This window comes from Sebastes fasciatus, chromosome 5 (assembly GCF_043250625.1).
Source record: "Sebastes fasciatus isolate fSebFas1 chromosome 5, fSebFas1.pri, whole genome shotgun sequence".
In the NCBI taxonomy this organism is placed as follows: Eukaryota; Metazoa; Chordata; class Actinopteri; order Perciformes; family Sebastidae; genus Sebastes; species Sebastes fasciatus.
The window spans coordinates 28,742,625-28,886,803 of NC_133799.1; the positions used below are offsets into that span (position 1 = coordinate 28,742,625).

General features: G+C 41.8%; 3 protein-coding genes and 2 long non-coding RNA genes across 5 annotated transcripts; 4 read left to right on the top strand and 1 right to left on the bottom strand.

Moving 5' to 3' along the window:
* Positions 1-13,808: 13,808 nt before the first annotated feature.
* On the bottom strand, positions 13,809-25,082 carry cyldl (cylindromatosis (turban tumor syndrome), like). The gene is made up of 15 exons (XM_074636315.1): positions 24,716-25,082; positions 23,787-24,237; positions 21,979-22,248; positions 20,616-20,694; positions 20,351-20,529; positions 19,984-20,155; positions 19,400-19,541; positions 18,666-18,776; positions 18,493-18,584; positions 18,351-18,414; positions 18,133-18,265; positions 17,037-17,145; positions 16,821-16,939; positions 15,689-15,902; positions 13,809-15,601 (listed from the first exon to the last, which is right to left on the bottom strand). The coding sequence occupies exons 2-15, from the start codon at positions 24,219-24,221 to the stop codon at positions 15,417-15,419; spliced, it is 2,304 nt and encodes a 767-aa protein (XP_074492416.1). The 5' UTR covers positions 24,222-24,237; positions 24,716-25,082; the 3' UTR covers positions 13,809-15,416.
* Positions 25,083-28,073: 2,991 nt separating this feature from the next.
* On the top strand, positions 28,074-102,260 carry zc3h3 (zinc finger CCCH-type containing 3). Its single transcript, XM_074636327.1, has 12 exons — positions 28,074-28,191; positions 30,446-31,937; positions 32,144-32,316; positions 68,558-68,714; positions 79,572-79,735; positions 82,812-82,890; positions 84,409-84,564; positions 85,925-85,994; positions 89,905-90,036; positions 99,059-99,222; positions 99,324-99,481; positions 101,995-102,260. The coding sequence occupies exons 1-12, from the start codon at positions 28,146-28,148 to the stop codon at positions 102,024-102,026; spliced, it is 2,823 nt and encodes a 940-aa protein (XP_074492428.1). The 5' UTR covers positions 28,074-28,145; the 3' UTR covers positions 102,027-102,260.
* Positions 102,261-103,879: 1,619 nt separating this feature from the next.
* Positions 103,880-106,600, top strand: LOC141768610 (uncharacterized). Its single transcript, XR_012594115.1, has 3 exons — positions 103,880-104,265; positions 106,222-106,371; positions 106,480-106,600. It is a non-coding gene; the product is annotated as an uncharacterized LOC141768610 (long non-coding RNA).
* Positions 106,601-110,593: 3,993 nt separating this feature from the next.
* mafaa (MAF bZIP transcription factor Aa) lies at positions 110,594-115,191 on the top strand. The gene has a single exon (XM_074636316.1). It carries the CDS (start codon positions 112,390-112,392, stop codon positions 113,359-113,361), a length of 972 nt encoding a protein of 323 aa, XP_074492417.1. The 5' UTR covers positions 110,594-112,389; the 3' UTR covers positions 113,362-115,191.
* Positions 115,192-117,660: 2,469 nt separating this feature from the next.
* Positions 117,661-134,004, top strand: LOC141768611 (uncharacterized). Its single transcript, XR_012594116.1, has 4 exons — positions 117,661-118,124; positions 122,710-122,940; positions 123,027-123,111; positions 133,733-134,004. It is a non-coding gene; the product is annotated as an uncharacterized LOC141768611 (long non-coding RNA).
* The last annotated feature ends 10,175 nt before the right edge of the window (positions 134,005-144,179 follow it).

The following is a 144,179-nucleotide window of genomic DNA, read 5'->3' on the forward strand; positions in this document are numbered from 1 at the left end:
TTATTCAGGGGACGTTCACTGAGAGCAATGCTCTCTTTTTCAGGAGCGCCCTGATCACATTCACACAGTTACACATTCACACCTGGAAGCTGCAACCAAAGTCTAATCTACTGGCCACTGAGCAGCTCCACTGGAGCGGTTGGGGTTAAGTGCCTTGCTCTAGGGCACCTCAGTGGTGGTAATTAGGGAGGGGCAAGAGCTGCTTTTACACTTTCCCCACCCATATTTATCCTGCCGGACCGAGGGATTGGACCGGGGGATTGAACCGGAGACCACGAGCTCGCTTCACTGCCCATACATTTTGAGTTGATATATCCACACTATTAATGCTAGAGTAGGTAATCTTCTTCAAAAAAATGTTTGTCATATTTGTTGAAATTCTTCTTACATCCCAACAGCTGTGAGTACTGACAATGGCCATGTTCATTGCTTACGTTCATAATGATAATTTAGGGGGAGTGGCTTTGGAGTGAGGCCTGAAGGGACGGACTTTCAGTGTAGTGGACTACACTGGGCTGAGTTTTTCAGTTGAATAATTTTTAAAATCTAGCGTACTCTTGTTTACTACTAATGTTAGGGGAGCTTTCGTTGTCATGGTTACACAAATAAACAAGTTTGGGAACGATAGTTAAGAAAAAAAGCGAGCTGCGATATCTCATGTCGGTTGTTTTGTTGACCCATCTATCCACCTCGACCTCCTCCTCCCTATGCAGACTGTGTCACTCTATTCTAACGTCATCTTTGCTGCTGTTATAATTCCTACGGCCACTAGAGGGCTTTGTCACTTGAACATAAACATTATATTGTTCTGGGGCGCCGACTGAAACAACGGGTGCTGTCGTCCTTCTTGAAAGGACAGTCTCACAAACACTTATGCCATTAGAGAAATTAAAGAGATGTCCCATAAATATTCTGCACAAACAACTTTAAGTGAAAGGATTGCAGTCTTCTCTATGACTTGTGGTATGCAGCCTGTTGCTCAACAGAGACAAAAGGCCGCAGATGTCAGTGTTTAACCAGCTGTGGCTGGAGGAGGCGCTCAGGGAGAGTAAATACTGAATTACAGCTTTCAGACAAAGCAAGACTCTGACACATGTGTCCATACACTTTACGTGTGCATCATCGACATGTCCACGTGTCCCTGTTGTCCTTTGTTTGTGCAGTGAAGATGTGTCCCCGTCCTCCGTGACGTCTGACGGCAGACTGAAAGATCGCTGCCATTGATGACACCTTTGACGCACGTTTCATTGACACACAGGACGCGATAACCTTCAAATCTCCCTCCTGGAATTCATGAGGAGACATTTGGCAAAGATGATTTGAATGATAATACACCAGGAGTCATTATTATGTAACGTTTCATATTTCATTTTGCTGTTAGGCCAGATTGAGTTTTAAATTATCTCGTATAATGACTTCACTGGAAGGCAATTCTCTTATCTTTGCCTTTTTCTCATTTCATCCTCGTTGTGTCATCTCATATTTATTTGCTGTTTGCCTCTATGTTTTGGGTTATTTCAAAGTGTGTGATGTGTCTCCATCAGCTTAAAGTATTTTTCACCAGTTTGAAGCACGTTACAACTCTGATTTTAAAATATAAAATAAAAAAAAAAGATATATTTAAACTTTAAATCAACAAAAGGTAACAAAAACTTATTTTACTGACACTTTCTTTGGTTGTCAACTTTGTTAAATTTAAAGGCAATTCATGCACTTCCTGCTATCTGTGTCTGTGTTCTGAGGATTTATCTTTTGGGCTGAATAGAGGGGATACAGTCAAAGTAAATGTGAGTCCGTTCATTTCTAATTTGTGTCACACTGCTGTGGGATTTTGATGTTTAGTTGATATGTGAGGAGCCTTTTTCTCACAGAGCTATCTGAAGGTCAGATTTAATTGTATCGCAGAGAGAAGTATCCATCCGGGAAGAGCTTTCATATAATATACACAACTGACCCAGACAACCAAAGATGTTGTGGACAACATTGACGTTAAAATGGTCACAAGGTTCATTGAAATAAGTTAGCAGCCAAACATGTGTCCAACCGAGGAGTACTAGTACCCGTACACTGTATAACATGGACGTAGTCTCCGTGATGTCACCCATTGGTTTGTGGACTGTCGTTTTGAAGCTTCATGTTCGACATTTTGGCCGTCGCCATCTTGTTTTTTTGATACCAGAAGTGACGAGAGGATGGATGGTGGAGCTCAGTAGAACTGAACGCTGAATAAAACATTTGTAGGTGACCAAAAAGGATATAATTTGCTTTGAAGAACAGAAAACAAACTGTGAAAGGGTTAAAGTTCTACGACAAAAACATAGATAACTCCCAGACCCGACAACGCTGTTGTAGCGACCTGTCAATCACAAGGTAGCCCCGCCCTAAAGCATACCCTGCTTTATGGTCTATTTCACTCTAAATGGGACTACAATTTACTAAATGAACATCATGCTGTATCGAAGAAGACTTGAAACTAGTGATTGAGACCATAAACTCATGTTTACAATGTTTACTGAGGTAATAAATCAAGTGAGAAGTAGGCTCATTTTCTCATAGACTTCTATACAATCAGACTTCTTTTTGCAACCAGAGGAGTCGCCCCCTGCTGGCTGTTAGAAAGAATGCAAGTTTAAGACACTTCCACATTGGCTTTACTTCACCCGGAGGCATTGGTAGAAAGGACAGTCATTTTTGTGAGTGAGATGAAATAGGAAATTAAATGCACTTGGTTTGATATTTTTTATTTTATATCGTGATTGGAGAAAGAGGTTTAGCAGTACAATAAAGAAAATGTGATTACTTTTTGTTGAGAGACGACAGCCAGGCCAGCTGCCTTTGTGTCAAGGTGCAGAAGTTCATCATGAAAATTAAAGGTCATGCTAAATCCCTCCCTCCCTATTGTCCAAACACTGCAGTATCTGTCCTCAAAGCCCTAACCCCAACCGCAGTGGAGCTGCTCTCATCAAAACAACAGCATCATTAAAAAAGAAACCTGCTCAGCGTTGTCTTTACAAGGACCGACAACAGCAGCAGCAGGTCTGTCCCCGCTGACTGAGAGGAACCCTTCAGAATGAAAAGTCTGTTTTCTCCTCTCCCGACCAAGGCCAGGAGTCAGGACGAATGCAGAAAACTGACGAGCAGGTACACAGAGTCAAATGAAAGATGTCCGCACTGACCCATGCATAAGGCCAACGCTTTTCAGGTTTGAACTATTTTCACCATTAAAAACTGTGATGATCTGACAAATTATTTTGGACTTTGCTGACCACCATAGTTTAGTTTATTTTAGATACAGACACGTTTATAGTGTATATAACAGTAGTTTACAGTAAACAAGGTCAGTGAACATGTGAGCATAGAAGCTGTGAAGCCTGTTAGTCACTCCAGCTACCTATGATAGTGATCTATGTGGGATAATGTACCTGTGAGAGTTACGTTGGTGTTCTTCCTGTTGTATTACAAAATAATATATTATTTAAAGGTACAGTGTGTAGGATTTGGCAACATCTAGTGTTGTGGTTGCAGCTTGCAACCAACTGAATACTCAGTGATCACTCAGAGCCCATCCTCACCACAATGACACTATTTAAGGAGCAACGGAAGTCAGGCGGCGGCTGGCGGTAACACAGTTTTACACTCGGCGTCTCACATTACCGCAGTTTCACAAGTGTGTCGGAGAACTACGGTGGCCTTCAGGTAACCTAAAAACGTGAAAGGCTCTCTCTAGAGCCAGAGTTTGGTTTGTCCGTTCTACTGTAGAAACATGGCGGAGAACATGGTGGACTCCGTGAAGAGGACCCGCTCCCTATGTAGATATGAAGGGCTCATTCTAAGCTAAAGAAAACACAATGATTCTTAGTTTCAGGTGATTGTACACTAATGAAAACATAGTTGTGAATATTATATTTCATTTCTGCTAATAGATCCTCTGAAATGTTACACACTGTTCCTTTAATCCTGTGATGGGCTCATTGCCTCGGTGGAATATGGTCTCAGAAAAGTATAAAATCCAAGTCTCCTTCCAAAATAATCCAGGGCACACTGGAGGGTTTGTGCAAAATTAAAATGCCATGATTAATGTATTTAAAATGACTAACAGCAGTGGCTATTTTTTATTTCAAAACAGATGACAGCGCTTCAATCATACTGAGTTTTCGTCACAAAATGTCATGCGTCTGAGGCCGGGAACCTTGGAAATACGACGTTTTATTCACAGTGCTTTCCCACAATTTTTGCCCTTTCAATGTTGCTTTTTTTCAATATGATTTTTTTTTTTACTATAATTTTTTCTATTTTTAACCACTTTATTCAATACCAAACCATTAATTTCATACGGCAAATACAATTTTTAATAAATATAAATAATAAAATGCCCAACCAGAGCCCATAGCTTGGTTAAAGACCTCTAAATCTTCACACACATCTCTATGTTTTGGCTGTAGACAAAATGAAAGTGAAAACAAAATGGTGATTCTGCCACTCAATAAAACACATCTTATTTTCCAGCAGACTGCCCTGTACCTTTGTCCCTCCTGTGTTACAGTACATTACGCGTCTCTTTGGTCTGACTTGTAAGCAGGGTTTAATGAGCATATCAGGTTGGAGACTGACAGCTGGCTCCTAATTACAGCCTAATCCAAAGCCTGACCCTTGTGCCTTTTAGAGAGGCTCATTGATCTCTTCTGTTTACATGTTGCTTCTTCTCTAAAGAATCGAGCGCGGTTGCTATAGAGTTTCAGAGGTCTCGCTTTAATCAGATGAGTGAACTCAACCGTGCGCATTTCCTCCCTTTCTGATGATGTCCCGTAATTGAACACTCGAAGCCTTCGCATTAGTCATCATTATCTCTGAAGAACGTAAACACTTTTCGCATTCTTTCCATTAGGGTGTCTGCCGTTCATTAAGATGATTTGTTATTTAACAGGCAGCATCAGATTCAACAGCATGTCACAATATGTTGATGTGCATAAAAGCTCACAGCATTAAAACAGCGCTGTATACACTTGTAAGCTTCATTTCATGTTTCCATGTAGTATCATTCCCAACACCCCCACCCATATTTATGCTCCACATGCTCTGTTAGTTACTGAGCCTGATGATCAGACTGGATTACCATTTTGTTTCACTTCATTCATTCTTTGAATTGCTGAACAAATCTGAGATGTGGGCAGTGATTCAACAGTCTGGAATCAGGCTAATATTTACCTGGATATCTCAACTAAACCATTGAACAGATTTCCATAACATTTGTAGGGAAATTGGGCCATGAAATGAGAAGAAAATGTATTTGTGTTTTGGAAGATAGCATCACCATGCGCAGCAGTTTCTGACAACATAATCCTCCCCATTCGGAATTAATTTGTTATCATACATTCCATCCTAATTGTTCCTTCATCAATGTTGTTTGATGTAGAATTGTCAACCGAATCTCAGTGTAAGGCATATAAATAGCACGACATTACAAGGCCATTCTGGGTATCAGAGTACATTATAACCTTTTCATGTGTCATTTATACACCTCTTTTGCGCGTCATTTTTACACTACGCAACAAATTGGTAACGGCCGCAGTTAGGTTTAGGCAGCAAAACCACTTAATTTAGGAAAAACATCATGGTTGGGTTTAAAACAAGTACGTAATCTCAGTAAAATACACACAGAATTGTAACAGAAGTACGGAAAACACGTCACAAACGTCACTGAAAAAACACATCACAACCTAACTTCAAAATAACCCAACAACACTCAGGGACACACTCACCAGTCTCGAACAGAGGTCTCCTGGTTGAAAGTCCTGTGTTTGTTGGACCCAGTGGGCTACCTCCGGGTCTGAGAAGTGAAGCCAATGCTGAAGTGCCTTAAACTTGCATTCTTTTTTAATAGGCAGCAGGGGGCGACTCCTCTAGTTGCAAAAAGAAGTCTATGAGAAAATGGGCCTACTTCTCACTTGATTTATTACCTCAGTAAACATTGTAAACATGAGTTTATGGTCTCAATCGCTAGTTTCAAGTTTTCTTTAATACAGAGTGATGTTCATTTAGTCAATTATGGTCCCATTTAGAGTCATATACACCATAAAGCAGGGTATGCTTTAAGGCGTGGCTACCTTGTGATTGACAGGTTGCTACCACGGCGTTGTCCAGTCTGGGAGTTGTCCATGTTTTCGTCTTAGAACTTTAACTCTTTCATAGTGTTTTCAGTTCATGAAAGTTAATTATAACCTTTTTTGGTCGCCTGAAAATGTCTTATTCAGCGATTGGTTGTGTTTAGCTCCACCCTCTTTTGTCACCTCTGGTTACAAAAACAAACATGGCGACGGTCAAAATGCCGAACTCAAGGCTTCAAAAATTACTACGTTTTTACAGTGCAAATGTGACTTGACGTTGTGAACACAGGACATGAATGAACAACTGATTGTAATGTGAAAGTGAAACTGAACACATGGGACACAAACAGCGGTCTCCTTGATGAAAGCCTTGTGTTTGTTGGATCCATCCACATCCCTTCCCACCCACCCTATGGGTCTATATCACTCTTTAAACTACATCACCACAGCACTTTCTCTGAGCGTTTACTGCTCTGCGTAACTGCGTTTACCTAAAGTGGTTTACCATCGACTTTGCTCTCCACAAAACCACGCCATTAGTGTGGCAAAAAAAAAAAAAAAACTTCCAAAGACATTCTTGTACAATAAAACCACATTTAGATTACTCTGCAGTCAAATGTTTGTGCTCTCTGAATGTTTTCTACATGTGAAGTTCACATTTGGCACATATCAGTCATGAGGGTTGTGCGTGGTAGATTTAAAGAGATGTTTATAGCAGCTGTGGTTCTGCTGTGAAGACGTGAATGGAGCTTTAGGGAGGTGAATGCATGTCTCTCAAAGTGCCAATATTAAGATTGCAAATCATTGAATGCAGAATCCACAATACATAAAGTAGGAGATTAACAGAAGGCCTGCAGCCTGTGGGGGATCGATCAGCGCGGTTGCTCACTAAAAGCCACGTCTCATGGACCCATTATGAGTAAACTCATTTATCTTTATTGTGATGGATAAATCAGCTGCGGTCCCCACGGGCGGCTTCTCTCTGAGCACGACAACATACAAACATGCTTTATTATTACTTACCATTATCAGGCTTCATGCGGCCAACTTCCTATGACACTTTAACATTTTCCAATCATATACTTCCTCATTCACGTGTCAGCTTCACTCCTGTCACATGTCTCAGCTGTCCTGGGTTCTTGGCTAAAGTATAAAGGAGAACATGGAAATGTAAACCACTCTGGGAGAAATTGTGAATCTGCAAATGAGACGGAGTTAACCTTTACGGTGCTAAATTATGCAGGTTTAACGTTGGCCAGCTGGCCCCCTTTGTGAATACTTCCCCATGACGGTCGGGCAGTAATATGCTCATCGTGATGGATGTAGATCACAGTCCCTCAGGTGCTGATGACATACAAATCTCAAATAATATCCAAAGATCATCACATCCACACTGCTGCAAATTAATTCCAGACCATAGGGCCATAAGTCACACAAACCCCAGTAAAGACAACTGCATTAAGCCAGTATGTGTGCTTAAATGACATTTATGAGCACTAATGCTGATAAGTAATTTAAAGAGCATATGGCTATATGAAAGTCATAATTCTCACGGGGTGGAGAGGGGGGCAATAAAAGCCTTTCTTCTCATGGGAGAAGAGGAACTTTTTTATGGATCTGAATAGATTAAAAGTGGACTCAGAGCATAGTGGAGATGTCCATAAAAGCTTTAATTCCTGTGTGATCTTTAATGCAAATGGATTATTAAAAGAAAAGAGGCAGAGGACGAAAAAATGAAGACCTATATCAGAAGCGAAAGTATGCAGAAGAAAAAGCAAATTAAACAATCCGAATTCAGGTCAGAAATAATAAATTCATAATAAAACATACTTGTCGTGTAACTCAGTGAGCTCGACCAAATCAACCACTAAAACGTTTACTGTCAACGGAAACCGATGTTTCACTGAACAGCTCGATGTTTCCTTTTGAAATCCATCTCAGATATGAATTGATTGATCAGAATCTGTGTTGACGACAGCAGGAAGACGTCACCGTGACTTCCAGTCCATCAAGACTGATAGTATTTGTTACCCTATTGGAAGCTTCCTGACTGCACACAGTGAGGATGAATGTGTTCAGATCTGAAATGGATAACAAGGAAACACAATGAATTACGGAGCCGTATTTTACATTTGTAGGGATCAGCAGAGGAGCGAATGTATCATTAGTGTAGTTCTTCAACATGTGGCAGAGGACATTTGTCTATCCTCCTTTGCATGACATGAACAGATACATCTGAACTATCTATGTCATTCATGTATCTTTATATACTGTATGTGTGCATATATTTTGTGGCAGTGTGAACACTTGGGTATGCTTCTGTTTTTAGTTTTTATTAGGGCTGTCAATCGATTATAATATTTAATCCCTATTAATCGCATAATTGTCCATAGTTAATCTCGATTAAACGCAAACTAATCACAAATTATTTAATCTGTTCAAAATGTACCTTAAAGGGAGATTTTTCAAGTATTTAATACTCTTAATAACATGGGAGTTGACAAACATGCTAACAACACAAAACAATGACAAATATTGTCCAGAAACCCTTGACAGGACACTACCACGGCGTTGTCCGGTCTGGTCTTGTCCATATATTTGTCTGACAACTTTAACCCTTTCACAGTGAGTTTTCAGCTCATGAATTATAAGCTTTCTGGTCACCTGAAAACGTCTTATTCAGCGTTAGCTCCACCCTCTTGTGTCACTTCTGGTTGCAAATAAACAAGATGGCGATGGCCAAAATGCTAAACTCAAGGCTTCAAAACCGTAGTCCACAAACCAATGGGTGACGTCACGGTGACTACGTCCACTTGTTATATACAGTCTATTGTTTTACTCTAGTTTTAATGTTGTTTTTCTTGTTTGTAATTGCTGGTTTAGATAAGTGGGACATAAATACACTTGTAAATAGCATAACTCCAGACTGTCTGCACATTCAGTGATAATTATCTTTTTCTCCAGGGTAACGAGACTAAAAATGTCATGTTGACTTTGATATGGAAAAGGTCTGCTGCTTTGGGCTCTGTGTGTTTTATTATGCAGACATTATTATCTTTCAACAAACCAGGAGTTCAACTATACTGCTCAGACAAGCACAACTCTCCCCTTTATGTAAACACACGCATGCAGGATCTGTACTTTATTTTTGCATGATGATGAATATGCTTTAAACTGCTGAGCATGTTGGACTAAAGGGATGCTGCTCTGTTGAGTCGCAGGGCCGTATATTAAGACGAGGCTGCTCCGCTCGCTGTAGCCGGCCGTGCCCTCGGGTATATAAAAGAACCCTACTCATCACTGAGCACAGAACAGCACAGCACTCCTAACTAGTGTAGAGGTCATCCACAGCGCTGATCAGATGCAGGGGGGAAACACGATGGACAGCAGGATCAAACGCATCCGGAACGAAGACAAATATCCACAGAGGCATCGCTTGAAAAAAAGATGAGACAGAAAGAGTGAGAGCTGAGGAGACGTGCACTTCAATGTGAAAAATCCTCGGTGTGTATTCACGTCACGTGAAGCTGTGGTGCACGGACTGATCAAGACGAGGTTGGCGTTACACCGAGGCACACTTGAAAGCTGACAAGGCAGCGTTTTGCTGTACCTTAAGTGTAACAGACGTTTCACATCCCTGCGAGGTTGTGAATCTGGCTGTACGCCTTTGAAGTGTGAAAAAAACAGTTAATTCCCTGCTTGTTTTATGTTTCACTGCTTTGCTTTCAAAAGGAAACACTAAAGTCAGCAGTGAAATGTGTATTTGCAGCAGGTGAGAAGTCAGAAACCCACAGACTGCCCTGATGTCAGTGTGTAGCAGTGGATACGGGATTCAATGTGTTTGAGGTCACAAGTGATGACAAGTTTATTGTTTATTGATTGCATGAGAGAAACTGTGAAATTATTATCGGCATAACGTAAAGATTTTCCAGACACTGCTCAGACTGAACAGAGGTAGTGCAATTGCAAGCAAAATTGCCTGAGGTGAAGATGTATCCAAGGCTGTATTTCATGTACAGATTTACTCTTTTGGGTCATTTTGAATAATAACTTTATAAGTCACTGACAAACAAACAATTTTGTCATTTAGGTTAGTGAATTTGACACTCTTGGTTGTAAAAAATGCTTTGGATAAGACGATACTTTCTAGAACTTGAGCTTCATCTGAAGTAATCTCTATCAACAGATATCTGCATATGAATGTAGAATCTGAAGGCAACGGGACAAGATTTTGGCATCGGAAGCGTTCTGATTTCCGTTTGTGGTCCGAGTAGCATTGAGCAATCACGTTCGAGCAGGCTTTGGTTGACTGCAGTTAAACAGTCAATCTGGAGAGCAAAAGAGGGGGAACGCATAGGCGGAAATGCCATCTGGGAACCCACCGGCTATAGAGTGCTACAGGAATGAGTCCTAAAACACCTCCCGTTAATGAGTTAGCATTTTAGTAACTTCCGGTTCCCTCGTCTGGAAGTCAATGGGTGTTTTAAATTGTTTTTTAGTTAGATGCCTGGAAGTCAATGGGTGTTTTGAATTGTTTTTTAGTTAGATGTCTGAAATAAAGTCTGTCTGTAGTTAACACAAGCTTAAGAGATTTTAATGTTTTGTTTTACTACATAAAATATGTCAATAAATTTTAAAATTTTAAACCTTTTATGTCTCTTTCAAAAAGGCGGTTGCTGACAAGTGGCTAGATGAGACTACTAAACATCATCACGCCGAAACATCCGCCGTTACAGCCTCGTTGTGTATACTCGCGCTCATGCGACCGTGGTGGTTCGTTTAACGTTAGCTGTTTACTTCTGGCGATAGCATTTGCACTTCAAAAAGCATAAAAGTGGTGTTCATCTGCGAAGATTATCTTGCTGAACAAAACGTGTAAGTATCATAAAAGTGTGTTTGCCACAGAGCTTATTTTCTGCAATAATCCAAAAGCCAATGGAAAAATCACGTTGTCTTTTTGTGTCGAGGGAACCAGAGCGATGCTAACTTCCTGGTTGGCCTACAGAAATATACGTCATCCCTGGAGCACTCTATTGGCTGACAATGATTTAGCTCGTTATTGGTTTAAAATTAGCTTGTAAACTGGCTACTTGGGAAACAATCCGGTCGTATACGTCGTCTGCACGGAAGAGGAAGTCTTGGCCTGAATATCCGCTGACTACAGAACCTCAGAAATATAGCTCCTTGCCTCCAGAGGCTTATCAATGTACACAAATCCATACGTTTCATGACTGTTTCATGAACTGCTGTTTGACCGGGCTGCACAATAACAAACGGAAAGCGTAGGTAAGAAAATAGTGTTGTTTCTCTGTAGGGTCCTTTCCATAATGTTGTCAGACACTTATAATAACAATCAGAGCCTGTCATGGCGAAAACAACCACTTTTAGTGGACGTAAATTGACAGTGCGCAATTGCAGGATATGATTGCAGCCCGTTTAACGGCTGCCGTCTGCAGCGTTATCCCTCAATACTGGACCAGTTTAAAAAATGATTGTCCCCATTAGTCACTTAGACACAAAAACATGGGAAAGGGTCCAGGTTGAAAAATACCAAAGTTATCCCTTAAGTACTGAAGTCAGTGTTAGTAATGCTGCCGATGACAACGTTCTAGAAATCAAAGTCACAAATACTAATTAAACCAAAAGTTTGTGACCTGTGTGGTGATTTCCAGTAACAGAGAAATATATGAGGACATATTTCCTGCTGCTGAGACACTAATAAAAATAATATGTTTTGTCGTTATTGAGTTGCAGGAAACTGTGAAACATCCAAGTTAATTTATGTCTTTAATACACTCAACTATTGACTTAACAGGCGTCCGGTTTTCAGGGGACAGGATACATGTATACAGCTGAGTGTCATCAGCATATTTAATGTAGTGAAGCATGCCCAAATTGAACAACAGGGGACCAATAAGTGATCCCTGGGGAATGCCACATACAGTTAACTTTTATAAAATTGCACTACTCACACTCACGGAAATAAAGGACTTGTTGAGTGCGAGGCATTTGCAATTTTAAAGTTTCCCTCCAGACACAAAAATACTCTGCTATGACTAATATTTTGTTTAACATAGTTTTCCCACATTAAAAAGTAAACAAAAAACTCTGAAAAGAGGCTGGAAGATCTACTCTTTCTCCCTTATTGAGGAATTCTGCCTCAGGCCTCACCCCGCCCACCACCGCTGCTCACTCTAGGTTGAGCAGCGCGTATCAAGATGGCGGCGCGGAGCTCCGCGACCGGATCGCAATAGTTTTGACGTATTGTCTATTTTCTCAATTAGAGGAAACATCGGAGAGATTCAGCCATACATGTTTGACTCAGATGAGGAGTCTGTTGTGCACCAAAATCGGTGACTAGCAGATGTGTCAGAATGTCAAGTATAGTTAGTTAGCATCGTTTATGCTGTTTGTTATCTTGTTCCTGGCAGAGGCTGACACAGCGTCAGTGGTTGTGAAACATACAATAATATCTAGTTTGATTTTTTGGTAGATAGTGGAAGGAAGCTCCAGGGGCCGGTTTACACCCAAAAACTAAACACTCTACCATGTTTGCTGTCAAAACGTTCACGATGCTGTTACGAACTCTCGCTCTCTGTGCTGGAGGTTTCAGGTTTCTTTGCCGGTGGTGTGTCGAAGAGTGTTTTCCTGTCAATATGTGTCACCATTTGGAAATTAGACAGCAATTGGCTTTCAAATTTGTGACGTACCAAATCTAACTTACCCAGGGTACATTTTAATCTCAGCTGACTTCAGGGAAGTGCACAGACATCTCCCCCTTCAGTAGAGGAATGTGAAAACACCTTTCTAGTGACAGACTTTGCATAGATACAAGCCAGTATACTCAAGGTTAGACATTTTAGGGGACATAAACATAAGAAAAACACATTTTAAGTGGAGGGGATCTTTAAGTAAATTGAAAATGTGTTCCTACACCTCAACAAGGACAGCAAAGAAGCCATGGTGAGTTTCATTCGATTTGGTTCAAGTTAAAAAGCAAATCAACAAAACACTGAGCCAGACAGCCCTTCCCACAATTAAACATTGTTGCTCTTCTCAATAATTTTGCTGATCGGAAGATTGGAGATCGTCTTCTAATGTTAATGAAGGAAGCGTCTAGATTGGATGGAGAGAACAGGTGAAACAGTTTAGATAGATAATAAGAACAAACTATGCTGTTATCATCATTAATAATCTTTATGTTAAATAACTGTTGGGCCTTTATAGATATCAAGATGTTTCTGTAGTACTCCAAGGTGTTAAATGTTCACTTCTGATAATACTATATTTATGCTGTAAAGTAAGTCTCTCACAAAAATTGTTCAAATTGTCACCAAGAGTAGTTAAAGATACTGTTTCAACTGCATTGGCAGAAAGTAGTCAAGTGCTTCTGGAGAGCTATCTGGTGTTACTGAATAAAGAAGTGATCTAATGATGCGACATCAGGCACAGAGAGTGAAGCCTTTGGAAATAATTAAATCCAAACTATGACGCTGGTTATACGTGGACAGAGTTGCATGCTGAGACAACCCCTAAGCTAAGATCACATTGAAAGTATAATTGATCAATAAAGCAATGCTGATACTTTATATATGAGAACATTAAATATTCTGTGTAGTTATTGCCTTTCTGTGGTTTTCCCAAAAATAGCCATGAATATGTATCACCTGCTCTTTTAGTAAAAACACATGATGTGTGCAGATATGTTTTATTACTTGTGTTTATTTATTATATTCATTATCTTATATATCTGAAGCAATAAATGTACATTATAAATGAAAAAAGACCACAAGTTTAGCCAGGACCCCTACATTATCATGTGCATCATTTGTTCTATTCATATTCAATTCGAAATCTGAAGTCGGAAACTAAAATTTTTTTATTTCGTTATTCATTTATGAATCCAACACACACAAAACAGCTTGTTTTTCATACTTTTGTTTATATGCTCAAGCCAAAAATAGGAAATGAAAAAAACACAGATTCGTGTGACCTCTTGCACTTGATAAACTTGCACCAAATACACTTTGGCGATGGCAGTCCCTGATTTGTTGTAAAGAATATGAGCTTGAACATCGACACAGGTTTTTTTATTTGTTTGTTTACAAAAAATGTTAGTTCGGCGAACTTTTTCGTTTTAAAAAATGTAAAGAAATATAAAACGGGGAACACGTTGCTGTTCGCTGTATCCATGGCAACAATATACTTCCTGTTTCTTTTAAATGTGTATCTGTTCACACAAGTGAAGACTTTTAATGCGACATTTTCCAAAATAGGCTACTTTGCAAAAAAGAAAAATGTATATATACATATATATATATTGATGTTCAAGCTTATATTCATTAGCATACATTAAATCAGGTGGTGCCATCGCCCAAGGGTAGCCTATTTGCTGCAAAGTTAGGCTATTAGCTATAAGTGCAACACACAAAGAAGTCAGTAACTTCCTGGTTACATGAATTGGACACATTAAATATCTAACAAATTCAGTCTGTGGCCCGTTTTTAAATTTCCTATTTTTGACTTGAGCATGAAATCAAAGTACAGAAAACAAGCCGTTATTAGTTTTTTTTTTTTGGATTCATAGATGAATAAACACATAACAAATCGTTTTTCCATGTCCGATTTTGGATTACCCAACTGAATATGAAAAGAACAAATGATACATGGATTTAATAGATACAAAAGAGCATTTTCATATTCAATATTCAAAATAATCTGAACAAATTATACTAAAATATATAAAGTAACTGTTCCAGTCACCATCCTAAACCCTCATTAACATTAAGGCACAATGGTAAGCTTACACAGCAAATGAATAACATTGTATTTACAATAGTACTGTTTAGTACTGCAGGCCACTCTCAAAGCATTACTATGCTGTCTTCTTTGGTGGACTATTTCATCTGCAACACTCATTCACTCTCAGTATAAAAATGTAAGCATAACTTTTAAAGACCAAGAGGAAACCATAAACTACAAAATCAGAATATTACAGTGCAACATTTGTCTTTGCCACCACAAGCCAACACATGTCAGGAATTGTCTTTTTTTTTTGTCTTTATAGTGCAAAATGATCAGTCAGTTTGTACAATATTGTTATAAATTAGCCTGATAATACTATCCCAACACCAGGGCAGAAAATTATATATATATATACACGTTTTCAATGTTCATGTGTGTACTTGTACACATTCGTAAACTAATAACAAACCAATCCACAATGGAAATTACATGAACAGCAAAGGGAACATTATTTTTTTTTTCCAATTTACATTTTGTGGAATGAGCCAGCTGTGGGGTGACGTCCCCTCAGCGATAGAGACACATGCTGGTGCTCTGATACAGGTACATGTAGGCATCACAAAAGAGACGTTTGGCCACGCCTTTCATGTCTCGAGGCACCTGATTGGCCAGCTCGGCGGGAGACATTTCCAGGTATGTGCCGACCTCCGGGCAGGCGTGAACCTCCGGGATGTTGAAGCCGTCTACCTCCCCTGAACACAACGCACAATTGAGCCACTAAGCGAGTGCATAAATGGTGCATGTGATGAGACGATGCATAAAAAAAATAGACCACTAACCTTCTCTGTCTGCCATGCTGTCGAAGAAGATCCAGTCCTTGCTGTCGGGTCCGTGTTTGATGAAGGACACGTAGTGGCTCGTCTCGATGCAGAGCACGGCGAACAGCTCCAGCTTGTCTCTGATCAGAGCGTGAGGCATGCTGCGACCCAAGTAACCCTTGGGGATGTCCAGAGCAGCTGGTTGATGGGACCGGCGTTGAGGATGGGAGTGCACCTGGAAAATAAGAACACACAAAGTTACTGTAGGGCTGCAACTTATGATTATTTTCATAATAGTATTAAGGGAATATTTGGTATTTACTTAATAAATGACTCAAACATTTAACTGATTTTCAAAATGGTTGTCGATTTTCCACGCTACATACTACACCCAGCAACCTATCAATAGAGGGTATGCATGTGATGTCACTGTATGCAAAGTCTCCACTATGCCCACTCCCCCCCTCAGTGGCAAACATGAAACAGTCAGCATCTGCTCTTGTGCTTTCACATCGAACAAAAACTGTGAGAAGCAATTTCTGTTCGGTGGAAAACACTTTCTGCAAAAACAGATCATATATATGTATATAGAGTAGATGGACGACGCGTCTCCACTTCCTCCCACTGTACAAAAGTGAAGCCAAAATATCCCGGATACAGGAGCTGCCATCTTGAGATTTTGACGTTATTTGGAGTCTGAGTCTGCGCAGTAGTGCTCGAGAGCCTGGAGCCTCGGTTTTGAGGCCCCGCCCACACATCCACCTGAGCCAATCACGAGCCGGGCACGGCCACAGCTCGTTAACATGAGCCACCTAGCCGCTACATTAGCACCACTGTAGCTGTTTGGCTAGAAAGACACAACAACTAACCATAATATCTCTATCACTACATTTATTATGATCAAATTGATATAATTCCCACGCTTCCAGCTCTGTGACTGCTTCACTCAGAGCAGCTGTCAATCATGATGCCTCCCCCTCCCATTTTATAGCATCAAATAACTAATTAAAACCAAACTTACCTAAAAATTCTTTATATACAGTCTATGATTGAGTGACAGAAACAGATTCACCAAGAATCCAGCCATATTTTTTTTTTTTTTTTCAGAGCTGGTGAGGTGGTATTACATGGCATACAGTGATACAAAACGCACCTGAGTTGAACACGTCCTGCAGAAGATTTTAAATCCCGTCTGGCTGAAAAGAGGATCTGTAAAACAGTCAGTGCACTCCATCTGGGCCAAGTTTCCACACAGCATGCACTGCTGAGGACCTGAAACACACACACACCACATGTTATATTCACTAAATCCATTTGTGTTAAACTATGTAAGTCCATGTGTGTGTGTGTGTGTGTGTGTTAACAGTACCCTCAGAGAGGAGGTCAGTGATGTCCAGCTCCAGAGACGGAATGATTTTGTCAAACATCTTGAATTTCTTCCCAAAGCGAGGCATCTGGAGGATGAGGCAGGATGGCACCTGCAATTAAAACAATGAAATAAGAAGACCATACACTGCGCAGACAGAAAACACAAGAGATTAACTCATTCTAGGAGATGAGAAGATCTGCTGAGAAAACTGTCCAACAGAGACATCTACTGGAGAATCAAAAGAAAGCATCAGATAAATACATTTCCTTTTATATTTGTTACACAGATTAACATCAGTTGATATGACATAGCAGCAGATATACCGGCCGTTACATCTGGGAATATGTTGCTACTGAAACAAATAGTTGATTAATTGGTTATTTCATAAGTAACTGTTCTACAAATGTACCAAATATCAAAAAATGTGCTTGTTACAGCTTAAAAAAATGCAAAGATTAGGGTGTTTTATTTTATTAGCATTATAATTAAATCATAGTATCATTATTTAAGGACACTTTGACCTCCTGCTCTTAGGAGAGCTGGGAACTGAACCACCGACTCTACATGCCAGCTGGTAAGCCCACCACCTGAGCTACTATTACTGTTGGTTAAAAAAGTAACACAAGATCAGAATACGTGCTAATTTATGGACAACAATAGCTGATTAATTGAAGAAATAATCTATATGCAAGCATTTTTTGTTGTCTTTTATTATTATTATTATTATTATTATTATTATTATTATTATTATATTTAATTTGTACATTTATTTAAGTATTAATTATTAGTACCTGGTCAAAGATTGCGTATTTATTTGTGTTATGTTAAAATAAAATAAAAAATATTGGGGGGAAAACAACAAACAAAAAAAACCCTGAAGAAATAATCGATAAAGTGAAAATGATCACTACCAGTTTAATTAACTTTCACTTTTAACCTTTTAAACAGATAAATTGCAAATATCTGAACTCTCTGTGAAGCATTATTTTACTACTACTAATACTAATTCTAATTGTTACATCAAATAACACAAATGTTGTTAATTAGCATTACATTATATGAAGAGTGTGACAGAAATCCCCATGTGTGATCTCACCTCTGCCAGCTTGAGTCCTGCAGTGTGGAAGGAATGCTCCAGCAGCTGCTGGACAGTAGGCAGCACCAGGCTGTGGTTCTGGTCCAAGAAAATCTGGTAGCAGTAACTCTCCTGCACTTTACCGCCCGCTGATCTACATGGGAGAGGGAGAGAAAATGTGAAGGCAACTTTCTCCAAACGTTTATTGTACTCAAGCTATGGCTGTGGTGTAACTGTACAGTTTGAGTAGAGGATCCAGTGCGAGAATGTGGTGCATGATGACAGTGAGGAACTCCTCTGGATCTGAAAGACAACACATCAACAGTCACTTTAAACCGAAAAAACAAATCAGCTGATTTAAAGCTTCCAGATCATACGAACCCTTCTCATCTGTGGTGAAGGAGTGACTGTAGCCGTGTTTCTGCAGCTGCTGCCGGAGCTTCATGATGTGCCGCCCTTCCACAAAGCCCTTACTGCAAAAGAACATATTCATCTCTTATTTTATTACCACAAAAACGAATTAAACGTTTCGCAAAATACATAAAAGCACCCACCTGCGGAGGGGATTAACAATGTCATGGAGCAGTGTGTTCTGAATCGGGGCATCTTGAGGTTCCGTTGATTTAAACAGCATGGAGTCCAACACAGAGGAGCAGGAAAACAAACTGACAGAAACAAGAGTTATGACGTGAAAAAAAAAAAATGCAAATTTTTAATTTGGTTTCCTACTTTGCAGACGGTTTCTATTCCTTTCAGTATGCTATAAAAAATACACTTGCAGAGATCTGAGACTAGCTTCAGAATGGGACTATCTTTAAAGCTCTCCATGCGCTCATTTTAAAATGTATAATTGACAGCCAAAAAAAAACTGCTTTCATAAGCTGGTTTGTGAATAAAATCAAATTCATAAAACTAAAAAAGAAACACAGATAATGATAAGTGAATATGTGAATTTGGTTGCTTCTTGGGCTACGGTTCAGCAGATATCGCTCAAATATTTGACACCAATGTGTCCTTGAATGCACCGCAAAAATGGTCCCTGCTTGCAATTACCACTGACTGTAGTATAACTATACCAAAAAAGTCAGCCTATCAACTCAAGCAAGTGTCAGGTCTCTGCAAGTTGAATTAACAGCTGTCTAATATTTATTGATGCGATTTGGACAATGGTTTATAATTGTGTAAAGTACATGTGATTTGTATAGTAAATGGGATAAAAAAACAGCTGAACTTCCTGTGAAGACCTTAAAATGCATATTGTTTATTGTCATGTGTTCATGGTCCTGACCTGAAGAGCGCAGCATCCATGTAGCAGGAGTTGCAGTGGCCTTGGATCCCCCTCATTCGTCCAATCAGAATCTGGTTAACCTGCTCTGTGCTGATAGGAGGGACAGTCCCCAGCTTCCCTGTACTGGTTTCCATCTCTCTCTCTACAGTAACACACAACCACACACATAAATCATTATGGATGTAAATACATTACACAACAACAGAGCTCTGACCTCAATCCCACTGGTTTTGGAATGACACGTTCGACTTTAACGTGTGGGTGTAATGTGCAAATGTGCAGGTGTTCACAGAGTTTTGGCCATATAGTGTATTCCCCTATAAGTAATGTTCCTTCTTCTTCTTTTACATTCTAAAAAGTATATGAGCTGACATAATTTATGTATTTCATACATTAAAATCAAATAAATATAAACTTAAACTTTAACCAATCAAAAGCACAACTGTGTCCAGAAGGGGGCACTGATTGACTTCAAATTGTCCCCTATAAGAACACATGGATTTTCAGCACAAAACAAAACAAAACTGTGAACAAGGAGTTACTCAAGACTGAGCAGGAATCAGTTTTATCAGTGTTGTTCTGACCTGTGTTTTCCTGTGTCAAAGGTGGCATCCTCTCGCTGTGTTCGGCTGATGCGCTCTGAAATCGTGAGTCAGTACGGCAGGAGCTGAGCTTCACGAACAGAGCTCTCTTGGCTGGACAAGCGAAGAAACGCTCATTTTTGAAGGTACCGTCACTCACTCCATTGTCTTCCTCCTGGAGACAGATACGCAGAATGTCATTACATCCAAGATTACATGAAAAGAAATAACATAAAAAGCAATAATTTGCAATGGTTTAGAACTTCTATAAAACAATGACCTGTCACAGAAAGTGAAACTGAATTCTTATAATTGTACATATTTCAATTAGATTTTCATCTCCACAGTAACATTGTGGGAATAATATTACCAGCTCTAGTCCAGCCATGGTTTCCTGTCGACCAGGCAGAGTTCCGATCCAGCGGATGATTCCATATGAATTGCCCGTGCCCAAGGTCACCTCCACCACAGAGTTCACACTCAGATCCGAGTACAGATCATCATTGTTTGGTTCCACCGGGGGTGTTTCAACGTCCATGCTCTCTGGTTCTACAGCGAAGAATACATTTGGGTCAGATTTCCTTCAGATGTGGGAAAATAGCTTCACACTTCATCATATAGAGAGTCGCTCCAACCTGCAGGCACCTCCCCCTTAAAAACAGACTGTAGTGGAACATCAACTTCGCCCCCTCGCTTTCCATTCTCATCTGTGTCCTGAAAACAACAACAAAGGCCAATTATAAATGTACTGCAAACTGCTAACTTTTGTACTGAAGGAAGAGACTAACATAATTTGAAATCTGAAGGTTTGGTTGTGTAAGAGAACTCAGTAGGACCATATCAGCTTTGACAGAGTGGTGTTTGATGGCTAAAACAAAACAGGAAGTATGTGTAGATATGAGTAAAAAAGAAAAAGATTTTATTATAAAGAATAATCATAAGCATCGCCTCATAATCAGTATATACAGAGGATACCAGAACAGCTAGAGAGCAGGTAGGATCAACAGTGATCATAAGATCAACTGTGAAACAGACAAAGTCTGAGTCAGGAGGTTGTTTTAAACAGTGGTTCCCAAACTTTTTCAAATCAAGGACCCCCAATCTGACAAAAAATGTACCACAGGCCCCGATTTGATAAGATTTCCCCCTTTTGAAAGGACTTTTGCTTTTAGATGTTTTATTACAAAAACACATGACCAAAATAGTCATAGATTATGTCATCAACGTATCCTCATACGATTCGTATGATATCTTACGAAAAGTTATTCCTCATTTTTCATGTGTTTTCCTACGAATGTCCAGCGACATGTGACGCGCATGTCAATTTCCGCTCCAGTCTTTTCAAAATAAACTTCCGTTTTCACGGAAACAACTTGGTTAGGTTTAGTAAAAGATCGTGGTTTGGGTTAAAATAACAGAAGTGGTGTAACTTAAGTGTGGACATGACAAATAAATCATGTTGACTTCTGGTTTCACACGGAGTATGAACACCGGTCTCCTGTTTGAAATTACGTTGTTTTTTGACCCACCCATCCACCCCGACCTCCTCCCTACGTGGCGTTTGTCGCTCTCTATACTTCCTTGTTCACGATTACGTAGATTAAATACAAATTGATTTTGTGGGATATATACGAATTATAGTGCATTACTTTTCTTAGGTATAGCTACAAACAGTGCATGAGAATGGCCTGCTGTAACTGTGTTACTTATGGATTTCCCTTTTTGCTGGGGATTCCCGGACCCCACTTTGGGAACCACTGGTTTTAACAATGCCAGGACGGTTGCAAGTTTCATTGACTTACATTTTAAGACTTCTAAAACTTAATAAGGTCAATTTATCATTGCAAAAATATATAATAGAGCAATGACAATTGGTCACATATTAGGAACAAACAATGGATGCAGTTTAAAACATGATTTAAAGGAACAAAACACCCTATTTAATTGAAGACCACTGGGTATTTTCATTTTAATTACTGAAACTGAAATATTACTTACTGTGGAGATCCTAACAATATGCTCTCCGCCGTTCTCCTGCACATCCACCACCATACCGTGCCGACATTTATCACCGACGAAGTAAGTGACTCTGTCTCCCGGGGCTAGCTCTTCTGTTTGTGAGTGTGCAGGGCTGGAGGGTGACAATGAGCTGGGAACCACGGGCCTGACTTTGGAGAATGGGACAAAAATGCCACAATCTTTCGCACAGGTGAAGAGGGTTTTATACTCATAGGATCCATTATTAGTCCCCTTCCCCTTGTCTTCTCCCTAGGGAGAAAGAAGCAAAGCAGCACAATGAATGTCACTTACATTTTAAATGTTACTGTTAATGATAAAAAAAAGCATATATCTAAAGGCTCAGTTAACCGAGCAAGGGGGTCAAAATTCAAGGCTCAATGTTATGAAGTAGTATGTCGTAATTGTATGCATACTGCATGCAACAGTACGTACTTTGTAAGGGCAGCTGCAGTATGTACTAAAAGTAAAAAGAAAAAGTATGCGATTTGGAACGTAGCCATAATATAAAGTGCAAAACAACACATTTGACTGTATGTTTTAATTCCTGTGAACACCACAAACCCAATTCCATTCACCTCCATTGTGTTAGGGTAGAGGTGTACAATTATCCTGTGGGAGAGGTGGGTGTCCTTTATTTTGGCTCAGTTATTATCCTAATCCATCCCATTATTTCTCGTACTGTTTTGTTTATATTTTTGTTTCCTACAATGTTATAATGTCTATACCAACCTGTCAATATATTGATTTCAACGAACTGTCATTTAAACAGTTGTTTTTAAGAGTAAATGAAGCTTAGGCGAAAGTTCAGACAGGAAGACCCTCTTCATACTCTTTCATTCACAATCTTTCTGTCTCTCTTATATCTACTGGCTCCTACTCTATCAGCTGACTGTGGGTGGTTCACTCTTAGATAACCAAACAGATTCTGCCACGCTCTCTCTGAGCCAATCATACTGTTGCAATCAGATTTTAAAACTGTTCTTCTCTCTGCTGCTGTCAGTCGTCATTTCAGCGTGGCTCGATGCAACCCGCCTCCACCCCATCACCTCCAGTCTTCATCATATTCAGTGTTCAGGCCTGCTCCACATCCTTTCATTGGCTCTTCAGAACTCCCTTCACCACCACCACCAGTGTCTAGACTCCAGAGGGGGGAATATACCTAATCTCATCACGGCATCACTACCCCCTTAGATATACTACGTCACGATGGAGTCTAATCGCCAAAGACTTTGCACTATTCTTCTTATCATGCATTATGTAATAAATCATTGTTCAATCTATACGGGGTCTCTCCTGATTGAAATGCAGCTAGCTTATAGTTGTGGCGAACTTAGCTAACTTCTGTTTTGTATAATGTATTCATGTGTGTAGGAGCTGGAGCGGGCAGTAGATTTAACATGGATGTTCTGTTTCCCTATGTGATTATCACGTATGTTTTACTGTATATTTGATTTTATTTGATTTTGCCACAGTTCTCGCCCCTTTTGTACAAGTATTCTGTGTGTAGGAGCTGAAGCGGGCAGTAGATTTAACGTGGACGTTCTGTTTCCCTATGTGTCTATCAGAATAAACAGAGGCGAACCATAAAGAGATCCAGGTGTCACGGCATCTTTACTATATGACCAACACAACGCAGTAGTCCCGCGGTTACAGAGGCAGAGATATCAGAGATGTATATCTCAAAACCTGAGTCAAAACTATATGCATGGGGAGATACGAGTAGGGGGAAGCAGGAAAGACAATGATTCATTTCTGATTTGGTTGCACTAACACTTTTAAAGTCCCACCTGCAGTTCAACGCCAAACGACGTTCCTGATAGGGGACGGGAATACGTTGACTCTGTAAGTCCTCCAATGAAGCGAAGGATGCCTCTCAGCTTCTCCCCTCCTTTGTCCACAGTCACTGCAGTGCCCACAGTGAGTCCCTGTGCTGTCCGAAGAGCATCCATCTCCTTGAACCACTTCAGCCTCTCTGCGTCGTCAGGCAGGGCCTGCAGCAGCTCGGCTTCCTCTCTACTCAGCTCCTCCAGGCTGCTCACCTCTATTTCATAATCTAACGTCGACACAGAGCCAATGACGAAGACGGGCAGCTTTGTGAGAGATTTTCTGAGTGCTGATTTGTGCTTGTATTCATTGATGTGGCATATGCGGCCAGCATTTAGATGTCCCAGGTAGTCAACCTTTCTTGTTAGGATGAAGTACAGGTTGTTTGTTGACGTCATGTTGCTGTGCAGGGTGCTGTACAGAAACACACACACACACAAATACAATGCAATACACACACATACAGTGCACATAAATAGATAATTCATACAACACCTTCTCACATAAAAATATATCCTATACTGTATATGTTCTTAATGTATATGTTATTAATATGCCCTTGTACAAAGTATTTCCTTTTATAATTGTAATATAACTTATTATTGTAATGGAGCTTCCCAGTAAAAAGCATTTCACACGATTGTACCTGTATAACCGGCGTGACAATAAACATCTTGAATCTTGAATCTTGAACATACAGGTGTATTACAACAATAACAGAGAGCCTATTATCAGTGTTGTAGACAATACTGAAGCTAGCTGGCTCTCTAACTAGCTACACCACTGAACTGCAGTAGCTACCTTAACGGTGACACTCATGTAACGTCACAACCTTAATCTAGAGTAGCTCAGCTTGTTTTCCTCGCTTTCTCAAGCATAAAGTCAGCCTTACCTTCACTTGTTGAGGTACTTTAAACTTTGCTTTCTGTTTTATCTTCGCTCTTTGTGGGTTTAAGTCCAGTAAACCAGAGACTGTCAACCAGCTGAGTTAAGTTTCACTTCCTCTTTCATTTCATCTCACAGCCGCGTCACTAGCGTCTCACTTCACACTCCAACGATTAACATTAACAGTCTCTTGTTGGTTGTAAACCACGTTAACAACTTATTAGCTATATGACGTAGTTCTTCTTCTTCTAAAGAGGTGATTAATGTCAGGAGGAGTATATGTTCAAAGTGACGCTGTTGTTTTGAAATCAGTTGACAACCAGCAGCAGGTCGGTCGCATAGGGGTAGAGAAGGGAAATGACGCCCCTCAGTACGGTCTGACAGATAACCAATAAGAAGGCTTAGTCGGGTTTAGTCACATGGTGCTGTGTTAAAGGGCCTATATTATAAAAAAGTGAGATTTTCATGGTTTTTTTTTTATTATAAAGCAGGCTTAAGTCCTATATATAAACTGTGAAAGTATGGAAACACTCAATCCACAGGGAAATACACACAGCCCGTATTCAGAAACTCTGCATTTGAAACAAGCTGTCAGGATTTCTGTCCATTTGTGATGTCACGAATATACAATATTTAGACCCTTGACACAATTTTAAACGTAAACATTCTAAATGTGTCCCAGTTTATTTCCTGGTTGCAGTGTATGTGAATGACATCAGCTGACAGGAAGTACACATGGACCCAAGCTGTTGCCTAATTCCGTCAAAATGCACTAAAACGGAACGTTTCAGACAGAGGGTGAATACAGGCATATTCAGGCTGACAGTATGAGGAAAATAAAGGGTATTTTTAACATTACAGCATGTAAACATGTTCTAGTAGAAAACACAAAATACAAGTATGAACCTGAAAATGAGCATGATATGGGACCTTGAAAATACGGTTATGAGGTGTATAGTTTGTACAAGTGATTACCTCCCTGTTTGCTACCTGCAAGTTTCATTCTGTAGTTGATTATAGCTGAAAGTGGTGCATTATTATATGTTTACAATCCCTCTATACTTTTGTCATCTTGATTGTGTATAGCCGACTGTAATTTTTTTTATGTTGGTACACAGGTCATCTATTATATGTCTCTCCGTGCAGGGAGAAGGATCCCTGTAGTTGGTCTTCAATTCCCCCCCCCCATTTTTTGGGGTGTTTTTCCTTATTTGAATCAAGGGTTTAATGTCAGAGGGTGTCCTATGCTTTACAGATTGTAAAGCCCCTACATTTTGTGATTTGTGATTGGGCTATAGCCTATAAATAAAATTTAGTTGACTTGACATGGCTTGACATTGTTGTCTACCAGCTACAATGTGTAATTGTTGGAATGGTATTTTCATAACAGTTTACAGACTTGCTGACAGAACAGCTCTTTCCAATTTAAGTGGTCAGTTCAACCAAATTCTAAAAAGATATGAAAGCTTTCTCATTTACCCCGTTGTGGTAGCCTATCTATCCATGCAGATAGTTTTGGTGCTCAGGTTTTGTGATATCTTTCTCTGTGATATCTGCATGACCCAAACAAAGTGGAAGAGAATTGTTTTCTTTGTTGTATGTATGGTATTAAAAGTTACACAATAGCAATAGAAACTGTTGCCCCAGATACTCTGGATTATCCACAGACTGAAATAAGAACAGTTTTCAGTGGAACAACTTTCAGGCAAAGAAGTGCTGGAAGTAAGGTCTTTGTATTATCTTAACCAGGACATTGTTTCCAGAAAGACACTTTACTATTGAGCACTTTACATTACAGCAAATAGGCTGTAGATAAGGAGCAGAACAAAGTGAATAATTTAAATGGTTTGGCAGCCTTTCCTTAGACATATTGACACCTTGCAGCTTCTCCCTCTGCCCCCTACTCAGCTTAGGCCTATGATCAAGATGAGTCATATACTTATTTTTAATAATCATTCCACACTCCGAACGATTTCTTGGCTCTATTTTTTTTTAATTTTTCTATCCTTGTTTTCTTAATTTTGTTTTGACTTTTACAAGTAGTTAATCATTTTTTATATTATTATTCTTATTTTTTCATTATTTATCCAAATTTTTAATTTTTGTCTCTTTTTTGTCTTTGGGCTTAATGACTCTGCTATGACTTGCTGGTATTCCTATATTTTGTGATGAATCATATGTATTGATATTGTATCATATGTCACTGCTATGTTGTGTATAAGGGAATTCAAATAAATAGATTGCAAACTTAAACTGAAGAGACTTAAGTTGATAACCAAAGAAAATACAAAAAACAATAACCTAGTGTTTGAATGCGCATATTTACAATAAATACACCTTTTCACTTCAAGAACACTCCTTACTGTGGCTGGCGGACTAACTTCTGTTAGTGGGGATGCACTGCTATGCCTCTAGTCTAAATTATTGTGTCCTGATTGACAGACATAAGACACAAGACTTTGTGATGAAAAATGGCAATTGGAAAAAAATGACTTTGGAAAAACATTTTGAAATAAAAAATGATCTGCTATAAAATCAGTTGTTGTTTCAATAAGCATGAGTTAAATAAAATTAATAGAGGAGAAAAAATGTATAATTTTACAATTCACAAATTAGGGTTACATTAAATTTTACGTATTTTTTGTTATTAATTATTGATTGTTTATTTCATAATGTTTGTCGCTGTAACTAATATTTCACACTTTGAGTTTATGGTATTAATACAATCCTGACAATGAATCCTGTCAAATAAAATCAAAGACAATTTTGTCTCATATGTTACATGACACTTCAAATTCAAATCCAAATTCAAATAAGCTTTATTGGCATGAATGTTCAGGTTACATTATTGCCAAAGAAAAATTACATATTGATGAATAATTACATTTCACAAGAAATAATCACAAAATAATCACAATCACAGTATACCAAATACATTTTAAATATACATTCTTTTACAGATGTAGTTAATCAGAAACATGTTCGGAGCTTGTAGCACCTCTTATTGTATGGCAACAGTCAACATATGTTTGCAGCTTATATTGCACATTGATTTTTCTCCCCACATCAGTATGGTATTTTCTGAGCATCGGGGAGATGGATGAACTCAGGACATATGCTATTTATTTTTTCAAAGAAAACATCTCTCGCATCCTTCTATTTCTCACAGCACAGTAAGAAGTGAGATCCTGTCTCCACCTCTCTTGTATAACAATGTGAACACAGCCTGGCCTCCCTGGGTAGTCTGTTCTGCATGTGACAGCCTGCTTCTATGGCCACTTCTCTGTCAATTACATTTCCACCTGTAAGACAAAACTGAAGGCACAACATCCCTCTCTCTCTGCTCTCTGTGATTGGACAGTGTAAAATACGTCATCAGCAAGGGAAAGGGTTATATCTTTGTCGCAGTTTGATGACGGAAGGATTGAGTTGTAAACATGGAGGAGAGAGAAGCTCTGGAGAGACAGATTGAACTTCTACAAAGTAAATATACATTAATAACGTCCACAGTTTGGTTTTATAGCAGGCGGGTTAGAAAACAGGTTTTAATTGTTGCGCCCTTGAAATTCAGAGCTGTCGTGTGACTTAGGGCTGTTTTTATCTAAGTATTATAATATGAAACACGAGGGTTAACCGTTAGTCAGCTCAGACTGACCCACAGAAGAGACGTGGTGCCTTTCACCATGGTTACCGCTCATAATGACCTGCACGTAGAGTTAGCGGTGCCTTTCACCATGGTTACCGCTCATCATGACCTGCACGTAGAGTTAGCGGTACGTAGTTCATTTAGTCTATATTCAACTTTCATTGGAAATAAATCACTAGCTCGCTGTTTATGCGGTCAACAGGATAGCTTAGCTAATTGTTCAACTGCAAGGCATCACGGTAAATGGTCGGTTCACCTAACAAGTTAGGGTTAACGTATTAGGGTTATTTGACTTTACACCTGGCAGCATTTAGCTAACGCTATGTGTCCCGGTATCGAGGACAATACAACAACCAAGTGAAAGGAATTGGTCCACTAAAATCCGCCAGAACAGCTTCAATGCTCCTTTAGCACAACAACATTCTTTCATTTGTTGGTGGTGATGATGATGGTGATGGTGGTGGTGATGATGATGATGTTGATTGTGGTGGTGGTGATGAGGATGTTGATGGCGGTGTCGGTGGTGGTGATGATGATGGTGGTGTCGGTGGTGGTGATGATGATGGTGGTGTCGGTGGTGGTGATGATGATGGTGGTGGTGGTGATGATGATGTTGATGATGTTGATGGTGGTGGTGGTGGTGATGATGATGGTGATGATGTTGATGGTGGTGGTGATGAGGATGTTGATGGCGGTGGTGGTGGTGATGATGATGATGATGATGATGGTGGTGGTGGTGTCGGTGGTGGTGGTGGTGGTGATGATGTCGATGGTGGTGTCGGTGGTGGTGATGATGATGATGGTGGTGGTGTCGGTGGTGGTGGTGATGATGATGTTGATGTTGATGATGTTGATGGTGGTGGTGGTGATGATGGTGATGGTGGTGTTGGTGGTGATGAGGATGTTGATGGCGGTGGTGGTGATGATGATGGTGGTGGTGGTGATGAGGATGTTGATGGCGGTGGTGGTGGTGATGATGATGATGTTGATGATGTTGATGGTGGTGGTGGTGGTGATGATGATGGTGATGATGTTGATGGTGGTGGTGATGAGGATGTTGATGGCGGTGGTGGTGGTGATGATGATGATGATGATGATGATGGTGGTGGTGGTGTCGGTGGTGGTGGTGGTGATGATGTCGATGGTGGTGTCGGTGGTGGTGATGATGATGGTGGTGGTGATGTTGATGATGATGATGGTGGTGTCGGTGGTGGTGGTGATGATGATGTTGATGATGTTGATGGTGGTGGTGGTGGTGATGATGATGGTGATGGTGGTGTTGGTGGTGATGAGGATGTTGATGGCGGTGGTGGTGGTGATGATGATGGTGGTGGTGGTGTCGGTGGTGGTGGTGGTGATGATGATGATGTCGATGGTGGTGTCGGTGGTGGTGATGATGATGATGGTGATGTTGATGGTGGTGGTGTTGTTGGTGGTGATGGTGGTGGTGGTGGTGGTGACGATGATGATGGTGGTGGTGATATATATGTGGAGGTATATCCACAGCTTGTAACAGGCTAAAATACATTTTGTTCAAAACACCTGATGGATTAAAAGATCTCATATATCTGTCATGTAACCGGATGGAAACAGATTAGACTAGCTGTGAGTTTAATTTGCTTCCATCAGGATGCTTTTTTATCCCCATAGAGTGTGGATATTGAGTTATGCTGACTGTGAAGTCAAACATTTCAATCATATTCATTCTTATCAAACCTTTCAGTGAGTCATTGTGCCCTATATGGAAGCATCTGGATTTTCTCAATTTCTCCACTCACTTGTTGAGGTTATTCCTTTACTTTTTAACATGTCTTCAGTCCCAGTAAAAACTGTTGACAGCATGTTGTGTAGAGTAACAGGGACACTGTTCTTTAATGGGATTTTTTATTGCTGTGAGCATCACAAACTAAATCCCTTCCATCTTCAGAATAAATTAAAAATTATCTACACGACTAAATCCCGCTGAAGGGCAGTGAGAATTATGTTTTGTGGGGTAAACCAACTCTTTTACATGGTTTCTGTTTTCTTATTATTGTTCATCACTCTGGATGTCATTGTACAACTAAATAACTCCTATTTTCAAATTCCCAGATCTCATCAATAAACACAAGAGTGTCCACGGCGACGTCCCGTTTGCAAGAGATGAGCAGAGGCATTCAGAAGCTCCAACATCTACCAGAGGCAGAGGTCACAGCACATCTGTCGTCCATCCTCACAGCTCCAGAGGTGGACTCTATGCTCCTCAGACTACTGGAAGTTGGAGGAAAACGTACTCGCTGAGCAACAAGAACCCTCAGCTGTCTGTTGGACATCTATCAGCTTCTGCTTCCTCCGCTGTTCATCAGTCCAGTTCCCACAGTATATCTCATAGCACCTCACTGCCCAACCACAGCAGAGGAGAGGAGAGTGATAGAATCACAACTGCCACTTTATCATCTGGGATCCCTCAACAGAAGAGAGAGGAATGTGTAAACAGTATCACAGGGGGAGTTGCAACAGAGAAAAAAAATACTCTTAAAAAAACAAGAGCAGCTGTGTCTCAGCATGAAGATGGAAAAGGAGATTCAGTCTCAACGGGCACTATTGTGCAACATGAAACGCTTCACAGACAGTCTCAAGAGCTTCAGCAGAGGACTGAAAGCAGGCGTGTAGTCCTGCCAGAAAAGAAAGATGGTGGTTCTTCAGTTAAGGCCTCGACCGGTTTGCAGAGCATCCCTCAAACACAGATCAAACCTACCCTGACAAGCAAAACCAGCGCTGAGACTAAACCTACTAGTACTACGACAACTCCAGGAGTTCTCACGACTGGTAATACCATACCGCCTCTCCCTGTTCTGTCTAAAGTATCAAAACAATCCCACAACCCCACATCTCACACCAGCCAGAGCCAAGTTGATGCATCTTTCTTGAAAAAATCCAAGTTCACTTGGGTAAAAAGCCAGAACGTGGGAGGAGCGGAGCCTCAACAAGCCAGCTCCGTTTCCTCGCCCACCGGCAAAGCTGTGACCGTTGCCCCAACGTCACTCTCAAAAGCTCGAGTTGCCAGTGGAAGCTCCCCCTCATTAACAACCAAGAGGACGCCTGCCAAGAAGTTTCCTCGAAAGCTAAGCTTGGTCAACGTAGCCCCCAAGACCTCCAAGTACATATGGGTCTCGTCCTCTGCTGGAGCCCAAACTAAAATCCCTCGAAAGTCACTGTCACCCAAAGCCCTGGCTCTTTCCCAGAGAGCTCTGGATAAGGGAGAGGTCAACAAGGGAGAGGTCAACAAGAAACTCAGAGCAGCCTCCACTCCTTCGAAGATAAAAAAGGGAATTGCGGGTTCCTCCACCAACTCCTCACCGGGTAGCCGTTACCGCTGGAAGGCCGGAGGTCAGGGTACCTCTGCGGCAGTGACGGGAGGGGCAACAGCGGCCCGTCGTAAGTCTGCCTTCCACTGGACGTCAGAAAAAAGCAACAGAGGAGTGAGAGGAGGGCTTGTTCTTTCCCCATCTGCAACCCAGCGTACCTCCCTCATGCCCTCCTCCTCCCCCGGTGGGTTCAAGCTCCGCAGCAGGATGAAAATCATTAGGAAGTCTGCTAGTAGGTAAGTAATGGAAACATGCACATGATCTGCTTTACTGTTCATCTCTGCTCTGACACCTGCTCTTCTTTTTAGTGCAACTGTTTGCCAGACAGTGGCAGCAAAATGTGTCAGAATACTCAAATTAAATAGATTTTTTTCAATATAATTTGCTAAATATTAGCCTTTATTGACTCAGTTCTCCTTTGCCCTCTGTCCTGTGCCCACAGTGGAGGTGGGTCAGACAAGGGGACCAGCCCGTCAGCAGTAAAGTACTCCCCGAGGGGCCGGATGCACAGCTTGACCAGGAGTCCCACAGGAGTTAGGAGGACACCCTCCAGGGAGCTGGTGTCTTTTGGTAGACACAAGCTGAGGCGACTCTCCCCCACCTCATCAAGGACAGGTAAGAAGCACACACACTTCACATGGTAGTATATAGTGTTGTTGAGTATTGTTCCGCTCAATTTCATGAAGAGCATTCATTCTATATAGTTTTTCTGTCATGAGTTTATCATGATTTATTGCTCTAAATGAACCATGGAAAATATCATCACACGGTTGAGAGGGATCATGTCTAATCTGGCTTGTTATGGTTCAACTGTGTGGTCTTATAGGAGAAATCCTCGAACCATATAGTTATTTTTTTATTAATCTTTTTAATATTTCTTCTCCTCTCATTTACAAGCATGTGGATCTCAGCAACTATACAGTAAGACCCACAGCAGCTAAACTTTCTAGATAGGTTTGAATTCTCAACCTCTCCTTAGTGAAGTAGAATTACACCCGATGGCCATTTGGTGGTGCTATGACAACTTGTTCTGCCAATAACTCACCAACTGTCCATCAAGCATTTAAAAACCTTACATCCCCATATATAGTTCTCAGGTCCAGTAGGATCTCCTGACATTTCCACCAAAGTGGGAACAAATTAGTCACATTAGTCTAGTGATTAGTGTGTATATATATATTAGATATTGGTAATTAGTATTAGCAATTAGTAGTATTGTTTTGTTTTTCACAGATAATGGTTATTCTGCAAAACTGGCTGGTCTGTTCTTTCTGTAGTCGCACAAAATCATCATAGTGCTTTGTCTTATGTTTTGTAAGCTGCTATTTACATCTTTCCAATGATTCACACATCCACTGTATGTCCACTAGATTTTACACATCCAATCAAAGTGTTGTTGCGGTCTTCTGTTACTGTATTCTCTCTGCCAACGGCGTTATGTTTTGTGCTCTGTTCTGTTGTTTAAAAAAATCTGTTTGTGTTATTTAGCTCTTAAAAACCAAAGAAAACACAAGTTGCGTTGGAAATTTCGTACTAACATGCTATTTAGTACGCTAAAACACTGTGTGAGATTTTTTATTTGGTCTGAAACCTTAGTACGAAAAGTATGCGAATGGCATACTGTTTCTGGTGAAATATTACAGTATGCAATGCTGAACACTACCGCGGTATAAATATCCCATAATGCAACGCGGTAGTGACGACAACATTCATAACAGACGCTGACGGACAGCTCTGTAACATCAATAACGCTTCAGTTTGAGTATAAGATTTCGCTTTGTTAGGTGAAATATATTTTTAAAATGAATTCAGACTTTAATTCTCACAAATCATCGTTTGGTCACACGAGGTTGGCACGGGTTACCGTGGTTACGCGTCTCCAACCGGTAAGGAGGCTCTCAGGAAGTGAAGATGTAATTACTACTCAGTGCGTCCAAAAAGATACATACTACCTTTTATTCACACAATAGTATGTTGAACGATAGTACACCTATTGGGTATGTAATGTATAATATGCGATTTTGGACGCAGCCACAGACTCACTGATCAGCCTTGGCGTCTTCACACATAGAAGCCACCCTCAGAGGGCACAGTCTTCTCTCACAATCCATACAAACATTACATTTCTTTGCTGCAACTCTCTCTCTGTCAACCTCTTAAACCTGTGCCCCAGTGTTCCCACATTACTCCGAACTACACACTAGTAGAATACAAAATGTACTACTGTGTGTTAGAGCTGCAACGATTAATCGATTAGTTGTCAACTATTAAATTAATCGCCAACAATTTTGATAATTGATAAATCGATTTTAGTAATTTTTTAAGAAAAAAAAGTCAAAATTCTCTGATACCAGCTTCTTAAATGTGAATATTTTCTGGTTTCTTTACTTGTGGACAAAACAAGACATTTGAAGACGTCATCTTGGGCTTTGGGAAACACTGATCGACATTTTTCACCACTTTCTGACATTTGATAGACCAAACAACTAAACAAATATTCAAGAAAATGATCAACAGATTATTCGATAATGAAAATAAGTTAGTTGCAGCTTTATTGTATATACTTATTGTTGTAGTTCAATGTTTTTGTATTTTACCATATTGCGCTAATAGGAAATTATGTAGTACATGTGCTGATGGTTCAATCAACCTGAGATTTTGAAATGACACTGCCAACTGTAATTCTCAATGAGGACTCAAATATCAAGCTTTTTTTTTTTCTCTGCATAATGATTTTTTTCCAGTGTGAACAAACTACACACTCTAATCCGGATTTATAATTGGGACAAAGTTTACAAGTAATTGGCCCTTCAGCTGTGGCTCTGACAGCAGCTATTCCGGCTACCTCCAGTAGAGGGCAGCAGCTCACACACATGTAGTCCTCGTAGGGGCTTCGTGTTGCCGGCTGTCACCAGAGAGGCTTACAGGCAGACTCTCAGAGGAGGAGGGGGGGGAGGTTAATTGATTGCCCAATTCAGCCGTGATGGCGAACAAGTGCCGATAGCGGGTAATTTGCAGAGGTGGAGGCAGGCAGCGCCACCGCTATCAAGCCCTGGCACCGCTCTCCCCTCCAGTAGATAAAAAGGAGCTAATGCATAATTATCCTTTTGCAAATTGGATTGTTTTAACGAACTGTAGAATATAGGCCTAACCTGATGGAAAGCAATCATTGTTTTTACAGCCCCCTCCCTCCCTCTCTCTCCCTCCTCTTGCCCCTCCAGCCCTCCGGTCATTCTGCGTGTACCCTACACGCCTCATGCCCATCTTGGTGTAATCTCCCATACTCAATGAAGTCAGAAGACATTAGAAAAGCCATCACTATTAACATTAGGCTTTATTCGTCCCCATGGTTCTGCGTCTATCAGTCTGCTCCTCTTTTTCTGGTTCTTTAACTTTTTGTGTCCTTCTGCCACACCACCTTACACCCTTTCCCCCGCCGCTTCCCCTTCCTCTTCATCATTTCTCCGTGTCATGGGGAGACCCCGAATGGCCTTCCCTAGCAGGAACACATGCATCTCTAATTAAAGACGGGGATTCGGAATCAGAGACACGGGAAAGGTGGAGCAGAGGAAGATGGAGTGAGGAGAGCTGCACGTAGCCGTCTGCGCCTCCGATAAGAGCCGCTAATAAAGAGCAAATTGAATTACTAATGATGGGAAGCAGAGTCCCTATAGATGAGCCCGTTAAAAAGCAACCTTATGACCACTCACACATGCATGATAATACACTCGCAAACAATGTTTCTTAATTTCCTCCCCAATGGCCGGCTTTAGCCTCTCTTCTCTTCTGAGGTGCTCGGTTATCTGTGGTTTAATTTAAAGAGGGCATAAACCTAAGTAAGCAGTTAGGGCTGTAATGAATCGAGAGGTGTGTGTGAATGTATATATCTATATGTGTGTGCGCTCGCATGTGCTCGGAGACAGCCATGTAGCCCAGATAATCTAATAAAGCAGATAAATGTCAGGAGTGGACAGAACACGGAGTGGAAGAGTGCTGAGCCGTGCGGCTTCGGGCCCCATGTGACAGGCTTCTGGAGCGTTTCAGGTCTCTATCTCACTCCGGTTTCTTTCCTCCCTCGCCATCTCTCATCCAGTCTCTCGCTCAGTTTTTTTTTTTTTTTTTTTTTTTTTTTTTTTCCCTCTCCTCTCTGTAGCTGTCTTCACCGTTCTGCTAATATGCCTTGTGACTTTTTAAGCCCAGTACCGCATATCACTTTGCAGACTGCAGGCATTTTCTGTATAATCTTATTCTAGGTCTGAACTGAAATGTCACGAGAGTTCATCTGAATTTATAGATCACTTTCTGAAAAAATCAGAATTTAAAGCGCTGATGTAGCAAAATCATTATACAATTATACTTTTTTTTTTTTTTTTTACAAGAAATGTAAAAATGTGGCATTATAACTCTTGACTGCAAATAATGATTATTTTCAATCAGAAAAATAGTGAAAATGCCGGCTCCAATTTCCTAAAACTCAAGATGACTTCACATGTCTTGTTTTGTTTGATCAACAGTGCAACACCTAAGTTAAGTTAACCATCACATAAGACAAAAAGCAGCAAGTCCTCACATTTGAGAGACGAAGGTATTTATGATCACACTTAGAGCTACAACGATTAATCGATTAGTTGTTAAATATTAAATGAATCATCAACTATTTTGATTATTGATTAACTGGTTTGAGAAAAAAAGTCAAAATTTTCTGATTCCAGCTTCTCAAAATGTGAATATTTTCTGGTTTCTTTACTCCTCTGTGACAGTAAACTGAATATCTTTGAGTTGTGGACAAAACAAAACATTTGAGGACGTCATCTTGGGAGACACTGATCAATATTTTTCACTATTTTATAGACCAAACAATGAATAGTGAAAATAATCATTAGTTGCAGCTTGCAGCCCAACTTACACTTATACTCATAGGGTTTGTAGGGTATCATTGCCAATTTATTTGCTGTCACTTCATTAACCAACCAACCATTTCAACTCAGCAGTGATCAGTAACATTTGAAGGTGGATCTGCACCTATTTTACTAAATATGAAACAGACTTTCCATATTGTTGGAGATTAAACTCAACAGTCTGTAACGCAGCTGTCAATCACTGCTTGTGAAACTTGTGAACTCCAATCAAACTGTCAAACTAGGCAGCGCTTATCAAACAGGAGTCAAGATTATGTTACTGTAATGCCTGTTTCTCAGCTCAAATGTTTTCAGAATCATCTTGTAGTTTACTGTTTAGCTGTAAAATGAGAAAGTTTGATCCGGCCGGTGGGCGGTGCTTGGCTTTGGCTCGACTGTTTTCAACAGGGCGGCCTGGTCTCATTTTACATTGTTACTGAAAACATTTGAGGCAAGAAATAGGCATTACAGTAACAGAATCTTAATTCATATTTGATCAGCGTTGCCTAGTTTGACCGTTTGATTGGAATTCACAAGCTGCGACTACTCTGCTCTGATTGGTTGTTTTTCTTTGGGCCCGGTGGAATCTTGCAAATGCGATTAGGAACACAAAGAGGAGGCAGAGGAACCAGATTTTTTTCACAGATTATCTGTCTCATGTACTACTGTCAGGATATCGTGACAGTTTGAGCAAATATGACAAAAAGTTATTTTTATTAAAGTTACCAACTGCAGCTTTAAATGAAGACTTAGATCTGTATCGTATTGCTCATCTTCTCTCAGGTAACCTGCAGCAACACACCATCACCAATGTAGACCATTTAATTTTCTTTTAACGCAGGACTGTTTTCAGTCCGACTACAGTCCAGCTCTCTCTTCTTACTCTTGAGTTAGTATTTAGAAGTAAATGTATCCAATGACTACTCTAGTTTTACTGCTCACAGCTGGTGCCCTGTTTGTGTAAATCATAAAACACACAGGGGTCAGATTGTTTGTGTGTTGTAGTAGGAGTAGCTCTCTCACAGTGGCAGTGCTGCCACCAACAGCTTACCAACATGCTGCACCCTCCCCCCCCCCGCCACCACCTGATACCACGGAGCCCATTACCACCACAAACTAATCCTCCGTCCTCCTTCAGGGATCCTGTTACCGTGCCTACAGTGATCCCATTTATTTTACCCATAAATTATGTGTGCTGCTCTGCATCGGGGTCCTGCTCCCTCTGACATTTTTCACTTTCTCCAGTGATATGCCATGCACACGCTACTGTATGTACGACACATACAAACGCAGATGAAATGCTTCCAACAAACAAGGGGCTTTACTGTGCTGTAAAATAATTTGAGGAGCTCAGAAACCATTTTCGCAGAATGTTTGCTTACCACCATTTTACCATTAGAAAGTTGTATTTTAAGAAAATGTTGATTTTGACTGCTTTAAAACCAACTTCCATTTTAGGCCATTTGTTGATTGTAGCTTCGCTAAACGAAGATGGCAGTGATGTTGCGTTATATTGAAGAGCAACACACGCTAACGGCATCTGACGTGCGTCAAAACACCTGCATCCATGGTTTTCAGTGTCATTGTGCTGGTTGTTGGGCAATCCACTCATCAGGATATGCCACTGCTGTATTTCCCAGCGTCGTTGTACTTAAACTCTTCAGAGAATCACGCTAATTGATGCCTTTAGCACTTCCGCTTCCCTCGTCTCGATGTCAGTAGGTTTTTTTGAATGGGTTTTTAGTTAGGTGTCTGAAATAAGGTCTGTGGTTAACACAAGCTTAAGAGATTTTATCATTTTGTTCTACGATATAAAATACGTCAGGAAATATCCCTCTCGTGAATTTTGAAGCTTTTACGTGTCTTAAAGAGGCGGTTGCTAACGAGTGGCTACATGACATTACAAAACGTCATCACGCCAACTCGCCACACTTCAAAAATCATAAAAATGGTGTTCATTTGTGAAGATTATCTTACAGAACAAAATAAGTATCATAAATGTTTGTTTGACACAGTTTGTTTTCTGCAATAATCCAAAACCCAATAGAAAAATCCCGTGATTGGCTTTTTATCGAGGAACCAGTGCGATGCTAACTTCCTGGTTGACCTACAAAAATACTTCACCCCTGCAGCACTCTATAGACAACATAGCTAGAGAAACGTGAGCATAATAGGCTGCAAATAAAAACATACAAGCCAGCTAAAGTTGCATTGTTAACTATAGATTGTTGTTGTAGTTTGTCCGCTTTGGATGGAGATAAAAGGCCGGTGGATTGGGCATGTAGTAGTAGCTTATAATGTAATAACTGCACATGTGACAGGTATTTCTTCCCGGCTGCTCAAACAGAAATTCCCGTAGGCTCTCTTTGTTTTTTTCACCGCTATCTTTGTGGTTATTTGTGCATTCGTTGAACGACAGCGTATCGTACTCCTGACCGTTCTCTTCCAGACGTATGTCTGAAAACAGCGAATGGACCGCATAGTCTGTCTAACGGTCCCGGTGTTGTGTCGAATACTGTTTCCTCGCCGATGTGTGTTTTCCCCCTACCTAAAGTTGATATGACAACAAAATAAATCACAAAATGTCACTGCCAACGAGTTTGTCTTTGGACTGCACTCTAAAGCCCAGTCTGTCCTTTTTTGACTTCAGCTTGGCACCACACACGCTTGTTTATTTTAGTTTGTTTCTTTGCATCACTCTCTGGTTCACACTTGCTCCAGTTTCTCCCACTTTTCCTTCACACCGCGCTCTCCTCTCACTGACTCCCCTTCACCCTACACACACACACACACACACACACACACACAGACACACAGAGGCAGCTTATAGAGGACATTAGGACATTAACTCACTTTGTTATTTGTTTGGACATCACAGCTGTGTTGCTATGTGCATACTGGAAGCGTCACTCTATATCTAATCGGTGTGTATGCTGATCTTTCTCAGAACTTTTTTTCGGTCAAATGATTTTAATAGTTTATTTGTCACCGTGTGTGTGTGTCTGTGTGTGTGTTGGTGAAGTGCATGATTCTCCCATCAGCTGCTTTTCGACATACCGTTCTCTGAATGCCATTCTCCAGTGCTTTATCAGTTGGACAGCACACACACATTTGCACGGTGTGGACCTTAACCTAATGCATACACACAACCACGCACACACTGGCATTCTGCTCATTCCTCTGCACTTTCTCAGGCTCTCTGTGTCAAACAGGTGGACCTCTCTGTCCTCTCTGCCTGTCTGTCTGTGTCTCTGTCTGTGGTGTTCTGTCTCTTCCTTTCTCTTTATATCTGTCACCATTTGTCTCTGACACACACGCTCCCCAGGACACATGCGCCCACACACATGCAAACAAATCACACATCCAGAATTGTTGCATTACCATAATGGTTTAGGCAGAAACTGCTGTTGCCACTGCAGACTGTAGTAGGAGAGAGAGTGTGTATGTTTTAGCATTTATGAGGAAAACATAGCGTCAACCTTTACATGCATTTATCTTTGTGCCTGCTATAAACAGTGTGGCTATTCGATTGCGTGAATGATTCAGTTTCTCATGTTAGATGGTGTCTTGTGCAGGACGGGCTCAGTATAGCCCTCCGCCGCGGTGCACAGTAACATTTGGCATTTTGATTAACCTCTCACGACCCAGGGAGCAGCGCAGGCCCGGTGATCAGACCCCTGTGTACCTACAGTATGTCCACATGAGTAACTCCTACCCATCAGTGTTGTAAGACCCCTCCTCCTTCCACGTACTCTCATCAAACTGTCAACTGGCCATAATTAAAGTTCTGACTCATTCGAGATCAACATGCAGATGGACCTCGCTGGCCTCGAGGACACACAAAGAGTAGTGAACGCACTAAACCCGGTCAAATGACTAGATAGAGTTTCAAAATTTCTCAAAAGTTCTCTCACATTGTCCTTAAGAAATAACACCCTTATGGTTCTAGATGTTCCAACAGTCCTTGTTATTTCGATGGAACTCCAAGATTAGCTCCGAGTGCCGTTTGCCATCGTGAGGGGGGTGTTTTTATCTCACGCATGCATCCCTCTATGAGGGGGGTGGATGAGCGGCATGTGTTGAAATGTGTCATCAATACTATTGAGTCCATAAACTTTAGCCTTAGATGACTGTGACTCCTTCCCAGTTAAGGAGGTAAATGTTTTCTTGGTATCCAGAGGAGTGGCCCATGTGTCGTTGCTGTCTGAATAAATCAGAAACCTAACAGGACCAAGCAGAGCCTTACTAATGATTTGAGAACACATGGCAGGCAATGCAAGTGTCAAATATTGGTAAATGGCTTGGCTGGGGTCGGGGGTGTTGCTGTCTTTAGATATAGGGATATGAATCCTGACGATAATCCAACTTTACAGTATTTAAACGGGCGCATTCCCAATTCCTCATGGTGTTGTCCTCTCTGACTACAGTAGGGCCTCAGCTAACGATTATTTTCATTGTCGATTAATCTGTCAATTATTTTCTCAGTTAATCAATTAGTTGTTTGGTCTATCAAATTTCAGAAAATTATGAAAAATGTCAATCCGAGTTTCCCGAAGCCCAAGATGACGTCCTCAAATTTCTTGTTTTGCCCACAACTCAGAGATATTCAGTTTACCATCATAGAGGAGTAAAGAAACCAGAAAATATTCACATTTAAGAAGCTGGAATCAGAGAATTTTGACTTTTTTCTCAAAAAAATACTCAAACCAATTAAATGATAATCAAAATAGTTGGCAATTAATTTAATAAAAACTGACAACTAATCGATTAATCAATTAATTGTTGCAGTTTTAGTCTGCAGACTGTGGTGTCTGATTTCTACGATTCAAGTAATGATTAAAATCATACATTCAAATCAATCAGTCTCCAATGTTGAAAATACACTAGACTCAACAGCCGTGGAGCAAAATCTAAACTCTGTTTATTCTTGAGCTATTTTCTGTTTTCTCTCTAATTTTACGTATTGATATGTGTCAGTCCTGTGTGGTTTTGGTCTTGTTGTGTTACATGAAGCATGTGTGTTCTGTTGCAACAACATATCCTCATATAATGGTTTGTGTGATATCTTACGAAAAGTTATTCCTCATTTTTTTTCCTACGAATGTCCAGCAACACGTGCCAATTTCCGCCCGTTACATGCATACAGTCTTTTCAAAATGAACTTCCGTCTTCACAGGAATAAACTTGGTTAGGTTTAAGCAACAAAAACTACTTGTTTAGGTTTAGGAAAATATCGTGGTTTGGGTTAAAATAACTGCGGAAGTGGCGTTAAAGGTGCAGTGTATAAGATCTGACGGCATCTAGCGGTGAGATTGCAGATTACAAACAAACTGAAACTTCTCCTGTGTGCCAAGCGTGTAAGGGGAACTACGTTGGCCGATGTAAAAACATGAAAACGCAAATGGCCCTATCTAGAGCTGGTGTTTGGTTTGTCCGTTCTGGGCTACTGTAGAAACATGGCGGTCGGCACCATACGTAGATATAAACAGTTCATTCTAAGGTAACGAAAACACAACGATTCTTATTTTCAGGTGATTATACACTTAAGAAAACATACTTATTAACATTATATTCCATTTCTGCCAATAGATCCCCCTAAATGTTACACACTCTTCCTTTAAGTATGGAAGTTACTTGAAAAATCAATCAATGTTGAGTTCTGCTTTCACACGGGATACGAACGTCGGTCTCCTGGAGCGAAAGTCCGGTGTTTTTTGATCCACCCCGACATCCTCCCTATGCAGTGTTTGTCTGTCTTTATACTTCCTGGTTCACGATTACGTGGATTACATACAGATTGATTTTGTGGGATAAATACAAATTGCTGTGCATTATTTTTTGTCGGTATAGCTACGAACTGTGTATGAGAACAGTCCGTGTGGTAACAGGGAGGGGAAAGTGAGAGGCCATTAGGAGCTACTCCATAAATCCTCACCTTTTGTCAGCCGGAGAGCAGGCTGGTATAGCTGCCCAGCCCCTCACCCTGCTGTACTCCCGACCCTATGACAGTAACCCTATCTCCCACAGCTCTCCTCCATATGTCTGCACACACTGACGTGTTACCATAATAATCATTGGGGGTTTGCCGTTTACGTGGGAAGACGAGCAAAGAGCCCGAGGAGCGCTCGGCATGTTAATTATGTCCCACACACACACACACACACGGACATGGACACATGGTAGAGCAGGGATTGTATGACTGATGGGTGGGGGGGGGGGTTGGTCACTGGTTGGTCATTATGACCAGGGCAGCATTATCTGGGCACTGGGCACTGCTGTTGACACGGGGGATGGTTTATGACTTCAGGGTCTTGATGAGGATTTCTAGGAGGTTTATAAATTGTTCTCTTTAATCACGTAATGCAATCTTCTTCTTAAGGGGTTGAATTTAGGACCTCTATATTAGCTTTAAAGGAGCCAAAGTTGAACTGTAGATTAATCTTAAACAGTCATCAGAAATTCTCTTTGTTTTCCTTTTTTGGTCGATAGTTTCCATGGATCTACTGTATTATAAGAACTGGATATAAGATGGCACCTTTTCATTCAAATTAGAATTTCGCCTGGCGACGCACACGCTAAAAAAGTTTTCTAGCTTACGTGTTTTCTTCCGGGGTATGCGGTCCACTGAATATGCGCAGTAGTGTTTCTCCCGCTTGCCCCACCCGCGAGTTTTACGTTGAATTATCGAATTTTGGGAAAACTGGAATTGCCATTTTCAAAGGGGTTTCTTGACCTCTGACCTCAAGATATGTGAATGAAAATGGGTTCTATGGGTACCCACGAGTCTCCCCTTTACAGACATGCCCACTTTATGATAATCACATGCAGTTTGGGGCAAGTCATAGTGAAATCAGTACACTGACACACTGACAGCTGTTGTTGCCTGTTGGGCTGCAGTTTGCCATGTTATGATTTTAGCATATTTGTATGCTAAATGCAGTACCTGTGAGGGTTTCTTGTAATTTTGTGTTGTTAATTGATTTCCAATAATAAATATATATAAATTTGCATAAAGCAGCATATTTGTCCACTCCCATGTTGATAAGAGTTTTAAATACTTGACAAATCTCCCTTTTAAGGTACATTTTGAACAGATAAAAAATGCGATTAAGTTGCGATTACGTATGGACAGTCATGCGATTAATCGCGATTAAATATTTTAATCGATTGACAGCCCTACTTTGCATACAAGCAGGATGCAAAATGATTCAAAACTTTAAGCTGACTATAATAATAGTGTACAATAATAGCTATAAATTAAAATCTGGACAATGTGTAGCTCTCATGTCACAATGCAATGTTATGTTAATGCCTCACCCAGCTATACTTTCTCTGCCAAAACTGCCTGTAGCGTGATCCCCTGACTTTGTCGACCACATTTTGGGATCAGTGCTTTAAAGGGGGTCAGGGATGTCCAGGCATTAGATGTATGTTGTTGTGCCAGCACTGCAGAGGTCGCACTGGCCACACACACACACACACCCACAGTGCACATATTCTCAATACTTTACACACTTTCCTCTCTTCTTCTTTCTGGTTTTCTATCTGCAGTCACATTCTCTGATTGCTCACCAGCACCATCACTCTATTTCTCTACTCCCTCCCTGTCCACGGGGATTAAACGTATTCCCCTAATTAATGTCTTGGCTGCTGGTCTCGGTGTGCCGGTGGAGCCAAGTAGAGGCCAAGACCCATATTCCTGTAATGCTAGTGAATTTTGTATGGTCATGTGAACTGATCATCCCTTCTAGCTCAGTACTCAGGTTTTATGAGCATAAGCTCTTATCTTTTTTATCTCTGTCTTTCCGTCTGTCTCTCATCTTTCTGTCCCTCTGGCTCTCCATCCACACCCCCAGAGCCAGGCTCCAGGTCCAGGCCCCAGGCTGAGGAGAAACCTGACCCTTTATCTTCTTGGCTTTTTTTTTTTCAGCCATTCCAACTTTCCATTTCAGTCATACCGGCCTGGACACCCGAACCCCCCCAAGTCTATTCTGGTCTTGTTGAGTTATTCAGTGACCCTCTACTATCCCCCTCCGCCCCCCACCGGTCCCTAATACTCCCATCTAAGTACCTCCTTCCCTTTCTCTCCTTTACGTCTTTGTCCCTCCCATGGGGAAAGTTTCAGTTTTGTCCACTCTCCCGGGCCCCCCGGGGTATTTGACTGTGTGCCTCCAGCCATGATTGGCATGCAATCCTCTGAGCTCAGTTCCCAGACTTTCCCTTACGTCCCTGACCTCCCTGCTTGCGAACAGAGGGTAGGCTTCTTAAGCCCACCATAACCTCCCTACAGGTGTCCCCCAGATTTAACCATTAGGAATAATGTTGTCGGTGTTGGGAACAAATGTGGAGAGCAGATTCTTCAGCAGAGACGTGATGGACAGGTGTAAACTGAATGATAGATTGGTCCTGTCAGCCGCTCTCTTTTCTTCCTCTCTTTAACCTTTACCCCTCTTTACCATAGACCCATTTTTTGTAATTTTTAGGGGGGTCTTTAAGGGGAGATAGCAAGTCAACAGTATGTGTCAGATAGAAGTGGTGTACATGCTGGGAAGCTGGGAACCTGAAGAATAATTTGAAATGTAGCTCAGCACTGTGCGTCAAGTTTTTAAATCAGAAATAAGAAAATATAAGAAATTAAAATATATTTTTTAAAGTGTATTCATTCTAAGAACATTATGATAGAAGTATATGATGGTCATTCCCATGTTCACTTATGTCATAAGTTGTTGCAGTAATTTTGGGGTTGATACCATTTGTTACAAAGATTTAATGCTAAATTTAACAATTTTTTTTACCACTCAAGAATTGATAAAAATAATCAATAATCCCTCTAAAATACCACATTAAGACACCAAGACCTCGAGGAACACCATAGAAAAAGCCATGCTGTGATTTGGTTTCAAAAATGTTTGACATTTGGAAATTTCTTTAAGAATTGCATTTTTCAGCGATTGGATGGCGAGCACTTCTGTTCTGGAAACTGCACAGAAACCCCCTTATTGCCAATCTACCTAGGAAAGCCACCCATCCTCAGAATGCCCTAGGTTTCTAGTTTATGTTTGTAAAGTTTCATGAGGCAGTGATTATCCTAGAGGTCCCAACAGGTCATTTTATACAGTTAGGCCAAATTTAAAAAAATCACACATGAATAGAGTTGGGCTCATTGGATCCACAAGAGACTCAGCTTTTCAGTTATACCCAATTTATGCAATTCCAAGACTGTTTAGGGACCCAGTATGCAGAAACCATTTTTAGAATAGGCCAAAACAACATTTATACGGCACGCAAAAAACTTAATTAATCAAGATTCATCTTCAGTTTCAGCTCTGTGCTATTGCAATAGTCATAATGTGTGAACTTAAATTTTTTTATTTGGTTAAAGAAGGTAGTGAACTCCCTCACGCTGTTGAAAGAGCAATGTTTAACTCATAGACCTGCAAGCGTTCAAAGATTTATTCATTTGGTAAAAAATTGCCTCATCAGAAGGATTTGTCTTGCATCCATAAAAATGTCTTAGAAGATACTTGTCCCGTCTGACACGAGCAATCAGACGATCAGGTAACCCCAAGTTAGCCAAAAATAGGATCCAAGTTGTAATAAAGTGGAATTTCTCCATTTTCATTCATCCTTGTTACTCAATCACAACCAACTCTCCCTCCACTCACCCTCCTCCACTCATGCCCTCAGTGATTTCATGCGTCCCTTCCGCCTCCTCTTCTCCTCCACAGGGCCTCGGTTGTGTTTTGGTATTTAATAATGGATGATTGTTTGTGTTTGTCAGTCAGCACGCTCTTGTTAAAGGGCTTTAAGATAACTGCTAATTCCAGCAGGGCTGTATTGATTAGCCGCGCTGGGTGAGGATTGTTTTATAGCCCGAGAAGAGCGCTGCATCCCCTCCTCCATCACCCTTCCCATGCTCCTTCAGTACCCTCTCCCTCGCCTCCCCCCTCGTCAAGGGTCTCTCTCTCTCTCTCTCTCTTTGGTTGAATAATTAATGCTTAACCTATTTAATTAGTGAGATTTGCTCTGAACAGAAGCAGAGTAATTGAGTCCTCGACTCTGTGTGTGGTTGGGGGGGAAGTGTGTTTGTGTTTTCCTGTGTGTATCTGTCGCGCGTACCGTGATCGCAGCATGAAGTGGCTCACTTCCTCCTGCACTCTCAGTCGAAGCAGCTCGTGTGATTTACAGTAGCACAGTGGCTTCGACGTGGCTGTCAGTGAGTTGGCATTAGCGCCGTTGGCATTTGTGGTAGCGGAGGTGTGACCATTTTGGTATGGCAGCTCCGGCACTGGAAGCTGTGGTACCTTCCAGCAGCCGTCATGCCAGCAGGGTTGGCATGGAGGGCAGAGGGGGGGCGATAGGTGGAGAGCTCAGACTATGAGCTCTAGTTGTGATATTAATAACTGGTACTAAAGGCTAAAATAATGATGAAGGATTTGTTGATCATCTTTGGTGTTGTAATTGAGGCTCAACACTTCGACCCTGCATTCTGATCGAAAGGACGGACGCTGACTGTTCTAGGAGTCACAGAGCTCTATTGGAACATCGACTGCTGTGACTTTTTATGCCTCTGCGCCAGTGATAACCTCACAAAACACAATTTTTTTTACTATAACTCAAGAATTCATATGCTAATTATGGCAATTTTACACAAATGTCTAATAGGATAAAATGATGAAGTAATGACATTTTGGACAGACATTGATGTAAAAGGCAACTTTGACTAGTTTGCGGAGGCATACAACCGCGAGGCGGTACTAAATCTTTGCCTATATAATCCCTTTAATTAACTATTTTAACTGAAGCAAATGTCTCTGCAGGCACCAACATGTCAAACAATTATGGTTCAGATTATGTTATTCTCTAGTAAATGTGGCAATTCAAGGCTTTGACTTGCATACGTCAGATTTTCATCGTGTTTTCATAGCTGCAGGGCATGTGATCGATCAATGAACACTTTTGTTATTGATCACTTTTTAAAGTAACTGTTTAGTCTATAAAATGTTACTGACATAGTATTGTAGTCTCGACCACCTAAACCGACACCAAGTCATGACCAAGACCAGAGTGTAGACCAAGGCTTTGAGACCAAGTCAAGACCAAGACTTTGAGGGGTTGAGACCAAGTCAAGACCAAGACCAGACCAACGCGAGTCCCACACTGCGTGACACAGTTCCGATAAAATGTGGAACATACAAACCACAGGCTCTCCTCGTATTGATCTGAAAGATCCACATTCCCATAAAAACACCCACTGAAACCAAATGAAGATACCTCCTCATCCACCAAATATATACTGTGTATATATATATATATAACAATTTAGTGATATCCCTGCATTTGTGGTCTTGAAATATAATAAATAGTCCTCTTTGTCTGAGATCGAGACGAGACCGAGTAAAAATGCAGTCGATTACGAGACGAGATCGAGACCTTCAAAAAGTGGTCTTGAGACCAAGACCAATCTAGAGTACTACAACACTGCATTGACAGTTTTCCAGTATCAAAGGTGACATCTTTGTCCAGCCAACTGTCCAAATACCAATGATATTGAATTAACAATTATATAAATCAGAGAAAAGCCTCACAGCAAGATGGTTCTGGGTTCAAACCCACCAGCTGCTGGGGACTTTCTGTGAGGAAGTGTGCGACCTGTCCGGGGTGTAGGGATGTGGATGGATAAATCTGAGAAAAGCAGCATATCCTCACAACTTAGAAACTGGAAACATAGAATTTGACACTACTTTTGATTGATTAATTGATCTATTCTTTAAGTCGTTGTTGATTAATTTTCAGTCGATTGGTTTCTTTAATCAGCTAATCGTTTCAGCACTAAATACAGTAGCTGAACAAAACAAAAAATGGATATCAGTGTATATATAGTAATGCGATGATGTTTGGATGATTAGTTGGTCTGTTCCTAATTTAAAGCCTGGCTGCTGGTTGGTTATCAGTGTTAAGAGTCTGCTGGCAGTGATAATGGTCTGACTCTGATCCCACATTTGGCGACAGTAGCCCGCAGCAGGCCGCAGCGCTGAGCTCAGAGAAGGCTGCTGGTCTTGATTCCAACACGTCTTCTCGAGTCAGCAGAGACTTGGCAGGAAAACCCAGAATCGGGGGTCAGTACTATTTATACTCACCTGTGAGTGGGTCAGGGTGTACAGCCAGATTCAGGACTCACACACACACAAACTTAAACACACACCTGCACATGTACGCGCACATGCATGAGCCCCAGCAGATCCTACTGCTGCATTCCTGCCAGTGAGCTGCAGAGGGGGCTCTGCACATGTTCACTGCTGGCTCAGCAACCTGAGCAACTGGTGAACTCCTGCCCCTGTTCACATCAGCGTCACTTCAACACTAAATCCAGACTGATTTCTATTTGATACACGTGCATGCACATATTTCCGAAAATGTGCTTTTGTGTCGGAATCTAAATAACTGGCCGCCTTGTAAAAAAAAATTCTGACACTTAACTTTTATTAATTTGATCTAATACTGATATCGGATATCAGGCAGATACTGACTCAAATAGCAGTGACAATGGGGCCGATCAATTAAATTCTATGTATACGACTGATAACACGCGCACGTACTAGGGATGTGCATTCCAAGCAAAAATACTATTTGAAAATCACTGGGAATTAGTCGATTATTATTCCAATAATCGTCGAAAAAACCTCCAACACGGGCAGATTAGAGCCGACGCTGCGCGACACACCGCAAACGGTGGAGGTTAAGCAATAGTGATAAAAGGCAAATACAAGAGTTGGCTTATATATATAAATTACATACAGAAAACAAAGACAAACATCTTTTGCATCATAGAATCTTGACGGTATTACATTTCATATATAACTTTCAAATTTCAAAAAGTAATAATAAATGGACAGAACATGTTGTGGAGCAGCAATGTGTATAACAGCCCCATCTCCTAAAATGATGTTCCCATACAACTAAACTACTACAACTACGTTTGGAAGGAAATGTATTTTGTCGCAAATTAAGATTGTCTTTGACGCATTACAAATATGTTTGTAAGTCCGTGGACAGCCGCAACGAGTGACGTGGTGCAACGAGCGACGTGGCGCAACGAGCGACGTGGCGCAACGAGCGACGTGGCGCAACGAGCGACGTGGCGCAACGAGCGACGTGGCGCAACGAGCGACGTGGCGCAACGAGCGACGTGGCGCAACGAGCGACGTGGCGCAACGAGCGACGTGGCACAACGAGCGACGTGGCACAACGAGCGACGCGTAGAGCAGGTGACATCGTATATCGAGTGACCATAAATGAAAGTTACGTGGAATAATGATATCGAAAGTTATGTGGTATAATAATGAGTATAACAAACGAGAAAGTCCACTACGGGTGGGGGGGAGGGGGTGGTGGATGTGTCAAACAAACACTGGACTTTCCCCCAGGAGATGGCTGTTGGTGTCACGTGTGAAACTTAATCATTTTAAGCCAACCATGATGTTTTTTTTTACTAAACCTAACTCAGTACTTTTGTTGCCTAAACCTAACTAAGTAGTTTTGTTACGTTTTTATTTTGTTTTGTTTCAATTTACAATGTTAATGACGTGTTTAAAACTGCGACCGTAATCAGGGAGAAAATACGTTTCCCTTGAAACGTTATGGAGAATACAGTTTAGTTGTATGGGAACGCAATTTTGTGGGAGACAGGGTTGATGTATAACTATGATCTGGCTGCAGTGTCTTTATATACTTCTGTGGCTGGATCTTTTTCTCTGTGGGCACGTTGCTCCAGGTAAATTGTTTTATTCATGGAAGGCAGGAGTTGCAGTGTATTAAAGCTTCATGTAAGCAGGTTGACCTTAACCAGCGTATATGACAAATAGCCAGGCTGTGGAATGAATGTAAACATAGTCTTACATGGGATACCCGCGTCTTCATCCGTGTCCAGTGTTTTAAAATACTTGCACACCTGCACTTTTTCTAATTAACACTTTTCAAGTTAATGCATGCAAACACTCATTCTAAAATTCTGATTCAAACCTAAAAGTGTCTTTTTCCTGGGGGCCACACGTTTTGCTGTGTATCTGTGGAGGAGAGCAGAGAGTGACTGTGAGAGAGAGTACAGTATTGATCTGGGGCAGTTCATTTTCTGCTGTCCCCGGTGAGTTGCTCTGGGGGAAATAGCTAGTTTGTCTCCTGTCATTGTAGCTTCAGAGTTAAAGAGGAGTAAAAAAGAAGAGAGAGGTGGGGGAAGAAAGCCAGTTGTCTAACGGGGACAAGAGCATCACGACCACAAAGACTTCCTCAGTCACACTCGAGGATCAAACTGTCCTCATTTGGGCCTAAAATAGTATGTTTGTGCACACGATTGACATAACTGGAAACGCGTTAGTACATGTTTATGTGTTTACACATGCACTCGTGTTAAATGTATCTACGTGTGTGGCTAATATTGTGTGGGCGCTCCTGAAGAAAGCGATATTGATCATTTGCCGTTTACTGTCCCCTGCTCCCTTGTGAATTGCTCTGTGGGAAGTGGTTAATTTGTCTCCTGTCTGGGGGGGTTTCTCTCTATGTGTGTGTGTGTGTGTGCGCCACATGTGTGTGTATGCCTGTGGTGTGTGTGGTTAATTTGTGTCCTGTCTTCGGGGGGCTTAGCTGTTAAATACTTCACTCTGTCTCCGTGGAGACACACGCTGATATCATTGACCGTCTTGTTCGATGACAGTAATGCTGGACTGATTGCCAAATAGCCGCCATTAACAATATAAACTCCAATGTAAACAGAGCAAATTAAAAGCGGTGTGAAGCTAGTGAGAGTGAGGAAAACAACAAAATACTGTTTTGTTTTTTGTTTATTTATTTTTCCCCCTTTTAAAATGATTCCCAATGTTAACCTGTCCACCATCAGACACAACACAGAGCAGACGCATCAGGTATTTGCTTCTAGTCCACCTTTTTTTAATACACTCGTCCTGGTCTAAACATCAAAACTAAAAAACAACAAAAAATAATCCCTCTGTAGTATATCCTATAGTAAGCCACAGCATTTTACAGGGACAAACTAACACGTCCAAATCTTCAGATCTAACAATATAAAAAAGAAAACTAAATAAATGAATAAAAATAAATGAGTGAGAATTATTTAGTTTACCATCTAATCAGAACTCATCTGATGAGGCCTTTAACCCCTTGAAACCCGTGGGATCGCGGACGATTCCGACCGACTTTACGGTCTTTCAGGGGCTGTAGCAGGTTCAGTTTTAGAGCTACAAGGTATTGTTATCATATGAAACTAGAAATCCGAAGGAATCCATTGGTACCAACCATGACACACTAGCTCGGGAAAGAAGCTAAATAACGCTCCAAAGTTAGTCTAAATTTTGGTGTGAAAAACTGACTTAGCCATTTTCAAAGGGGTCCCTTGACCTCTGACCTCAAGATATGTGATTAAAAATGGGTTCTATGAGTACCTAGGAGTCTCCCCTTCACAGAAACTTAATGATGATCACATGCAGTTTTAAGCAAGTTTTAATGCAGTATAAATGTTATTTTTTGCCAATACTAAAATGGTGTGTTTGAATATTTCTACATACTAGGGTCCCTAAACAGTCTTTGAATTGCATAAATTGGGTATCACTGTAAAGCTGAGACTCTTGTGGATCCAATGAGCCCAACTCTATTAATGTGTGATGATGTTAGTCCTCATAGTAGCCATTTCATATAGTGAGACCATTTTTTTTTAAATTTGACCTCCCTGTATAAAATGACCTTTGGTGACCTCTAGGATAATCACAGCCTCTTGAAACTTTTCAACCACAAATTAGAGACCTAGGGCATTCAGAGGATTGATGGCTTTACTAGGTAGATTGACAATAAGGGGGTTTCTGAGCAGTTTCCACAACAGAAGTGCTCGCCATCCAATTGCCGAAAAATGCATTCTTACAGAAATCTCCAAATGTCAAAAGTTTTTGATAAAAACTCGCAGCATGGCTTTTTCTATGGTGTTCCTCAAGGTCTTGGTGTGTTCATTTTGGAGAGATTATTAAACTGACATATGACAATACAATAAATGCAGTCTTGCCGTGACTTATGTCTTGAATGACTTGACTGCCGTTAGTCTAATCTTAAAGCTCCTGAAGTTATTGCTTTTAGCTGCTGTGACTTTGAAGGACCTTTATTCGTACATATGCCTCTGTGTATGTGTTTGTGAGCGGACCGTGCCAGCGGTTCAGCAGTGGTGTCCGCTCCGAGCAGATGCCCGCTCCTCCTGGTTACGATCAGCAATTTAGCGGGCTGCTGCCAGCTCTTCTCCGGCCCAAAGGGACCAATTAGGCCCTGGCAGCTGCACCCAGAATGCCACCATGGAATGGGGGGCCTGTGGTTGGGTGAGGATGCTGCAGAAGAGAAGGGCAGACCGAACTAAGGACACACATGTAGACATGAAGAGTAACATCACTGAGTTATTACAGAAACTGAGTCTAAAGAAAGGATGAGCACAAAGCAACTATGAGCAGTCGATGAAGAAGAGAAAGGTAGAAAGCAGTCGGAGGGGCTGTTTGTTTATTTGGAGCCTGTCTTCTTCAGAGCACCTGCTGGTCTTCTAAAGGATCAGAAAGGGAGGAGTGCAAGCCCCTTGGCCCCCTGCCCTCACCAAATTAGCGCCCGAGCCGACAAGTGACTTGACTGTCCCTCATCACGCCGTTGTCCCCCTTTCTCCCTCCTGACCTTTAGACCCTGAACCCTCACTTTTCACCCCGGTAAATGCAGTGCCATGTCAAGAGCCGGCCCCCCCTGTTACTGAGCTGACCGTGGCCCGGGGCCAGAGTGAACCATTAGAGACGAGTTCTGTAGTTATTCCAGCAGGCACTCCTCAGTACATGGAGACTCAAAGGTCAAATATCAGTGTCATTGCAAAGCGTCATCTGTAAATCTATACTCTATAAATTATTGGACTCGCAAACATTTACAGTTACGCAAGGAGGCCACTTACTTATCCTAATGCTGTCGTCAAATGCTGTCATTATATATATATATGTATGTGTGTATATATATATATATATATATATATATATATATATATGTATGTGTGTATATATATGTATGTATATATATATATATATGTGTGTATATATATATATATATATATATATATATATATATATATACATATATGTATATATATATATATACATATATGTATATATATATATATATATATATATATATATATATATATATATATATATACATATATGTATATATATATATATATATATATATATATATATATATATATATATATATATATACATATATGTATATATATATATATATATATATATATATATATATACATATATGTATATATATATATATATATATATATATATATATATATATATATATATATATACATATATGTATATATATATATATATATATATATATATATATATATATGTCACTGTTAGATATAAGGCTGTCATTATTGTAGAGGGAGTAGAAGTAACAAAAACAGAGGGGTTTTACATCTTTACAAAGTAAGGATGTAACATCTCTTTTTTGTTTTCAATCAAACTGCTTAATACAATCAGCTAAGACTAAACAGTTCCAACCACAGGATAGTCGCACAAAGAAGCACAAGAAATAAAAGCCAGCGCGCAATAAAGAGACAACAATCAATTTGGGTTTTAGATAAGAAAACAAAGCATTGTTAAATAAACCAAATGAGAACAACGATCGACTATGTACAGGTAAATTATTCCAATCAAAAGACGGCGTAAATATAAAGCTTTTTTTCCAATTCCCTTATAGGCTATAGGGACCAATAAAAAGGAGCTGATCAGAGCGCCTAAAATGCAAGGACTCACATCTCTACACTGTGCAAAAGCATGTGGACGCCCGGACATTACACTCATATGTGATCGAACATGTCATTCTGAAGCCGTGTGCATTCATTCATCCGACACTCTTTTAAGAAAGATTTTCCCCGAGGTTTTGGTGCATATTGTGTACAATTAGATGTAGTAAACTGCCCTTAACACATCTAATGAACATCATCTGTCCTGATCCTTCTTTGCAAAATCAACATGGAATAAAGTAGGAATAACTAACTATTATTCTTATTCCAGATTAATCTGCCGATTATTTTCTTTATTAATGGATTCGTCATTCGACCGAGTCGTTTGTCAGTAAACATAATTTCCCAGAGCCCAAGATGATTACTTCAGATTAGGGCTGGGCAATATATCGATATTATATTGATATGTGATATAAGACTAGATATCGTTTTAGACTTTGGATATCGTAATATCGTAGTATAGCATAAGTGTGTCTTTTCCTGTTTTTAACGGCTTTGCCTTCACCCACTTAGTCATTATATCCACATTACTGATGATTATTTATCAAACCTCTCATTGTGTAAATATGTTGTTAAAGCGTCAATAGTCAACCCTACAATATCGTCGCAATATTGTATCAGTATATCAAGGTATTTGGTCAAAAATATTGTGATATTTGATTTTCTTCATATTGCCCAGCCCTGATTCAGATTTCTTTCTTTGTTCAAAACCCAAAGATATACTTTAAGACAGAAAAAAGCATCAAATCCTATCGTTATAGAAGCTGGAATCATCAAATCTTTAGGGTTTTTGATTGAAAATTTTACCTAAATGATTAATTAATTATCAAAATAATTTTCTGTTGATCGACTACTCGATTAGTTGACTTATCGTTTCAGCTCTTGATTAAAAGAAAACCACGTGAGAAAGGGAAATGACCTGGCCTGGCAGGGTAAGAGCTAAATGGCAAACATTTGGCAGTGTTTTCGTTCCCTGACCTTCAAGGAGTGTAGCTGAATCTGAGCCCAACCTTTATCCCCTGAAAGATGTGCCTCGCCGAGTGTAAAGAACACCTAAATACTTTGTCTGAGCAGCGCCGTTGCCTGTTTGTGTGCTTCTCTTTTCGACACTCCCGACCCCCCGCCTCTCTTCTCGACCCGTGCTCGGCCCCCCCTTCTATCTTAACACCCTGACACATTCATGATGCTTGTGTGTCCCCCGGCGGGCTTGTACATCACCTCCATGTCTCTCACTCAGTGGCTGAAACAGAAGTTGAGGGCCGGCGTTCGACCGGCTGACTGGGGTCCATCACTCACTGGTCCAAAAGAATCAGCAGCATGATGGATGCGTACCGCGCCGGCGTCTGCAACCAGAACCTCAGTCCTGGTTTAAATGTGTGTGGTGACTGACATAGAGTACTGCAGGGACCTGCATGTGTCCTAAACCCATCACTCAGTATGATGAAACAAAGTCAACCAGCTCCTCTTTCTCAATATTACTTTATTCCGGTGCAAGAATGTTGTCAACCGAGCCCTCCAAGACCCAAACTATTTCCGGGTGTGACAACAACACTCAACAAAACACAGTTCAAAGATGTACAAGTCTGATGGCAGGTGGACACTAGAGCCGGAAATGGATTTTAAGGCTGATACCGATACTTGAGAATTAAAAAAAAAAAAGGAAAATATATGTATATATTAGCCAATGTTGTTTTTTTTAAACAAACTAACATTTTTGTCAAAGACCCCTGAAATTTGGGTATTAAATAATTATAATCAATATACAGTAAGACAGTATTTACTGAGAGGGAAAGGTTAAAAAATAAAGTATGTGCTCTCTGGTGGCCAAATTACATAACGGCTCTGCTGTTTCTAAATTAACTTGAACATATCTTTGCCATTTATTTTCTGCATGGCATCTGTCATGTACGCTGAGTGGATATATCTGTCATAACCTAAAATCAGCTGGTAATATCGTCCATGTAGAAGCTCCTGATAATGAATTAGCTAAGTGAATGACCGAATTAATTAATATATAAAAATATTGGGATGAAAGAATAGTCAAAGTATGAAATATTGAGTAGTCGCCAGCAAAGGAAACAAGCAAGGAAGTAAAAACGAATAAACGGAAAACAATGTCCTCAGACCCATTGATAGTCTACTCTTTGGTCCACATGTCTTTCCCTTCTTTCTTTTCACTTTCCCACTCCCAGTCTGCTGTATCTCAGCCCCCTCCCCACCTCCCCCACCCCCCACTCCTGGGGCAGCTTACTTGCTTGGGGGTCTTGATGTGTATCGCTCGAGGCAGAGGTTCACATCCCTTGTGGAATCTTGTGTTGCCCTTTAGGGATGCACTCACTTAACCTTGAAGAGCCTCTCACACTCTGAAAAGGTTTTATGTGACACACCCCCGACCCAAGCGTTTCACTCTCACAAACACACACACACCTACACTCACAAACACATGCACATATAACGTATATAATAATGGCAGTCCTTAAGTGGACAAAGCCCCAGGCTCTTCCTCTTGATGCGTCTAATGGGATCTGCTGATTGACAGCCAATGTCATCCCTTTGACCAAACATGACACTGTGTGTGTTTGACACACATATCATGGGACACACATGAAATGTTCGTGGCGAATCGCAACCTGACGGATTCCTGACCGCTGTTACAGATTTCGTCAGCTCTCTGGTTTGGGGTCAGGGTCAAGGTCGAGTTCACAGGAAATGCATGTTTTCATCATGTCTTATTTACGTTATTGATGTGCTTTAGAGGCTACAGGAGCATATGGCGTCTCCGGAAAAGCACACATAGGAGCTATTATCATTTAATTATTCATCAAGGATGTTGTCTCCATGCATATTATTCAACAATTGGAAAAATACTTAGACATGAATTGTGCTCTTAACATGAGGAAAGTGTACCTTTTCATTAGGATGATATAGTTTTTGAAAGTATATAAACTTAATGCTGATTACTCAGGATGGTCAAGAAAAGTTGCTGATCTCATCATTGTTAAAGCATGGTTATGTGTGGCCCTACGATAAGTATATGTTATCCGAGGGCTGGAAATCCAACATTTAACATATCAGAATGATTCTATTGTTAAAGTAACATCGGACATTTTGGGCAATACTCTTTTTCACTTTCATCCCGAGAGGTAGAGGAGAAGATCAATATCCCCAAGGGATGCACTGATCTGACTTTTTTCAGTCCCGATACCAATAGCGATACCTGGCCTTTGGGTATCGGCCGATAGATACGGAGTACCGATCCGATACCGGTGTTTAATTAATAAGCTGTATGCCTCACTGTGTGGAAGTGACTGGGATCATTCTTTTATGTGTAAGGCAACATCAGGCTTGACTTAAACATCGCTTTCCTAACTTTGTAAAAATGTAACAAATAAATACACAGATATAAATTTACTGAATTATTTATTATTTAAATAATAAATCGTACACCAGCAACTCGGTCAAAAAACTCTTAAATATTTACAGAATTACAATTCAGTTGTAAACCCTTTTAATGCAGCAACAAATTGGTCAAAACGTAAACAGGAATTCCAATTCAACTATATCATGTATATAGTATTTAAACATAGAATTGAATTGAATAGATCGGCTCCATTGTCGCCGATATCCAATCCAGCTATTTGAGTCAATATCTGTATCGGTGCATCCCTAATATCCCACCCGTGTATCTGAATTAAGTATAAAGATGAAGCCAGGAGGTGATTAGCTTAGCTTAGCATAAAGACTAGAAGCAGGGGAAACAGCTAGCCAGTTCTGTTAAAAAGGACCACTGTTAACATCCCCGATGCTCACTAGTTAACATGTTGAATCTCATTTGTTTAGTATGTACACAAATAGAAATGAGTTTGTGGGTTTCTTCGGGGTTTGGTGTGTAACCATTTCCAAAACTCAGCTATCATATTGTAACCTGACCCGCCAGATTACACACAAAACAATCTGATTTTCATTGGAAAATGTTTGGAAAAAAGGTGATTGGGTGAACTATCTTTCAATCAAACTAACTGAAGGCAATATCATGACCTTCAGTACCGTAGTTTGCTTTTCTTTCAATGAAGAAATACTCTCCAGTTGTGATAGAACTGATGCTATTGCAGCATCTACGCTAATCTCTTCAGGAGCCGCCATCGTTGTTTACAACGAACAGTCGCCTCTCCGTGTCATCTCACATACCTAAAACCACGCCCGTAGCTGCCAGTAGCTCCTCACAGTACGTACGCTGATTGGTCCATTGTCTGGCTTGCCGGACACAAACACATTATTATTAAGAATTTCAACCAATAACCAGTCCTACTGCACACTGGCTCAAATCTACTCAAAGTATTTCTAAATTTTTTTTTTTGTAGACTTCTAATATCCCATTATTTATTTTTATATTTTTGTCTCAAGGCATCTTGCTATTTCTAACAAATCTTTTTGGTTTATATGATCATTACATTTTTAATTGTATAGTTTTTGCGAATTCAGATTTAAAAAACAAACTCTACTTGTCGGTGTACTATATCAGAGCCATAGCAACAACCTACAAGCATGCATTTGTGTTTGCATTTGCCTGTGTGTGTGAGTCTGAGTGGAAGAATTCCCCCTCCCTGTAGCCTGAAGTTCCCTGGGTCAGCTGGTATATGTTACAGCTGATGGCTCCACCGCGATGATGGACGAGCCAACCCCCCACCCCCACCCCGTCATCACTACCACCACCACCCTCCTTCCCAAAACACACTCTTCCTCCTGAACACGCCTCTCTGTGGTGACATCATCACCACACTGGCTGACAGCTGGTGGCACGCACCAGGGGCCTCCTGTGTCAGTGTGTGGCCCCACGCAGCCATCAGCCTGTCAGCCCATGTCAACTCTTCATCCACATATACACACTAATGGAGCCCCTGAGTACTCATCTAAAAAAGAGTGCAGCAGGTCCGTCATACAGAAATACTTTTTTTAAATATAATACTGTTTATTCTCTGGCGTCTAACTCGCAGGCAAGTGTTAATTTGGTCATGACACAGTACAGAACTGAAGAGCAATTGATTAATGTGAAGCCATCTGTCTGTCATCACACTTACAGTTGCACCAGTTCTCTGAAGGCAGTTCTGTTTTTAGTCTGCAGGAATGAATAAAGGTCATATGCAATTACACTTACAGGATTCACGTACTCTAACTTAAAGCGCCACTACTCATTATTTTAAATCTTAAACTGAAATGAAATGTGTAATGTTAACTTGTAGTGATGAACCCATAGAGAATTACTTCGGACTCCACAGCTCTGTGTGGTTTTACATTGAAAAATCAGTGCTCTCTGGTGGTCAAACTTTATAATATTGTTAGTGTTTCCTAAAGGAATAGTTTGGGTGTTTTGATGAGGGGTTGTATGAGGTACTTATCCATAGTCAGTGTATTACCTACAGTAGATGACGGTCGGCACGGCCCCAGTTTGGAGAAAAAGACAGGAGTTACCGCACGGAAGCAAAGTAATATACGGCTGTGGACGGGGCCGCCTGCAAAACGTATTTTAGCCACCTAAAAGAAAGGCTCACTGAAAAAAATCAATATCAGTTTATATCAGTGTACGATATGTTTAAAATATTTTCACCACTTTACCTGAACTGAAGCCGTTGTATCCATCTGCTCTCGCCAAAGCCGCCAGACTCCATTGAAAAAAACTTGTAATTTTACCTTGCAGAACACAAGGATTGCTGGTCTATTCCACTGCCTCAATCGGTTAGTTTGTTTGTGTTATTGTGTGAGTTTGGTGAATCCGAACTAACCAAAATCACATAATAACACAAACATACTAACCGATCAGGGCAGCGGTAGACCAGCAACCCCCGTGTTTTGCTTGGTAAAATGACATAGAATGAATGTTTTTTTTAATGGAGTCTGGTTGCTTTGGCATAGAGAACATAGATAACGGCTTCAGTTCCCCGTTGGAAACATAGACTGTGTAGCTTTCTCACGGCAAAGTTAACTGCTGAAAATATTCTAAATATAGCGTACACTTAAACTGATTCACCTTTTTTTTTTAGGTGGCTAAAATACGTTTTGCTGCCGGCCCCGTCCACAGCAGTACATCGCTTTGCTTCCATGCGTTAACTCTTGTTTGCTTCTCCAAACTAGAGGCGTGCCGACCGCCGTCTACTGTACGTAATACACTGAGATGGATACATTCAACCCCACTTCATAACACCCAAACTATCCCTTTAACTACCTTATACATGGTCTTTGAGCTTATGGTACTGCAATTGCTGGTCACTTAATGACCAACACAGACATCCAAACCACTGTGACGAGATGAACTCGGCTGATATAAATGTTAAAAAATGTTGGACAGGAAATAAACTTGGACCCAAGCCATTTCCTAGCAATATAATCTCACCATATGGTCCATATATATACACTAGTTACATATCTTTCAAGCCACTACATGACACATTAAACACACATCTTGACTGACAGCAGCTCAGGAATTCTAAATGGATCCACGTGATCCCAATGACCTTTTCTATCATCTTGGCAAAAGGAGGAACACTATAAGACTTTACAGGCAGAGATGCCTGAGGAGTGGTATATGGAGGTGTATGAACATTTTATGATCTCCTCTGCCCTCCTCAATATTTCTAAATCAAGATGTTAAACTAGTTCACATGCGACATCACCGGCAAAGCTCACATTCTAGTCATTCTCTAGGAGTACACGATATACTCTGATGAGTTACCCAGTATTTTTAAGACCTTGGAATGCAGTTCTCTGTTGGCAGGGTGAGGCATCGAACTCTGTTGACATCTCCGGGTAGTTTGTCAGGTATCACTGGGTGTCAAACACGCAGAGATCATATTATCATAACCACTCTGGCTTACAGCGGGGTTATTAAATTGCGGTAACTCCCTTGTTAAGTCTGATGTTAGCATGGTGCCGCTGTCTTCCGTAAGAGCGCCGAAGCAGTGGGAGTCAGAAGATGAGCCCCAGGGGACGGGAACATGGGATGGCAGGGGGAACAGGCACTGTCAATAATAAGATTTATTATCCATCGGGCCGTCCCAGGGAGGGGGCAGACGGAGACCGCTGTTCCCCGGAATTAGCCGTCAGGTATGGAGGGGGGGATCACTGGGGGGATCCCTAAGAGGATGGAGGAGGGGAGGGTTCGGTGCAGTGGCCTGTCAGTAGCCCCAGTCAGAGGGCTGAGGATAGAGAGATGGAGAGCGTGGAAGTATGGCAGCCAACTTTACTCAAAGTCTAGTCCACGCCGCTTAGACGAGGCTCAGTCATCTTAGGGGGGATGTGACTCTAGTTCAACACTCCCAGATCCACTTATGTGATGGTACATCTGCTGCTTTATGTTGATAAAGCAGCATCTACATTAGTGATTTGTCACAAGTTTTGAGCGGATTCCTGAGTTGTACTAACAGAAGAGGATCAGACATGTTATACATCACAGAGAGGATAAACGAGGGGAAAATAATCTTTGAGTTTGTTTTGAAGGGTTGGTTCACCCAAATTACATTTAGTGGTCTCTAGCAAGCAGATTGTTGTTGCCTTCTGCTTCTAACTTTTTTACAATGGAAGTGAATGGAAACAGAAGCAGTGAGACAATCGGACAGGTTGTACACAATTAGACAGTTCATCCAGATTATTTTAGGGCTTTTTGATAGGAGCCAACATTTAGTCTGTTTTCAAACTCTGGTGCAGTTCAAGCCCTGGTGTGGTTTGTTCGGGCGGTTGTGAACAAAGTAATCGTACTCTGGTGCGGACCAAAACAACCGGTCCGAGACCGCTTGCGAGAAGTGGTCTCAGACCGTTTCCAATCGAACCAAAACACAGGACGCCTGTGCAGGCATTTGTTGAGATGGACTCGGGTAAATGACAGGTTAAACATGAGTGGGAGAGGACTGACTTGACATCTGGGCCGAAGAGAACATACAGAATACACTAAATAATGTCCACAAAAAAAGATCAGTGCTGAGTCAAGTTGAAAAAATGTTGACAGCAATATTTCAAAGTTCGCAATTCCCTGCGTAGAAGTGGCAGCTCTCGAGGCGAAAAATATGAATTTGCTCCTTGGTACACTCCCTTGAGCAAATTATTTTTTTTTTTATTTGTGTACTGTGAAACGGAACCAAACTAAACACAAAACAAACTATGGCTTGTGAAAGCACCCTTATTTTTATTTTTATTTTTTTTATCCTAAAAAGTCTTATCATCTGAATGCTTGTGTTTCTTACCTCATTAGAGTTCTTTATAGCAAAGTCACTGCGTTCCCAGATCCCTACGTTTCTAATAGAAATGATTGGAAATAAGACACAAATTGTCAATTTCCACTGTTGAAACTAGTTCTACTGATGTCTGCTCATAGAATATTTTAATGGTGTGAGCATGAATGCACCGGTCCAACTTTTTTTCTCTTCTGATATCTGCCAAAACTGAACACCGGTGGCTTTTTATTAAAACGTGTAGATACCTAATTGTGCGGAACTCAGTGGAATTATTTTCACGGAAGGTAACATGAAGAAAGGGAATGCTTTGGCACTAAAATCTTAGAGTTGGCACCCCAAAGTGACTGAATGAATGTAACTGATACATGATACCAATTTGTAATAACATTGACAGATAAACTGTTAATGAAGCTGAGGAACAAAGAGACTTGAGCTGAAACAGTTAGTCAATTAAAGATGAACAGAAAATAATCCATTTCATAAGTAATTGTTGAAGCCATTTCTGAAATGTAAATATTTGCTGGTTAGTGAACATCTCTTGTATCAATGGTCAAACAAAACAAGCAATTTGAAGATGTCCCATTGGGGCTCTTGGAAACAGTGATGGGTATTTTATTGACGGAATGATTAATCGAGAAAACAATCGACAGATTTATCAATAATGAAAAGAATCGTTAGTCGCAGCCCTGAAAGAAACTATTGTGGATCGGATAAGTGGCTGATACCCTATTTGCTTAATCAGACGCTGATAGTGATCCCGCAGATCGGAGTGGTGCATCCATAGGTTGAGCCTCACGAACAAATAGAGGCCAAAACTATCTACATAGATAGATTCCACTAGAGTGAGAAAATATGTTGGACCAACCCTTTAATGTGGCTCTGAGGCTGGAAGGCAGGCTACTCTCAGAAGGAGCGATGTGTGCAGCGCGCGGCGCCTAGAGTAGATCATCTGTGGATTCACAGCGGCGAGTCAGCGAGAGATGGATGGACGGCGTTGCGAGCTGCATGCGTCTGCAAACGGTGTCTTCACAGCACAGGGCGCCACTTCGCTCGCTCCCCACACATTGCAAGGCAGGCCACTGTCAAAGGTCTATTAAGGGAAGATTGAGACCCCAGGTGTATATGTGTGTGAGTAAGTGTGTGTTTGTGTGTGAGCGTGTGTGTTCACATGCTCATTGGTCATGGTCCTACAGTGGAAGATTGAGACCCCATTGCTCCCAGAGCCACTCAACCAACACAACCTGCAGTGGTTTACAATCAGAGCAACACCGTCCATCCATCCCTGTTGACACACACACACACACACACACACACACACACACACACACACACACACACACACACTGAGGGATACACACAGAGTAAGGGAAACACACCAACAGTACAGCTCACTATAGATGTCATTAAACAATAGCCGAGGTGGAACAGCTGTGTGACAGCGTCATGGACATTGCGGGTGTCATGATGTTGGACCGAGGGTTTAGCGGCAGATTGAGGTGCAGGTGCAGGTTAGGGATGGCGGGTGGAGGGCGCGAGGGGGGCGTACGGGGTTGCAGGTTGGGAATCGTAGCAGCACCTTTGACAAGCCCTATTTGTCATCTGCCAGGACGCCCAAATAGCTCTGACTGCAATACGGATGGATTGTGGGAGAAAAAGTGACTACAAGCCAGGCAACTAATCCTGTACAAACCCCCCTCCTCACCTCCACCCATACACTCTCTCTTGTGCTGTCTCTCTTCTCTTTCATAACCCAACACACACCCTTTACACCCACTAGCGAACTAGCAATATGGTTGAAAGCAGTACCGTTGCATTAATATCTGTATTTTTTTCCTGAAAATACAGTTTTATTAGTGTGAAATAACTATTGGCCTGGTGCCATTAAAGGGTAAATCCACTTTATCATAACTTGGGTCATATTTTCATAGTTTTGGCCCTCGTTTTTATCAACTCTGAAAACATTCTGGGATCGGAGAGTGCAGTAACATCGCTAAAAGGAACTATCAGGCAGGTTTTAAACAAGCTAGAGGCCGTTACACACCTTTTTTTTTTTTTTTTGGTGCGATTAAAGGCCTTTGAACACCGAGTCCATATTTTTCGTCCAAAATTGGTGCACTATACATATAACCTCATGTTGTGTCAATCACGTTTACACACTCACTCTGAAAATTGTGTCCATCATTACATTTTCGGAACAGGTTAAATTTTCTGCATTTTTTCGCATCTGTCGAAAACCAAAAGAGGGTTGTTTGACCACTCAGAGCCACCGTCCATGTCATACGGCATCATCCAAAATAGCATCTGATAAACTGATTAATTTCGTCTCCCAGCACAAAGCACTTTACACTAAAGAAATAAAAGACTACAGAGATGGAATTTAAAGATCGATGTGGCAGGTGATTGCAGAGCAGTTTGGAATCGAAGATGGCCGCAAAACAAATGTAGGAAAGATTCAACAGTAGTGATTGTGCTCTAGGTAACAAAGAGAATAATAAAATGCATCGGACTCAGTGTGCAAGGTATCTGTGCGTAATATTTTTTTATTGGATGGTGGATTAGATAAACGCATATGAAAATACAGATTTGGTATGGAAAGACCTTAATTCACACGTGAGTTTATTTTGTCGAACTGTTTTTGTCATGAATACTTTCACACAAAAGACAAATATTACCCAGCAAAAAAGTGTGACGAAGTTGATTTTCTGAGCTTTCTCACCACGAATATAGCCATAAACCAATCACGTTGTGCGAAACGGGTTGAGTTGCGCCTATATTTATGAAACAACAGCCCTAGACATATAATATTCAGGCGAGTATTTTGCATTTTTGTGTCATTTATTTGTCACGCCCCAGTGTGTAAAAGCCTTAACAGTTTAGCCAGATTATATGAAACACTTTATTTGGTGATGAAATAGAAATTCAGTAGGTAACAACCTCTTATTACACAGGAAACCTGTGAGCCCATAATAACAAGTATGACAGGTTCTAGTTGAACCAGAATGATGTCCTGTAAACTGCAATGGATATTTAAAATGTTTGGTTAGTCATTGTAGAGTTCGCCTTTGTGTTCACTGCCAAATAAGTTTAGTTAACCAGGGGTTTGTTTAAAACCAGTGGGCTACCTCCGGGTCTGAGAAGTGAAATCAATGCTAAAGTGCCTTAAACCTGCATTCTTTCCAGCAGGGGGCGACTCCTCTGGTTGCAAAAAGAAGTCTGATTGCATAGAAGTCTATGAGAAAATGAGCCTACTTCTTACTTGATTTATTACCTCAGTAAACATTGTAAACATGAGTTTATGGTCTCAATCGCTAGTTTCAAGTCTTCTTCAATACAGCATGATGTTCATTTAGTAAATGATGGTCCCATTTAGAGTCAAATAGACCATAAAGCAGGGTATGCTTTAGGGCGTGGCTACATTGTGAGTGACCGGTCGCTACCACGGCGTTGTCCAGTCTGAGAGTTGTCCGTGTTTTCATCTTACAGCTTTAACCCTTTCACCGTGTGTTTTCAGTTCATGAAAGTTAATTATAACCTTTTTGGTCACCGGAACATGTCTTATTCAGGATTTGGTTGTACTTAGCTCCACCCTATCGTGTCACTTCTGGTTGCAAAAAAACAAGATGTAGACGGCCAAAATGCCGAACTTGAGGCTTCAAATCGGCAGTCCACAAACCAATAGGTGACGTCACTGTGACTACGTCCACTTCTTATATAAAGTCTATGTTTAAAACACATCCGATCGTCTGACTGTCGTGTGAGACATTATTTATTATGTTGTGTTTTAATGCCAGCCAATCCGAATGGTATAGGTATATGGTCTAAAATATACTTCTAACTTGAACCTTCATACATACATGTGATGTTTGCAAGGCCCAGTGTGTGTGTTTCTGTGTATGTGTGTGTCCTAAACATGCAGTCAGTATTTCGACAGCCCCCCCAGCTCGCAGTGATTTGTCCACCAGTAAATGTTTGTCTGAGATGAATTCTCTGGCTGATCCAGAGCTGCATCCCGGCTGACAAATGAAACCCAGCGCCTGGGGGGAGGAAGAGTGAGGGGGAGTGTGGGGGGAGTGGAGAGAGAGAGAAGCTGGAATGTGTAGAAGTGGAAATCGAATCATTTTATTGTTTGTCACCGTGGCCCTCGTGGTCACGGTTTGTTATTGGACGCTAATTAAAACGGCAACAATCCTGACAATTGGCAATTAAAGACTTGTGAAAGAGGTGATAGGAAATGAGCTCCTCATCGGGTGCATAAACTCATTCTTTATCCCTCTTTCACACCTCTCTTCACTCTGTCTTTTCTCTACTCATTAGGAAGACAGAGTGCTGTCACTGACCACCACAGTGAATGATTGGTAGAAGGGGAAGAGCTGGTGCAGATAATGACATCCAAGAGGGTTTTTTTAGGGGGTGGAATAATGTAAATGAATATGGGGAACAACTGATTGATGTTGCATTAAATCTTGCTTTTCAGGCTGTACCGTAGCAGTGGACGGTTTTTTACCTTTTCATGAAGTAACATGCAGCTTGTGGCAAATTAATTTATGAAAGGCTTTTTACATCAATGTCATTTTCCACAAAGCTTTTAATCGAAGTCTGTGAAAGCTTGGTGATGAGCATATGTCCAGTTTACTACATTTTAGTCAGATTGGCCCCCTAAGTCTGTCGGTAATAATAATATTGTACACACCAATACATTGCTGAGATCTGGGAACATGGTGACATCCCTTAAAAAGAAGACAGACAGGTCAAGAAACACAAGCAGTCAGAAAGGTTGTTATCAAACCAATTTCTAAAGTGGACCCATTATGCTTTCGTGCTTTTCCCCTTTCCTTTAGTGTGTTATATAGTTCTTTGTGCATGTAAAAGGTCTGCAAAGTTACAAAGTCCACGCCAAAAGGAGTTACTTTCCGCCACAGACACACTACTCCTGTCATCAGGCAGCTACGGGCGTGGTTTAAGTGTTGTTGACGTGACACGGAGAGGCGACTGTTTGTTCTAAACAACAATGGCGGCTCCTGAAGAGGTTAGCGTAGATGCTTCAATAGCATCAGTTATATCAGAACTGGAGAGTATTTCTTCAGAGAATGGCACTGAAGATTTTTCTCAACGGAAAAGACATTTTTGCTCTTCTCCTAACTGGCTTCGGCAAGAGTTTGATTGACAGATGGTTCATCCAATCACCTGCCAAGTATGTTTTTTTTAAAGTGCCTGCTCTTTAAACAGTTTCCAATGACGGCCTCTCAGATGGTTCTGTGTAGCAAACTATCTAGTGGGTCAGGTTTACAATTATTCACAATGATTCCTACGTTTCTGACCTCAGTAGAAAGGCTCTTGGTCCATATAGTCTTTGGTCTTTGAACCGATGTGAACGGGGACTTAGACGGCCCACAATGCAAATTCTGTTCTTTGTGCGAGCACGTCAGCCAGCATAGGCCATCATAAAACAACATGATGGATACACAGCCAAATAAATAAATAAATAAAAACACTTTGTCCTCTTTTTTTTCTATTCCGATCTCTCTACTCTCGCGCCTCTTCTCTGATGGATCTGTAAAACGATATAACGAATGAGACTTAAAGTGAGGAGGAGGGAGGGAGGCCAGGCAGGAGGGATGAAGGCAGCGAGCAAAGAGACAGAGGATATGATTTATTAGGCTCATAAAAATTCTGCCTTTGTTATTCCCTCTCATTTTTATACGTGAAGCTTATTAAAGAGCACACCTGCCAGAGTCCTCAGACAAACTTGTGTGTGTCTGCACAGTTTTACGCATTCGCATACATTTGTTCACATACCGACTGGACGTTCAACTATTGCTTCTGTTTCTGTGTGTGATCAGATTTTTAATTTGCAGACTTTCATACTCATTTGCCAACTTTGTTGTTCCCAGGTCCCGCCTCCTCCTCCCACCACCGTAGCCCCGCCTCTCAGCGGGTGTTCAGGACACGCTACAAGATGGTGACCCGCCCGGGCTCCAGCACCACGCACACCCTCCACCCCTACAACCCCGCCCTGTCTTGGAGAGCCAAGAGGATCCAGTCTGCCAGGTAATCCACATTAACAAAGACAAATCCACACACGCCTCCTGCAGGTCTGGGTTTAATGTGTCTCAATGGCTAACATCCCTCAGTGCAGAGCAGCGCCCTGTCTTTAATGTCACTGTCATGTGCGGCATGAGTGGAAGAGGTCGGGAATTTATGGCGCTCATTTTTACACAGTAGATAACCCAGAGAATAAACCATTTACACCAGCGTGCTCCTCGCATTAATTTATACCAGCAGGGAAAGCGCCTTACCCGGGACAGATACAGAGAGAGAGGAAGGGTGGGTGGGTCTGTTTCTTAATGCCATTACAACCCTCTTTTTCACCCCCTCCATTCATTTATCTAACTTTCATCTCCTCTGTCTCAATCCTCTATCATTCTCACATTCTCACTCGAGGTTTTATCCACCAATGAGTCTTGATTACACAGTGAATAAAGTATCTGAAATAACGAATGATTAATCTCATTATCGGTTAATCTATAAATTGTTTTATTTTTTGACAAATGTTGTCTATAAAAATGACATCAAATGTCCATCACAATTTCCAAAAGCCCAAAGGGACATCTTCATATTGCTAGTTTTGTCTGACAAATGGATGGAAATCCAAATGAATTCACTTCATAATGAGAGAGAAAAGCAGCAAATCCTCACATTTGAGAAGCTGGAATCAGAGAATGTTATCGTAATCGGAGAAGTTAGTTGTCTTTTTTTTTTGTTCTGTGATCAACTATTCAATCATTTAAATAATTTCAGCGCCATTCTGTAAATAAAGGAATCTGGAAACCTATATGACTTAAAGAGGACCTCTTATGCTTTTGTGCTTTTCCCCCTTCCTTCAGTGTTATATCGTTTTTTGTGCATGTAAAAGGTCTGCAAAGCCCAAAGTCCACCTCAAAGGGAGTTACTCTCCCCCAAAGAAACACTGCTCCTGGACTGCCTGATATGTCTTTTCTTCCATGACATGGTGATGTCACCAAGTAACACATTTGCGTAATACCTGCCTAGCGGCTAGTTTGGCACGCCCTCAAACAAAGCTAGTTAGAGCGGAGCTGGAGCGGAGTCCGAAGAAATTGTTTCGGTTGACCAATCACAACAGTGGGCCAGCTGACCAATCAGAGCAGACTGGGCTTTTTGGTCTTAAAACACTGTGTTTAAGACAGAAGATGAAAAGAGGTGCTGCAGCACAGCCAGTATGAGAAAAATAAAGTGTTTTTTGAACATTAAAGCATGTAAACATGTTCTAGTAGAAACCCAAATTACAAGTATGCACTTGAAATAAGCAGAATTGGTCCTCTTTAAAAAATCTATATATTTAGCCCTTTAACATACAGAGCTGAGAAGATATTTTTTGTGTGTGATATGACTGCTTGTGTTGGTGATGTCACCTCTGAGGATGGAGAGTTAATTAATGTTTATGAGGAGGTCATTATCGGGTGACAAACGTTAAGTTAATGCCTTATTCATGGCTTTATCACTATGAAAGAGACACACTACAATCAGGTTTATTAACCAAGTGCTGTTTCCCTGCAGTGGTTACATATAAACTGAACTTTGATGTGAAAGCTCTGAACAGGTTGTTGTGGTAGCTTTTGATGACCTGTTAATGTGTAGAGAATTAACAGGATGCTCTGCCTGGAAACTGACTGTGGTATGACTAGACTGTCTCACACACACACACACACACACACACACACACACACACACACACACGTACGCATACACTCCAAACTAGGGTTGAAAGTGGCATGAGTTCTAGGTTATGCCCTATTGTAATTTAGGTTAGGGTTAAAATTAAAATGAAATTCCCAGCCCTGTTGTGAGCACCACAAACAAAATTCCACGCAATCCCATGAAATTGAAGTGGCATCAAAAATCTCAGAGGCAGATATCACAACACCTGAGCATATAAGAATGAAACTCTCTGTTGTGTTGAGTTCAAATATGTCTTTTTTTTGTAATTAAGGTGAGTTTAATCTTTCAGTTGTCTCGTGGTCGTGTATGTTTGGGTAGCTCTTCATAATTAAAGCATTTGTGTGCTTTTGTGTTTTGCGTGTGTGTGGTGGTTCATTTGTGTAATCCAGATTTGGTGAGACAGAGGGGCCCGGACCGTGGCTGGACTCAGCCTCTGGTGACTTATTACTATTCATTTAGCTGCTGCAGTAAATATTGATTCATCAAGGGATTTTCAATTTGAGCCCCGTGACATCTTGTGAAATATCACCAAGTGTGTAGAAGTGAGGAAAGAGATAGGGAAGGAGGGGGACAGGTCGGGTCCCCAGGGATAGTGGATTACCCCCTCCCCCACCCCCACCCACTCATGCACTCCTTTCTCATGCTTATCTATCTGTTTAACTCCAAAGACCCTCCACTTTTATCAGTTTGAGGCCATTGAGTGGAGCATGAGCTCATATTCTCTGCTCTTAACTACTGAGTGCTGCTCTTCATCTTTGGCCTATCAGACCCACTGATCCCTGTCCTCATATGTTCTCAGCTCTTATCTCTGGGCCTGTTCATAGCTGAACCCCTAACTCAAGGCCATGCATTTAAAAAAGAAATCACAGATCCAGCCTTGTATGGTGGTCCAGCGGCTCCCGATGCCTTCGAGTCGGGCAGCCTGTATGGATTCTAAAAGACATTGTTATAATGTGTGTTATAAGAATAGACCGTATATAAGAAGTAGACATAATAACCGTGACACACCCATTGTTTTGTTGACAGTTTTGAAGCCTCAAATTCGGCATTTTGGCCGTCGCCATCTTCTTTGTAACCAGAAGTGACACTAGAGGGTGGAGCTAAGTACATTCGAATACTGAATAAGACATTTTAGGTGAAATGTTACAATTAAGGGCCTTTACACACCGGGGGCGTGACAAATTAATGACGCAAAAATGCGATACACTTGCCTGCGAATATTATATATCCGTGGCTTTTATTGTGAAAGGTAAGAACTGAAAAGGTGGTTCTGGTCTGCGCTGCCTTTGTCAAGGTTGAATAGAGTGATAAAGTTTGCCATCCTGGTTCCAACTATGGAGCCTGCATGTTGTTGTTTCATAAATATAGGCGCAACTCAACCTGTTCCACACAACTTGATTGATTGATGCCTTTATTCGCAGTGCGAAAGCTCAGAAAATCGGCCTAGGTCCAGAAAAAAAATGACACCGCTATGAAAATGTGTTCTGTGGTTACCCACAAGTCTCCCCTTTACAGACATGCCCACTTTATGATAATCACATGCAGTTTGGGACAAGTCATAGTCAAGTCAGCACACTGGCACACTGACAGCTGTTGTTGCCTGTTGGGCTGCAGTTTGCCATGTTATGATTTGAGCACATTTTTTATGCTAAATGCAGTACCTGTGAGGGTTTCTGGACAATATTTGTCATTGATTTGTGTTATTTGATTTCCAACAACACATATATACATACATTTGCATAAAGCAGCATATTTGTCCACTCCCATGTTAATAAGAGTATTAAATACTTGACAAATCTCCCTTAAAGGTGCATTTTGAACAGATAAAAAAATGTGCGACTAATCGGGATTACATATTTTAATAGATTGACAGCCCTATTATTTATATAGCACCTTGCGAAGACAAAGGCTATTCAAACTGCTGTATACAAGAAAATGCACTAGAAGAACATTTAAAACCACGAATTTACAGGCGGAGATAACAATCGATCAAATCAATCAAACATTGAAGAGGAAAATAAAATTAGCCCAACATTTTCGCATCACACTCACCAACTTTACCGTCTCTAAAACCTTTTCAACCAGTTAGTCCCAGACATTCTCTGCTCACAGGCCCACAGGGAGAGAGGTTTTCCCGACCCAGCACGCTGTGCTCTTACCTGTTTTCAGCCATAACGAGCGCAGCGGGTGATTTAGTGCCGGGCGGCAGTTTGAAGGAGCGAGGGAATCGGCTGCCGTATTTCAACCCCCGCCACCAGAAAATAGATATAATCTCAACATTAACTCCATTAATAGTAGCAGGAGTTGAATTAAGAAAGCCGTAAAGCATGCACACCGGAGGATAAATTACGGCCTCCTTTCATCCCTCTCACACCCTCCCTATTTTTCTCTCCGCTGTCCCTTCTTTAATTTTCTATTTTCATGTGTTTGCTCTGTTGCTGTTCTTTGTTTTTGTTTTCTCTCTTCCTATAGTTAAGATATAATCAGACTTATTTGCCACATCCTATATATGATTGAATTCATCTCATTCTTATCTTAATTTCTTGGCTTCTACCGGCATCTGTCTTTTTCTAACTTACTTCCGACATAAATGTTAAAGCCCCCAACATGGCGCGACCCTCCACCCCAAATAAGTATACTATTTTTGAGCATATATACATTTACACACATACACACATTCGGTCCAGGCGCTCATCTCCTTTAGTGCTTCAGTATCGATCAGTACAGGATGTAAGAGACTGGGCAATAAAGTGAAGCAGCGTTCCCTCTTCTTCACTTCTCTCCTCCTTTTCCCGCATTCACTCCCTCATTCATCCCCTTTTATACCCCAATTCATTCATTTACTCATTACTTATCACATTAGTCATCTACCTGTCACCTACAGTCGCGTGTTGTGATCCTCCTCTGCTGCTGTTCACACTGCACTCTACACAAATACTCTTCTTAATGTTATTTTCTACCATAAAAGAGGATTTTCTTCATTACAGCCGGCTCCCTTTTAAGTTGGATTTGATAGGATCGCGACGCGTAATGACACTCGCTTTGGTTTCCTTTAAGTGCCTGAAGAAGAGCAGCAGTCCTCACTGTTGGAATTAGCCAGATGACTGTTTTTGCTGTGCTCTGTTTCAAGGGTAACTGTTTCCCCAATATGAGCTTACTAATGCTTGGGTTGCAGACAAATAGACAAGGGCAGCATTATTCGGAGCAGTCGCGCGACCCTCCAAATTCTTCCCTGTCACTAAAACAAAAGTCGGATCATTCATCAACAGCGCCGGTAGTGCTGAATCGCGCTCTCCTTTATCTGTGCATCGCATGGTCAGAGCAGTGCACGCACACACACCTGCTTGTAGACACACACACACACACACACACACACACACACGTACGTGCATACGTATGCAGACTAGTCACAGGGGAGTTTGTGCACGCCCTTGCCCCCTTCTTTGTTTCTTCCTTTTCTCGACATATTTTACTTTTTCTTTTTGGGGAGTTTAATGTTCTTTTACTGCGACCTCCAATCACTGTCTTTATGTTTTACAACACAACTGAATGAATGAAAGTACAGGGATTGCACTTCAGGGCACAATAAGTTGATGAATCGATTGACAGAAATTTAACTGACAAGAAATGTGATTTATCGTTGAAGTCATTCATCAAGAAAAAAATGCTTCACATTCTCTGGTCTAGCTTCTCTAATGTGATGATCTTCTTTTTTTCTTTTATGAATCATTGTAATTTGAATATCTTTAGTTATTTAACCTTTGGTCAAACAAAATATGACATTTGAAGATGTAACTTTGGGCTTTGGGTATGTTTTAATTGCCATTGTATAGACCAAATGACTATGTAAGTAAGCAAAAGTCTTTTGGATTAATTGATAATGAACAGCTCATGATAATGTAGAGTGGGTTTATTAAGCGTTGTTTTGCATTGATTTTGAGAGCAAAAACAATAAGCGCACTGACACTGAACCTTACAGTAAATGCACCTTTAAACACACTATTCACTTTCTATACCGATGATTGTCGTATACCAAATCAATACATTCTAAAGTGTTCTGATGATACAGCTCTAATACCACTGTTAAGTAACTCGAACAACCCTGGGGCTGCACCAACACGGCGTAAACAAAGTCGTCGAGTGGAGTGATAATAATGCTCTTGAGATTATATAGCATACACTTAAACTGATATTGATGTTTTTTTAGGTGAGCCTTAAAATAAGTTTTGCTGCCGATCCCCGTCCACAACACTATATTACTTTGCTCCCGTGCTGGTACTCCTGTCTGTTTCTCCAAACTGGGGGGAGTGCCGACTGTCATCTTCTGTAGGTAATACCCTGACTATGGATAAGTACCTCATACAACCCCACTTCAAACCACCCAAACTATCCCTTTAACACAAAGAAAACAGATGGAATAGTATTTGGTTGACCAGCTGACTCTCAGATGAGAGAAAAGTTCCTATTGTTATCAATAATGAAAAAATCAAGCAGGTACTTTCATATGAATTCTTGGTTGTAAAGATGGACCATCTGCTATCTTGGAAAGACTACATTGAATTTGTCTGCAAAAGGAGAAAAACAAATGATTTATTTGTTCCGCTGCCTTAGGTCTTTTGGGGTGAGTAGACAAATTCTTCTCTTGTTCTTTACTTCTATGATTGTGGTCAACCCCTTGAGAAACTCTATGAATCAGCCTACCATAATAACATATCGATAGGGCTGTCAATCGATTGGAATAGTTCATCGTGATTAATCACGAATTAATCGCACATATATGCTCAAATCATAACATGGCAAACTGAAGCCCAACAGACAACAGCTGTCAGTGTGCTGACTTGACTATGACTTGCCCCAAACTGCATGTAATTAATCTTGAAGTGGGCATGTCTGTAAAGAGGAGACTCGTGGGTACCCATAGAACCCATTTTCATTCACATATCTTGAGGTCAGAGGTCAAGGGACCCCTTTTGAAAATGGCCATGCCAGTTTTTCCTCGTCCAAATTTTGCACAAGTTTGGAGCGTTATTTAGCCTCCTTCTCGGCAAGCTAGTATGTACCAAAGGACTCCTTAGGTTTTCTAGTTTCATATTATACAAGTATTTTCTAGGTTTAAAACTGAGCCCGTTACAACCTAAAAAGTGCAAGTTGTGTTAATGTGTTAAAGAAATTAGTGGCGTTAAACAATTTTGACAGCCCCACATATTAAAGGTGCCAAATTTGAAATTCAGAGCATATCGCTTGCCACCACACGGCTCTCAACATGGCGACGGCTGAGCCAGCAGCTTGCAGCTAAAGGTGCTAACAGCGCTAACAATTAAAAAAAAAAAAGGCAACAGTGCTGACAGAGTTAACCTGGAGGCGGGAACCGGAGGCTGGGTGCTACGCTTCTATGACGCCGACAGTCGGAACGGCGTTATAAGCTGTAACCTCTGTATGAATGCAGTGCAGAGCGGTGGCGGTTAGCTAGCCAGTGGGGCAAACCCACTAGCACTAAAAGGCACGCGCGACCGGCCCAGCTATATCAATAAAGCACGGAGAAGCTCGGATTATAACACACACAGAGTAAGAGTGATTTCATTCTCTGCTCAGGTAGACATTACTCAAATATACGTTGAAGGGTCTTGAATATATTGTCTGCGCTTATTGTAGAAGTATGTTAAATGTATGTATCCTTATTTCTTGTCTTAAATTGTTGATGTTGCAAATGGAACTGCTGGGATGCAAAACATTTCAGACTTGATCTGACAATGAAGTAATATCATTCAAACCAAAACAAAGAGCTAAACGAGGCTAAAAACTGGTGATAATCCCACATGGGTTTGTCACTATGAGTGGCGTGTTGTTGTTTTATTAATTGTTAATATAGAAAATATTGGTTAGTGCAGCTTTAAATTGTTGAGCAGTTTGTATGATGGCAGTATGGATGTGTCCCTCAAGGCCTTGTAGCAGAAATGTAGACAGTGAACAGTGTGTGTTCAACATTGTAAGGGCTCCCCCCTGGTTGTCCAGCTTGGGAGGATTTGTGCATCAGATGGGCCTGGAGCGTCTCTGATAACAGATATCTCTCTGGAGGTCAAGGGCATCACGGGGAACAGGTCAAGGAGAGTCTGGAGACAGAAAAAACACCTACTCCTTTTTAAATGACGTTATTCCCTTTATGCTGTTTTGATTCGGATGTTGTTTCCACTGTTTGCTTCCCCCTTTCCTTCCTCTTCCCCTTCCCCACCCTCATTAGAGGAAGATTACCTCGTTGTTAAGATAATCTGCTCCTACAGAGGCGGTTTTCAATAATGGTGTTCAGGGTGAAACTCATTCATGTGGCCGTGCACAGAAGTCTGAGAACTTCATTTGTGCACAAAATACTTAATGATTGTTGTTTCCGATTCCTTGAGGGGGCGGGGTCAAAACAGGTCAAATGCTTATTTCCCAGAAAAACAAACTTTTATTTTTAAAACTTTTACTCAATTCATATTCACAATTCATTTCATACAGTTTATGGAACCTGTGAATTATTTTCATACAGTTGAATTTGGTTGCTATTATTCAAATATAATATGTTCTTTCTTTTTCTTAATTCACTGTACTGCAACTGTAACACTGAAACTTGCTGGAATGACACAGAGTCCGACATACGTCAGGCCACTAAATACAATCAGCCAGTTTCCCGATCGGGCCAGCCCTCGAAAAAGTTTCATACAAATCATTTTCCGGACATTGCTTGGCGAGTGACGTCACTAGGTCTTCGCTCTGTTCTGCCCTTAGATAAGATACTAAAAGTAGAGGGTAGACAATAACAGATACAGGCAGGCTTGCTTCATAGATGACACGGCGGTCAATATCAACAACAAACTATTTGAATCATAGACTGTATATATAGATGGACGACGCGTCTCCACTTCCTCCCACTGTACAAAAGTGAAGCAAAAATATTGGAATATGAGAAATGCCATCTTGAGATTTTTGGAGCCAGAGTCTGTGCAGTAGTGATCGGGGTCTGGAGCTGCGGTATCGAGGTCCCGCCCACAGACCCGCTCAAGCCAATTCTGAGCCGAGCACGGCTACAGCTTGTTAGCATGAGCTACGTAGCTGCTACGTTAGCACCACGGTAGCAGTTTAGCTAGGCAGTCACAACAACTAACCATAATATCTTTATAACTACATTCATGATGAAATTGACGCATGTTCTATTACACAGGCGGTTTTAGAAAGTTAAAGTTCACACCCCCTTTTTATAGCATCAAATAACTAATTAAAACCAAACGTATCAGAATAATGCACTTAAACACTTGACCATACATCAGTGATAAGAACTACCTAGAATGACAGAAACTATGTTTAGAAAAATTTATGATGTCCCATCCGCTAACATGGAGGGGGCGGGGTTTATGACCTATACTGCAGCCAGCCACCAGGGGGCGTCTGAGATGTTTTGGCTTCACTTTTAAGGGGCTGTCATGTCGTCCATCTTTATATTCAGTCTATTGTCGAAACACGATAGAACATTCATTGCATCTTGGAGAAAAAAATACGACTGGGTTAAAAATGATGACTGGTGTTAGCGTAGCTGCTTTAAGGAATAGCTCAGTGCAATAGTGTGTGCGTAGTATGTGCGATGCAAGTGTGTGGTTGAGCGAGAGAGAGAGAAGATGGTTGCACTTACAGCAAACAGATGTTGGCGATCGGAGCAGAGAATAAAACCTGCGGTCCATGGTGCACGGCCTTACCCAGACTAGTGTGCTTGCAGCTCTTACTGATCTTCCCTTAGTACCTAGACAAAACTAAAACAAAATGCATCGCTTTGCGCAACGCCATCCAGTCCAGAAAGAGCACCAATGTGTAGTTGTTTAGGAACTGATAAGCAGATCCAAATTAAAATTTCTTAAGGATTCTTTTAGAAATGGACTCAATGCCCAACCCTACCGGTCGGTCACCCCCCCGACTGCAACCCAGTGTCAGGGTTAACTACCGTCTGTGTTAACTGTTCATGTCATATCCCCATTAACCTCCATTGTGGCTCCCCAGGCCGCCCGGTCCCTGTTTAAGCCTCCCTGGGTGGCAGTCAGCGCTCCAACATTAGCCTCCATTACAGCTCCCCTGGCTGCAGTTGCCCTGTGTAGGGCAGCCACTGATCTTGTATCAGTGTGAAACTGAGTGTCTGTGCTGCTGAATTATGGGCGCGCAGTCAGGTAGGCCGTGTACGTGAAACGCAGCTGATGGCTGATATTTCCTCTTGTTTTTTTCCTTATTTGCAGCAGTGCAGCAGCTCCCCGCCGGGCTGCGGCGTGTTAAGCGTCCGTGTCAGTTGTTTTGTGCGCGGCGTGCATTCGGGGTAACCCTCTCTTCTCTCTGTAATGGGAGGCATGAACTCTCGCTCTAAACCCATTTCCAGCCCATCTGAAATACGGCAGCAAATTACCTCCAGCGGCACCCTGCACACCAGCCCCAATCCGCCCCAAATAGAAGTGACAGGACAGCGCAATTTATCGCCATAACCCCTGCACCGCCCCACCACCACCCAGCAGGCTTCGCGCGTACAGCCGCCCCACACATACACTGAGTCTACTGAGTGACTTCTGAATGGTGAGCATGTGTGTGTAGAGGCCTGTGATTTTGTGTACTGTACATACTGTAGCAGGAGTGTGTTGTGATACTGCGTGTGTGTGTGTGTGTGTGTGTGTGTGTGTGTGTGGTCTCTTCGCTCCAGTGTAGGGGCCAACCTCGCTGCTCTGGCCCCCTGCCCTGCCTATTATCTCATTGATTTCCTCCTCTCCTCTTTTCAATTCTCTCCATTTCCACACTGCCGTCCTTTCCATTAGAGGAGCAATTTAACAGAGTGCTGTGACATGGGAGGGAGAGAGAGGGAGGGGAGACTGGAGGATGGGAAACATAAAGTGAGGAGGGGAGATCTAGTGAAAGAGCTTGAAAAGAGGGGTGGAACTGAGGAGAGGGATGAGCAGATAGTATCGTCCCACCTCAGAGGATGGCATTAAAATGAAAATTTCACACAGTTTGTAAAATGAGCTTAACGGATAATTAATAATCATTCAAAGTTGTAATTAATAAAGCAGAATCCTTTAAGTGAATGTATAACTTTAAGATCATTTTCAGATGTTTTCTTATACCTTATTTCATCTGTTTTTCTTCTTCTGTCCCTCTCCCTCTCAGGAGTTTCCTTCAGAGCCGCATGCGAGCTCCCCACGACAGACACCCGTCATCCACCCAGCACTGGAGGGGTAGCAGCATGTGCTGGATTCGTGGTTCCCTGTACCGGGTGTCGGCCAATAAGCTCTCCCGCACCGTGGGGTCCAACATGTCGATCAACCGAACAGGTACTCCGACCGTCACTGTGTCGGCAACACTGACGACATACAGATTTTGTGCAGGGCCGAGTGAAATGATTGGACGGGCTTACTGCAGTCCTGCGACAGTCACAGATACCAGATTTGTTTTCTTTTTTTCATCAGGGCATTTGATTTATTGATTGATGTCAGGATGTAATGAGAATTTCGACAGATAGGACAAAAAAAAAAAAAGGATTTGAACAACACCCCAACCCTACCTTTAAGTATTATGTAGTAGACCTCTGCTGGTTGTGACCACGGTGCATGTGGGCGCAGCCCTCAGCTGTGGCTGGCTCACACACACACATCGTAACACATTGGTCATCTGATCTAAGCACCGCCGGTTCATATGCTGTGTGGCTTAATGATGTTTTCTTAGCTAATCTTAATAGGAGCAGTAAAGAGTAGCCAAAGTGCAGCTACTGTAGCCAAATCCAATTCCTTTTTTTGTGTTTTTTTTTAAACTAAAAAAAATGTTTTAACTCCCAACATTTTTAGATGAATGTGTTGATAATGATTCTCATTTCAGATTTTATTTTTCTTCACTTGCAGTTTACAAGTGTAGTGAAGTGTTTGATTTAGAATCTGGTTAATATACTGTATATGCATCAATTGAAATTGTTGTAGTAAAAGCACCTCAGATCACAAGGGTTAGAGGTTATGTACTGCACACACATTACAAGTTTGTTCATCCAAGACTGGCTGCCTGGGTATCAATTGAAATGCCTGATTGCCAATATGATACCCGGTATGACACCACAACTTGTTCTTTTTTTTGCAATATGTTTGAAAACTAAAAACATGTTTTTCTACAAAATCTTTATTTCATTTAACACAACACTTCTAAATGTTGTCTACACACCACAATCAGCTGTACAAGAACTTTGCGTGTACAGTCTCATATTGGCAAAAATTCAATCTAAATCCGGAACTGTAGCAGAATAAAGAAGAGTGTGAATCTGACCTGTTATTTAATACTAGCATCTGATAGTCAGTGCATCGGACACATTTCAGTCGGTACCAAAAATGTCCTGAGGTTTGATACCCGGCCCTATTCTGGACATGGATTAGATGGCAGCGAGTCAGTGTGCACCCCGAGGTGATAAAGGAGTGTTTATTCATGTTTGTGGCTGCAGCTCTGCCCACATGCTCTCTAATAGACTTACAGGAGCTGGCTGGATTTTGCCATCTGAAATAATAAAGTTGTCATCTGTCAGAGCAGAGAGGGGGAGGGGTCCGGAGAACCGGACGGTGCAGATTAAAGCCCGGATCTGCCTCCACCTCCTTCACACTTCTCTCACATACACATTCTGTAGCCACTACACCTGCAGGTGAAATTGAAGAGCTCCATTCCGTTAAACTCGTGACCGGCATCCCAACACACACACATACACTCTTCCCTTGCATTCTCCAGAAACACATGTACCTCAGGTATCCTCCCAGCAGGACTTGTGATTTCACATCTTCCTCCCCGGCGAGCTTCACATTTGTTTTTGGTCTGGAGCCACCGGCCTTGTAATTCAGCTCTGCTTAAATCACACCAGAGCGCCCACTTGATGAGAGCCTTAACAGCTAAAAAAAGTTCAGAAATTAGAGGCCTGAATAAGATCAACTGCCATCTGTAACCTCAGCCTCCTTGTCCTCCTCTCCACTCCTCTCATGGCCTCCAACAACCCTCCACACACACACACCTTTCCCTCCAGCGTTTGTGGAGTGCATTGGGTACATAGTGTTTATGATGTTCTCAGACAGAGCTGGACGTCACGTTTGGCTTTGGCACCAATGCGTCAAACCACCACCACAGTATAAATAACCCCGCACATATCAGGTTGTTATTGCATTTGGCTGCACAAACACACACTCAAGACAGCTTCACTTCTGTCATATTGGATGTGAATAGCACTAATAGTATTTTTTAATTGTTTTATTTTAGATGAGACTTTTGTAACACGCATCAAAACGTGCAGGATGAATAAAGAGACAAAAAAAACACCTCCACGCTCTTTTCAGATATGTAATCCGTGTCTTCATCACCATGCCAAACTAATTGCTTGTGATATTGTGGTAACATTTCACAACATAAGTCAGTTAAGAGGAGTTAAAGGGATAATTTGGGTGTTTTGAAGTGGAGTTGTATGAGGTCCTTACCCATAGTCAGTGTATTACCTACAGTAGATTACAGTCGGCACGCCCCCAGTTTGGAGAAGCAGACAGGAGTTACCGCATGGAGGCAAAGCAATGTGCTGCTGTGGACGGGGCCGGCAGCAAAACCTATTTTAGCCACATAAAAGAAAGGCCCACCTAAAATAAAATCAGTTTTAAATGTACACTATATTTAGAATACATTCACTGCTCTCCCTTACGGTCAGACAGCCCAATCCAACGGGCAACTGAATCCGTTGTATCCATCTATGCTCTCACCAAAGCCACCAGACTCCATTAGAAAAAAACTGTAATTTTACCTCACAGAACATGGGAGTTGTTGGTCTTCCGCTGCCCCGATCGGTTAATTAGTTTGTGCTATTATATACAAACCCCCTTCAAAAAACCCAAACTATTCCTTTAATGCAATGTAGGACATGCAGAAATATTGCTCCTGGACATGTGTCATGTTGGTACTGGTAATATAGGCAAAGTGTAAAAACACAAACAGCTACAGATCAGTGTCAGTTAAGCTGTAAGTGCGTGATTATACTTGTGTTGTTGATGTAAAGATGTGGTGTGGTCTTGTATTTGTGCTTTCATAGAGCAAAATAGCAGTTTGTACGTTTGTAATTTTACATCGGTTTGATACTGAAATGACGCGGGGAGTGGATCTGGACATTTACATGAGGTAGCAGGGACTGCAGGTATTGGAGAGAAAGTTGACATATTTTGTAACAAAGAAACGAAACATTTTGCTGTATCCATGGGACAAAAACAACACGCCCAATTAGTGGATTAAGAGTTCATCACTACCATTTCTGTTGATTTAATGTGAGGATTATTTGCTAGGTTAAACTGAAAACGGAACACAGAATCCCTTTTATATTTAATTTCACGTGTCCCTTTTCTCCACATTTAGGAAGGTCTTTCGGCCCCGCCCACGTCTCCTCCATGAGTCCTGCTTTCAATCGAACCTCCAGTTCTCGCCATTTAGCCAGGTAAGCATATCACACCGCCAACCTGTTTCATCTCTTCTCATCAGAAGCATTCAAGCACAAGTGGAGCGAACATTTCTGCATACATATCCAACTTTTATCTCAATGGTACAGTGTGTAAGATTTGACGGCATCTAGTGGTGGGGTTGCAGATTGCAGCCAACTGAATTACCCTCCGCTCAATCCTCCCTTTCCAAGACTGCGGTAACGTGAGCAGCCAAGTGCGAAACCATGGTAACGCTGTTCACCTCACTCAGAGGCCATCCTTACCATAATAACACTACTTAAGGAGCAACTGAAGTCAGACGGTGGCTGGCGGTACCACGGTTTTGCACTCCGCGTCTCACGTTACCACAGTTTCACAAGCGTGTCGGAGAGCTACAGTGGCCTTCAGGTAACTTAAAAACTAGGACTGTCAATTGATTAAAATATTGAATTGCATGATTGTCCATAGTTAATCGTGTTTAATTGCAAATTAATTGCACATTTTTCATCTGTTCAAATTGTTCAATTGACATTAAAGGGACATTTCTCAAGTATTTAATATTCTTATCAACATGGGAGTGGGCAAATATGCTTTCTTTATGCAAATGTATGTATATATTTATTATTGGAAATCAATTAACAACACAAAACAATGACATATATTGGTCCAGAAACCCTCACAGGTACTACATTCAGCATAAAAAATATGCTCAAATCATAACATGGCAAACTGCAGCCCAACAGGCAACAACAGCTGTCAGTGTGTCAGTGTGCTGACTCGACTATGACTTGCCCCAAACTGCATGTGATTATCATAAAGTGAGCATGTCTGTAAAGGGGAGACTCGTGGGTACCCATAGAACACATTTTCATTCACATATCTTGAGGTCAGAGGTCAAGGGATCCCTTTGAAAATGGCCATGCCAGTTTTTCTTTGCCAAAATGTGGCGCAAGTTAGGAGCATTATTTATCCTCCTTTGTGACAAGCTAATAGGACATGGTTGATACCAATGGATTCCTTGGGTTTTTCTAGTTTCATATGATACCAGTATCTTCACTCTAGCTTAAATGGGCCCGCTACAACCTCCAAAACATCGATTGCATTCATGCATTAAAGAAATTACCGGCGTTAAAACAAATTCACGTTAACGTGTTATTATCACAATAACTTTGACAGCCCTGGTAAAAACGTGAAAGGCTCACACTGTTCCTTTAACAGTTGTATGAGGGCCATCCTGCTGGCATACAACAGCACCACAAGAAGTCCAGTCCAGCCAAGACTTTTACATTTGATCCCCCTCTCTCCCTCTCCCAACATTAACTGCCTTTCATCACTGTCAACTGAGGGCTGTAAAGCCAGAAGTAATCTTTTAAAATTAAAATTAGCATATGGTGGATACCTTCACCCCGGAGCTCCTCTCAGGGGTGAGGGGTTGGAACTTGAATCCTGGCACAATTTGTCCTCTTTGGTTACCACAAGCTGCTTGTTATTGATTTGTGGATACCTGTGGTTTGTCTGTGTTTTTCTAAAACCAGCCGCGCAGTCCAGCGGAGCCTCGCCATAATCCGACAGGCTCGTCAGAAGAAACTACAGAAGCAGTACTGCATGTACTACAACCGCTTCGGCAAGTGTAACCGTGGCAACAGCTGTCCCTACATCCACGACCCGGACAAGGTTGCCGTCTGCACCAGGTAGCGTACAGTAAACACACAAGAACCATATCGCTATACGTGAAGGATCAGGGTGGGGAGATTAGTGCTCTGATCTGTGGTCCAGTAAAGAGGGATATTCCTCCATTGCCACTCTACCCAGTATACACCCAATAGAGTTATGAAGAGGGAGATCTTAGATAACTAGCATTCGCAGCACTTCAAGGCTTATATGGACCTCATTGAACCGCATTGTCCCCTGGTCGGCTGGAGCATTTTTTCACGGCATTCCCATAATTCCCCCCCGAATGTCGTGTCGCCTCCTTAACTGTCACTTTCTAATCACAGCATAAAAATTAACCCCTAAAAAATATTAAGAAAAGAAAAATGTTCCTTGTTAAATCATCACAACAAAAGATAAGCAGCTGCATTAAACAGTAAAAGTAAAATCTACAAGCCTGTGTACACAAATAATGTCCAGAGGGGATCTTAAGTTTTTAAGATATAACTAGCTCTGTTTGAGGGCGTGGCAAACTAGCCACTAGGCCGGTATTATGCAAATGTGTTACTTGGTGACATCACCACGTTACGGAAGAAAAGGCAGGACTTCAAGCGAGGCGTTTCAGGCAGTTCAGGAGCAGTGTTTCTCTCTTTGGTTTGGACTTTGGGCTTTGTAACTTTGCAGACCTTTTACATGCACAAAAAACGATATAACACACTAAAGGAAAGAGAAAAAGCACGAAAGCATAATAGGTCCTCTTTAAATAATAATTTGTCTAATTTTTCCACAAAAATGTTTGATTACCTAGTTTAAAATGTATTAAAACTACATCTGCTCCTCTCATTTCAAAAATCCTGAATCTATGAATACGCAAATGTTGTTCATGTGCACTGGGGACTTCAAGTTTCCACAGTCATGATTTAAATACTGGACTATGATTGACTTCCAAACTAGTGGTGATGTCATAAAATGTTTGTACATGTGTTAAACTGAGATCCGAGATGGGCACAGAGACCCGAGATGGACACAGAGATGAATGTGAACAGCCGTCAGGTGTCAAACTCTTGATGTACATCATGCTACACAGTGAAGGTCAAACATCCAACTGAGGTAACAAGAAGCAAAGTACATTTCTGAATGAAGTGAAGTGAGGTGAAGTTTCCCTTTGGGGATACGAATCCATTTTGGATAAATTCAGCGACTATGACACAGTGTTTTGTTCCAAATTCCAACAACAAAGTGTCTGAATTGGGTACAGCTCCAGGGAAAAAACATGACTTTTTTTTTTGAGGTACATAGAGGATGTCATTTAAAGAAAACATTCAGAACCAGCAGCTCCTCTCACTTTTCATCTCTATCAGGTTCTGTGTTCTCAGACTTGTTTCCGTTGTTTCTGTGCAGGTTTCTGCGAGGGACGTGCAAGCAGGCAGACGGGACCTGCCCATTCTCCCATAAGGTGGCTAAGGAGAAGGTAACGTGTGCCCACACATGACCGTTCAACAACATAGTGTTTTATGGGTTTTCATTGCAAAGGCCAAGCTTGGGTACAGTGTGTAGATATAAGATGACACACTATTGGGTACAGTCATCGTGGATCGTATTTGCGTTCTTGGCATGACTCCTATTTCCATGGCATGGGAAGGAGTGAGGAAGACTTGACCCGATGGGGGGGTTGAGGCAGGGGCTTATGGGTAGACGAGCAGCCTAAAGGTTAGGGCTTTCTTGGGTCACCTGTTCCATCTACAGACCAGCTGGATGGATCTGGTGTGTGTGTGTATTGCTTTCTCCTCTTGCATCACCTCCTTCCTTGTGAGCGTGTGAAAAAAACAAAGTAGCAAATGTGTGAGTTAAGCACAGGTGTCTCGCTCTGGTTTACACGTACCGCAGCACGGAACACGATCTTCACCTCAGACCTGTGGTTACACACCTTATCCTGCTCGGGAGCAACAACAACTCAGTCAGTCTGGCTGGAATTAATATGACCATATTTAGTCAACGGACAACAATTTTGATGATTGATTAAATGCTGAATGCTAGTTTCACCCAAAACAATCAATTCTGAATATGTCATTTTCGGATATGGAAAATGATGATGGGCATTTTTCACAAACGACTATATGATTAATTAATACATTGACTGTAGAAAATAATTGTCAGATTAATCAATAATGAAAATATTGTTTTCAATATCAATACATCACAGTGTGACAGATTTATGCAAAATTACATCTTAAGTCATCTAATGGAATGAACCATATTCCTGTTGTGCATTCAATCTGACAAAACTCTTCACATGTGCAAAAAAAATTAACTAATTTAATAACTATGAACTAATTTTGTTGGTTTTAATTGAAATGTTCTCGAAATCGTCACTTTAACTTCATTTTTTCTTTTTAATTAATATTATTTTGTCACAATATGATTCCACTGAAGGTTTTGCAGTGGGCAACCTCTGGTTCTGAAAAGATCAGCCAATGCGGAAGTGCCGTAAACTTGCATTCTTTCTAATAGCCAGCAGGGGGCGACTCCTCTGGTTGCAAAAAGAAGTCTGATTGTATAGAAGTCTATGAGAAAATGACCCTACTTCTCACTTGATTTCTTACCTCAGTAAACATTGAAAACATGAGTTTATGGTCTCAATCGCTAGTTTCAAATCTTCATCAATACAGCATGATGTTCATTTAGTAAATTATGGTCCCATTTAGAGTCAAATAGACCATAAAGCAGGGTATGCTTTAGGGCGTGGCTACCTTGTGATTGACAGGTCGATACCACGGCGTTGTCCGTTCTGGGAGTTGTCCGTGTTTTCGTCTTAGAACTTGAACCCTTTCACAGTGTGTATTCAGTTCATGAAACTTAATTATAATATTTTGGTTGTCTAAAAATGTCTTATTCAGCGATTGGTTGTACTTAACTCCACCCTCTCCTGTCACTTCTGGTTGCAAATGACCAAGATGGCGACGACCAAAATACCAAACTTTAGGCTTCAAAACGGCAGTCCACAAACCAATGGGTGACGTCACGGTGCCTACCTCCACTTCTTATATAGTTATCACAGCACAAAACTCAACACATAACCACAAGTTCACCCAACCAGTCAGCCAGCAGCCCGGTACCTTTAACTGGTTGTACTCTAATTAAACAGGACAAATATATCCAAAGTGAGTCAACATGAGACAGGAATTACATGCACTGGTGAATGAAATAATTAAAAAATATATATATATATTTTTGAGGTTATTCTGATCATTAATTTTCCGTGATACAGATTTTACGTCATTGTCACTCCACCTCCTCTTAGACTTTGTAGCTTCAGTGCCCTCGAACTCAAATTGATCATTTGGATGTATTAGTTGCACATCACATCGTGTCACCTGGTAGCTGTAGCTTAGTATAGTATATACTCTTTCCCATCTAGGGGAAAGTGTCAAAAATGGAAAGCTGTTTTTCTTCCTCTTTCCCCCCCCCCTTAAAACAAACAACCCTGCAACAGGTGCTCTGCCTCACCCTCCAAACACACACACACTACACTACACACCACACACACACAATGCCCTGCACCTGTGTTGGTTGTCACACTGCTGCCTGTAAGTGCTGAGAGCCCAGCTGTCTGTTTGTAATGCCACCTCTCCAGCAGCCCCCCTCAGCCCACAAACCTTTGGCCCATCCCTCCACAGGATACTCCCGCTCTTATTTCATGTGGACCCCTTAAACGGGACCGTATGGGGGTCTTGGGGAGAAGTGGGGTTGGTTTTTAAGGGGTGGGTGTAGAACCCGATCTGGGCACTAGCGTGGATAGGTGAGCCCGAACCTTGAATCTTGCACCCCACCCTCCTGTCCCTCTCACTACCACAAATACCTCGGAACCAGACACCCCCGACCCTACTCCCCCCCACCCCACAAACACACACACACACACACACACGCACACACGGGGACACGACCGCCCCACCCCTCCCTCCACCACTGGCCCAGTCTGTGCACACATCCAGAGCACATAAACACATCATGAGAGCTGGACGAGATGCAGCCTGGATAAATATTTCTGTAGCAGTTAATTAGGTCCAACTGATCCCATCCCAACAAGTCCCTCTCCCTCTCCGCCTCCCTCGACCCCCCTCCACCCTCCCCCACCCCCCATCTTTCTTCACCGAACCCCCCTCGGCGGTATATTTAGACCGGCATCCACCGGGCTCGCCCACGCACACCAAACAGTAGATCTCTCTGCACACACACACACACACGCTGTCAAGACACACATTCACTCTCACTCTGCCGCTGTCAACTGCAATTAAGGTCATTTAACTGCTCAGTGTGACAGATTGCTTGGCACACGGGACATGTCTGAACCGTACATGACGGTGGTTTTAGAGCCGCATGTCTGTTAACAAACTCATATAATGTCATGTGCTCTCATCGCCCCTGCTCTCTCTGTGGTGTTGTTGTTTTCTTTTATTATGTATCAGTTTTCTTCTTCTATTGGACGACTCATGGAGGGGAGACGATCTTGATGGAGAACAGAAACAAAATTGACTCTGCAAAGGAAACAAAACATCAACACTATGTTCAACTGATGTATCGGTGTCATCTTATCTATGACATAAACCACCGTTTCTTTTTATTGCCCAATATTTGGAGGCATCAGTTTTAACCAGGAGACTTCTTTTTTTTTTGCTTGCTTATCAGAAGCCAATCTCAATTTATTGTCTGATAAGTTTTCAGGAATAATGCCAAGGATCAAAAGTGCAGTCAGATTCAGTCAAAATCAATTCAATTCAGTCTCTTTTTAGACATTTTGCCAATAATCCCGGAGTTTTGGGCAGCTTCAATCCCTCCATCACACGTCAGATGAATCATTTTGACTAGGCCTGTCAAAGTTGACTCGATAATAACGCGATAAGAAAGCATAGAATCATGAAACTAGATAACATAAGGAATCCTTTAGTACCAATTATGTCATAGATTGTCCGGAAGAATGCTAAATAATGCCACGAAGTTACGCAAAATTTTTGCGAGGAAAAACTGTCGCGGCCATTTTCAGAGGGGTCCCTTGACCTCTGACCTTTAGGTAGGTGAATGAAAATGGGTTGTATGCGTACCCACAAGTCTCCCCTTTACAGACATGCCCACTTTATGATAATCACATGCAGTTTGGGGCAAGTCATAGTCAAGTCAGCACACTGACAACAGCTGTTGTTGCCTGTTGGGCTGCAGTTTGCCATAATAATATTTGAATCGATTTACAGCCCTAATTTTGACATGACAAAAGGAGAGTCTATTTGTTTTGATAGAATACTTCTTTTTACCCTGTCTTTTGTCAACAACTGTGAACAATTCCTCATGTTCAGATGGCTTCCATATTTGTGTCTGACTCTCTCCAGATGCCGGTGTGTTCCTACTTCCTGAAGGGAATCTGTAACAACAGCGACTGCCCCTACAGTCATGTCTACGTGTCCCGCAAAGCTGAAGTGTGCGAGGACTTTGTCAAAGGCTACTGTCCCGAGGGAGAGAAGGTAACACACAAACACACCAAAGATGTTCAACCTGAGGCAGGCTCATTATAACTAGACTGTGTGAGCAAGGGGAGACACTAAAGGTGGATAGGGTAAGCGTTTTAACAGATAGATTCCACTATGAAACTTCCCCAGTTGGTTACTTAGAATATTTTTTTTTCTTTTATTACAAGTTTTCTGAAATTTGTTTAAATATGCAAATGAGGCATTATTGTCTTAAATATGCGCTGATGTGCATACATTTCTGTAACAGAAACCTCAACATTGTATAAAGTCAGGTTCAAAATTCTTGTTTCGTTTTGTAGATACGTCAACAAAATGTAACAAGAATTTTAGGGTCATACGTTTTTACAAAGAGAATTTAGGATATCTCTTTGTATCACTCAATAAATAAGAAAATACTGTCAATAGCCATAAAAAAAAACCTAATTTTGCCATTTTAGGAATAAAATGTTCTATAAATCAGGCTATGAATGATAAAGCCCTGTGTAAAAACCTTCAGAATATAGATATGAATCAAACTGGAGAGTTTACTGTCTGTAAGTGCTACTGAAGTGGATAGTCTGAGAAAAACCTCATTTTGAGAAAACGGACTTTACAGATATGTATGATAAAATTTCATACATATTGCAAGACACTACAGGTGAATGTGGTGCAAAATGTTAACTAATAGATATCACCATGAAACTTCCCCAGTTGATTACTTACTTGAAGACAATTATTTTTTGTATTACAAGTTCTCTGACATGTTATGTTTTAATATGAAAATGAGGCATTATCTAATGCTAAATGTTGGTGAATTCTACAGACGCAAATAGACAAAGTGCCGTAAAATGAACACTTAAATGTGTATTTTGGATATTTTTGGATGTCAAGCAGCTTCCAGGAATCATCAGTGCATGAAAAACTGATGTTTAAGCCTGGGGTGTCTTGCCTTAACGGACAACAAAACACCTAAAGGACAATACAGCACAACGAGAACAAAGAGAGATAGTAGAGAAACACATAAATAAATAAATAAATAACACTTGCTTAAGTTTGAGTATAAAGTTAAGCTGATCTGGATTGACCCATTCATAAGACTGAGGGTGACGGGGTAACCTCTAGTTGTCACGTCTGCAACTGTAGATCTAGAAGTTGCTCTGCTAAATTACAGAATTACAAAGAATGACAAAGCAACAAATGAAGTAAGCTTTCACTTTCACTTCTCTCTGCTTGCTCTCTGTCTCTCACTCTCGCTCGCTCTGTCTCTCTCTCTCTCTTTGAGGAGTCAGTTAAATGACACTTAAACATCTATATCTTGAAGTGAAGTCTATGCCAAGTACAGACACCTGTTCAGCAAAGCCAGGCAGCATCTAACCGTGCAGTGTTCAGCCCAGGTCAGGACCGGGGTCACGGACACTGGTCAGCAGAGACCAGTCAACCCCTGGCTGTATCACTGTGTCAGTATGAATGGAATAACTGAAACAATACATGTCACTGTTTTGACTCAGCGTTCATTGGTTTGATCTCACCACGTGTAGAATTGTATTTAGCTCTGCGTTGACGCCGTCACTTGTCTGCAAAGCTCTTTGTCTAAGCTGTGTTGTTCATTTTGAACGTATAATTATATTGTACAACATGTATACAGTTCCACTGGAGTTAAACTGAGGCTTAGGTAAACAAGTAGTTTGGTAACCAATCTTCCCTGCACACACACACGCACACATGTACACAGTGACACACAGGCAGCAACAGCTGCAGGGGGTGGCGGTCCATAATGGCATAACTGTAGTGTCTGAGTGACACATTGCGGGCCTGATGGGTAACAGAGAGCCACCTACACATGACTCGGGACACCCGAGACACACACACACACATGCACACACTGTCCCCTCGTCCACCTCAAACACACCCTCCCCTCCTGCCCTCTCTTGTGTTTTTGCCTCCCTTTGTCTCCCCCCTCTCTCCCCCTCTCTCCCCCTCTCCTCCTTCCTCTGCTTGTTTTTGAGCGTCGAGTGTGAAACAGATGCTTTTTCACACTGTCAGACCTCATTTAAATAGTGCATGGGGAAATGAGGATATAGAAAACAAAAGGGATATTAATATTTATTCTATTAGCTGAAGTGCTTAGGTCTGTGATTTTCCCCCTGTGTGTGTGTGTGTGTGTGTGTGTGTGTGTGTGTTTATGGAGCGCTGTGCTGTGAGGCTCTGGTGGCTCTATGATGGATAGCAGGCAGTAATTATAGATGGGAAAACTGCTGAGGATGGCACTACGGGCCAGGCAGGCAGACACTCCAGCAGCTCAGGGGTTAAGTCTGCTCCTCCTCGCCTCCATCCTCCATCCTGCCTCATCCTGGCTTTGTCTCGCGCTCACCCCTCCACCTCGCTGGATCTGTCTCTGCCTTCCTAATTGTCCCCCCCTCGTTTCTTTGCTCCGCAGCATCAATTTTTAGCAGTTTTTAATTATTTTACCCTTTCTTCATTACCTCAAATGTGGCTCCTGTATCGGGTCCATTTCATCCCCCGGTTCCTGACACGATGAGCCGACAGTCAACCATCAGAGCATCTGTGGCCAACTGTCATCCATAGTTTTTGTGTGATTGGCTATAGTCATCTCTTATATTGGCTCTTATCAATAGCCATTTGGCTGATTCAGCATGTTTAAACCATGTCAGCGGCAGTCGGCAACAGAGAGCTGTCTGATGATCGGCCGGTTAGTAGTTTTCACCTTTTTAAAGCAGTTTCTCTTTCTTTGTCACGTCAAAACAAAACTTTACAGTATCATAAGTAGATACACTTTTTAACTGTTTCTTTGTGTACTCTAAAACCCTGCACATTTCTGTCTCATACTTGAAAATGTTTTTATACTACAGGATAAACATGCACTAGCAGCATCTTGACATGCGTCCACTCAGGATAAGGCCCCCTTTTCCCGATATTGGCATCCGGTAAACACCAGGGCTGCAGTCGAATAGTCCAATAAATGACCTCCTGTGTCTTTTCCTAACCACCTTTTCCTTGACCTTGATGGAAAACGTCATAAGGTCAAGGAAAGATGTGAAGGAGAAAGACAACCGCGGTGCTAAGAGAATCCCACTGCACTTACACTATGCAACGGCGTGTGTGTTTGTTTATTTATCTATAACACTTATAAAATGAGTGCAGTGACAAACTCGATGCTTTACAATTCAATAAAGGATTCCTGTCCACATATTATATGTATGTGATAAACATTAAGTTCAATATTTAACATATTGAAGTTATAGAAATGGGGTAGGACCACGTAAGTGTTCTTTTGCCTACTCCTTTTCGAACATATAATATTTATTTAGTATTTTCTGTATATGTTTACTGTTCATTTTATTGATGATTCTTGTTTTGTTTTCTTATTATTTGAGACGTGTCCCCTCTATCTATTAGGGCTGGGCAATATATCAATATTATATCGATATCATGACATGAGACTAGATATTATCTTAGATTTCGGATATTGTAATATTGTAATATGCTAAAAGTGTTTTCTTTTCCTGGTTTTAAGGGCTGCATAACAGTAAAGTGATCTGAAGTTTCTGAACTTACCAGACTGTTCTAGCTGTTCTATTATTTGCCTTTACCCACTCAGTCATTTTATCCACTTTACTGATAATTATTATCAAGAATCTCATTGCGTAAATAATGTTTTGTAAAAGCACCAATAATGAACTCTACAATATCGTCGCAATATCGATATGAGATATTTGGTAAAAAATATTATGATATTTGATTTTCTCCATATCGCCCAGCCCTACTATCTATCATGTACAATGAAACAGCGGCGGCGGATGTTTTTGGTTGACGAATGGTGCTGCTGCAAGGAATTGTGGGACAGCATTATCTCCTTTTCCTTTAGTAAACGATGGTGCAGTGTATCCTATGCTAAAGGAGATAAGAAAGGAAGCACTGAAGCCCCTTTCCTTAGCATTTAGAGAGTTCAACCAGCTCTTATCGTGGTGGACACTTAAATACTTCCGGGTCATTCCAGTCAGTTAGGAACCTTCCCAAGCAAAAAAAAAAGACTATTTAACTGCAGCCTAGGTATCCTGTTCATCATTCATGTTACAAAATATTCTACCTGGAATTTGTGCTTGCACATACTTGATAGGCCATTACAGTGCGTTCCCAGATCACGTCGCTTTGCTTTGCAGCAAAAGTTGCTCGACGATGTCGCATCTTTTCAAAGGAGCCATCTGTGTCCCATCCCCGCCGCATCAACACAGCGGTCTCATTGAAATGAATGGGGAGGCTGCTTTTTTGTTTGATGCAGTGCTAATGTCGGTCTGAACGCAACCTAAAGATCTATTGACAGTGTGAACTTTCATTGCTTTAACATTACCCTCTCTATGTTAATACTCCAGCAACCTGAGCTCATTTATTGTTCTGTTCTACTCACTGGAAGTTGCTCTGGAAGAGAGTGTCGGCTCAATGCCCAAGATGTAAATGCATGTGATGTCCCTTTTTTTATTTTACTGTCTTTTCCATCTCCTCCCTCTCTCTCTCTCTCTCTCTCTCTCTCTCTCTCGCTCTTCTTCTTTCTTGCTTCTTTTGCTCATTCTCTCAGTCTCTTGGTAAATGTGCTGACTCCTCCTGGTTTTGGCCCAGCAGAGAGCTCTCTAATAGGCCCCAGAGACATCCCAGCATTCCTTAAATCAAGTGGAAAATTGTTAACTTGGTGTGGGATAAAGATGTTCTGTCCACTTTAGCTTTTTCCTCCCATTTCCCAGCTCTCTCTCTCTCTCTCTCTCTCTCTCTCTCTCTCTCTCTCTCTCTCTCTCTCTCTCTCTCTCTCTCTCTCTTCTCTCTCTCTCTCTCTCTCTGTGTCTTTTTATGAAAATGAGGATGTATGGAGCTGTGGGGGAGTGGACTGAGCTTTTACAGTCAATTTCTCATACACTTTCTGTTTCTCACACTGAAAGTGCTTCAGCTTTGTTAACTCCTGTTGGCCCGTCACACTTTCTTCTTCTTCTTCTTCTTCTCTGGATCAGAACTCTGTGTGAGACGGCACATTTTTATAAGTCGAAGTTCTCATTTGGCACAGCTGCATTAAAGTAAACCTCTCAGGTTTGTGCATAGCAGTAGGTTCCTACAGGTGAGCGATATGGGAAAGAATAAATATGATGAAGTACTCCGGATGTTGCTATATAGTATATTACAATATGTGTTTAGGTTTGCAAAGTTAGAAATTGTGTAGTTGTTACACGTCACATTGGACTGCATGGTCATTTTGTGCCAGAGGCATTATATTTCCGGGTTGTCCGGACGGACGGACCATTCTCGTGAACACAATATCTCTGGAACACCTGGAGGGAATTTCTTCAAATTTGGCACAAACGTCCACCTGGACTCAGGGATGAACTGATTAGATTGTGGTGGTCAAAGGTCACTGTGACCTCACAAAACACATTTTGTTCATGCTAATTATGACAATTCCACAACATTTTTTTAATTAATAATAAATTAATAGGATAAAATGAGATGTGATGACATTTTGGACAGACATAGATGTAAACTGCAACTTGACTGGTTGGCGGAGGCATCAAATCCATTTATCTCCTTAAAGCCACACGTAAGTTAAAGTTGATTTGATGATAAGAAGAAGAAGAACACATCAGCTTGCAATCTAAGGGTGCTTTCACACCTGTAGTCGGGTTCATTTGATCCGGACCAAGGGGAAAAAAATTATGCATTCTTGCATTTTAGTTTTGGTGCGGTTCCTGTTCACACTGCCTTTTTGCAAACGAACCAGAGGATTAAACATGAAGTTATACAGACTGACAGATTGTTGATTGGACTGTTTGTGCGATTGTCATCCTGCATCATCAGGACCCCCCGTGGGGAAATCAAAATTCTGGTGACTGACAGAAGTTTATGCAGTACTGTAATGTTTCTGATGTGTATAATTATGTTCTTTGGCATCGTAGAGCTCACGAAGAAATCACTGATTATGAGCATTATTAGTATTATTAAACTGCAAATCGACCGCATTATAAATAATGACTAACAGATAGAGACAGGACGAAAAGGAGGCGTCTGGTACAGTAATGATTCTGGGCTTATTACTGTGGGATCGCTGTCACACACTTTTAATGGACTTAATGAACTGACAAAGTAGACGGAGTCGGCTATAAGCACAGCAGATTTAACAGCTTTTGACATATTAATCAGGGAAACTACCCGCGCTGATGTGCGTACGTGTTGATTTGCATAAATAGGTTATATACATGGCCTTATACAGATCAATTGTAAGATTGATTCCTGAACAGATTTAATGATCAGCAGATGGATTTGTTTGTAGTTTAGCATGTGAAATCATGCTAAAATCACATTTGCTATCAGAAAATCCTGTGGTTTGTGTTCGTTTGCTTTCACACCACAAATCAAAGTCAACTTGGACCTTTTCAGGCGTTCTCGGTTCGTTTTTTTGGTTCGCACCAGGGTGCGATTGACTGCTTTCACACCAGCCCAAATGAACTGTACCAGGCAAACAGACCGGAGTTAAGGTGCGGAAGCACCCTAAATATAGGATTTATCCTTCCATAGAAAATGTAGTAACATTTGCAGGTCTGCAGACACAACTATGTGATCAGAAAGTGCTTTAAATGTCTGTGATTGGTCAGGCAGTTTACCTGTTGACAGGAAATGCACCTCAGTAGGTGTAAAGTGTCATTATCACAGCAGATGAAGTTTTATTAATTATTATTATATTATTATAAGAAAAAGCAGGGATCACAGCTACAGACACATTAAAAGTTCTTTATGCTTTTTGGCTGTTCAATTAAAAAAAAAATCACTTTGTGCTTAAAAAGTTAGCTGATTCAACGATCAACAGAAAGTTAATCAACAATTTTGATAATTTATTAATCAGTTAAGTCATTCAGCAACAAAAATGTCAAACATTCTCTGTTCCAATTTCTCAAATGATGTATTGTAAATATTGTTCGGACAAAACAAGCAACTCAAAGATCTCATCGTCCTCTCTGATATGATGGAGTTTTTTTACTAATCGATAAATGGAAAAAAATAATAATTGAGATATAAATCACAAAAGTTGCAGCTCTACAATCAGATTGCGAAAAATGTTCACAACACAATTGAAACAATACATGATGAGTGTGTCTCTCGGCCCTGTGAGGACCTGACGGTTTCAGCGGTGATGTCAGCCACCAAATATAAAACGATGACCGTTACTGACGCCAGCAGCGGATCCGATTTGTTGGGCGAAATGTTGTGTCAAAACCGCAGCCCTATAAGATGATCCGGAGAAACATTTGACAGCGAGCTGACCCTGGGCAGCCGTGGCACCCAGGGGTGCAGGAACATGGGTGTGAGGGCGATGAGAGGGGGTCTGGTGGCAGCGAGTCAGAGGCTGCTGGGCTCCAGAGAGAGAGTTGACCAGGAGTCCATAGCGTTCCTAGAAAATCGATCTCCAGATCCCTCTCCCCTCCACACACACACACACACACACACACACACACACACACACACATCCCCCGATACACACTCTATTTCTAGACCAATCTGCTCCCCAGTCCCGCACTCCTCACCCCTCCGCACACACGCAGACACACACACTCCTCGCAGCCTGCACCCCCAGAGTGAATATAATTAGCTTTTCTGACAGGTGGGAGGGATCGGATCTCGTGGAGAATGAAGCTACCAATTTACACCCGTATTACACTGTCATACACACTCGGTTGCAAACATGCATGTGAAAGCTCGCTCTCGCATGCACAACGCTGCCCCAGAATGACGCTAACTCTGACCCACTTGCTCAACTTGCATGTTAAAGGAGAGTGGGACGGAAAGAGTGCCTCTTAACTTACAGTAACTTACGGAAAGAGCGGATGGAATAACGGTACAAAATATCAAGTATGAGGATATATCCTCCCTTTGAAACGCTGTCACACAAGTCTTTAACTTTGTGTGGTGAGAGATCATTGGAGCACTTCTCAAGACAGAAAACTTCCAGCACTTTGAGGGAATTAAAAAAAAGAACATTATCTACTCCAGAGCTTCACATAGAGGTTTAAAACATAGACTGTATATAAAGATGGACGACATGACAGCTCCCCAAAAGTGAAGCCAAAATATCTTGATCGCCCCCTGTTGGCTGGCTGCAGTATAGGTCATAAATCCCGCCCCCTCCATGTTAACGGATGGAACAAACTAAAAGAAAATCAAAGAACACATCAAATAAGTTTTTCCCAAAGATGGTTTCTGTCATTTTAGGTAGTTCTTATCACACTGATGTATGTTCAAGTGTTCATTTTTCTGATAAGTTTGGTTTTAATTAGTTATTTGATGAGAAAAAAGGGGTGAGACATCATGATTGATAGCTGTGATGAGCTGTGAGTGTGATTCTCTCACGCTAGCAAGCTTGCAGCCGTGCTCGGCTTGCGATTGGTGCGGGCGGGACCTCGATACCGCAGCTCGAGCCCCCCGATTACTACTGCGCAGATGCTGGCTCCAAATTACGTCAGAAACAGTGGTTTGGGGGCATGGCTACCTTGTTTTCGTCTTACAACTTTAACCCTTTCACTGTGTGTTTTCAGTTCATGAAAGTTAATTGTAACATTTTGGTCCCCTAAAAAAATGTGTTATTCAGCGTTCGGTTGTGCTTTGCTTCACCCTCTCATGTCACTTCTGGTTGCAAATAACGAGATGGCGACAGCCAAAATGCCGAACTCGAGGCTTCAAAACGGTAGTCAACAAACCAATGGGTGACATCACGGTGACTACGTCAACTTCTTATATACAGTCTATGGTTTAAACGGGTTTAGATCTGTGACACTAGAGGATGAAAAGGCACTAGACTCCATCCTCGTTGTCATGAAAACTATTTTTGGAAAAAGCCATGATCATGAGGGAACACAGTTTTGTTCTGTTGGTTGCACCTGGTCCTGTAAAATGGCCTCATAGCTCTCAGCAACCATGAACAGTCTTACATTTCTTCGAATTGGCTGTCACAATTAAACCCTTTGGGTCTTGTGTCTCTACCCACCAGTGTAAGAAGAAACACACTTTGGTGTGTCCAGACTTCTCTAAGACGGGGTCCTGCCCTCGAGGAGCCCGCTGCAAGCTGCAGCACCGCCAAGGAGCCAAACGAAGCACCAGCAACGCCTCCGCCACCCCGGCCAAGAGAGCTCGATCCAAGGAGCCCTCTAAGAGGTCAGGGAAGCGGATTGCACAGAGCTCACTCATAATTGATAAGAATCAATACATTTAACTTGTTTAATATCCTTCAATGGGTTTTTCTTTCTCTCTTCTAGGCCCCGCCTTTCTGTTGTCATGCCGGAGGGCTCTCAGGCATCTCCGGGGACGCCCACCAAAGGTCCTCTGGCACTGCCGTCATTCATTTCCCTCTCCAGCTCCCCAGAGGAGGCAGACGCACCGGACACACTGCCAGCTGAGACCTCACAAGTTAAAGGTAGCAGAAATACATGACCCAACACACATACGGCACCTCAGAGTGTCCCACGGTGTGCACAAAACAAAACTGTGGTCATGTTACACAGTTGTTGTTTTTTGAGAAAAGAAAACAAGCAAGCGTTTCAATTTGTATACAGTCCGTTCTGTCTCTAAACCTCTGCCCGTTGTAAACATCTATTTGATTTTGCAGACTTCCTAGTTGACCTTTAACCTACCGTGCATACCATGGTCGTTCACACATTTATTCCCTGTACATTAGGGATTATTACTGACATTAGGAGAGCATTCAATTCCAAATAAGCAGTTAAGATAATATGGTAAAATGTGGGGTTTGTTTACAACTCGTCTGATGATCTGGCAGCTGTGAATTCTGCCCTTGTTGGACTCCACATCTCCAGATTTGTAATTTTAGTCAAATGACATTTAGGTTGGCAAAACCTGGAACGTTCCTTAAGAGGACTAACTGTGCTTCACTGAGTGTAAAAAGTGCTGACTGTCAGACATATTGTCCAGCGATGTTTTGTGGAAGGATCATGTTTGTCATGAAAAGCCACGGGATCATTCCTGAGAGTTGATGAGAATGGGGCGTGGTGATTCGTCTGAGCTGCAGACAGATAATGATGATCAGAGCTGGGCTGCAGAGTGTGATGATGCTCAGGGGAGGAGTAATAATGCTCAGAGGTAATAATATTTAGCTTTTGGGCTGGACGGAGGCACAGCTGAGCTCTCTGTTGACAGACGTGACAGATAGAGGATTAGGAGAGAGACTGCCTCCCCCCTCCGACCTCCTCCTCCTCCAACCAGACTCGACCATCCACCTGCCCCTGCCTTCTGGACACACACACGCACACATGCATCTAGGCACTGCAAAGCAACACTTGATCCCTTTCACCTGTGTTCAACCTGTTTTAGCACGCACCACTTTATCAAACATTTCCTGATTTTTTTTCTCTCTCATTTGACTGATTATATAATAATTACCAGGGTTTTCACTCCAGTGCAAGAGTTTTTTTTCTTGTAAATTTACGACTTCATAATCTCGCAAATTTATGATTTCCATTAAATTTGTCACTTTAATCTCAAAGAATATCCACGTTTTTTTTCGTAAATTTATGACTTTAATCTCGAAAATTTCAGATTTTTTTTTCTTATAAATTTGCCAGTTAAAGTTTTTTCTCGGAAAATTATGACTTTAATGTCGGAAATTCTGAGTTTTTTCTCAAAATATTAACCCCCTCCCCTGGCTCAGTTATTAATTAATTAATTTGATCATTCATTCATTCATTCATTCATTCATTTATTTATTTATACCTACAGTGACCCTAATAGGCCGTCGTACTTTTTAGATTTCCTTGAAATTTCCTTAAATAATAAGGTTTTGTCCTGAGTGTGGTCCAGTGCTCAGGGTACTCTTTGGAGTTTCCATGTAAATATGATTGCATTTTTATTTTGGCTACAGAGATGGAAGAGGTGTTTTTCATTGACGAACAAAATGAAAATGTCCCAGGAGCGACAACAGATGTGTATCTGTTTTGGTGGAAAAACTCTACATGGATCATCAAACTCATCTTAACTGCAGTTAGTTATTGAGATTTGGGGTAGATTCTTTTTTTTCTGCCAGTGAGCTGTTACAGTCTATCATAGTTAACAAAGATTAAATCAAAAATTAACCTACCCTGGATTTCCCAATCCTAATTAGCTTCTCAATAAATTACAAAGACAAAATGTAACATTCTTAAAATACGAATATGTTAGAGATATGTGTTTCTGATCACTCTTACTTTTACTTTCATGGTTTATATGTCTCCTCTGCCTGGAAACAAGCAGGACCTTTAACCTGACCAGAGTCATTTTGACCTTTGACCTTCTCCACTCGCATACACAGATTTCTGATATTATTGTTGCAGTAGATGTTGTCATACGTGTCCTCATGAGGTTGTTTTTTTGTCTATGCATTTAAGTGTCTTGCTCACATCCAGAAACTCTAAACTTTGGTGCCCAGCAGCAGGGTTCCCACACATCCTGGAAAACTTGGAAAATCGTAAACTAACTTTCCAGCACTGGAAAATACTTATTTTGCGAATCGTTTTGATCATTTTATCGTCCCTCCACCCACTCCGTCCGGTTGCTTTTGTGCTCTTAAGTATTACTAATGACACTCCGGTCCTTCAGTAACACACTGCACTGCCCAGAGCCTCATTAAAGGTGGAACTCAGCCAAACAAGCTCCTCTTCACTTTGCATAAATTAGCTCAGTTGCAATGTATCACTGCCAGACTGCGACCTCACACACACACACACACAACACACTTCCTGTACAGACACCTTCATCCATCCCCGTTGTCCTGTTCTCTTCCTCATTTACTCATCAGGAAAGATGTCATCACTCAGCGTTTAAGCAGGATTCAACACACAGAGGATCAGAATCAGCTACACATGACTGAACACACACCTTGTCTTTTTGTCATTTCATTTCTGCCAATACTTTTCATTTCCCGTTTGTCATCCGCAGAGAAAAAGCTGCAGATCAAGCCTCGGCTGTGAGACTACAGACACCAGCAGCACCAGAGGTGGAAAACGCTCATCGATGATTTCTGTGCTCCAGGTTTGTCCTGACAGGTGTTATCTTTCTTCACTCAGGGCCTGAAAGTTTTATTTTCTATATCTATACTACACACACGTGTTTTAAATATCAATTTTGGTGTTTACAGTACCGATTTTTTTTTTTTTTTTGTAAATTTTAAAAAAGTCTAAATAAAATATGAACTCTTAACAGTGTGTTGTTTCACAGACTCTTTTTGACATGTGAAGTCGGTGCTGTGAGAGTGTTTATAGGCTGCGAGTGCGTGTCTGTTTGGGAGCGGCGGTGTCGTCACATGACCCCGAGCGTGTTTGTGAGAGTTTTCATTTGGAAGGTGGTGACAGAAGCAGCAGTGCCCCCCGCTTTAAAGCCCGGAGGACGAGACACATGAGTGGCCAGTGACTTCATCCTCACCATGCTGTGAGTGTGCGTGCGTGTGATTTGAGAGAATGCGTGCACACACGGAAATTAGTCTCTCTTTTGCTTTGTATTAGAACTACCTAAGTCATATACCGTATATTTAAAAACACATTTTCTCTCCTCCGCTTCCATTCACACTTAAAGCCCCATTCGGACAGCAGTAACATTATAAAGGGAGGTCATTTAACTCATTGTACCGGAAAGCATTTTAACCATTACAGGATATGGTCTATAATATACACGGACAGTCTGAAGGACTAGCCACCTGTAGCTGACATTACAGCAGCACATTTGATGAGATCTCGTACTCCTAATGGCTGCAATGGCTAATGGCAAATACAATTCCCAGGTGGGATTAAAACCACTGACCAGCGCATGTAATGATAAAATCATCCCACTTCCCCTAGAGAAATGAATCCGTCCGAATGGGGCTTAAGACATACCTTCCAGAGACTGATGTTTCATTCAACACTCTTCGGTGTGGGTACATTTGAAAACACCAACTTTATGTTAGCTAATTTATTGGCATATAGTATTGTGCCACCTGTTATCCTACACTGCCTTGAGATGATTCACATGGCGATTGCCATGTTTGTTAAAGGGATAGTTTGGGTGTTTTGAAGTGGGGTTGTATGAGGTACTTATAGTCAATGTATTACCTACAGTAGATGGTGTCGGCACGACCCCAGTTTGGGTGATGCGGCACCCCGACGTGAGGGTCTTGCATCGCCCTGACGGGGCTGTCGCTAGCTGTACATTATCCCGCTTATTACACGGCTACTTACTTAAGAAATCAATAATATCACACAAAAATGGTCCTCTAGAGTCCGACATCAGAACTGCGCCCATAGCAACGGTCTGCTATAAAGAAATAACAGACTGTAGAACGCCGTGATTGATCAATCAGAATAGAGTATTCAACAAAGCTGTGTAATAAAGCAATTTAATGCTGTGGCCGGGGCCGGCAGCAAAACCTATTTTAGCCACCTAAAAGAAAGGCTTACCTAAAAAAATTAATTTCAGTTGAAGTGTACACTATATTTAGAATATTTTCACCGGTTTATCTTGCCGTCAGACAGCCTTTTCCAACGGGGAACTGAACTAAGTGAAACGTAGCTACGGTCTCTTCAAAGCCACCAGACTAGATAAGACCAGATAAGTCTCCATTTCAGTTCAGTTCCCTGTCAGAAAATATTCAAAATATAGCGTATTGATTTTTTTTTTTTTTTAGGTGAGCCTTTCTTTTAGGTGGCTAAAATAGGTTTTGCTGCCGGCCCCGTCCACAGCATTAAATTGCTTTATTACACAGCTTTGTTGAATACTCTATTCTTATTGGTCAATCGCGGTGTTCTACAGTCTGTTATTTCTTGTTTTGCTGCCGGCCGCGTCCACAGCAGTACATTGCTTTGCTCCGGTGTCGGTACTCCTGTCTGCTTCTCCAACCTGGGATGTGCTGACCGTCATCTACTGTAGATAATACACTGACTATAGATAAGTACCTCATAAAACCCCACTTCAAAACCACAGCACTATCCCTCTAATGTGGTGTAACTTAACATGAAAGCAGTAATCCACTGTTTTGTTTTTTGCCAACATAAAGAGGAGGAACTAAAGATTTTACGGTTTTCATAATTTTGCATTAAAGTTCATTATTGATTATTTAAAGATTATTGCATTTCTGCTTTATTGGCTAGTGAGAGAGACAGACAGGAAAGGCAGGGGAGAGAGAGACAGAAGATGCAGTAAAGGGACCTGAGCTGGACTCAAGCCTGGGCAGCTGCGGTAAGGACTCAGCCTTAATGGTACCTCGGAAATTGTTGTTTGATAAAATAATCTTAACTCGACGTCAATTTACTAGATATTCTATTGTTTTGGTGTTTCAATGTGGAGAGTAAACTCACCAGTAGGACCCTCTTTGACGTGACATTTTAAAAGATTTATTCACATTATACGAACTTGGCTTTAGAACTTTACCTTCATTCCTCCCCACCTCGATCCTTCTCTTGTCTTGATTATTTCCCCGTCATTTATTTTTCTTCATCTCTGTTTGTTTGTGATATAAATGGCTGTCAGTGTAGAGTGGAATAGAGAGGATGCTGGGATCAGTAACTCATCCACCGCTGTGCAGAATTAGTTCAGACCTCTGCTAATAAAACTATTAATACGCTGTTTGTGTGTGTAAGTAAGAGTGTGCGAGTGTAGAGTCTCATATTTACAGCATTACTGCGCTATTTAACTGAGGCGTTGTCACGGCGACAAACAAGCAGTGCAACACACAAACATATATATATGTCCTGACTCCATGTCAATAAGATAAGGTGTGTGCAGAGGTGTGTGCAAAATACGTTTTTCTGCCGTCTCTGTCCACAGCACTGTGTTGCTTTGCTCCGGTGTCGGTACTCCTGTCTGTTTCTCGAAGCTGGGGACACGCCGACCGTCGTCTACTGTAGATAAAACGCCTACTATGGATAAATACTAAGGCTGTCAATCGATTAAAATATTTAATCACATGATTGTCCATGATTAATCGCGATTAATCGCACATTTTTATCTTTTCAAAATGCACCTTAAAGGGAGATTTGTCAAGTATTTAATACTCTTATCAACATGGGGTGTGGGCAAATATGCTTGCTTTATGCAAATGTATGTATATATTTAATATTGGATATCAATTAACAACCCAAAACAATGACAAATATAGTCCAGAAACCCTCACACGTACGGCATTTAGCATAAAAACATATGTTCAAATCATAACATGGCAAACTGCAGCCCAACAGACAACAGCAGCTGTCAGTGTGTCAGTGTGCTGACTTGACTAAGACTTGCCCCAAACTGCATGTGATGATCATAAAGTGGGCATGTCTGTAAAGGGGAGACTCGTGGGTACCCATAGAACCCATTTTCATTCACATATCTTGAGGTCAGAGGTCAAGGGACCCCTTTGAAAATGGACATGCCAGTTTTTCCTCACCAAAATTTAGCACTCGTTTGGAGCGTTATTTAACCTCTTTCGCGACAAGCTAGTATGATGTTAAAACGAAATTTGCATTAACACATTATTATCGCATTAACTTTGACAGCCCTAATAAGTACGTCATACAACCCCACTTCAAAACACCCGAACTACCCCCTTTAAGAGGTGTTTGTAGGTGTATTTTCTCACTTTTGACAGAGCCAGGCTAGCTGTTTATTCTAGAGGTGTTTCTCTCTGCTTCCAGACTTTATGCTAAGCTAGGTTACTCATGTCCTGACGCCAGCTTTGTACTAAATGCACAGACATGATATTGTCATCAATCCTCTCATGTCATTCTCGGAAAGAAAACAATCAGGTGTATTTTTCCCAAAATGTTGAACTATTCCTTTAAAGATGCTGCATGTCTGTGACCATGCTTGTCTTGCAGGATCAGCTGATAAGATGAAAGATCACAGAGGGAGAGGTGATGAAATTCATTACACAATAATAATATTAAAACTGACATTCTCACGTCAACTTTTTCCCCCGAAAAATCAGTTTCCAAATTGATCAGCCTTATTGTGAACTTGACCTCAAACACAAGAGAGCGAGATCAATGGGTTGATGATTGTGCAGCAACTTGGAAAACTTTAGTTCATGTACAGATTGTCACATGATGCCATTTGAATACATTTTGTCAGGATGTGTGTGTGTCTGCGTGTGTGCGTTGGCGTGTGTGTGTGTAACAGTTCAACTCGATTTTCTCTCCGATGTATTGACAGCAGCGAGCGGAGATGGAGAGCTCGACATGTTTCTCAGAAAAGGCAGGAGACAGGGAGCCATCACTCTTCTCCTCTCACCACACGTTTTTTTCCCCCCTTCCTTCCTCCTCCTCCTCCTCACCCACGTTGCTCCTCTCCTGCGCTGAAGACGTAAGTGCCTTAGACAGATGTCTGCTGCCTCTTGTCTAAAACCCTCAACGCGAGCTGCTGAGCTCGGCAAACTCTAATTAAGATCAATATTTCAATTTTTAGTAAAAGCGCACGAGACGGAGGGAAGACAGAGGGAGAGAAATCATCTGTCCACGTAGACTCGGAGAGACGAAAAGAAAGGTCAACTGTGATTCTTCATCGTGAGTGTGTGTGTGTGTGTGTGTGTGTGTGTGTGTGTGTGTGTGTGTGTTGTAGAGACTTGATAAGAACCGTTTTGTATGTGTGTGTGGTACACGTGTTCAAAATTCTCTTTTCTTTCTATGAGGTTTTGTCTTTTAAGCTTTACTTCCTTTGAAGTATAATTCCAGTTGATATCTATCTCTAGTTAAAACACATCCAATATCACAGAAAACATGCAAATATCACATCATTCAAACATTTATTTTTTTCAGCTGTTTGCACAAAGTCCTTCTAAAACGTTCTGTGGAGTGACTAAGCCTCTGTGCCGGGTCACCCAACACTTTTTAAGACAAGATACAGTTTGAACTTTCCTCCTGTGTGGATTAGATAATCTGACCGTACTGACTTCCAATATTTCTTTCCCCGTCTGACTTTGCTTTAAGATGGCGACACACTTTATGATTGATTTGTGTGAAAACTGATCTGACCCAGTTGAACCGAGCCTATTCCAGTCCGGGTCGGTTGGTGTGGACTGTCGAGAGCTAAAATCCTACAGTGTTGAAGGATTTTATTGGTACCGTGGTGTTTCCTTTCCATTTGTTCTCTTCATCTCCAGCACAGTGTGAGGAGTTCTGTCCACTCAGTCAACAGTCGGGTTAACCCACATCGGCCCCCTAACGGTATCGACCCACCAGGATTACTCCGGAACCCCCCGATTACCACACCACCACTCCGTATATTGCAGTCGCTGCCTGCTATGCTCATTAAGATCACTTTAAACATATTAGATCATTTAGAATTAGGACCTTTAAAGAGGACCTATTATACTTATTTTCAGGTGCATACTTGTATTTTGGGTTTCTAATAGAACATGTTTTAATTTTCCAAAAATGCTTTACTTTTCTCATACCGGCTGCGCTGAAGCATCTCTTTTGACCCACTGACTAAAACAGAGGAAAATTCTGCTCTGGTCAGCTGGCCCACTCTTCTGTGATTGGTCAACCAAACCAAACTCTTGGGACTCCGCTCCGCTCTAACTATAGCTTTATTTGAGGACATGCCGCTAGGCAGGTATTATGTAAATGTATTACTTGGTGACATCACAACGTCACAGAAGAAAAGGCCAGCCCCCGTTCTCATCCGCAGGTCGTCGAATACCGAGGCTTTGTCACAGCCGTCGGCGTTCAGTACCACCGCACAAGGCACCTTTTAGCGGCAGTATGAAACGCACTGGTCTTTCCATTAACTATAATGTAAAACCCAACCATCGGCAACAGTAAACGCTCCGGGAAAGTGCACTCGGTAGTGTGGCGACTTAGTTTTGAGAGCGAAAAGACACACACCGGACGGGTGGGACGGGAGGTTGATGGGTCTAACAAACAAAAGGCTTTCATTCAGATTCACGTTACAATAAACTGTCCGTTCGTGTCCCGTGTTCACAACGTTCAGTGTCATTTTCACTGTACAAACGTAGTAGTTTTAAGCTCAACCATGTAATTCTTTCCTAAACCTAACTATAGTGGTTTTGTTGCCTAATCCTAAAGTGACGCCAAGGGGCGTGACAAAGCGGCCGTATGACACGAGTTGGAATGAGAATGTAAAGGCGGGATTTCAAGCAAGATGTTTCAGGCAGTTCAGGAGCAGTGTTTCTGTGGGGGAGAGTAACTCCCTTTAGCCTGGGCTTTGTAACTTTGCAGACTTTTTACATGCACAAAAAACTATATAACACTAAAGGAAAGGGAAAAAGCATAATAGGACCTCTTTAACATCATGTGTAACACCTAAACCGACCAAAAACACTTTAAGTTTTAGTCAAGAGCAACAGTTCAGCTGAAGTCCACCTCACCCTGCCAGCTCTCTACACAGTCCATGTTTTCCCCATCCCTCCATCTCATCCAAGTTAAGCATTTTTCCTCTGTGTCTTTCCTCTTTCTGAGTGGACTGCAGTATTAAAGAGTAACTCTTTTTGACGAATGCGTTCTGTGTTCTCACAGTTTACGCGACCATCACCTAATAATCACCTAGTTTGTTGTCTCTGTATTTACTCAGTTGTTCGGTGTGTGTCTGTCTCTGACGGTCAAGACTGAACACTGTATGTGTATGATGGTGGTAACATCATCATGTTTGGTTTGTCCCGTCTTTCTCGTAATCTTTCGGTCCTGTCCCCCAGCTTTGTGGAAGTCACCCTGTTCTCAGACCTTGGATGAGTACAGTGTCATCACCTAAACAAATGGTGGTCAAAACATACAAAAGTAACACAGTTAAGTTTATAATTTCCCTCCTTTTCCACCCAGAGTCTGTGTTGTCTCACGTTCTGCCTCTCTGAGACCAAAAAACCCTTTCATCACTCTGGTGAACAAACATGCTTTCTATACAAGCGAGGCCTTCCTAACATGTGGTTGAGACTCCTCATTTCTAAAGTAAGCCTCCCTGTTAACTTCACTTGCACATGGCATGCGTGCGTGTCCCATCCCTGCGCAATTAAAGCTGATTCCTCCACAGCGGCATTAGTGACTTAACGCCGGTGACAAAAACCCCTTCCAGGCCTCAGATAACCCCTGAGCCACCTCCTGGAGCCGGTCTCTTTTCTTGGGTTCTGGATGCTGCTGCTGGCTACCTCGGCTCAAAGCTCGCCTCGCGTGGCCAGGCTCAAAGCCCACCGTCGATCCGCCACCTTGCTGATGTCCGTTTTGCTTTAAATCTGTAAAGAACTGCACTTACAGCGAAGTCCTCCAATATGCAAAGGCACAATGAAAACCCTGACTTCAAAAATTTATGTCTCAAGCCCTCGGCCGCAGACACTCCCCCTTCCCCCTGACAATGAATGGACCACAGCACAGATCTTCTTAAATGTGCCATTTCAATGCAGAATGCTTAGCTGGGTGTTTTGAGGGGCCAGCTTGTCCTGCTTATTTGATAAAAAAAAAAAAAAAAAAAGAGAGAAAACCTCTCCTAATGACTTAGCTCACCTAAACTTAAAATACCTTGATATGATTTCCATCCCTTCATCTCGCAGTCTTCTTTTCATCCTCGCCAGCAGATTTGAGGAAGGAAAAGGGGATGTATTTCATGGCCATTTCGGACTGGAAGTTAAGCTCAGCAGCTGTGCAAGGTTTTCCTGTTCACATCTGACCAAGTTAAACTTACTGGCCACCTGTTCTTTTTCCCGCAGATAGGCACTTTATTCCGCAGATATATCACTCACATATCGGTGGCTGGATGGGACTCCAGGGGGCAGGCCGCTGCTGATAAAGGCTAAACGGGTCAGGTGCAGCGGTATCCGGGTTTAAGTCCTCCAGCTCCCATGATACCCACCAACATCCTGCACACCCACCTCCTCTCCAGGATAAAAGATGTCCTGGATGGAGACGCACCGCGCGTCGGGGCTTAATTATCCGTCGATCCGCGGAGATGAGACGGGATGCAATTTGTGGTTAATTGCGAATGAAAAAAAAAAAGGCCCGCAGAACCACCGCCAGGACGATCCAATCATACTTAACCCCGCGAGCAGCCACACACGCGGCCTCCTCCTCGCGGAAATGCGGATTGATTTTTTTGGCACAGGGGGGCGCGCGGCCTTCGATCGATCAGTATTGATAGATTTTGGTAGTTTGTGGTGTCAGAAGCGTCCTCGGGCTTCCTTCCAAGAGACTTAAATGAGTAAAGGAGATACAATAAGCTGTTTTTAATAAAGCTAATAAGGCAGAATGTGTTGGCCATATATTGATGTTTTTAACTTTATAAATTCATATTAAGGAGACTTTTACATTTAATTTTTCGCTTCTAATTTTTTACAGTACAGTTACCAACCAGGCACAATGTTGTACAGTAACAGTTTAACCTGTACACTCATACTTTGATGTTCTTTTATTATATATATATATATTAACAGAAATATATTTTAAAATAGAGGAAAAACTGAAAAAAAATATATAATATTATTTTTTTCTTTCTATTATTTTTATTTTCCTCTACTTTTAAATATGGTCACATTATTCAGAAAATGATTTTTTGCTGCAAAAAAAACAGCAACCTGGATTTATGTAACTCGCTTGAAATGTGTCCTTACAGAAATTAAATATCGCATGAGCTTATACTAAGTATAGCCTAATACTTTAAGTGTGGACCACAATAACATGTAAAGTTCCTATAACATATATGAATATAGTGGTGATTAAAATATAAAAAAAAGAGAAAGAGAAAAAAGATTTTTAAAATATTAAAAGGGTTTCATGTTGCATAATATCACAATAAAGGCTCTAAGAGTCTAACATGTTCACTTTTAAGTCCCTATTATTATTAATAGATTTAATTGGTAAACACCATAAATTAACACCCTGGAAGTCATTTGCTTTCCTCGTGAAATCCAAACACGTGTTGACAGCCTTATTACATAACTTAACACGGCCCGTGTTGAAACGGTGAAATACTGTTTCTCTGTTCCGAGTAAACAGTTTTTCCTCTCTGAGAAAAACTCCCGGAGCTCTCATCTTACTCCACCAGCTCCACCGGTGCAGTAGCATCTGCTCGGTCACTAGAGGGGGGGATCTGCTGCACCTGTTCTCCCCTCCGCTCTGCTCCGTTCCGCTTCGGCTCTACTTCGGCTCTGCTCGGCTTTGCTCGGCTCGAACCGCTGCCAGAGCGGAGGAGAAGGCTTTTTGCTATAGGAGAATGCAAATTGCACCGCTTGTGATCTCCTCCCATTGGCCCGTCACACCTCTGTGTGGGAGGGTCGTGGCTCCACGCTTGTCTTTATAAGAGCAGATTGCCTCCCAGCCTCTCAGTGACACTGCTGGTTGCACCGTGAAGCTCTTAGAAACAATCTGAGAGAAAAAAAAAAACAACAACTGGAATTTATCACCTCTTGCATAATATTACGCACAAGTCAAAGGTGCGTAATAGGTCAACAGCGCGCCCCGTGTGAGGGGGGAAAAAACACAGGACCGTGGGGACCCGAAGCTGCTAGAATAAAAGATCTGGATTGACCACAACAACAACACCATCAACAGGGGACCCTCAAAGTAGGAGCACGCTATACCTGCAACTTCTGATTCATGCATATGAACTTTGAAAGCCTATGCACGTGTCATTCCATTTTTTTTGGATACCTGGGACTTTTTTGGCACACTTTTACGCACGCCTGCGCTGTCACACACAGTCTGATCTGATCGTGTGAGAAACTTTCAATTCATGGTGCATGCTGCAGTGACTATTGGGACTTCATGATCAAGTTGTAAAGAGAAGAAGAAGAAGAAGAAGAAGAAGGAGGAGGATGCTTGGACATTATTTCTAACGCACCCGAGCAAGGAGGGAGTCTTTTTCGCAGTTACTTGATCGAGCAGAAAGCCGAGGGCAGTTAATCACAGGAGGAAGGCGAGTGGAGTGAAGCTGCAGCAGAGGTGAAGCGAGGACAAGACAGGTTGGTGTCTCCAAAATTCACCCGGGCTCGAGTTTCAGCCTGCCACCACCACCAACCGTGGGGGCTCCTGTATTAAAGCGGTGCATTTGACCTGCAGGATAAGTTGTCAACAAGAGCAGGCAGCGAGCGGAGGCGAACTGGCAGGTGTACAAGTTCATTTACATGCATACGTATATTCACGCCACTATATATAGAAGTTGTCTTAGGGGCGAGCAGCGTTAAGAAGTTTCTCCAGTCGGCCTTGCAGCAGCAGCAGCAATAGCAGCAGCAGCTCTGTGCACCGTGTCTATATATATATATATATACACACACACACCGTCCAGCCTGTTATTCCCCATCGCAGTCTTTATCCGAGAGGGCAGCCCGCCGCCGCCGTCGGTTTGGCCGCTGTTAAGGCAGGAGTCGTCGCATGGACTGACATGGCTACCGACCTCGCCATGAGCGCAGAGCTGCCGAACAGCCCTTTGGCTATCGAGTACGTCAACGACTTTGACCTCATGAAGTTCGAGGTGAAGAAGGAGCCTCCGGAGGCCGACCGCTACTGCCACCGCCTCCCGTCCGGCTCCCTGTCCTCCACGCCGCTCAGCACCCCTTGCTCCTCCGTGCCTTCCTCGCCCAGCTTCTGCGCACCGAGCCCGGGCGGCGCAACCGGGCAGCCGAACCAGAGCCTCACCAGCGGGGTCAACAGCAGCGGCAGCAGCGGCAGTAGTAACAACAACCACCACGGAAACAACGCTGGCAACAAGCCGCAGCTGGAGGACTTGTACTGGATCCCCAGCTACCAGCACCACATCAACCCGGAGGCGCTCAACCTGACCCCGGAGGACGCGGTGGAGGCCCTGATAGGCAACGCGCACCACCACCACCACCACCACCAGGCGTCCGTGTACGAGGGCTTCCGCGGGAGTAGTCAGCAGTACGTCGGCGAGGATTTGTCCGCGGCCTCCTCGGCGCACCACCACCACCAGGGTCACCACCACCATCACCACCACCACCACGGCGGCCACCACAACGCCCGCCTGGAGGACCGCTTCTCGGACGAGCAGCTGGTCAGCATGACGGTGCGGGAGCTCAACCGGCAGCTGCGCGGCTTCAGCAAGGAGGAGGTGATCCGCCTGAAGCAGAAGAGGCGCACGCTGAAGAACCGGGGCTACGCGCAGTCGTGCCGCTTCAAACGGGTGCAGCAGAGGCACATGCTGGAGACGGAGAAGTGCACGCTGCAGAGCCAGGTGGAGCAGCTGAAGCAGGACGTGGTGCGCCTCGCCAAGGAGCGGGATCTTTACAAGGAGAAGTACGAGAAGCTGGCCAGCCGGACCTACAGCACCAATGCGGGTGGAGGAGCCGCGAACACGAGAGATCCGTCCGCGAAACAGGCCGACTTCTTCATGTGATGTGAGAGACAATTTGTAGCATTATAAACTCTGAATTTACAAAAAAAAAGAACACTTCATTGTTACATTATAATTTATATTTTTCTGTATTTTGTTTACAGTTTATTCCCTCGGACTTATAAAAACACAAGTAAACAACATTTAGATGCGCGTAAAAGTAATCCTTTGCGCGCGTTTTTGAGTCTTAAAGATGGCTAAACTTCTTGTAAGATCACTTACAACCTGTCAGTCAGGTGGGCACATGGGATCACTTATAGCCTGTAGACTTTTTCTCTCGTGGTCAGAAGTCTTAGTCTGACATTTAACATGACTGTCTTAATTCAGAGAGAGAGAGAGAGAGAGAGATGATTTTGTCTTAAAAGTGGGAGGAAAAGAATGATTTTTTTTTTTTAGATTGGACTGAAGCAGAAAAAGCAATACACCGCCTCTCTTTTTTTGGCTCCAGAAAAGCTCAACAAGACTGTTTGTGGATGAAAGCGAGGCGGTCTGTGATGCAGAGACCTTTTTTCAATATTGCAAGTCTAATAGTTTCTCCCCAAACCCTGCATGCAGGACATGTATGGTAACTCATCTCCCAGAATCCTCCCACGTGTATGGAAAAGCATGGCCCATGGTTCTCTTCCTCCTCTTAACGCTTCTCCTCCTCCTCCTCCTCCTCCTCTTCCTCTGCCATCAATAAGGCCTGGGTATGCAACAACCTCATCCCACCCATCCTCTTCCATAAACCCCCCCTGGAGAGGTGCAAGGACTGCGGACAAAAATGCAAAAACAAATGCGTAAAAATGGATGCGTCTTCAACTGCTATTTTCAATCAACTTTTCTATTGTTTTAAAAAAGAAAAGAAAAACCGACAAAAAAGAGATTAACTGAGCCAGATTTTAGACTGTATTTATTTCCAACCTTGTACATAATGTGTAGAGAGAAAAAAAAAACTGTGTTATTTTACCCTTTTTTCTCTTTTTAAAGCTTTCGTTGCTTGGATTCTTCGAAATGTCTTAATACAAAATGTTTGTATGTTACAGCATGCAAATCGTCTATGGTATCCTCCTCCTTACTGAATTACATGTGTAATGTCAAAGGCGAGCCTATTACTGCACTAAGAAGAGATCAAACATGGACAAACGTTTTGTTTTCTACTGATATAGGACCTTTGATCTGTTACTCTCTAAAAAAACCTGGATGTAAATTCGATGAGGCGAAAGCTTCGTTTTATTAGATGGACAAGGACTGCATTCGCTGCTAAAACTCTATGCACCAACCTGATGATTAAAAAAAAGACTTAGTTTAATGGTTCTTTTTTTGTTTTTTACTTTGGATATTTGTAGATTTTTCTAGGGCCTGCGGGTTTATTCTGCAGCCCGGTGTCTTAATGAGATCTGATAGGAGGATGCTTGATTGTTTGGAAAAAGAGGAGACTTTGCCTGGTGGTATAGAGCTTACTGTTTTCTTGAAGTAACTCGATGCATTATTCTGTCAACAAGAAATCCCTGGTTCGTGTGTTTTTCCGCTGCCTAGATATACTGTGTGTGCAATATTGTGCAGAAGAAGATCTACCTGTTGGATGGCGAAAGCTTGCAGGAATAGAGAGGCTGGGATTATTACATTTAGATCCAAATTACACAGAAAAAAACAGCTTGAAAATTCAAAATAAATGTGAGATTTATATTTTGTATTGCTCTCCAAATGTTCCATCTTTAATGTGAGATAAAGGAGCAAAAAACGATCAAAATCCTAAATAAATTATTAAAGATAATTAGGCAACTACAATTTCCTTTCACTTTCTTTTTGTTTTCATTTTATTTGTTTCATTGGTTTGATAGAACATTTTTTTACAAAACCAATTACAGCCTATAAAACCCTAATTTTAACGAAGACTGCGAGACATAAAAATGAGACACAAAAAGGAGAAGCAAACTTCTGCACAGTGCTGTTAATGTATATCTGTACATATAATTTCTATATTTATTCAATGAACGTGTCCTAAACGTGTCAACAAGTGAAAAACCTACAAAGTGGTGGAAAGTTGTTGAGAATCTTGTTTTCATAATGTTTAATAAAAAGTTCTGTCCCAAATCTGTCAGACTGCTGCTGCCGTCATTGTTACAGGAGAAAAAAAAGGGTTTTTATGTTGAAACAAACGGACAAACAAAAAGGCTTCCTGCCTCTAAATTATTGAAGCTTTGGGTTTATGTAAGAAGGTCATACATCTGTTTCTTATTTTAGGCCAGCTGAGTTTATAGTCGCAGCTTTATAAATGTAGTTAAAAAAAACAAAAGCCAAACAGCCCGTTAAATATTTTTTTTATTTATAATATAAATGATTATTATTATAGATAAATGTTGTATTTGTGAAAGAAAAAAAAAGTACTCGATTTTAACATGCATCAACAACCATTTTATAATATGCGGTTAAGATAAATAAAAAATATTTATTAGGCTAAGTGTTAAAATATTTGTATTAATAATATAATCATAAATATGCCAAATTAATTCGATTGAATAATAATAGTATATAATAAGCTGTAACGACAGTATGTTGACGAGAGCGTCAAAACAAATTATAATGTAATGAAGAGAGTGAATGTCTGTTAGGCCTATTTATATGATCATTACTTATTATTATGTATTATTACTAAAGGTAGCGCAAAAATATAATAATTTCCAATCCTCATTTTCCCCTTAATTAGTGTTTTATCATTTACCTAATTAATTTTCGTTTTTACCTCCCGAGAGTTTTTATTCCCTAATATTTTTCGGTTTCTGTGAGGGCCACCAGCCGCCCCGCTCCTCAGAGCTCCTCCAACCCGGCTTTGGCCGCCTGTCAGCGGGCCTCTGTCCGCCCCATGAGCCGCTGATTGATGGATGGATGGAGCCGCGGCCTGCTCTCTGCCTCCTCCTCCTCCTCCTCCTCCTCCTCCTGCCACCACCGAACAAACTCTCCCTCTCACTCTCTGTGTGTTGTGAGTGTGTCCGTAGGGCGGCTTCGCTTGATACCCTCTGATGTCCACTTTTTGTGCGCGCGCTCGTGCACGCGCCCTAAACTGCATTAAGTGGTCTCCTGTCCGGCTGGAAACAGCGCGCGGGCTGAGACGGATGCCACCCCGCGTTGGTGCTGATGTTGTGACACATCAGCCGTCAGGCCCGGTGGGTGGCGGGCTGAGGGCGGCTCACTTCATACATGGAGGCTATCACAACTCACCGTGGACGAACGTGTGTGTGCGTGTGACTTAGTGTGTGTGCGTGCGCACAGGTGTGTGTTTTGAAGGCCAGTAGACTGTTAGACGTCAATAAAAGAAAGTCAGTGATCTGCACAGCATCATATGTGCATTTAAGCCTGTTTATGTGTTTGACATTTTAAACTTTAAAAACACTTTATTTTAACAACAGCTATTCTTTCACAAAAATGTGTCAAATTAAGATGTAAATAATATAATTTTTTTCTTGCAGGCTGTCAGATTAGCTCAAGATAGAACCCCCCCAAAACAGGCCAATTTGATAGTTTTGTGTGTTTAAAGTCTTGTATTGGCCGTGCTCTGAATAATATTAGTCACTAAGTGTGTGTAAGTGAAAGAGCCCGAGAGATGGGTGCATTTTAGTTATTCCTTTTTCCTCTTTCCAAATTTTTAAAAATTTTCCATGTTTCCCATTTGTTTCCTTGCAACACGTAATTTCAAACATTTCTGTCCCATAAAATAATTAGTCAGTACAGATATCAAATCTTTAGTGTCCCTTACATTCAGCTCTTTTCTTCACATACATTTACTCACCTGTACATTACCTGTGCATACTTGTGTACCTATAGATTCATTATGCAGTTATTCACAACACTCAACTATGCAATTAACATAAAGTGCCTTGCCATACCATTATAAGACATTCCGTTTCTTTGTATTATCATTGAAGTTATAGACTATCTATAATGTTCCTGTTCACCAACTTCAAAAACTAATTAAATTGTTGAGCGATGAAATCAATTTTTTTGGGGAGAAACATGCAGCTCTCACCTCAAATTTAAATTTTCTCTTAATATCTCCTTTTTCTCCTCTCTCTCTCTCTCGTTCTCTCCCTCCATTCGGCCTCTCCATCACTCTCCTCCTCTTCCTGTTTTTGCTGACTCAAGAGGAAACGTTGAGCAGTGTGACAGCCATCACCTCACTGAGAGTCAGAGAGAGTGTGTGTGTGCTTTTAACACACACACACACAGAGAGAGAGATTGAGATGGTATGCAGGGGAATGAATGAACAGGCATGTGCTGTGTTTGTGTGTGTGTGTGTGTTTTTATGTGTGTGAGACAGAGAAAGAGAGATCACCATGACTACACTGTGGGCTTTTCTCTCCATAAATCAGGGCAGAGTCCATCTGAGAAACAAAACAAGTGAAGCAGCGAGAGGGATGGAGAGAGAGAAAGAGAGGATAACGTACAGAGAGAGAGGTGCAGTGTGTCTCTGGCGTCTGGAGCTGCTGAGATTCAACACAGTCAGCGTCTCTTCGGCTCAGCTTACCTACAGTATACCCGCACACACACACACACACACACAATACACACACACACACACACACACTCATAAACAGAGAGTCCAGACAAACAGTGTGGAAGCAGCTCACAGCTGATAGATTCTCATCCTTTTAATAAGAATGATAACAACCTCAGTCTCCACCTCCTTTACCTGTTGTTGTTTTTGTTGTCAGATTATTACCGAAGCAGGCGACTGCCCCTGAGCCCTGATCCCCCAGGAACCCCCAAAACCTCAGTGAAACATCAAAGTAAGGTCTCATATTATTACCTATGTTGTGGTCCTTTCTTATAGACTGGCCCTGTGTCATCAACATGAATTCTCTTAGTTTATAATGCAAAGTGTTGATTGGTTTCTGGGTAAGTAATGAGGCTTTTGAACTATTTTAAAGAACACTGTATTCACTTTTTTGAGTCAGTAATTGATATGGTTCTGGTTCCAGTCTGTCGGGTTCACTGGGACAAAAAGTTGTTCCAAAGAAAATCAAGTAATGCACCAAAAAAATAAATAAATATGTAATGTCCAAGCTTTTGGAAAAGATAAGAAAAAGAAAAAAGGAATCTGTTAGTGGGGAGAGTTTGTAGTTGTAATGTGTCAAGAGATTAAAGGGATAGTTTGGGTGTTTTGAAGTGGGGTTGTATGAGGTACTTATCCATAGTCAGTGCATTACCTACAGTAGATGACGGTCGGCACGCCCCCAGTTTGGAGAAGCAGACAGGAGTTACCGCACGGAAGCAAAGCAATGTGCTGCTGTGGACGGGGCCGGTAGGAAAAAATATTTTGGCTACCTACAAGAAAGGCTCATGTAAAAATATCAATATCAGTTTAAGTGTACGCTATATTTAGAATATTTTCCGACAGGGAACTGAACGGAAAGTAAAACATATCTATACTGTTTTTGTCATCTGAGCCTGCTGGCTTTGGAGAGAGCATAGATAAATTTCACTTTTGGTTCAGCTCCCCGTCGGAAAGGAGAAGAAAAGGGCTGTCTGACAAGAGGGTGTGGTGACAATATTCTAAATGTAGCGTACACTTGAAACTGATACTGATTTCTTTAAGTGAACCTTTTCTTTTAGGTGGCGAAAATACATTTTGCTGCTGGCCCCATCCACAGCAGTACACTGCTTTGGTTCTGTGTGGTAACTCCTGGTTCTTCAAACTGGGGGCGTGCCGACCGTCATCTACCTTAGGTAATATACCGACTATGGAGAAGTACCTCATACAACCCCACTTCAAAACACCCAAACTATCCCTTTGAGAGCACTGAGTAGTAATAGGTTAGTAGCAGTGTTAGTCACTCTCCACCACCTTACCTTGGAGCCAATGAAATTTAATTTCAAATTTTCAATTAAAAAAAATAATACAAATTGGCCCATAAAGCAGGGACAGCGGCCCATTGAACTCATTTTCTATACGGACACTGGGCTGGCCCAATCACGTCTCTTACTAGGCCCCACTCCTCCCCCTCTGTCCTCTCTGTTTCTCATGTCAGATGCTGTGGCTCAGAGCCAAAAATCTGTGGATGGATGAGGGCGTCAAAGTTGATAAACCAAAGCCCAAGGGGGGTGAGAAGGAAAATAAAATCACCAAATCTAGAGGCGGATGCCGTCAAATGTGCAAAAATAACAGACATGCTTGCTTCAGGGGCTGCAGTAGCTTCAACAATGTGCAGCAACAGGTGGAGCTTGAAGGAGGAGAGGTGGCAGAGGAGCGGGAGTGCGACATGGAAGCCGAGGATGGACAAAGTGAGCATGACAGGGCCGAGGCCGTCCAAGCGATTGTGGTGGGCCAAAAAATGCCAGGGCTGATTTTTTTGGTCCCAGTCCAGCTTTGCTCGCCACTGCCTCTGCTGCCTCTGCTTTGCTAAGCTAGCAGATCTAACAAACTCTGAACCCCCGTTTTGACCGTCACCATCACCGCTTTGCATGTCGGCCTGTGAAAAAGAAGCTTTGTGTTTGAACAAGAGAAACTGCAGCCGTCACACGGCCGATATAGAGACATTAAAATGAGAGTTGGTACTACTGATGTAAATCTAGGCATTACAACAGCTTAAACATGCCCAGTTTAGTGGGACTCACATGATGCACAGAGAGTAGGAAGCAGAGGTGATCAACAGGGGGCCCAACAGCAAATGTTTGCCCCGGGTTCCCCTGGCAAGTTAATCGATGGTAGTTGTTCTCTTCCAGCCTACATCGCGAGAAGTCCTTGATCCAAATTTCAGATGATTAAGGCTGCATTCACACCAAATCAGGCATTGCGGCGGTTAGCACAGGGTTGTGCGCCGGCGTGGGAGTGTCACTTAAATGGCCAATTGGAGTGAACCTCATTTGATTTACCCATTTGATTTGAATGGCCCATTGGCCCATTGCAGCCCAAATTAATGGTAGGACTGGCTTTTTCGACCGCAACGCCTGATTTGATGTGGATGCAGCTTAAAAGTGTCTCATTTAGCAAGCAGGAGGTGAAAGTGATCGATGCTTTTATTTTGAAGAATTGGCCGCTGTATAAATAACATCCTCCCTGGTGCCGTGCAGCCCCTTTCATTTAGCAGAAACCCACTCGGCTTCATACAGTGGAAGTGTTCCGGTGCTCCAGTTAGGCCCGCTCCCCGGGGAGGTGTTCAGCTTTAAAAAGTTGTCACCCTGCGCAAAATGTAATCGACATTTTTGATAAATCACCTGCGTGCTGTTAACGCTCACGGGGTATTAATAATTATTACTCCTGATCTGGTGATTGAGTTAGTGACCCGGGGGCCAGGAGGGTGGGGGGGGGACCGGGGGGGCCACCACACCGCCGGTCCCTGCCCGACGCACCAAGGAAAGCAATTTGGCACCGGTGGCGGCGTGCTGCTGCTGCGACCCCTGAACACATGCCCTGCCTCCACCGGCTCCATACTGTCACACACACACACACACAAACACACACACTGAGACACACACATACATATTCTCTGACACGCTGCATGCTGAGTAGACAAATTCAAACATGCTATCACAGGAGAAAATATGCCCAAACAGCAAATCTAACCTTGTCCCGTGCTTTTGAAAATACAATAAACAAACCTAACCGGCAAACAAACAAATAAATGAGACCGGTGGGATGATGTGCTGATCTCTAAACAAGGAGGCAGCGTGTGTGTGGTGTGTGTGAATCACACAAAAACGGGCCACATTTTACCTGAAAGAAGGTAAAATGTGCCATAAAGGGGAAATTACCTCCAGATATTCTCTTTTTAAAGCATTTACGCAGAATAACTGTTATCAAAGTAATTTGCGATATCACAAATAACCGTACAAGAGGTGTTATAATTCTATATTTATTGTGCTGCAGATTGTTTTTGTATATATTTTTTTATGCTCGGTGGCAGTTTTTGTTCATTTATTTGTTGCCAGGAATTCACTTAAAGAGAATCTTCCTTTATGTTATTTTATTTCCTCTTGACGGCGGTCACGAGGAGATTTACTGAGTCAACCTTTTAACGAGGGGTCGAGTTCCTGCTGAATCCCTCAAACCACCACTATCACTTCCATTCATGTTTCACTTCCCCATCTCTATGTATGTGTGTGTGAGAGAGAGTGATTCAGCATTTTGTCTGAATCAAACAGTCATTATTTCTCATTATTTTCTCAAACCGACAAATAGTTGTTGGTTTGTGGCTGCGGTTTGTGGTCAAAGGGATACATATACACACACGCAGGTATATAGGCTTATGTACACACACACACACACACAGTTGTGCAGGTGCACACATGCTGTTGACCAGATGGGTCTGTGCAGTAATGCAGTGGGGAGGACTGTCCTCAGTGGCAGTGGAGGGTCAATCAGCAATCAATTATTCCTCTCAGCCTGGCCTGCAGCCATACCACAGACTGCACCAAACACACACACACACACACACACACACACACACACACACACACACACACACACACACACACACACGATCACAATCAAAGACACTCATATTCCTTCAGTCCCCAGTTCACATATATCCTTGCTACACTTGCTCTGCTCATGGCAACTACGGTACGGTTTAAGTTAGAGAAAGATTGTGGTTATGGCAAATAAAGCATGGTGATGGTTTGGCCTTAGTTATACTTTGCGCATGAACGGTCGCACGGACATGAACTGACGTGGAATCGTGATGAGGAAACGTTTAGATCTTTTATACTCCTTGCGTGTTTCTCCTTGTGGCAAACCAACATTCTCAAAGCTCCTCAAAGTTCTCCATTTTCTCCGCCCATCCGCATCCACGTAGTTAGAAAAATTGTAATGTGCACGGACAAGCAAAAACCTCACTTCGGCCATTCGGACGCTCGCCACCCTCGCAGATGCGGCAAGCATAACATTAAAACATTAAACAACATTAACTATAATGTGCAGAATTTTCCAATATGTACATAATTTTTAGGATATAGAGCTTTGCTTTCCACGTTTTACTTGAGTTAGGTGTGCTAACATAAGCTGATTCTTCAGGCATTATAGCTACAACTGGAGAGATCACAAATACTGCACTCTTATACCTATAATAGGTGGAATAGGAATAGATGCATTCAAATTTGACAGGAACAAGAGCTATAGGTGTCTATTTGAGCTGAATCCTATTCGAGTTATTTCAAGTATTTCCCCTTAACTTTAAAACAATCTGGACTCTCAGCTCAATAAGCGTCCAGCTAGTGGTATTCTCAGTCTCTCAGTCTGTCCTTTGCTCTCACCGTGACTGTATAAATGTCACGACCAGGTTTTAAACACGGTCTTGTCGCATGTAGCACAGGATCAGTTTTTCTCTCTGAGTGACTCCTCTTCAGTCCTGAGGGTGGATCTCCGTTTGCTAGGTGCCAAACAGACTCTCACAGCTGACATGGGGAGTGCCAGTACCACGGCGCCCCGCTGTCAGACACCCTGTCAGAGACCCTCTGCACCCGCAAAATGCCGCGCAGGCACTCATGGCGGCGACGACGGCCGCAGAGCCGAAGTGACTGAGGTGTCACTGAGCCTGACACACACACTCAGGACCTGGACCCAGAGGCAGACACACACTGTCGGGACTGTTGCACATCTGAAAGGTAGCCCCCCCACACACATCCCCACCGACAGAGAGACATGGTGTGTGTGTAATGTGTGTTAACTGTTTGTCATGTTTGTTGTGCAGGAGGACGTTTAGGCGGGAGAGTGGACAGACTCTAACGGGGCAACGGACAAAATTCCTCCTCTGCAAGATCCTCTTTCAGAACAAGGTCTGAGGATACATTTCCTACCACACCTCATGTCATCTACACTCAATACACGTCACAGCTAACCAGACCCAGGGAGTGGATTTGCAACATTTAGACATTTCTGTTAAATCTGGGCTGAATAAGGTTTAAATATGAGAAGTGTTTGAGACGTTGAGGCTATATATACATATATGTAAATGTTTTAACTGCGTTTCACTGACCACATTTCAGTGTGCAGTTGGGACTTGCTACAAACTGAAAGATAGTGATTTAAATACTTGACACATTTCCGCAAAGTCTGGACTGGTTGTAAACCAAATCACTAAATCACCTGCAAATTACAAAATCAATGCTTACGTGAACTGAATTTTTTTAAACGCTGTGTATAATGAATATGATGTCAGATCTTTTATCTCACTCTCATTTTATGTATACAACATTTGAGTCAGTTAGATCAATAACAAAGTGCAAATTATACTTCCCACATCTCTGCACGGCGACAAGAGTCTACGAATTATAATTTTTTGCTAATTATTTCTGCGTCAACCTCATTCAAGCTTGTCAATATTTTTGTGACAACTTCTCTGTCACCATTGTTTGTGGGTCTTACACAAAGGAATGACGTTCTTAAACTTAATCCCTCCAACAAAGCTCTGATACGTTGTTTTTCCAATCAGACAAACAGGCATCAACGAGCAGCTGACCCATTTGGATCACTGAAAAAGTCCGAGATGTGGACAGCAAATCAGAGTTCTGGATCAGACAGAACAAACTTTACTTGCACTGGTGGCTGGTCAGGAACACATAGACATGTGTTGTTTCAACCGTTTGACTAAATGTCCAACGCTGCCGTTTTTCTAGCGAGGACAAGCTCAGTATAGTAAAGTTCTACATGTGTTGGTAGAAGTTTGGTGTATGTAACTCCTAAAAGTTTTCCTCAATTAAACGTACAATACGAGAATCACAGAGAGAGACGGAGGAAGCGAGTATCTGACAGACTGTCGGAGTAACAGAAAGCGACGGTACAACGTCCTCTTTCTTCTGCGATGTAACTTAAACTGGGGTACACTCAAAGCTCCTGCCTTATAAAAGCATGTCCTCATTTAGCCTGTTTAATACCGAGCAGAGGAATCGTTCTGCGGGAAGAGGAAGACGAGGAGAAATAAACAGAATGAAGAAGTGTTTGTGGTGGAGGAGTGCAGACTCAGCGCTGCCGCCGCCGGCGTGCAGAGGAGACGGAGTGCTGGAACTGTCATGGCAGCCCCTCGCTCGGTGACAGAGGGGTGTGAGGCGTCGCAGAGAAGACGAGGAGGAGGTAGAAACAGAGAGAAACTAAAGGGAGTTAGTGAAAGAGAGGAGCTACTTGTCTGACATGTTGCCTTTTCATTTAGAGGTATTTTTTGTGGTGAGAGATGTTGGCAGTTTGGGGCCAGCGTTGCTATTCTTTCTGTCTCTAACTGATAATGTTCTCTACCTTCATTGCTGCTGCTGTTGTTGTGGTAGTTGTTGCTTTTGTTACCGGCCCTATTGTTCTGTTTCGGTTCACTGTTTTTCGGTTACATTCATTCGTTCCAGTGAACAAGTTAGTTCAGGTTCTTTGTCAGTTCTTTGGTCAAATTAATGGTAATAAATAATGATCACTTCCCTTCACTCCGTATTTCCCTCTAGATTGATGGAGGTATCTAGTTCACCCAGGGAGGCAAGAACAACCTCAATTATATTCTCTGAAAAGTTCAACAACACAGGGCTTTCAACCAGGAGACCGCTGTTCATGTTCCGTGCGTTACTTTCACTTTCACTTTACAATCAGCTGTTCGTTTGTGCCCCATACTCACAACGTTCAGTCACATTTTCTCTGCACAAACGTAGTAATTCTAAGCAAGTGTTTTTGTTTAATTCACAGCATTAAGTACGTGTTCACTGTGACCGAAAAAGTAACGCCGAGGGGTCTGACAAAGAGTCAGTATGTGACGAATAGGGATGAGAACGTGTTGAGACTATAGGGAAAGTAGGTGCAAGTAAACAAGCTGTGGCACAAAAATGCTGCAGTGTATGTAAAGGGATTTTTAATAGCTTTCATACGTTTGCCATGAGATATGTCGAGGAGATCCTGTAGTCGTGGTGAAATTTCTAAATGTTGTCGAAAGAAGCTTATTTTAGTTGACAAAACCATCAACTTATACTCTCTTATTCTGGAGCTTTCGCCTGTATCACAAAGTTATCATCAGTCGTAGACGTTCTAAGTTTCCTTGCCTCTGAGTACCTTTAGGACTTCTCCTCTGTGTTGACTTGACAGTTCATTTTAAATTTATTTAAAAAAAAAAAGAAAAAAAGTTCACCAAAAATGCATCACGAGGCCGGGCTGTTATCAACAGTGGTGGTAAACCTCAACAAAGAAATATATATAAAATCCAGACGTCTCTTCTCCATGAAATCCTCACATATCAATCCGGAGCCACATTCAGTTTTTCAGGCCACAAGGAAGGGAACTTCACTTTTAAAGGTGCTCTGTGATACCCAGAGCAATAACATAGCAGCAAACCATGATTTGCTACGTAAAGATTTAGAGGAGTAATGTCTACCGTAGCAGAGAATGAAGTCGCTCTCCCTCTGTGTGTGTTGTAATCAGAGCTTATCTCTGCTTTTTTGACATCGCCAGCCGGCCGCATGTGCTTTTAGTAATTGTTCGTGCATGTGAGCGTGCCCCACTGGCTAGCTCATGGCCGCTGCTCTTCACTGCTCTTCATACTGTGGTTACAGCTGATAACGCTGTCCCAACTGACAGTGCCGTTGCGGAAGCGTAGCGCCCACCCTCCGTTTCCCTCAGGTTAACACGGTTGGCTCTGTCAGCAGTGTTGCGGTTGTTTTCACTGTTAACGCTGTTAGCACCGTTAGCTGTGAGCCAGCGGTTCAGCCGGCGCCATGTTGAGAGCCATGCGGAGGCAATAGAAATGCTCCCAAAGTCAAATTTAGCACCTTTAATTATGCATTTTATTGGATGACAATGCAAGAAATTATGGATTTTGCAAGTTTGTTGATCAATAATCTTATGCTAACTAAGAAAATGTAGTCTGCTGGCAGAAATATGTCACAGCACGTCTATCCTGTGAGCGCTGGTCAACAGTGGTAACATTAACGTTAATTTTATTTTCTCCCAAAGCAGTTGTCGTGACCAATTTTAGACCTTTAGTAATACCGCTGACTCAAAAACACACCATACGGATTAATCTATACAGTCAATCATGAGATGTGGAGTATCTATATTCTGCATGTTTTCATAAACTAAACCAGATAATTGAAGCGATCAGAGAAACCGGCCATCTCTTGGTGCATCATGGTCTCTTGTGGTGGGTGAGACTCACTGTACATGCTTGCCCTCATCTGAACCTCCTACAGTGTGTCTTTATATTGACTCCCCCACCTGTAATTCTCAGTGGTGTAGATCAGCAATCGAGCATGGTGACATTCACACGCAATCAGCCTGATGAGCGGTTGGACACGCATTACCCCCCCCCCCATCCCCTCTCTCTAAAGGCAGGTCTCGGTCAGATAGGCCTCCATGAATAAGTCATCCTCCACTCACCTGCCCCTGTTTACGTGGATTAAATTTGCATGGCCTTTATTAAGATTTAAGGGCGGAGGCCAAAAACAATCTCCCCCTCTGAACCAAACAAAAACCCTGACCTAGGAGGGTGATTCATTTTGCCTTAAATCATGGTTCTTTGTTTTGTTCGTCTGGTGTGAATGGATAGTTTACAGGTTAGTGTTGAAGTGATGGTGAACATGATCAGTGCAGAGTTAGAGTCTGGGTGGAGTTCAGTGCTTCAAAGAAAAGTAACACTGCATTATGAGTATTTGGATTTGCATAACATTCTGTTTCCATTTAATTGTACACTTTCAGTTCCTGGATTCTGCCAAAAAGGGAAGGAATCAATCACATTTACTCAAACAGAAAAAAATAGTTCCCTTACAGCAGTGACCATGTGAACTCTCTGTTTTTGATTGACACCCATAAGATGCAAATTGGCATGAAATGTCTTCAGACCCACAAAGTTTCAGATCCTTGCCAACTTCTCTCTAAACCGCCCTTGTCGTTGTGACCTTTGGTGAACATCCAGCTACTTTATGCACTTAAATATACATTTCTGATTTCTGTCTGACGACCACATACACTTCACACAGTGATTTGGACTTCTCTCTAAAGCTATAACTACTTTACAAATATGTGTGCCATTATCCTTATATGTAAACGATGTTCGCATCTCCCCCGTTTCAATGACGGCAGGATTTTCACGCCCCCTTTGACTGTTTGGAACGTGGCCGAGCGACACATTGTTCATTTCAAACATACCTCAGTCTTAACAGATAAAACATGAGACTTGATGTGCAGACTATTATGGGAGTTCAGGATAAAGTGGTTACTTTGCCGGTGCACTGGACTGTTCGTGCAGGGTCAATTTGACCTCAAGGCAAGATATGTTGATGCAACCCTATCTGCCAGATATTACATTTATATACAAATAATTTAAACAGTAAAGATGTAAAGGAACCATAATGCCACCTGGATTAGTTTTTTTTTCAATCAACATAATGAGTAAATGTTGTTCATGTATATGGCGAGTTGCAAAAATGTTGATACTAAACGTATCAGTAAAATGTTCACTGAGAATGCATTTCATTTGTTTCCTTCATTACTAACTTCGTTGTTTCTGCCCTTCTTTCTTTCCTGTTATTTCTTTGGTTCTTTGGCTTCTCTGAATTTTCTAAAAGCATTTTTAAAAAGTCCCAAAACTGGACATACTGTATAATATTTTTGCCCACCAGTGAAACCAAACTCTTTCTCACTGTGAGTTTTAATTTAAGGACATATTAACAACCATTTGCAACCAGAAGTGACACGAGAGGGTGGAGCTTAGCACAACCGAACGCTGAATAAGACATTTTTAGGTGACTCAAAAGTTTATAATTACCTTTCATGAACTGAAAACACACCGTGAAAGGGTTAAAGTTCTATGACGAAAATACGGACCGGACAACTCCCAGACCGGACAACGCCGTGGTAGCGACCTATCAGTCACAAGGTAGCCACGCCCTAAAGTATCTCCTGCTTTATGGTCTATTTGACTCTTAATGGGACCATAATTTACTAAATGAACATCATGCTGTATTGAAGAAGACTTGAAACTAGTGATTGAGACCATAAACTCATGTTTACAATGTTTACTGAGGTAATAAATCAAGTGGGAAGTAGGCTCATTTTCTCATAGACTTCTATACAATCTGACTTCTTTGCAAGCAGAGGAGTCGCCACCTGATGGCTATTAGAAAGAATGCAAGTTTATGCTTTCTCATTGGCTTCACTTTTCAGACCCGGAGGTAGCCCACCGGTCCCGACCGACGGCGTTGTAGCAGAAGCGTAGCACCCACCCTTTGGTTCTCCCCAGGGTAAACACTGTTAGCTCTGTCAGCTCTGTTGCAGTTGTTTGCACTGTTCATGCTGTTAGCACCGTTAGCTGCTAGCCACCGGCTCAGCCGTAGCCATGATGAGAGCCGTGTGGAGGCAATCCCCATGCTCTGGATTTTGAATTTAGCAACTTTAAGTAAAAGATTGAAGGCCATACTTTTGTTTTTAATTGCGCACATTGGTGTTATTACCTCAACGTGGTGTTAGTATTTAAACGTAAAAGATTTGAATACTTGGTCCACCACTGGATTCTGTTGACATTGTCCACAGAGCAGAAGGACGAGTCACATCTGCAGCCTGTCAGGTTGAGCTGGGCTGAAGTCGAGGTTGAAATGTCACACATCTCTCATTAGTGAAATGTCCCACAGTCCGTCTCCAGCTCCTCTGAAAGATGGAGCAGCAGTGCGTTTGGTTAAAACCGCAGGATTTGCGTCCGGAGTAGAGGGGAAGGGGAGATTCATCAAACCTGTCAGGAGGGGAGCGGGTGGGAATCCCCCCTGGAGAGGGAGCTCACCCTGCTCCTGATGAGACAGATTCATCTTCCACGTCCTGTCAGACCACCGGACCTCCATGTTGGTAAGGAGAACGAGGAATGAGTGACAGCTGTGGGAAATCCATGGGAGGAATCTGTGGGAGGAGTTTTCTTTCTGGCGGCCTTTCATTTTCTGCACAGACAATGTTAGGTTGACCAGCAGTTGGAGGCTTAGATGGTCCTGCAGCTCTTCTGGTTGAATCATCAGAACAAAAGATGAACAACTATGTTACAAAATATCTGGTTCTTTGATTAAAAGTCAAAGATACAAGCCTGTGGACATGAAACTTTAAGGAGAGAAGTCAACTACGACTCCCATGGTGCATTTTTGTAAATAACATCCGATCACTGAGCTTAGTGCAGTGCAAAAATGTTTCGCTCCTTGTTATGTCACGTGGATGTTTGAGCGTCACTGTGCAGAATGATGTATGTGTGTGTGTGTTTGACAAAACATCACATGACCAAAATGTCATAGGTCCTGTGCTAACAACTAAACTAGAGGAGCAAATCCATCTGCAGAGGAAGGCCATGAGATAAGCTAAAAGCTTCACCAAACCAAGTAAGTGAACTCTGGGATTAGAGTTTTTTTGTCAAAATTTCAGTCGTGAAAATGGTTTGATTTCAGATTCTGAGTAAATAAGGTGCCGTGTTTCGTTTCCAAATGCAACCATGAAACATTTTGGATTGGGCTTTTTCTCCATAGCAACGGCATCTGAGTCTCATGGGTAAAGTAGTATTTAGGGTTGGTTGCAAAAGGCAGTCTGATTGCATAGAAGTCTATGAGAAAAGTAAACCTCAGTAAACATTGTAAACATTAGTTTATGGTCTTAATCGCTAGTTTCAAGTCTTCTTCAATACAGCATGATGTTCATTTAGTAAATTATGGTCCCATTTAGAGTCAAATAGACCATAAAGCAGGGATGCTTTAGGGCGTGGCTACCTTGTGATTGACAAGTTGCTACCACGGTGTTGTCCAGTCCGGGAGTTGTCCGTGTTTTCATCTCAGAACTTTAACCCTTTCAGTGTGTTTTCAGTTCATGAAAGTTAATTATAACCTTTTTGGTCACCTAAAAATGTCTTGTTCAGCGTTCGGTTGTAGCTCCACCCTCTCGTGTCACTTTTGGTTGCAAAAAAACAAGATGGGGACAGCCAAAATGCCGGACTCTAGTCTTCAAAATGGCAGTACAAGAACCGATTGGTGACGTCATGGTGACTACGTCCACTTCTTACAGTCTATGGCTTATCCGCAAAACAAACTGGAAAAAATATGATTTCTGAGAAAGAAAGTTTAAATACTTAAAACCGGTAACTTGTAGAATTTCTAAATTCTACAGAACGCTCCCAAAGATTTTAGACATCCACCAGCAGATCTGAATGAGAGGAAATGGCAGAATCAAACCCCCATCCTTCATCCAGGACTTAAAAGGGTAAGAAATAACAGAATAATGACACTCAACACTTGAATTATCCTCTTTTGTTACAATAATTACACACATCTCTGTCAGTCATCTCTGTATTTATATAAATCTTTCCCACAGAGATGATCTATTGAAAGAGGTGGAGAGATGAGAGCATCCTGTTGTCTATAGAAGTCTATTCAGACTGAACACAAAACAGATTGTAGAGAATGTGATTGTATACAAATTTAATGGAAATTTGCTATTTATTTGTGCCATGTAGAGGTGGATTTATTCACACAATAAGAAAATATTTCAACTTATTTACACACACAGCATATTTGTGTGTGTGTGAGGGCGTGTCCCTTCTGCACTCTGGCGGGTTAATAATCAGTCTCAGTGGGGCTCAGATGGGGATGTTTCTGCACTGGTCTGATACTGCATGTCATAAGACCAGTTCTGATTAAATATTCATGAGGCGTGCAGCGGTGTGTGTGTTGGGATGGGGTGGATGGGATGTGACAGGGGTGTCAGTGCACTCAGTGGGAGGTCAACTTCAGGAGGGAGAGAGGGGAAAGGTGCTGAGTTACCAAGGAGATAGTTCTCACTCCAGCCGGGCAGAGTGACATACAACCACGCTGCATGCACATTAATACTAAGAGCTTGTATCCACAATGTTTTTTTAATTGATAACTCTTGTTTCAGGGAGTATCATAACACACACACAGACCGCCACAGTTAACATGTTTACAGGCACATTTCACACCATCACCCCATGCTCAAGCTCTGCCTCCTTCGTTCAGCCTGTGTGAAGATGTGACCTTTGGACACCTGAAGGCTTCTTTCTGATTGTAACGGTATGCAGAAAATTCATTTTACTGTTATCCAGATCATCTTTAGCCTCGAAGAGACTGAAAGTTTGGGTTTGTCTTCTCATAAAGTCACACGTTTACACCAGAAAGTGTGTAAATGAATAAAGTTGTGTACAGAAGCTTATTTTCTGAGAGTACACTTAAGAAATAAATATACTGTAGGCCTAGTAAGCATACTGTGTATGTTTTCAGAAATGGAGTACTAAAGTTGTGTTAAATTGAAACCACTCTTAAAGGAAGAGTCCAACATTTTGGGCAAATTGCCCTGCTATATGGTCTATTGGACTCTAAATGGGACCATAATTTACTAAATGAACATCATGCTGTATTGAAGAAGACTTGAAACTAGCGATTGAGACCATAAACTCATGTTTTCAATGTTTACTGAGGTAATAAATCAAGTGAGAAGTAGGGTCATTTTCTCATAGACTTCTATACAATCAGACTTTTTTGCAACCAGAGCAGTTTCCCCCTGCTGGCTATTAGAAAGAATGCAAGTTTAAGGCGCTTCAGCATTGGCCTCACTTTTCAGACCCCACTGTTTAGAGACCATAAATGTCTGTACAAAATTCCATGGCAATTTATCCAATAGTAATATACACCTACCAATTCCTCTAAAGTTCACTAATCAACATGTTGTATCTTGTTGTTTAATCCTTACACAAAGCTAAATGTAATAAGGACAATTTGTGGTTTTAGTTAGAGTTATGACTGGAACTCTCTTGGCTGGGAGCAGCGACTGTGCTCAGCTTCCTGATGGCATCACAGTAAGGTTGCCAGGTCTGTTACCATCGTGCCTGTAAAATCTGTGCTCCCCGACCGTGTTTGTCAACCTGCACTATAGCCGGAGACGCTGCACAGAAGTGCGACCTGACGTCTGAGCTCACATCTGGCAAATTGAGTGGTTTCTCAAATCTGTCCTGACGGTTGAATTCTGATCCCAAAAGTAAGAGCCAACCTGAGCCTTCACAGGTTGCAGAAGTAACATTTCCAATGAAACACTACTTTCCCGCTCCTTCTCACCTCCTGCAGGTAATGAGTGAAACACCTCGGGCATGTGTGCATGTCATTAATCTTCATCTCCTTCCTCAGTCTTCCCATCTCTCATGTCTGTTTACTGTTTCTTTCTCCTTGTCTATCTGTTTTTCACTTTTGTTATTCAGTGTTCTCCCACCACCAGCTTCATATTTCTCAATCACACATACATTTTCGTATACGTATACATTTGCTTCATAAACAACAACTGCAGCGGTATCAGTGGCACGTCACCGGGGTTTCACTCTACCTGTCTCCAATTAGGAGTTTATTTCCCATGATGCTTATTGTGCTGTGAGTCCACAGAGACTAAACACCTATGTTTGTGTGTGTGTGTGTGTGTGTGTGTGTGTGTGTGTGTGTGTGTGTGTGTGTGTGTGTGTGTGTGTGTGTGTGAGAGAGAGAAAGAGAGATAGCCTTGTATGTGTGTAGAGTATCAACTCTGATGAGGAAATGCACAGTCAGCAGCCATTAAACACACAGGAAAAAGACGTGATAAGAGCAAAGACAAGGCGGAGGAGGGAGAGGGAATGAAACAGGCCAGAAAGTAGAAGATAGAAACTGAAATAAACCAAAATAAAGTAGATAAAAATGTGGAAAAGACAGTTTGTTGTAACACTGTTCTGCAGATTTATATGCTCTTATATTTAGTGTTGAGGTTTTTGAAGTCTCTTTATCCTCTGCTGCAAATGTCATTTGAAATATCCCACTAATATACATCCTAATAAATCATAGTTGACTTATAACTGTCCAGTTAAATGAGTCATTTTGTTTTGAAATGTAACTTTTCTGCTGTTTTCAGCTAATTTAACCGGCGGTGCCTTCTTGGCAAAGTCATTTTTATAGAATGAGTGACTTAAAGGTCAGGTTGGTATTGCTGAGAAACTAGCAAGAGTACACTAGATTTAAAAAAAATGATTAGACCGAAAAACCCAGCCCGGTGTTGCCAACTCTTTTCCAATGAAAGTAGCTAGCAGCTCCAAAAGTGCCCAAACCTAGCTGAAAAGTCACCAAGTCAGCAACACAGACAGGGCGTCCCTTCAGGACACCCTCCAAAGCCACTCGGTCTTATTAGCTGATGAAGTTTGTTTTTCTTGTCCATGACCTCTTTCCGTAAACAAGGAAAACTGAAACTGGGACACAGTCGAGGTTTAACGTTATTGAGGTGATTTACAAAAGTGAACAATGCATTTAATGATTGTCATAGTCACACATAAACAGTTAGTGTTAGCGATGATAACAATGTTTTTTTAATGTTCTCCCAATTCAAGGATGTCCAGTCCCTTCTTCACCACAGTCCTTGTCTCTGATAAACCTCCCTGTGTCCTCTTCTACCCTCCAGTTCCTCTGCTCACCATGCAGATGTCCCATCTAACCAGCATGAGTCACTTACTAAAGTGCTAAGGACGTGATCCCTCACTGGCTTCCCACCCAATCCAATCGTGTTTGTTGAAATGCACGACCAAGACAACCAAACTGGAGGTATCACTACTGGGAATGAAACTTAAGGTCTTTTCTTTTCATGCACCCAACAATGACTGAATGAATGAATTACGAGGAAAAATATTGTTGACAACTTTTTCTACACAATGAAAATAAATGACATTGGACACATATGAACCGAAACTACATCAAAATTGGACAAAATACTCTTAACTCAAGGTCCAATTACTATCTGTTAGCTTCCAACTGTTACATAGAGTTTGTACAGTTGTTATCATGTGACCTACTGAACTTCGGTCATGTGATAACAGCAACCGACAGTCCAACCAGGTAAGGGTATCCCAATAGGATATTGCTTGTGGTCCTAAATCATGGGTCAGGATTATACCAACCATTCCTTGCTCCCTGATAGAGATTATTTTGTCAAAATAAGTAAAAAAATCAGTCAAAATACTGTATGACTGAATTTATCACAATGTTCGTCAAGAAATACCAACTAAATAATAATATGAAAAGTGAAAAAAAAGACAAATTAAATAAAGAAAGTTAAGCTTTTTCCTTCAGCTAATTGATACAGTAAAAGTACACACCAAATATTGTATTGGTAGTAGACTTAGAAACTGTTTTACTGCAATTTTAAACAACCTCAATTATATATTTATGTTTTCTTTTACCATGTTAAAGTAACGTTGGTAATGTTAATTATGTCTATGGGCTTAATGTGTCTCAATGTTCTTTATGTGCTATAATGTTGCTAGTTAAACTTTACTTACAGGAATAGTGTGTTACATTTCGGGGGATCTATTAACAGAAATGGAATATACATTAATATTCATAACTATTTTTTCATTAGTGTATCATCACCTGAAACTAAGAATCGTTGTGTTTTCATTAGCTTAGAATGAACCCTTCATACAGTATCTACATGGGGAGCGGGTCCTCTTCATGGAGTCCGCCATGTTGCTCCGCCGTGTTTCTACAGTAGCCCAGAACGGACAAACCAAACACTGTCTATAGAGAGAGCCTTTTTGCGTTTTTACGTTACCTGAAGGCCACCGTAGTTCTCTGACACGCTTGTGAAACTGCGGTAACGTAAGCCACAGAGTGCAAAACCGTGGTACCGCCAGCTGTCGTCTGACTTCCATTGCTCACATGTTATTATTATACAGGTCTTGGAAAGGGAGGAGTGAGCGGAGGGGTACTCAGTTGGTTGCAATCTGCAACCACACCGTTACATGCGATCAAATCCTCCATACTGTACCTTTAATATTACTATTATTTTAAAAGGCATAATCATGTTTTGGGAATATCCCCTGAAAACAACCATAAAGCCCAACTAAGATATGAAAGGACAGAACATAAAAAGATTTCAGAAAATATTACAAATGACCAAAAAAAAAACATTTTAAAAGACTAATAAGACATATTTAAATCATAATCTAGCTAATGTTTAAAATGCGACTATATTTTAAATGAAAATCAGGTGCCAGATTGAACGCTGGTGGATGAAGACGGAAGTTAAAAGCAGTAGGAGCAGGAAATATGAACAGAGTGATCAACAGAGAGATGAAATCTTGCCAGACCATTCACTGAATTATTCAGGCCTCCCTTTTCCGCACCTGTCATTCCACCTTTACGTTCCTCTCTCTTAATCTCCCACTTTCCCTTTGGTTTGGTCCCTTTGTAAAACAAAGTGAGTCACAAACAGCTGATGGACACAGACGTAGCTGCTGTATAGACTCTGGAACATGGTGAATGTTTGTTCTGTGTTTGCAGGTAGAAAGTTTGATTTTAATGCTGCTGCTGTTACCTTCACTAACGGGAGAGCTACTAATTAATAGATACTGTGTGTGGATTTAACTGTGATGCAGTGTAAATGTGTGACAGGTCTCTGATGGACAGGTGGCTCTAATGGGGACAGTCCATTTCCACCCTCCATTTTCTTGAATTATTGAAGGCGGGGCTAAATCCAGGTGCTGTGAATGAGTGACAGCTAAACACTCACCTGAATGAGGTGAGTCCACTTTGAGATCATTCATGCATTTTCTGCCTCTTAACAAGCGCACTCACACATTTCTTAAGATTGAAAAAGGTTCAATATAAAGTTTATTTTTTAACTTTATAGGCTCAGACTTCATGTCCTCATGCAGCCAACAGTTGTTGTTTCTACTGCTCCAAGATGACACTGATCACTGAGGTTGGGTTCTAATAGCAATTTCCATTTTGGATCCAGTTCCTAAATAGCAAAATACCTGATTTTACTCCCACATTAACAAATCTTTTATTGAACTGTTTATTTCTTCTCGTCCTCTTTTATTAGCAAAGAACAGTGTACAAAAACATCAAGATAATGTTACCAGGCTCCTCACTTTTAGCCATTGTTTATCATTGCTTTCATCCGTTTAAAGCTACTACGAGGAACTTTAATTTTCTGTTGATTTTGGCAGTCCTTGTGGACAAAATCTGTAGTGTTTCCGGGCACCAGAGTCTCTTCAGAAAATCGCTCATTTTACTGCAGCAGGGTCTGCCAGTCTGCCTTGTGCAGTCCTGGTTCTGATTCTCCCGTGCCTCTCTTCCCTACAGCAGCGTGGTGTCGGTCTTGGCTCCCAGCGAGGTGTAGCTCTGCTCCTGGCCGGAGGAGGAGCTGCTGCTGCTGCTGCTGCTGCTGCTGCCGAGCGCAGAGCTCTCCAACTTCCGCCGGAGCTCAGACTGCAGGTCGAAGACGGCAGCGAAGCCAGATCTGAGAGTCTGAGTTGCAGGAGTTTCTGGTGAACCTGCATGATTTCATCTGATTTTGCGCAGAATCGGACCTGGTGGTACCGATGACGAGCGTTAAGAGTAACTATATAAAATAACCAATCTTTTCAGTGATGGTCTCGTTTACTTATGTAGGTCATAGAGGCATCAGTATCAAACTTGGAACCCATCGGCTATCGGTCCGACGACAGGTAAGCCTCTAGGGGCATATTTCTTGGTTTCCGGTGCAGCCAAAGGATATCTGGGCCAAGACTTCCTTTTCCGTGCGCTGCTTATTGTTTGCAGTACGATTGCTACTTTGACTTGAGACTGGAGTTGGAGTTGAGAGATAAAGTGGCCAGTTTACAAGCTAATTTTAAACCAATAACAAGCTAAATCATCATCAGACGATAGCCGGTGGGTTCCGAGACTGCATTCCGCCTCTTTTGCTCTCCACACGGACTGTTTACCTGCATTCAACCAAACCTGCTCAAACGTGATTGGTCAATACTACTCAGACTACAAATGGAAAACAGCATGCTTCCAATACCAAAATCTTGTCCTGTTGCCTGCAGATTCTACTATATCTGTTTATAGAGATTACATCAGTATTCAATTGAGACTGTTTCACATCAGTTAAAAGTTCCTCACAGTAACTTTAAATGACAAACCCAGACCCAGTATAGTTCATCCTTCACCACAAACATTCATCTACGAGTAATCATGGCAAAGAGGGTACTGGGTGTGTGTGCTAGGATGGAAGCAGTTCACATTTTGGTGAAAACGTGGTAAATCACAGCTTCATTTGCCTGCCACTTCTAAACACTTTCATGTTCTGCACTGTGACATTACCCTGACTTATTATACAGTGTTGTGATGTTCAGGCTGAAAAGCAGCACCTGACCGCCCCTCTCGTCCCTCTTCTAGCCGACTAATGTGTTAACATGCACGGGTCATAATCAAGCCTTTGTGGAAAGGTGCATGTCAGCAATCCGGGGATCTCATCAATATTAATCACAGCTGGTCCAAGAATGCATAAGCATTCATTAGGCCTCATAAAAACTAATCATGGGCAGCATCTAAGGTCACAGGACACCTTGCATGACAACATGCTGGAGGGGACTCACTGCAGGGGACACTCGCCAGGTTCTATATCCAGAGTTCAGGCCGCCTACACCCAGCCACCCCTGCAAGCCAACCGGTAACAAAACCACCTTCAAACATTAACTGTATAAACAAGTAGTGAAGGACTTTGCATGCTAACGCTTGGGACAGATTTTGCACCATGCTTGCACAACCAATATGTAATAATAATATAATAATAATAATATACAATGTGTTTTTATTTTTTGTTTTGTGTGATTTTAGCCAAACTGAAGACAAATTTCTACTGCTTTATCTTGGACGTGTCTTTTTTCTGAATCTGAAGGGCAGCAGCTTCTGGGCCAAGCCACCACAATCAAGTACTCCTTGGAGCTCCAAGACCTGTTTCCAAGACAGGGTCCAGATTTTCATGACCCAGGCAAGATGAGTCCGTCCTGTTATGTGAAGATTCTTCAAAGGGATCTTAGGGCGCTTTTACAAGCCAACAATAAGTCTGTTTTATTCAAACTCTGGTGCGGTTCAGCAGTTAATTTTGGGCAGATATGAACACAGTAATCGTACTCTGGTGCGGACCAAAACATCTGGTCTGAGGCCGCTTGCGAGAGGTGGTCTCGGACCGTTTCGCTGTGAACCAAAACGCAGGCTGCCTGTGTGGGCATTTGTTGAAATCGACAGATAAATGACAGGTTAACATGAGTGGGAGAGGACTGACCTCGACTTCTGCAGAAATCCGATGTTTGCTTGACATCTGGGCCGAAGAGAACATACAAAATATGCTAAATAAAGTCCACAAAAATAGTGATGTTTATAAAATCATTCAAAATAACCTGGAGGAGTAGAGATTCCTGTGCACAGTAATTCAGTGCCGAGTCAAAGGGAAAACATTTCGACAGCAATATATCAGTCCTTAAGTTCCTGTATACTGTAGAAGTGGCAGCTCTCAAGACGACGTACACGCCCCTCAGGAAATCATTTTTTATTTGGTCCACTTTAATTTGTGCACTGTGAAACTGAACCAGACTAAATAGAAAACAAACCAAAAGTATCGATTTAACTCACTTGTGAAAGCGTCCTTAGGCTCACAGATACCTAAATCTTCACCAGAAGCAAGATTTCAGTTGCACATAAACCCTTCGGAAGCATCCTCTCGATCCACACCGACTCTGACTTCTTTCATGTTTGTCACTATCCTCCGAACCGAAGACTGACTGACCTGTATGCAATATTCCTCTACCAACCGTATCTGCTGTTGATATCATAAACCTCACCACAGTTTAACAGGTCAGATTTCAGGTCAGATCGTCCGATGACTTGTGTTTGATACACTGTTTGACTTTTAATGATGATGCTGTATCCAGATGTTATCCCTTTGGTGAGTACAATATTACTGATAGATAACATGACCTGAACCACAAATATATGACCCCAGTTGTAATAAACTGCAAATATTCTTTAATATGTTTGCAGAAACCGAAGTGTACCAGTTTGCCATGGGAGGCCCCTGTTAAGGTGATGAAGTGGAGATTCCTGGAAGATGGAGGGATGAATGAAATTACAGCAGGAATAGAGGTAAGACAGGATGACACTTTTTGAATCAATATGCTGTTTTGATGAACCACTTCAGTTTTAGTCATCTGCATACATATTTTTCCTATCTTAGATTAGATGTTGTGTCCTTACTGGCCCCACGTTCTCAAAGTAAAAATGAGAAATGAACAAGTTGGACCGAGCATCTAGTCTCTTGTGCCCGTTTGCAAAAAAATTCAGATTCTGCCCTGACGTGTGATATCAGTCTAGCCTGCAGCTAAAACACACACCGAGGCGATGCGTACATGAAGGAGCTGAGCGAGGGTGTAAATGTGAGCACTTATGTCAGTGTAAACTTTGAAGAAACTGAGGAGAGTTTCAAGTTCAGCAACGCCCTCGGTGCTGCTCGGTATCTAAACTGGACAGACCTTGTGTCAGCAGGTTGGTTTAAGAGAACACGCGCGCATACACACCAGCGACACACACACACACACACACACACACACACACACACACACACACACACGGAGTGGCTGAGCAAACAACATCACCAGCACATAAACAGGTGTAATCAAACGCGCAAAGTGCTGAAGAGGGTGGAATCTGTGACGTGCATGATTAAAGGAGCCTTTGAGCAACTAAAAAGCGGACGTTGAAGACCAGAGAAGAAGAAGAACAGAGAAGAAGAGAGATGAAGAAGAGGCCTTGGCCCGAGGCTTGTTAGTTTGTGTCTCTAACAGCAGTTTGTTTGTTTGAACCCTCTGTGTGGCCTGTTTTCTTATTGACAGCTTCTCCTTCATCACCCTGCCAGGCTACGGGGCCACAGGGAGGTGGTGATAGTGGTGGTGGGGCGGGGGGGTGGGGGTGGGCAGGGAGCTCCCGGGCGGGGGGGGGGTTAGGGGGGGCAGCCCAACACACCCCGCCCCCCCTCAGAGGTGGACGCTTCAGCTAAAGCGCTGATGGTTAGCTAGCGCAGCTCCCTTTGTGCTGAAGCCCGAGCTTTAAAATGCTGCGTCTGCCTCCGACACACACGTACGTCCGCACACACCTCAGCAGAAACACACACACACACACACACACACACACTCGGCCCGTCGATGCACACCCGTCACCTGGCGCCGGGAAACGAGCGAGTACAGCATGGACGACACACACATGCGCGAGCTAACACACGTGCAGCCACTGACAGCGCTGTGTGACATCACCTGGGCCCAGAGGTCCCTCCCTCCATATGCACCGTCCTGATCACACACACACACACACACACACACACACACACACACACACACACACACACACACACACACACACACACACAGAGCTCACCTCTGGTCATGATGTACGCAGAGGACGCCGCCTGCCCCACCAGCACTGATGCGGTCATCAGCAGGGTCATTAATTGTGGCGTCCCTCAGGGGGCAGCACACCGAGGCAGGATGGGACAGGATGGGGAAGGTGTTTGTGTGTGTGTGTGTGTGTGTGTGTGTGTATGTGTGCGTGAGTGTGTGTGTGTTGTTGTGCTTCTGTCTTTGTGAGGAAAAATCTAAGTCTTACACCTTGAGAGTGAGGACATTTGGAGTCAAGGGCGTTTTTGCAAAGTGAGACATTTTTGTAAATATAGCACATTTTTGGAAAGTGTAAACATGTTTTGTTTTTTTAAATGTGGACATTAACGCAAAGTTAAGACCTCACTGGAAAGTGAGGAGATTTTGGAAAGTATTAAGAAGTGAGGACATATCTGGGAGGTGTGGATATTTTTGGGAAATTCCGTACATGTTTGGAAAGTGGGGACATGTTCCTGAAAGTGAGGACATTTTTGGAAAGTTGGAACAATTTTTAGAAAATGAAAACATGTTTGCGATTTTTGAAAAGTGAGGATATTTTGGGACGTTGAGATCATTGTTGAAAGTCAGGTCCTTTTGGAAAAGTAGACAATTTTTAGAAAGTGAACATGTTTAGGAAAGTGAGAACATTTTGTCTGGTTAAGACTTGTGCCCTGTTTCCACCGCAGAGACCAGGATTTAAATTACATTTTGGAGACATTTTACAGGGTCTTTTTACCCCCCTAAAAGGTCCTGGTCGGAGGGTAGTAATTTCTGAAAGTACAGGAACTTTCGGGGTGGAATTTTGCAGGAATGACCGTCACACACAGCGCCGCTGCTTCAAAAGCGTGTGTACCGCTTCATTCATGAACAAGAAAATACTCTAGTATCGATTTAGGATATTACAAGGGGAGAACATTTTTCTTTGTTTGATAATATTGAAAGTAAAGTTAGGCTCGGCTGTCGGCCTCCCGACTCATTAGAAAGAAAGACGGAGAGAAAAAGAGGGCGAGAGATTGCGAGCGGTAACGTTAGAAAAGGGATGCAGTGTGGCTGTGCTGTGAATGAGAGAAAAGAAAAGTTATTTTCTGATTGTTTCACGGCGGTTACGTTCTAAAGCATGGACTAATTTGCCTAATTTTTGCAGGTCTTTACACCTCTATGGAAACACAGACAACAGTGGGCTGAAGGAACCTTTTAGTTCCTTGAAAAGTAGTCCCGGGACTAAAATTACCAGGAACTTCTTGGTGGAAACGGGGCTTTGGTTTTAGGGTTAAAGTTTGAATTAGTTCTAATTTAGGGGATAAAAATGCATGATGTCAACGAGGGTCCTCAAACGTATATAAGAACAAAACTATTTGTGTGTGTGCACATATGCGTGTGTGTGTAAGGGGGGGTGTGGATGTCCGCCCCACGCCGATGCTGCATCTGGCATGGGGCAGACATATTGCTGGCTTAGCATTTTAGCATGCTGGTGCTTGCGTTGTATATGTACTAACAGTAGGAACATGCATGGAGCGTCTTTCTCAGATTGTGTGTTTGTGTGTTTATGTAAGTGTAAGTGTGTCTTTTAATAATAGTCTAATAATAACATTTATTTGTCGAACACTTTTAAAAAAAGTTACAGAGACAAAACAAAAGAAAAAACTGTAAATAAAAGACAAGTAAAAGTGAATAAAAGACATGTATCTGGACTCAGTTTTTGCACTTCTTTATATTTTTGTGTGTACTTATATACACAACAAATGAGTTGGCATACAATACAGTAAATACTCATCTGCTTTGCTGGTCTCTCGCTCTGAGCTTCCGTCTCCTGAATGTTTGTGTGTCTGTTTTTGCGAGTGTGACAGTGAAATATAGTGCGCATGTGTTGTGCTGTAAATCCCCTCTGTTTGTCTGGTTTCCCCCTCATTAGTGAGAGAGAGTTAACGTTAGCACAAGTGTCCTGCGCTGGACCGTGAGATTAGTAATTAACGCCGAGTCTAACGAAGGGAGAAAAAACAACACCTCGACAAAGTGCGACCATCAAGCAGCCAGACCTGCTGACAGAGACAAACCTATCCACTGACACTTCAAAACTCCGCCTGGGGTGCACACTCACATGGTGTGTGTGTGTTTGTGTGTTTATTTAGGATGTTTTCATTTTGGTGAGCAAAAACAGCAAGCAAGAGGACAGAAATATAAAAAAAACTCTCTTTTTAGGCCCCTATTTCTATCTCCAACTTTCATTTTTTAAAATTTCAAATTCAATCACGATATCAGCTTTTTGGCCAATCATACGCACCCGTCTCTCAATCTCGGAGAACCACTTCCCCCCCGACCGGTCGGCCTCTCCCAACCCTTCACCGTCTGGCTTACAGAAATCCCAGAAATCCAAGCGGATGGAAGCTCCCCGTGGTTAATGATGTCACAGGCTGATCCATTCCTGTGTCCGCTACGCTCCCGCTCAAATCCCCCACAATTCCCATATGTGCTCCATGATAAGTCCCATCATGCCTTTCTGCTGACCCTCCTCGGCCCCCCTTATTCATTCCAGCCTGTCTCTTCCAGAGCCCGGATTTGGGCGGACTGGGGGCAGGTTTGGAAGGGTTAATAGGAAGCTGAGAGGTAGGAAATGATGGAAGGAGGAGGAGAGAGGGGGCGTTTAGCTCACCTTGGAGGACAAGAAGTGTTCAATAGAGGCATCAAAACGAACAGGAGATGTCCTCCGTTCTGCACAAAGCTGGAAATCCTTTTATTAGCCCAGTGGGGATGTAATGGGAGGAGAAGAAGGCTTGGAGCTGGGAACGTTATCTCCTGGTTTTCTTTTTTAAGTCAGACTGTCTTAATATGTTGCAGCTACTTCTATTTATTTAGATTTGCATGTCTTATAAGCTACACAGTTATTTGTTTCATACCGATTTTCATTTTTGTGGAGCATCATATTTTATATATAGATGTTTGAAATGTAGATATCTGAGCTCGAGTCCTTTGACAATTGGAAAGTTTAATGCCGCAGAATATACTTTGCTTGTTTCTCATTAGCTGGCAGGCTTTTGTTAGAAACCAATAACAAAGTGTGCTCAACTGCAGCTAACCATCAATACTGTCAGCACGGCCATCTTCATGACAACTGAGCATACTCCGTCTGCTGATGAAGCCAAGTTAAAGTAAGTGGACCTTGAGTTGGGATAGCTTTGTCAAACTGCTGTTTCCAAGTTCAAGAGTTAACTTTAATGCTTAACTTTTCATTTTAGTTCAAGTGCGATGGGACAAATCAGCAGCTACTGAGCTTGCATGTCAACAGACAGCAGAGTCCTTGACAACCGAGCTAACACCATCTGCTGATGAAAACTGTGTGATATGGTTGAGAGTAGGGATGTTACGATACCAGAAATTTAGGAGTCGATACCAATAAAAATTCCACGATTCTCTATACCCATGTCGATGCCATGGTAAAAAACAAGGACAAAACAATAAATCCCATGTACTTCAACATACACTCCTTCATTACCGTTTGCATACTGTTTTTTGTGAATTCATTATTAATCCCTGATGAGCTGCCTCAAGTTTTTCGCCAAAAACTAAATTTTATAAGATTAAATTTGATCACATCATGATAACGTTAAAATTTACCTTCACCCAATACTCATTTCTACTGAATGGAACACACCGTAA

Coding starts and splice junctions, on each gene's coding strand:
- mafaa (XM_074636316.1), top strand. CDS start 112,390: ATGGCTACCGACCTCGCCATGAGCGCAGAGCTGCCGAACAGCCCTTTG.
- zc3h3 (XM_074636327.1), top strand. CDS start 28,146: ATGGAGGAGAGAGAAGCTCTGGAGAGACAGATTGAACTTCTACAAA. Junction 85,995..89,904: donor ATAAGGTGGCTAAGGAGAAG/GTAACGTGTGCC, acceptor GACTCTCTCCAG/ATGCCGGTGTGTTCCTACTT. Junction 99,223..99,323: donor TCCAAGGAGCCCTCTAAGAG/GTCAGGGAAGCG, acceptor TCTCTCTTCTAG/GCCCCGCCTTTCTGTTGTCA.
- cyldl (XM_074636315.1), bottom strand. CDS start 24,221: ATGACGTCAACAAACAACCTGTACTTCATCCTAACAAGAAAGGTTGAC. Junction 17,146..18,132: donor CAGGACTCAAGCTGGCAGAG/GTGAGATCACAC, acceptor TTTTAATTGCAG/GTGCCATCCTGCCTCATCCT. Junction 15,903..16,820: donor GCAGGACGTGTTCAACTCAG/GTGCGTTTTGTA, acceptor CTTATTTTCCAG/GTGCACTCCCATCCTCAACG.